The 142,295-nt window shown below is 47.5% G+C and overlaps 5 protein-coding genes and 1 non-coding gene across 7 annotated transcripts; 1 reads left to right on the forward strand and 5 right to left on the reverse strand.

Annotated features, from left to right (window-relative positions):
• The first annotated feature begins 2,572 nt into the window (after positions 1 to 2,572).
• Fzd9 (frizzled class receptor 9) lies at positions 2,573 to 4,855 on the forward strand. The gene has a single exon (XM_036171971.1). The coding sequence runs from the start codon at positions 2,775 to 2,777 to the stop codon at positions 4,551 to 4,553; it is 1,779 nt and encodes a 592-aa protein (XP_036027864.1). The 5' UTR covers positions 2,573 to 2,774; the 3' UTR covers positions 4,554 to 4,855.
• Positions 4,856 to 8,102: 3,247 nt separating this feature from the next.
• Positions 8,103 to 66,432, reverse strand: Baz1b (bromodomain adjacent to zinc finger domain 1B). Its single transcript, XM_036172684.1, has 19 exons — positions 65,924 to 66,432; positions 56,441 to 56,557; positions 53,489 to 53,633; positions 49,473 to 49,674; positions 45,886 to 46,007; positions 43,228 to 43,425; positions 36,978 to 38,676; positions 33,396 to 33,534; positions 32,475 to 32,608; positions 28,423 to 28,528; positions 26,385 to 26,483; positions 24,764 to 24,941; positions 22,936 to 23,118; positions 17,996 to 18,143; positions 16,382 to 16,529; positions 13,712 to 13,827; positions 11,337 to 11,482; positions 10,242 to 10,345; positions 8,103 to 10,027 (listed from the first exon to the last, which is right to left on the reverse strand). Exons 1-19 carry the CDS (start codon positions 66,028 to 66,030, stop codon positions 9,670 to 9,672), a joined length of 4,449 nt encoding a protein of 1,482 aa, XP_036028577.1. The 5' UTR covers positions 66,031 to 66,432; the 3' UTR covers positions 8,103 to 9,669.
• Positions 66,433 to 72,685: 6,253 nt separating this feature from the next.
• Positions 72,686 to 94,362, reverse strand: Bcl7b (BAF chromatin remodeling complex subunit BCL7B). The gene is made up of 6 exons (XM_036172331.1): positions 94,115 to 94,362; positions 90,056 to 90,131; positions 78,740 to 78,836; positions 74,418 to 74,588; positions 73,928 to 74,007; positions 72,686 to 73,686 (listed from the first exon to the last, which is right to left on the reverse strand). The coding sequence occupies exons 1-6, from the start codon at positions 94,204 to 94,206 to the stop codon at positions 73,594 to 73,596; spliced, it is 609 nt and encodes a 202-aa protein (XP_036028224.1). The 5' UTR covers positions 94,207 to 94,362; the 3' UTR covers positions 72,686 to 73,593.
• LOC118572841 lies at positions 91,451 to 91,553 on the reverse strand. The gene has a single exon (XR_004943540.1). It is a non-coding gene; the product is annotated as a U6 spliceosomal RNA (small nuclear RNA).
• Positions 94,363 to 103,219: 8,857 nt separating the features above from the next.
• On the reverse strand, positions 103,220 to 113,837 carry Tbl2 (transducin beta like 2). The gene is made up of 7 exons (XM_036172565.1): positions 113,661 to 113,837; positions 111,602 to 111,723; positions 110,773 to 110,957; positions 109,172 to 109,323; positions 108,357 to 108,483; positions 107,305 to 107,457; positions 103,220 to 106,852 (listed from the first exon to the last, which is right to left on the reverse strand). Exons 1-7 carry the CDS (start codon positions 113,788 to 113,790, stop codon positions 106,390 to 106,392), a joined length of 1,332 nt encoding a protein of 443 aa, XP_036028458.1. The 5' UTR covers positions 113,791 to 113,837; the 3' UTR covers positions 103,220 to 106,389.
• Positions 113,838 to 125,362: 11,525 nt separating this feature from the next.
• On the reverse strand, positions 125,363 to 140,720 carry Mlxipl (MLX interacting protein like). 2 transcript variants are annotated; one of them, XM_036172055.1, is made up of 15 exons: positions 140,641 to 140,720; positions 140,396 to 140,485; positions 140,094 to 140,138; positions 138,729 to 138,930; positions 138,558 to 138,638; positions 133,658 to 133,842; positions 129,520 to 130,060; positions 129,202 to 129,269; positions 128,966 to 129,119; positions 128,700 to 128,815; positions 128,474 to 128,593; positions 128,226 to 128,353; positions 127,399 to 127,522; positions 126,539 to 126,668; positions 125,363 to 126,014 (listed from the first exon to the last, which is right to left on the reverse strand). In XM_036172055.1, the coding sequence occupies exons 2-15, from the start codon at positions 140,435 to 140,437 to the stop codon at positions 125,896 to 125,898; spliced, it is 2,055 nt and encodes a 684-aa protein (XP_036027948.1). In that variant the 5' UTR covers positions 140,438 to 140,485; positions 140,641 to 140,720; the 3' UTR covers positions 125,363 to 125,895. The 2 variants fall into 2 exon arrangements, with proteins under 2 accessions (XP_036027948.1, XP_036027947.1); XM_036172054.1 differs by having other exon boundaries at positions 128,966 to 129,122.
• Positions 140,721 to 142,295: the final 1,575 nt, after the last annotated feature.

The following is a 142,295-nucleotide window of genomic DNA, read 5'->3' on the forward strand; positions in this document are numbered from 1 at the left end:
GTTCCTCTTTTGTAAAGAGGGGGATCGGGTAACAAAGCCGGGTGGGTGGGCAGGCAGCCCGAGGGGCCTCGTCTCTTCTCTCCCCAAGCAGCATCTACACTGAGGGGTAGGCGGTTCGGCCATGTCCCATACAGTCGCGTACACCTCTGGCTTCCCAGGAGCTGGCTGTTGCCATAGTGACAGGCAGGCCTTACATCCCACTGGCCCCTGGAGTACCCGCCCCACCATGGCTGCCAGAGTTAGGGCCCCCAACTCCTTTGCATCCTGGAGTAGGAGGCAGGGACGTACAAAGTAGGGCTCCCAGGCCAGGCTCTGCCTTCTAGCTGGCTTTGTGGAAAGGGACAACTCAAGAGTCCTAATCATTCTAACAGGTGTTCAGGAGGCAGGGCTAACCCTTGAGATAAGAAAGAAACGCACACTGATCCTGGTGTCTGGTGTGGCTGTCTGCGCTCTGGGAAAAGGAAGGGAAAGATGGACACAGGGCTCATGGGGTGGGTAGGGACACTGGGGACCCCAGAGCTGAGCCTTCAGCTCTGTCCAGAAGAGGTGAGGATTGCCCCTGCGGGGGTGATCATTGAGTGGAATGTGATAGATGGGACAAGAGAGGAAAGGCCCTGGGGAGTTTGTGAAATTAAAACAAAAACAAAAAAACTTCAGCCTGGGGGTGATGGTGCACACCTTTAATCCCAGCACTGGGGAGGCAGGGGGAATCTCTGTGAGTTCGAGGCCAGCCTAGTCTACAAAGGGAGTTCCAGGACAGCCAGAACTGTTATACAGAGAAACCCTGTCTTTAAAAAACAACAACAACAAAACCTTAGAGAATGGAGGTTGGAGGTTGGAGGTAGGTTGTGGGGTGAGAGCTGAGATGAGAAATATGAAGTGGGGGGGGCTTTGCCTGGAAGAAGGGCTTCTGAGATCTTCCTGTCTCCTCCTCCCCAGCAGGAGGGTCGCATGTGTGTATTACACCGTCTGGCTTTGTAGATGGGTTCCGAACTCGGGTCCTCATGCTTTCCCCCCGGAACGTTCTCGCCTGCATAAGCCATCTCCCCAAGCCCATGTTTAGGATCTTGCAGCGGTACCTCTGGGGACTCCCAGGGCTGAGTTTGGTGCACAGGGCTGGCTGGATCTTCACAAAGCCCCTTCTCTTCAGTTCTTTGAGAGGCAGAGGGGCTGGGCGCAAGCCAGTGACAGCATATGTTTTTCTTTGTCCCTGCCGAGCTCCAGCTCGGCTCTCAGGGAGCCGAGAGACAGTGGGAAGTGACTACCCCACTTTCTCACTGTGGCCATCAATGCTATCCCAACTCCTTCCTGAATCCCAGCTCTAAATATAGCAGGAGGGTATTGGTCAAGTCGGAACATTGGGGCATCTGACTTTCCGTGAGTGTGTGTGTGTGTGTGTGTGTGTGTGTGTGTGTGTGTGTAAGAGAAAGAGAGACAGACAGGCAACTTCAAGCAGGGAAACAGAACGCCTGCCAGCCCTGACCCCTAGGAGGCACGTGAATCTGAGTAAATACTTTCTCCTTCAAACTTGTACGGTGGCCACAGACTTTCCTGTCGGACCATCATGAGGACTGAAATATCCCTCTGAAATGCCTGGCTCAGGGGCAGGAAGCTGTGCATGCCTATCATCCCAGCACTTGGGAGGTGGAAGCAGGGGCGTGAGAAGTTCAAGGTCATCCTTGGATACACAGGGAGTTTGAGGCCAGCTTGGACTACCTGAAAGTCTCAGAAACAAACAAACGGGGAGTTTGAGAGATGGGCCAGGGGTTAAGAGCACTGGCTGCTCTTCCGGAGGACCTGGGTTCGATTTCCGGCACCCACATGGCGGTTCACAATTCCACTTCCAAAGCCCTCTTCTGGCCTCCAAGGGTACCAGGCACATGCATGGTGCATAGACACACACACAGGCTAAACACCCATACACATAAATAAGAAAAATGAAAAATGAAAAACAAAGCGAAACAGGCAAAAGGAGAAGCCAGAGATGGCTCAGCATAAAGGTCCGGATGACCTAAGTTCAGCGGGCATGGTGGAAGGAGAGAGCTGATGCTTGTCCTCGTGAGTGTGTGTGTGTGTGTGTGTGTGTGTGTGTGTGTGGGCTTAGTTGGTAAGAGTGCTCCTCTGGGTTGGCATAAAACTCAAGTGGTGGCACCCCTTACGAGGCAGGAGGATCAGGAGTGTTCAAGGTGAGCTTGAGGGCCGCCGGGGTTATAGGAGACCCTATCTCAAAACCAAGATCAACAACAAAAACATCCTGAAAAAGAGGAGGAAGAGGAGGAGGGCCTTGCCTAGGGCTTGCCTGGGGCTTGGAGACCTTAGGGTGACCCCCTTCCACCTGGGGAGAAAAGGGCGCACCTGACATGAGAGGGTGTACGCATGAGTATGTTCCCGCGGACAGTCTGCAAAGCAATGGAAAGGAGATGTCGCCCACACATCTCCAGCGTGGCAGAAAGGCGCGGCACCTTTAAAGCGCGGCGGGGGCGTGCCCGGCGAGACTGCCCCGCCTCCCGGGCGTGTCTTCCCACTGACCACGCCCTCGGGGTTCGGAGCGGCGGCGGCCGCTGGCGGAGACCGCGCCGGCTCTGGCTGGAGTGGCGGCGGCAGCGGCGGCGGCGGCGGCGGCAGCAGCGGCGGCTGTTCCTCCAAAGGCGCCGCGCGCTCCGGGACACACGTGGGCGGCCGGGAGATGGCGCGCGGCTCGCGACGTGGCGCGCAGATCCCGGGACGCGGGATGGAGGGGCTCGAGTGAGCCGGGGCGGCCGCGCCGCGGGGCGATGGCCGTGCCACCGCTGCTCCGCGGGGCGCTGCTGCTGTGGCAGCTGCTGGCGACGGGCGGCGAGGCGCTGGAGATCGGCCGCTTCGATCCGGAGCGCGGCCGGGGTCCTGCACCGTGCCAAGCGGTGGAGATCCCCATGTGCCGGGGCATCGGCTACAACTTGACCCGCATGCCCAACCTACTGGGCCACACGTCGCAGGGCGAGGCGGCTGCGCAGCTGGCCGAGTTCGCGCCTCTCGTGCAGTACGGCTGCCACAGCCACCTGCGCTTCTTCCTCTGCTCGCTCTACGCCCCCATGTGCACCGACCAGGTCTCCACTCCCATCCCCGCCTGCCGGCCCATGTGCGAGCAGGCTCGCCTGCGCTGCGCCCCCATCATGGAGCAGTTCAATTTCGGCTGGCCAGACTCGCTCGACTGCGCCCGGCTCCCCACGCGCAACGACCCGCACGCGCTCTGCATGGAGGCCCCCGAAAACGCTACGGCAGGCCCCACCGAGCCCCACAAGGGCCTGGGCATGTTGCCTGTGGCACCTCGGCCCGCGAGACCACCGGGAGATTCGGCCCCAGGTCCCGGCAGCGGTGTCACCTGTGACAACCCCGAGAAGTTCCAGTACGTGGAGAAGAGTCGCTCGTGCGCTCCGCGCTGCGGGCCCGGCGTCGAGGTGTTCTGGTCTCGGCGCGACAAGGACTTCGCGCTCGTCTGGATGGCTGTGTGGTCCGCCTTGTGTTTCTTCTCCACAGCCTTCACCGTCTTCACCTTTCTGCTGGAGCCTCACCGATTCCAGTACCCCGAGCGCCCCATTATCTTCCTTTCCATGTGCTACAACGTCTACTCCTTGGCTTTCCTGATCCGAGCGGTGGCAGGTGCACAGAGTGTGGCCTGCGACCAGGAGGCAGGGGCTCTGTATGTGATCCAGGAGGGTCTGGAAAACACAGGCTGCACCCTGGTCTTCCTATTGCTCTATTACTTCGGGATGGCCAGCTCACTTTGGTGGGTGGTTTTGACACTCACCTGGTTCCTGGCTGCAGGCAAAAAATGGGGCCATGAGGCCATCGAGGCCCATGGCAGCTACTTCCACATGGCAGCTTGGGGCCTGCCAGCTCTCAAGACCATCGTGGTCCTGACGCTGCGCAAGGTGGCTGGGGATGAGCTGACCGGGCTCTGCTATGTAGCCAGCATGGACCCGGCCGCCCTCACTGGCTTTGTGTTGGTGCCCCTCTCTTGCTATCTGGTACTTGGCACCAGTTTCCTCTTGACCGGTTTTGTGGCTCTCTTCCATATCCGCAAAATCATGAAGACCGGTGGCACCAACACGGAGAAGCTGGAGAAGTTGATGGTCAAGATCGGAGTGTTCTCTATCCTTTACACAGTGCCGGCCACCTGCGTCATTGTCTGCTATGTCTACGAGCGTCTCAACATGGACTACTGGCGTCTTCGGGCCACTGAGCAACCGTGTACTGCTGCCCCTGTGCCCGGAGGCCGAAGAGACTGCTCACTGCCAGGGGGCTCGGTGCCCACGGTGGCTGTCTTCATGCTCAAAATCTTCATGTCCTTGGTGGTGGGCATCACCAGCGGAGTCTGGGTATGGAGTTCCAAGACTTTCCAGACATGGCAGAGCCTGTGCTACCGAAAAATGGCAGCTGGCCGAGCCCGGGCCAAGGCCTGCAGGGCCCCCGGGGGCTATGGCCGTGGTACCCACTGCCACTACAAGGCCCCCACGGTGGTCTTGCACATGACTAAGACAGATCCCTCTCTGGAGAACCCCACACACCTCTAGGGACATAGGCTTGGCTATATCCCTATATCCCTCCCCTCCCCCTTGCAGAGACAGCTGAGTAACAGCTGCCCAGCTGTCAAGGTCAGGCGGGTGAGACACACAGGGGGCTAAGGACTAGGGTGGGGACCCAGTGAGGCTCAAAGCCTTGTTCTTCTCACAGGGAGGGGACCGTGTTGAGGCCCCCCGAGGGTCCTAGGTTAAGAAGGGGCCCAAGAGGGCAGGGTCCAGTGTGTTTATTTAATGATGTAATTTATTGTGGCATTTCTCTGGAAGCTGTGACTGGAATAAACCCTCGTGTGGCACTGTGGTGTCCTATCTGGGCTGGAAAGCTGGGCAGACAAGACAGGAGGAGAGAAACTCCATAAACAGCGGTGGGTAAGAGGCCAGGAGGCTCATCCTCGGACCCGTTTTCTGGCTCCGTGAAGGAGAGGGAACCATAGGGCTCTGTACATTATAGGTGTCTTAGACTGTGTGTGCGTGTGCGTCTCAAAACTTGAGACCCACACCTCTGAAGTGGAACAGGACACCTTCAGGAACACTCCAGGAACCCCTGGGTGTGACAGGGGCAGTGTCTTCCAGCGTTTTTGGGGAAACAGGTAAGCTGCTTTTCCATGCTTTTCTTAAAATAATAAAATAATAATAATAATAATAATAATAAGGGTCAAGGCTGTCAGGGTGGCTTGGTGGGTAAAGGTGCTTGCCGCCAAGGCTGAGGACCTGAGTTCAGTCGCTGGAACTCACTTGGTTGATGAAGGGAACTGACTCACACCAATTGTTTTTGGACATCCACATGTGCACTGTAGAAAACTCCCTTCTAATACACAAAGAAATGTGGTGTCTTTTAAAAAGAAAGCGAGAGGGTTAAGATTTTTCCAAGTCATCCCCTCAACTAAGTCCAGAAGATGGCTCTCCTCGTTATCTATGAAGATTGCTGGGTGCTGGGAATGCAACTCAGTTGGTAGGGTGCTCACCTAGCATGCATGAAGCCTAGGGGTCCATCTCCAACATGGCTTGAAAGAGGCATGGCTGAGCATGTTTGTAACCCAAATACTTGGGAGGTGGAGGCAGGAAGATCAAAAATCCAAGAGCATCTCCCAGCTCCACTATTTGGAAGAAAACAATAAAGTAAAAATTAAAAGAGAAGGGGCAGGTCAGATGGCTCAGGGGGTAAAGAAGTCACTTGCCACCAAGCCTAGTTTGAGTTCAACCCCTTGAACTCCCTTGGTAGAAGAGAACCGACTCCCACAAATCTCTGACCCCCCCATAAATAGATGTACAAATATTTTCCAAAGAATTGTTTGGCAAGTTAGAAGCCTTGTCTTAAAAAACAAAACAAAACAAAAAACAGCATAAACAACATTATCAACAACAAAACCCTTCAACAGCAACAAAACCATCTTTGGTAGTTGGAGCCCCAAGCGGTCTCTTCCTGTTTTGGATGGAGGTTAAGATGGTCTGACTATCAATGCGTCTTGGCAGCGGTCTTGGAGGTAAGGAGCTACTGAAGGTAGGGAGAAGTGTGTCTCCGGCGTCAGAATGTGTGGACAGGGTTGGGGTGCTAACAGCAGCTGTGAGAATAAAGGTTCACAGGATGTGCACAGCTGTGCAGGGGGCCAGTTGGCACACTCGTGGGGGGGTGTCAGGAAAGCACCATGTAGACCTGTCTGTCAGGGAAGCCCAGGCTACTGGGACCTGCCCCATCCCTGTCCCCTGTGAGGTATGTGTGGTCGTCCTGGAGGTTCATTTCAGCCCCAATTGACCTCTGTCTAGGCTGTTGATGGCAACCAGGTCAAAGTTGGGGGGGGGGAGAATGTGTTTTGGGTACGGGGGGTCAGAAGTCAGCTCACTGAACTACACTCAGCTTTTTCAGTGTGCTGGGGTCCTTATACTTGCACAGCACGTGTCCACTGCACCATCTCCACAGTCCCCAGGCAAAGATCTTGATCACTGGATGTATTCTACACATAGGCAGCCCCTCAAAAAAAGTTGGCTTATTTGTTGTTTGGTTTTGAGACAGGGTCTGTCTACACAGCTCTGGCTGTCCTGAACTGTGGAGTCCAGGTTGTGGCCTCCAGTTCAGACTTGCCTGCCTCTGCCTCCTGAGTGCTGAGACTAAAGGTGTGCATCGCCACACCTGGCTAAGGTTTTAGAGACTGTCTTATCAGACCTCAGTCTTCACTTCATCTGAGTAGGAAACATGCAACACCTCAATTATACAAGATTATCTCTGGAGTAGCGTGTGTATGCAACTGAACCATATGAACCAGACACCTGTTGCACAGAATGCTTTAATTTAGCTTTGCTGGGGAAGAACGCAGAGCTTGGGACATGAGAGTGCTTCCCTCGGTCTTTCCTAGGAAGTTCTTCGTAGTTTATTGCATGTAGAACACCCTCCACCTCCTCTCTGTAAGGAGCATTAGTTCATCCCGTGTCTGACCCACAAAGCCAGTGGCCTCGCCTTGTATCTCATGCAAGGGTTCTTGCAGAAGAGCTTTGATAGCCCACACTGGGAATGGGAAGGTAGTGGTTACTCAGGGCTTGTTCACGGACCTGTAGCAGGATTTTGGCAGCCAGATGTCTGGGAAGGGAAAGGCAGGGGGCTGTACCGAGGGAAGTACTTAATGGACAACCAGTACACCACTGTCCCTGCCAGTCTGTGGGTCCTTGGTTGTCAGTGCAACAGAAACAAGACTGTTGGCTTCTAGAAAAAGCAAGAGGGAGATTGGAAAGTGGAAATGGGCAGTGAAGGCACGTGGTGTCAGCATAAGCTTCTCAGTCCTGGAGCATGCTGGGAGACCCAGAGCCTGCAGCACTGCTGGGAACTCTAGATGCCTAGATCCTGTTTTCCCTGTTGTGTAGTGGGGATGGGTTTGGAGCAGGCCACAGCCTCTCATGGGGGTGGGTGTGAGGTGCATGCTCCAGGTGGGTGCTAAACCACGGTCACGTCCTGAAACAAGGTCTAAATTTCCTGTGCCAGTTTTAACTCCTGATCTTTCCTCAGTCTATAGGCGAGGCTTTCAGTAGCTACTTTAACATCTAGATGCCACTTGGTGCCACTGATCATACCCTGTGGCAAGAAAGGTCTTTTAGGGGAAGGGTGGAGGATACTGATCATCACTGGAGGATGGCATGTGCCTGGGAGGTCCACCTGAGGAACAAGACTGCAGATGTGGGGCTGACTGAGTGAGGACATCAAGCACAGCTCTTTCTGAGTGGGTGAGCTGGCAGCAGTGTCTGAGGGGGCGTTTTCTCCCGTGCTCAGTGCAGGCCAGGCTGGTGGAAGTCACAGGACCTGTAGGCAGGCCTGTGTCTCTCCGATACCCCTCCTGACTGACTGCGTTTGTGGGGTGACAGAGGCCCAATAAGAAACTACTCAAATCCACTGACTTTCAAAATGGAAGCAGAGATAAAACATGGAGCTGCAGGACAGAACTGCAGGAGCCAAGTGCATGCCAACTCTGTGCACTGCTCATCTGGAGCGAACCCGGCTCCCAGGGCTGCACTGCCCACCGCTGCCCCGGAGCAAAAAGGAGTCGTCAGAGTGGCCTCTTCTTTATAAACACAAGTCCATAATGTTTATTTGAAATCCAATTTATTACAAGCCTACCCTTAACCGCAGCCCTTCCTCCTTTAAGACAATTTAAAAAGCCGCCATGCAGATGTCACTGCAGTGGAAATACCAGCTTCCTGCTAAAACACCAGTTAAAAGCAGGGAGGCAGTGGTGCCAGGAATTACCCCAACCAAGCCTGCAGATGAAGGGAAGGGACCCTTCCTCAGCCACTGGACTGGGCGACACATAGAAGCCTCCTGACCTGGTGGGCTTCCTTTAAATATGGAGAGCTGAGAGGCTCACATTTTTCCAAATTCAAAATCGATAGAAAAGAAAGTTAAACCCTGTCTTGTACTTTTATCAAAATCTGGCATAAAAGGGAAAGCAGACTACAAACTTTTGCCTAAATACAACACGAGGCTAGACTGGCTACGTAGGGCAGAGCCGGCCCCCACCTCCTCCTGCTGCTGACACCAGCTCCCGTCCATGAGGAGATGCACTTGGCAGGAGTACTCGGTCTGCAGAGCGGGCCCTGGAGGAGCAGGTGCCCACAGCAAAGTGGAGTGCCACCAGGGCAGAGAGGGGGCTCCAACCCCAGACCCCGCTGCCCCCTGGCCTCTCGGAGGAGGGGAGTGAACACGTGTCATAGAAACTGTACTGTACATGTGCCAAAGCAAGATGACAATTATTTTACAAGATGTTCTTTATACAATATCACTGCGGAAACAAGCAACTTTAGTAACTACAAAAGTCAATTTAAAAAATTAAACATTTGAACTTCTTCCTGCTCTTTTTCGGCTCCCTAGGGGCTTGTCTGGTTTGTGGGTGGGCTAGGCTCCAACACCCCTCTGGCCAGACCCATCAAAGCCAAGGTCATAGCATGATTAGAAGCAGGACTGCAGTCTCTATGGGAAGTGCCTTAGTTTGCTTTGTTTTTTTAATGAGGCGGTGAGTTGGGTGAGGATGGGGAAGGTTTGCCACCATGGAGAGGGTGCTCAGGAGCAGCTCCAGACAATGTCCCTAGACTCTGCCATGACCAACTCAAAGCCCACACTGTCCCAAGATGCTGGTGAACACAGAATTCTGTATGGCACTAGCTGATACTGTCACCTGAGAGGGAGGAGGAGGAAGAGAGTGCGGACATAAAGAAATAAGACTGTATATAAATATAAATTCAAAAAGATCCACACCTCGGCCAGCATGGCCAGATGACGCTCCTTCCTACTGTGGGGTACAGTGCCCTCTCTGGAGACCAGGGGGCTTGGCACTGCTGTAAGATGAGGCAGGAGGAGGAAGAGGAGGAGTTGGGCAGAGCTCACAGGAGAAGCCATGCCCTGGCATTTCCCAGCTCTCAGGACTCGGGGAGGCCCACTTCTGCTGCTAGCCTTTCTGGGCAGGCTCACCAGGCCAGCATCATACTCCCCAAACGCTTGGCATGACAGGCATTTCTGGATGCTAGTCTCTTCCCCTTCTAGCCCTCCCAGCTTCTTTCCTGCCTCTCCCACACCTCTTGGTGTTCTCCTCCTATCCCCCCTCCATGGCTGCCTCACTAGGGCCCTGCCTCGTTACTTCTTCTGTCTTCGTCCCCTGGACTGTCCACCAGACTCTGAATCACTGTCCCCTTCGTCGTCAGCGAGCCTATCAGGAAACTTCCTGCGTTTCCTGCGGACATAGGGGTGGCCAGGGAGGTGTTTATGTAGCAGCGCCAGCAGACACTGCTCTGTCTTCCCCATACAGCTCAGCACATGGCTGCCACGGCAGTTGTAGAGCTCGGCATTGGTAAACACTTGCTTCATGTCGCTGAGGAACTCTTGGACAGATCGGTAGTTCCCACACGAGCATTTGTTCTGCATGGTCTGGAAGTCCATGGGGTGATCGATCACATCGTAGTAGTCCTCAGCCTCATCTCTGGTCACAGGCTCCCTGTAAGAAAACACCAAAGAAGGAACATGTACAGGCTGGAGGGCACTAAAGACAAGGGGAACCAGCCCCAGGAAAGCTTGCAGCCACAATCAATCAGAGATAAGCCAACCCAGGGGCAAGGTGTGCTCACCTTCTAAGAGCTGTCACTCCCATTCCCTTGCCAAGACACGGCTCAAAAGGAAGGGGCTAGAGCAGCCCGAGCGCGGGGACTTACCGGAAGGGCCAGCTGAAGCGGTACTTCACCAGTTTGTGGAGGATTTCCTCACACTTCTGCAGCTCCAGACTCTGCCTCCTCGAGCTACGCTTGGTCTGAAGTACCTAGCACCAGAGGAAGCAGTGTCAGTCATTGTAGAAGAGTAGACAGGACAGGGAAAGAAAAAAACAAAACAAAAAACCTAAACAGAAAGGAAGCAGTTTCATCCCTTCCTGGGGCATCAAGGTTGGGTGATATTCAGTATGAGTGTGCTCTCAGGTCAGAGATGGTGATCACAGCAGCGGGGGGCAGGCAGCACCTGGGCACGAACGCTGTGACATGGCTCTGGGATCATGGGCATAAACAAGCAATCGCAGAAAGTCAGGCAGCAGCTGAACCCAGCAGCCAGCTTTGTGGGACAGGGTGTGCTCAGGAATAAAAGCAGGAGGTGTAGTTCCATTCCTCAGCTTTTCCAGGCCGTGGGAGGAGGTGGCTAAGGAGATAAGGGCTGGGGCACCCTTCCAGGCAGCCACAACCAGCTGGGACTCCCAGTGGTAGGAACCTCACACAAGGTACTGGCAACTTAAGGAATGTTCCTCTCTCTAATGGCTTGCTTTATATCCTCAAGTCCAAACTGGTCTGTGAAAACAAGCCAGTTCCTAAGAGCTTCCTTCTCCTCTTCAAGCTCAAGTGAGATCTAAAACTAAACTACAAAAACGATATAGGCTGACAACAGAGGGGTGGGAGTGAGGTCTCAACAACTGTGGCTGTAGCCTAACAGTTAGTGGCTCTGGCATTGCTGGCATTCTCACAGGGAGGCCCACCCCTCTGGGCCCACCAGAGACACATGGATACTATTTTAAAATCCCTAACGAGCTGCAGGCTGCTGCTAACTAGGGGAGACTGTCTGAAGGCTAGGCAGGATGCCGGGCATAGCTGCTCCTGGAGGGCCTGCTGCCTAGTCTGCCGAGGCCCATCCATCTGCCGCCTCAGCCCCCAACCCAGGGGGAGAGGAGGGGGAGGGAGCCTCCCTTCCACCTGTCGCCTTGTGAATTCCACATGGTGGACTAGAACATACAGAATACAAAGACTAGAGGAAGGCTAAGGAATTCTTACCAGCTCATCCACTTCTGCTGTGTCATCCACAGGTGGGGCCTTTGGCCGTGACCTCCTGGCAGAATGTGACTTCTTACCCGGTGGTCGGCCTGGCCTTGCTGCAGGGATGACACTCTGCTTGCCTCGGACGGTCTTTCGAGGCCTCACTGAAATAAAACATGGGCTCAGAGCAGGGCAGAGTAGCGTGGTGTGAGTATGCGGACGGAAGGAGCAAGACCACATAAGCAAACAGTGACTGGCTGCAGAAGGCCAGGTCCCATCACTTCTAGCCTGTTTGTATTTGGTTCAGTTATATTCAGGACAGTGTCTCTGCAGGAGTCAACTGTCAAGTAAGTCATCAGGAAAACATGTTGCTAACATGGCAGCATGGCTCTCCTGCAGCCCAGCCTTAGCCCAAGAGAATGCATGTACCTATGTGTGTACAAGGGAATCTACCCTTGCCTTGCACTTTCCTGTTACCCTACACTCAGGACCCAGTGTTTCAGTGAGAAGCGCACTTACACAAGGGGCCACAGCATACTGCAAATCCAAGTCAAGATCCTCTTTCTCATGTGTTTGAAAACCAAGATGGTAGTTGAGAGCATTTCCCTGAGAGTCCTGCCTGGCATCGCTATAGAGAATAAACTGGAAGGCACTCAGACTACTAGTGTCTCTGGCTGATGACAGGTGCTCAGGGGCAGGCGAACCAACATTCCTTGGGATGCCCTTGGGAGCATTCTCTGCAAGGATAAGCTGAAGGCTTCTCCTCCACTAAACCATTTTCCACGACCTTTTCTTGCTAATACCTGGGGTGGGGGGAGATGACATGTGGGTAGAGAATGTGTTTAGCAAGGCAGCCATGTGGAGAACCAATGAATGATGCTTCCCATTCTATTTCTGGACCATGCTAACCCTTCAGTGGCTATTTTAAGGCTTCTAGCTCCAGACAAGGTTCATGAGGAAGGGGAAGAAGCTGAAGCTCAGGTGCTAGGGCTTGAAATTGCACCAGGGAACCAACACTGGTGGCCTGGAAGGTTGAGGACATCAAGGGCTCTCAAGTACCAAATACTTTCTAGATTCTTCTGGGAGGCAACAGCCCTAGAAGCCCAGAGAAAGCAAGGGCCTCCATGGAGCAGATGTTTTCGGGAAAGAGCCACTAGCATGAAAACAGACCCAACACACTGCTGCCATCAGCTGTCTTCGGACAATGTGCATCCATGCCCTCTGTCAGTAGGAGAGTCTTGTCATAACATCAGATGGCTGGCCCTGACATCCCTGAGGTCATACCTAGTGAACCAACAGTCCAGTGTGGTGGCACATGCCTACAGTCCCACCAATGGGGAGGTATTCCAGGACAGCTTTGGAAATATGTCTTTAATCAGAGCATTTAGAAGGCAGAGGCAGGCAAATCTCTGTGAGTTTGAGGCAAGCCTGGCCTACACAGTGAGTTCCCATTTCAAAAAAGAGCCTGAGATGGAAAAGACCATTCAACAGCTGTCCAGAGTGAGAGAGGAGGTAAGTTAGGACAAACATGGAGGTCAGGACACACATGCACCACTGCAGTACGAGATGGTCATCCCAAACATCTGCTGCTCATAGCATGGACAGTTCTTCAGAGCTTCAAAGCTTGAGACCCGTGGTCTACTTCTATGGCCTACAAAAAGGCTGTTGAAAGGCTGGCTGGAGCCACTGGCTTCATCAATGACAATACTTAGAGCCATGGAAAGAGCACCAGAGGATGAGTAGATGCTGTGAGCATCAATGATGAGCTCTCTTTTGCTGGCGACCATCCCAGAGAATAGACTGGGCCTTCCCAACATCCCTATGACTGACCTACAGGAAAACTAACTTTCTCTTTCCAGCCCCGCACTCCTGGCCAAAGACCTCCCTGGTCACTATCACTGTGCTGGATGAGGCCAGACCAGCAACCTTATCACAAACATGCACGAGACCCCCAGTTCCACAAACTCTTAAAGCAAGTGCTCTGCTGTCGGCTGATGCTCTGGACCAACCTACCCTTTCCCTGAGAGTTTAAAAGATTTTATTTCTAATTATATGTGTATGCGTGAGCTTATGTGTGCATGGACATATGTGCACATTAAGTGAAGGTGCCCAGAGTCCAGGAAAGGGTCCTAGAACTGGAGTTACAGGCAGTTGTGAGCTGCCCAACATGGGCACTGAACACTGGTCACCTGGAAGAGCAGTACAGACTCCTAACTACTGAGCATCTCTCCATGCCATCTGCACGGCCCTCTTCCCTGACATCTTGAAAGCCAACACAAACACATGGCAGCTCAGTCGCCCACAGCCCCAAGGGAGAAGAGGAAGACAGGCAGTGCTGACCTTCTCTGCCAGTCAGAAGGACTGAGGGCAAGGACGCCACACCAGACACTTACACCGCAAGCCAGCCACTTCATAGTCCTCCTCTTCCTCCTCCTCCTCTTCTTCTTCCTCCTCTTCCTCACTCTCATCACCTTCACTGTCCTCAGAGGTAGACTCTTCAGTGTAATTCCTGTGAGAGGAAAGGCCAAGTAGACTCACTTCTATTTACACCTGAGTAACTGGATTAAGAGGACCCGACACCCCACAGGATCCCGACATGTCCATTCATGGACCAGATGGAGCTGACAGTGAAGGAGAGACCCTCAGAGTGTATGCCAGTGGTTTCTATTGTGCTTCAACAGTCTGCCTCCCTCTGCTCAGTCTAAAGGGTTTAGGGGACACCAATGGGGAGGGGAAGATCAAGAACAAAACACAACCTCTACTTCTCTCCACAAACAGTATAAAGACTATTGCTTTTATCTCACAAATATCCGATAAGTCAACCTTCCAGACACCAAAGCTGCCCAACCCTGGGGTGGACTGAGAGGACTGAGCACCTAGGCAGGTGTTTATTGTACCATGACGGCTCTCTTCCAGAAGCTGCAGACGACCACACAACAAAGCACTAATCCCAACTAAGAAGAGCTGGTCCACAGCCTGTCTTCAGAGCAGCAGGCCTTGGGCCCCTCCACTGGGAGGTGGTGATAGAGGAGGAGGAGAACTAACCAGCAAGGCTGTTATGTGTGTGGTTGGGATCAAACAGCTCTGCCCTTTACAAGAAAGACAAGCCAGTGGTTGTGAGAACACCCTTCCACAACCTCAAATGTCAATGGAGAGCAAGAGCAGCACCTGGGCAAATGTCAGGTGCTGGTCTGGCTGTACTGCCCCAAGTGTAGAACAAGGCGGCACCTCTACTTGCTGGGCAGCCGCCTCTCTGTTTGAGAACAGACAGCTGCTCAGGAGGGGCCTCCAGTCTAAGGGTACAGGACTTGTGAAAGAAGCAATGCAATTTCAGCCTAGCCGCAGGCAGTTACCCAGCAGACAGCGCTCACCAGAGAAGATGCTAGGTGCTGGCAGCACAAGGGGCAGAGTAACTGGGTCTGTAACAGGCACACAAACAGGGGATAGGGCCTCCAAAGTGAAGGCGAGGAGTCTGAACTTTCCAACAGCTGTCTTCTGCAGGCCATTCCCATCTCCACCAGTGAGAGGCCACAGATGGGAGGGGAGGAGAAGGGCTGACAGCCACCTTAGAAGCCCAAGTGAGAGATAGGTGGGAAGAAGAGCAGGGGGCCGCAGAGAGAACGAGGAGCAGGAGACTGATTCAAAGACAGCTGACACCGGCATGGTATTTGGCTAATTAATAAAAGAAGGGAAGTTCATGTCCAAACAGATCCCAGGGAAAGGAAACTAAGCATGGATACAGAAGGCAATGATTTGGCTGCAGATAATCAGCAATGACTGACTGCTGAAGCAGCTATGATACAAGCAATGGAGTAAAGGCAGGAAACGCCACAGTACCCGAGAACAAAGTGTATCAAGGGGCTGAAGAGATGGCTCAGAGCATTGGCAGCTCTTCCAAAGACCCAGAAAGGCTCAGAACCATGTGTATCTTGAGTTTCAGGGGACCTAGTGCCCTCTTCTGGCCTCCATGGGTACCAGGCACATATACATGCAGACAAAATATCCACACACATTAAAAAAACCAAAAACCAAAACCACTAGGCGGCAGTGACACACACCTTTTATCCCAGCACTTGGGAGGCAAAGCCAGGCAGATCTTTGTGAGTTCGAGGCCAGCCTGGTCTACAGAGGGAGCTCCAGGACAGGCACCAAAACTACATGGAGAAATCCTGTCTCGAAAAACCAAAATAAATAAACAAATAAATAAAATAAAAAAATGTGGAAAAAAGGAGTGCATCCAGAAGAGAGACAGGCAGCTGGTCTTTGTGGTAAATGCCTTTATTCCCAGCATTTGGAAGGTAGAGGCAGACACATAGATCTCTGAGTTCAAGGATATCCAGGACTACACAGAGAAACCCTGTCTTGAAAAATAAAAACGGGGGGGGGGGGGGGGGGGGGGACGGGGGGACAGTACTAACAGTGAAAAGCAGAAATGTGTCAACATTAAACAAAACCAGATGGCTGAGTGGATAAAAACACTTATTGCTCTTGTAGGACCCAGGTTCATTCACTCCCATCACCCACATGGTAGCCTGTGACTATCACAACTCCAGTTTCAGGGGAGCCAATGCATTCTTCTGACCTCCATAGGTAACACTCACACACATTATTTATATACATACAAGCAGACAAAACACTCATATATAAAAAAGTAAAATTAAAACCACACACCCCCAACGTACCCCAAACCAAAGTGAGATAAACAGCATCTAAGCTCTTACTGCTGTACCACAAATGACCAAGCTTTGCACCCAAATGAACTTAAAGCTCCTTGGAAACACTCAGTTTGAGTAACTGAAGCTACTTTACCTATCGGCTTATCTGATGGCTAGTATAGCAATGGCTTTGAACTGGCTTTGTAGCCAAAGATGACTCAGAACTCCGGTCCTCCAGCCTCCTTCACCTTCCGTGTTTGGGATTATAGGCATGGACCACCATGCCTGACTTCTGTAGTAAGTAGCAACAGGGAGCAAAGCCAGGGCTTGTACAAACTAAGTGAGCATTTTACCAAGTGAGCTATACCCCCAGCCCTCCACTTATTTTTGAAAGAAAAAAATTCTCACCTGCCCCGGGAATTTCGCCTGGCGGTAGGAGGCTGGCAAGCTGGACACTGCCACTCACCATCTGGTACTTCATAGAGGGCCGGCCTCAGACAGAACAGGTGGAAGGCTTTATTACACTCATCACACAGGATCAGCTTGTCATCTTCCCCTGCAGAGACAGAGTGCACACACATTGCTGGCGGCACAACAAACACAGCAGCACAGCGCCTCTCTCTCTCGTTTTGTTCATGGCCGTGGGTGTGTTTCCAGAGCCCAGGAAACCAGCAGAGTGCACTGGAGTTCCAGGGAACCGCCTGACCCGAGTTCTCCCCACGAGCAACAAGCACTTGTGAGGGCTGGGCTGTCTCTGCAGCTCCTTTCTCTTTCAAGACAAGGTCTCATTGTCTAGTCCATGCTGGCCTGGAACTTGGGGAGGTCCTCCTGACTGCCTCCCAAATGATGGGATTGCAGGTACAGACCAAATTCCGCTGCCTCTTTGTTGCGCGCGTGCGGCGCATGTGGAAGCTAGAGGCTGGCGGCAGGTGCCTCATAAACAGCTGTCCACCTTGTATACTGAGGCAGGGCTTCTTCCTAGAAGCCAGACCTGGACACTAGTTCTGGAAACCCCTTTTGTCGCCACCTCCCAACACAGGTGGGCTGCTTTGCCCAATCAACATTTATATGGGTGCAGCCATGGAACCATGGTCCTCATGCTTCTGTACAAGCATTTTACCAACTGACCTATCTTCCCAGCCTGCTTGTTTCTTAAAATGCATTTGTTCTCTGAAAATAGGGCAATTTAGGGAGAGTTCCTAACTTATCTCCTCAGAACTACCAGGAACTGAGGCAGGACAATTAATATTTACCAAGAGGTGGCTGGGCTCTCAGGAAGCAGAAGCAGGTGGATATTTCTGAGTTCTAGGCCAGCCAGAGATACATAATGAGACTCTATCCCAAAATAAATAAACACATAAAATGAGACAATTTTAAATTGTGTGTGTGTGTGTGTTTTAACTAAAAGGCAGCAAAAATCAAGCAGTGGCTTGAGACTCTGCTGTTCTTCTTGGAACCCAGAACTATCCCACACACGTTTGGTGTGACTTAGTTTGGAGTGACTTAGTTTCTTTCCATGTGAAAGTATACAGTATGAACTTCATACGGTAAACTCCCTTTCCCAACTTCCATCCTCGGTCGGTTTTACAGCACCTGAATCTGCATAGCGCTTCCCTCTTTGGAAACTGAGCCCTAAGCTAGTTCATAAGGAGAAGTAAATTGTTCAGACGATCTCGGCACAAAACATTTCCAAATGCTTTTTTGTACTCAGGGTTGAAGGATGAAGTCTGTGTGCACAATGTGCAAAGACTGCCCCCTGCTGGAAGCACCTACCTCTAAGATGTATGTAGATTTAGATCAACTAATTTGCTCCTGTAGAAACTCTCACGACTAAGCCAGCAGCTGTTCCAGCCACACACTGTGAACACAGACTCACTAGTATGAGACTGCAAAGAAAAAACTGCTCCACCACACTTAGAATGTGTGTACACAAGGAGAGGGGGAATTGTGTACCAAAAAATCACTTCAGAGGAAAAAGATTTTGAGAATGGAGAGCCTAGTCCCAATCACTCCGGAGCATACCTTTTTTCCGACAGACTTTGCACCTAGCGTTTTCTGCAGACATATCCCACTTGATGCAGGCATCAAGCATCCCGAGTAGAACGTGCATTCTGGAAAAGGTCTGGGCTTCACGGATGGCTGTCTTCCATTTTTCCAGTGCAGAGGCAACCTAAGCAGCAAGTAAAGCAGCCTGGCATTATGACCGTGACCTCAATGCAACAAGAGAGCAAGGAATGGGTAAAGAGTTCTGAGGCTATCTGCCTCCTAGAGTTTCATTAAAACCATCCACTTATATTATAGAGCCCTCACCCCAAACCTTCAAAGATAACAAACAAACTTGGCAAAGATCACACCACGATTAACTGTGGAGTGGGAATGAGAAGCAACACATCTCTTCCAGTGAAATCATAAGAATGTATCATTTTAGAAGTAGGAATAAAAACCAACACAAACATCAATGCTTGGTCTATAAAACTCTGAGATGGCTCAGCAAGCACCTTACTTTGCTAGAACATTCAAGTCCCCCAGCTTGGAATGCTTCCAGTGAGCCTCTGGTTAGTAAGTGGATGGTAACAAACCACACCAGCAGTCCCTTTACCCCACACTAGAAAGACAGCTATCCTGACATAGAAAGGATGGAAGGCTGCACAAGAGTCTTTACCAATACACCTTTCAAAATGGAAAACTGCTGCTTTGACAGAACACACCAACACAGGACTATTACATGAAATAGCTATGAAGTACTTGCATAAGGAAAACAAGCAAATTCATGAGCGAGTTCACACTTTTGTTTTGAGACAGGATTTCTCTGTGTGTAGCTAGCCCTGGCTGTCCTCAAAGTCACAGAGATCCGCCTGCCTCTGCCTCCCAAGTGCTGGGATTACAGGTGTGCACCACCACCACCCAGCTGTGAGTTCACACTTTTAAATATTGTACAGTACCTCATAAATTTGCACAATTATTAGGTATTAATGAACTTTTTTTGGGGGGGGGGGGGTTGTTTCAAGACAGGGTTTCTCTGTGTAGCTTTGTAGCCTGTCCTGGAACTCACTCTCTAGACCAGGTTGGCCTTGAACTCATACAGATCCACCTGGCTCTGCCTCCCAAGTGCTGGGATTAAAGGCATGCGCCACCCCTGCCTGGCCACTATAAACATATACAACTAAAATAATAAACAAAAGTTAAGCCAGCTCTGGTATCTTGTAGGAGGCATGGAGGTGCTTGTGCTCACAGACGAGCACTAGGGAACCTGGAATGCTAAACACAAAGGGTTTTTGCTTCAGAAGGATGCACAACCTGTTCCCCTCCCAGAAGGTAGCATGGAAGCAGACATGCATTCTAGCCTGGTGACATTGCAGTATCTGTGTGGCCAGAGACCACACCAGACCCTTCCCCAGACCCTTAGCCTAAGCCTGTTTTTCCATCCTTCTGTCTAATGTTTCCTGCTGCTTCTACTCAAGAGTACTCTGGGGAAATGTGGGGGTGCCCACCCCCCCAATATACCAGACTAGGTCTACAGAGTTGGCTCAGAGTACTTTCTACTCTTGTAGAGGACTGCAGTTCAGTCCCCAGCACCCACACCAGGTAGGTGACAACTGCCTATATAGCTCTAGTTCCAGGGAAGCTGTTGCCTTCTGGCTTCTGAGAGCTCTGCATGCTACACGCACATGCTACATATCCTAACAAGCAGGCATATCACTTCTAGTGAAAAAAACAAATTGTTTTAAAATTTAAAAAATACACACCCCACTACAAAAAGGACCTGAGAAACAATCTCATAGAACTAAAGAAACTGGAGCCCAGAAGAAAGGCTGACATAAATGTACCAGCCTGATACTAGCCAAGGAATCCTTGGCCCTTGCTAAGTGGAAACTTTCAAAGCAGAGGACAGTGGAAAATTTTGAGCTGTGGCAAAGCTGACCTTTGGTGGGAGCTGCAGGGCAGGATACTGCTAGTGCAGAATATAGCAGAACCACTCAGCAAGTGTCCTAACTGATTTTCCAAGAAGCTCTCCATCTCTACACTGTCTGGACCCTTAAAGGAGTTAAATTTTATTTCAGCTCAGGGTTTAGTACACAAAGTGCCCTTAATGGAACTTAATTACCTGTTGGTCCTCAGGAAAAAGAAAAAGCAAGGGAAGATGAGGCTCTTTCCCTTAAGAGTTTACCAATAAAAGCCTACACAAAGCTGGGTTAAAGGGCAACATGGCTCACAGGGTAAAGGTGACTGCCACCAAGTCTGACAATCAGAATTCTATCCCCAAGACCTACACAAATGAAAGAACTGACTCCTGCAAGTTATCCTCTGACCTCCATACACTAGCTGAGGAACACAAATATGTATGTACGCAAGCCACACACACACACACACACACACACACACACACACACACACACACAATGTATAAAACCAAAAACTTCAGTTCAAAACAAAACCCAGGCCGGGCGGTAGTGGCGCACGCCTGTAATCCCAGTACTCAGGAGGCAGAGTCAGGTGGATCTCTGTGAGTTCGAGGCCAGCCTGGTCTAAAGAGCGAGTTCCAGGACAGCCTCCAAAGCTACAGAGAAACCCTCTCTCGGAAAACAAAACAAAACAAAGATTTATTGGTATGGTGGCGCACGCTTTTAACCTCAGCACTGGGGAGGCAGAGGCAGGCTGTTCTCTGTGAGTTCGAGGTCAGCCTGGTCTACAAAGTGAGTTCCAGGACAGCCTCCAAAGCTACAGAGAAACCCTGTCCCCAAAAAACAAAACAAAACAAAACAAACAAACAAACAAAAAACCCTGGTGTTGGGGATTTAGCTCAGTGGTAGAGAAGGCCCTGGGTTCAATCCTCAGCTCCAAAAAAAAAAAAGAAAAAAACCCACATAGAATTTAGCAAACAGTGCCTCATAAATATGTACAATGAACTTTAGAAAGTGTTTATAAAGAGAGGAAATGCTAACCACTGATTTGATCATTATACACACTGTGCACTGTACTCCATAAATTTATACAACTATAATAATAAAGAAATTTAAGCCAGGTCTGGTGGCTCAGTTCTATAACTTCAGCACTTGGGAGGCAGAGGTAGGTGGATCTGTCTTAGACATCACATAGGTTATCTGGGTGCTAAAATCCATTAAAAGCAACTCAGAAGGACTGTCCCAGTAAAATACTGACATAGGCAGGAGGCATCATTATGAAATAAACCAGCCCTTTACTCCAAATAATCCTCTCTGAATCATGTTCCATCTGTGGCCTAAGAAAAGGAGAAACACAACTGTGTGCAAACTCTAGAGGTGTTTCAGAAAGAACAACAGATGTACTCTTGAACATTTTTGCTTGCAATCACATATGCATACATAAGAGGACTTGTTGGATCCTCTAAAACTGGAGCTACAAACAGCTCAAGCTGCCATGTGGGTGCTAGAAATAGAACCCAGGTCCTCTAGAAGAACAGTCGATGCTCTCAACTGCTTTGCTAGCTTTGTAGCCTCTGAGAGTAGACTTATTCTTAAAGTACCTGGCTGTGGTGATGCTTGCCTTTAATCCCACCACTTGGGAGCTGAAGGTAAGAGGATTTAGGATTCAACCCAGCAGGGGCTACATAAGATCCTGGATTAAAAAAGCAAAGACCAGGCATGACAGAGCACACCTTGGGAGGCAGAAGCAAGCAGAATCTCTGAGTTTAACCAGTCTGGTCTACATAAAGAGTTCCAGGCCTGCCAGGCAGTGGTGGTGCATGACTTTAATTCCAGCACAGAAACAGGTGGATCTCTGAGTTCTAGGCCACCCTGGTCTACAAAGTGAGTTCCAGGACAGCCAGAGCTGTCTGTCATGCAGAAAAACCCGGTCTCAAAAAAACAAAAACAAACAAAATTAGATTTTTCTATGACAGAGAGACAAATTTCATTTCAATCTAAACTTCAGAACCCAGCGCCCATGGCTGGGAAGCTCTGACCACCTTGGCACCCCAACAAGTCAGCCTAGGCACTGCTCCTTTTCATCAGCACAGAAAGCCTGATCTCGTAATGGCTTGAATTCTTTTCTTCCCTTTTCAGATAGAGTTTCTGTGTCACTCTGGCCTTGAACTCAGAGACCTGCCTGCCTCCACTTCACCAAAAGCTTGCACCACCACACCAGGTGCCTTGAGTTCTGCAATGGTATGAAAGGGATCTTTTGTGGTGATATATTGTGTACCAATAAAATTTGCCTGAAGATCAGAGAACAGAACAGGCCACTAGATTAAACAGATGCCAGGGAGTGGTGGCACACACCTTTAATCCCAGTACTTGGGAATCACACATCTTTAATCCCAGAACTAGGAGATGCACTATGGCTGGACGGAGGTATATAAGGTGTGAGGAGACAGGAACAAAGCCTTTTCAGCAGAAGCTCTTTTCAGTTGAAGCTTTTTTAGCTGGAAACTCCTTTCAGATGGACCCCTTTCAGCTGAGGACTCAGAGACACTCAGAGGGTTTGTGGAGACAGGATCTCGCCTCCATTTCGGTCTGAGGATTCGGTGAGCATCTCTCTAGTGAGTTGTTCCTTTGTTTCCTCTGATCTTCTGGCAAATTTTATTAGGGTGCACATATATCACGACAGTCTTTGTTTAGTAGAAACCCTATGTAAACTTCCATCTTTTCTGAGCTGTGATGAAATGACACACACGTGCAGTCCTCTCTGGTGAAGCTGAGCAGAGAGCAGGGAGCCCCAGCAGTCAGCTGGGACAGACACTGCTATTTCGGGAAAGGACTGGGGCTTCACAGCCTACTGTAGTGATGATGTGTCTGCCACAGGACAAGCATTTTCCGCGTCCTTTCTACCTTACTATCTCAACACACAGAGATCTATTAGAGCACACACAGGTAACTCGGACAGCTTGTTCTACTGCTCTACCTGCCTCCCCACTTCTCATTCCTACACACTCAGTCCCCTAAAGCAAGAATCCCCAGCTCAGACTCAGTAAAGTAACTGAATACCTTTGCTTCCTCAGCCATCTTTTTCTCTTCATCCACTTCCTCGAACTTTATGGAATCTTCACTTTGGAGTTTCCTTTTCTTCTGTTTGGGAGCCATGAATCCTTGCAGAAATTTCTTTATGACACTGGCCTGAAGGGCAATGACACATTCACCAAAATCCTTCAGTTTCTCCAAGGAAATAACCTACAGGAAAGAATTTAAAAATTAAAAATGAGTGGAGGCCAAGAAGACAAAGAAAGAAGTCTGTCTCTAAACTCCCTACTATGAACTACTGCTGCCTTAGTTAGAATGACTGCATATCTAACAGTGCCCCTGACTACCTCCACTTCCCCAGTGAAAGGATCCAGAACAGTGAAATTCCATCTACTCCAAGGAATCCTTCCATTCAGTACTTACTACCCATGACATACAGGACAAACTACAGGGCTGAGGCATAGAGGGTGTGCCTAGCATGTGTGCGGCTGTGAGCTTAAACATCAGTACCACAAAATTAAAACCAGAAATAAAAACACAGGCAAGAAAAGCAAAGACGGTTGGAGAAGGCTCAAGCTTTCGGCACTTTCTGGCTGAGGTCAGGCACTGAGCTTTACATTCTCCCGTCTCCATTAAACCTTTGTTTATTTTATGAACGAAGAGGCAGACACTAAATCACCATCACAATTATATTCTTTCTGAAGCTGCGGGGATGGTTCAGCAGTGAAGAGTGTGTACTGTTCTTGCAGAGGACCAGATCCCAGCACCGTGTCGGGAGGTCACAATCACCATTGGGATCTAGCACTTCTGGCTCCCAGGACAAGAACATATGCACATATCCAACACATAACCAAGATAAACTTTTTATCGGGGAGTGGTAGTACAAGTCTTTAATCCTAGCACTTGGAGGCAGATCTCTTACGCTGGAGGACATGTTGATCCACATACCAAGTTTCTTACCAGCCAAGGCTATATAGTAACACAGTCTCAAAAGAAAAGGGAAAATAAATAAATATTTTTTTTTTTTGGTTTGGGGTCTCACCATGTAATCCTGGCTGGCTTGGAATTCACTATTTGACCAGGCTGGCCTCCAATTCATAAAGACCTGCTTACCTCTGCCTCCTAAGTACTGGGATTAAAGGCATGCAATACCATGCTGGGCTTACATTTTTTTTTATAAAGATCCATTTTATTTTTAATTATATGTATGTGTCTGTTTGGAATATGTGCACAGGAGTACAATGCCCAAAGGGGCCAGAGGTGTCTGATCCTCTAGAGCTGGAGGTCCAGGTGGCTGTGAACTGCCTGACATGGGTGCTGGGAACTGAATGTGGGTGCTCTGTAAGAGCAGTACGTGCTCGTAATCACTGAACTGCCCCCTTGGCTTGAAAACTTATATTACACACCGTGCATCACTATCTTGTCAGTTACATAAGGCATACCAATTTAAAACTATATAGTCATGCATGGTGGAGTACACCTTTCCTGCCAGCACTTGGGAAACACAATCAAGAGATTACTGTGTTTGAGGCCAGCCTGATCTTACACAGTGAGTTCTTGTTGGGGCCACACAGACCCTGCCTGAAGAAAAAGATCAAGCCAGAAAGAAGAATAATTCAATTTCAGCAAGAGAAAGAATTGAATTTGGCCTATTTCCTGATAAATACTTAGCAAACAAAAGAGATGACAAAGAAAACAATTATATGCATCAACTACTGCTCCCACATATATTATGCACAACACCCCAATGGAACCACGACCCACTTCACTGTAGCAGGTGGGTCACCAGCTCTGGACGTGGCTCCCCGCTGAGCTTTTAGAGCAGCAGTGTTCATGGTCCTCCTTGCACCCTTACCCGGGCTTCAAACTCTGCCGTGCCCTCCATGTAGCCAAGCCCTCCTTTCTGCAGCCTCGTGGCCACCTCAATAAGGTCACTCCTCAGGAAGTCCAGGAGCTCCTGGTTGCCGTCACAAGCCTTTAGACCCAGGTTTGGCTTCCGAGCCAGATAAATGGAGTGAGTAATTTCCTGGTACCTGCAGGAATTAGGAGTAGGAAAAAGGAGGAGTATAGAAACATTTAGAGGCACTTCTACATGCCCCAGTGGCGAACAAATGGCTCTCAGTTTCTCTGTACTGATGTTGATGCTTCACACAAACAGAATCATACAGTATGCAGCCCTTCATGTCTGGCTTCTTTTGCTTAGTACAATGTTTTGACATACAGGCAGAAACACAAACGAGTGCTTCACTCTTTATTTTTTGTAAAATTTATGGGTCTTTTGTCCATATGTGTTCTGTGCAACAAGCTCTCCAGCTTACGTCCCTTCTCGTGAGAATATGCTGTTTGGACAGGTCACATTCTGTCTTTCTGCTGATCAACTTATAGCTAGTTATGATACTTCTACCTCTGGTCTATTGTAAATATTGACAGATCATGTCTGAATATTAACTCAGCTAGGAAAGCATGTTACAATGCGGCTTAACTACCATGGATCACAGCTTGGTGCAGGGCACACACTAGCCAAAGATCAATTATGCTACCCTAGATCATGTGACCTAAAATGTGTATTTTATCTAAACAAACATGCTCAAAAAGACTACAAAATAGGAGCTGGAGAGATGGCTCAGTGGTGAAGATCACTGGTTGCTGACAAGAGGCCCTGAGTTCAACTCCTAGCAATCACATGGGGGCTCATAACCATCTGTAATGAGATCTGGTGCCCTCTTCTGCCTTGCAGACATACATGTAGACAGAACACCGTATACATAATAAATAAATCTTAAAAAAAAAAAAAAAGAAAGAAATTACAAGTTAAATCAACATCGAAGTTACAGACTTATTTTTATAACTTTAATAGATTATCAACAAAAAGCCAGGTATGGTTGTGCACAGCTCTAGCCATGAGCTCCTTGAGACCTACCCCATCACATAGAGGGAAGAGGCAGGAAGGTTAGAAGTTGTCATCTTAGCTATACAGTGAGTTCAAAGCTAGTCTGGGCTACATAAGACCCTGTTTCAAACAAGCATGCAAGTTGGGGCTGGAGAGATGGCTCAGCCATTAAGAACAAACATTGGCTGCTCTTCCAGAGGACCCAAGTTTTGATGGCTAAACATCTACATGGTGGCTCACAATCATATGAAACTCCAGTCCAAGGAGATTCCCCGCCTCCTTCTTTTTCTTTCAGGATACTGCATACACATGGTAGAGACATACATGGAAACAAACACTCATACACATAACATCAGTAAATTAAAAAAATAAATAAAATGCACACACACAAAAAGAAAGCATGCAAACAAAAAACCATCTTGTTGCTGGGTACCACACCTTTAGTTCCAGCACTAGGGAGGCAGAGGCAGGCAGAACTCTCTGAGTTTGAGGCCAGCCTGGTCTACACAGAGAGCCTATTTCAAAACCACATTGCTCAGATACTGACACTTACACTAAGATGTGGTAAACAAGAGGAAACCCTTACCTTTTTTCCAGTCTCTCTTTAAGCTGACTTTCTCTTATTCCCTGAGGATGAAGGCAATTGAGCAACTCATCCAGTTCCTTCTGACTGTCACACAGGAACCTGCAGGAGCATAACAAACCTTACAAATTGGAAAACAGTTCAAATCAAACAGTATATGGAGTCTCAGGCTGACAGTGAGCGAGAAATGCAGAATCCCAGACTGCTTTCAGTCTAAGTCCACCGTTAGAACACCTAATTTACTCTTTCTACGAGGCCAAGGTGGGCTCCTGCTACAACACAGACATTTGTTTGTTTCTTTCCCTGTGTAGTCCCAGCTGTCTGGAATTTGCTCTGTAGACTAGGCTAGCCCCTGCCCCTCGTGTGCTAAAGGAGTGAGTCACTACCACTCGACCCAGAGACAGACTTTATACCTCATGCAACTTCAAAAAGTAAATTTATACCTTAAACTAAAATGGCTAAGATATAGGTGATTGTACTAAACATATTTTATGTAATCAAAAGTAGCAAAGACCTTCTCAAAATCTAGCTCTTTGCCTAAAGCAGAATTGTACATACACTGAGACCAATAGCTATTTAAAAATTGTTTTCAATGAGTAAAATTTACTTAATGACTGTATGTGTCTTAATTTTATTTTATACATGGTGTGTAAAGTGTAATCACCAAATTAAAAATACTTCATATTTCTGAACCGAAACAGGAGCATTTGGCAATGCTACATAAAATGCAATGCCCAGCAGACTTGATGGTGTACACCCGTAACTGTAGCATTTGGGATTCCTGCTATGGCAGAAAGATTAGTGTGAGCTCAAAGCCAGCCTACGTTACACAGTAAGTTTCAGACTGACCTGAGCTATAGTGTAAGAAGACTCTGTGTCCCAATTCTCTGGGGTGAATTCAGCTCTTAATATACAAAATTATATTATAAAGGGTCTGATAGCTAATCTGGGTTGTCAATTGGACACAACAGGGAAGAGGGACCCTCCGGTGAGGAACTGCTTCCATCAGATAGGCCTGTCTTGATTGACAGTTGATGTAGGAGGGTCCAGCCCACCATGGCCAGCACTATCCCAGAGCAGGTGGAAAGAAGGCAGCTGCAGGTGAGCCTGGGAGCAAGCCAGTCAACAGGCTCTCTGTGTGACTCCTTCCATGAGCTCCTGCCCCACCTCTCCTGGAAGACCGTCTATAACCTATAAGCCAAAATAAACCTTTTCCTCCCCAAACTGTTGTTTTTTTTTTTTTTTTTAAAGATTTATTTATTTATTATGTATATAGTGTTCTGCCTACATGCATGCTTGCAGGCCAGATGAGGGCACCAGATCTCATTACAGATGGTTGTGAGCCATCATGTGGTTGCTGGGAATTGAACTCAGGACCTCTGGAAGAGCAGCCAGTGCTCTTAGCCGCTGAGCCATCTCTCCAGCACTCCACCCCCAAACTGTTTTTGACCACAGTGTTTAATCACAGCAACAGAACCCAAACAAGAACAAGAAAATCCTAAACTTTGAGAAAAATAGCTTGTTACCAAAAGATCACATTTGGTTTTAAAACAGTAAGTTTTTTTTTCTATTTGTTTCTTTTGAGACAGGGTCTCATGTAGCCCAGGATGGCTACATGAGAAATTCCTGATCCTAGTCAGGCAGTGGTGGCACATGCCTTTAGTACCAGCACTTGGGAGGCAGAGGCAGGCGATCTCTCTGATTTCCAGGACAGCCAAGGCTACACAGAGAAATCCTGTCTCTAAAAAAAAAAATCAAATAAAAAAACCAAACAACCCCCTGATCCTCCTGCTTCCATCTCCTGAGTGCTGGGATTACAGGGATGTACCATACACAGCTTATGAGCTACTTGAGCTACAACACAGGGCTTTACTCATGCTAGGTAAGCACTCTACCAATGGAGCCACACCCCTTGACCAACAGTAAGCTTTGATATGCAAAAACCAAGCAACACAAACTATCCTTAATGTCACTGTTTTAACTATTTTCTCTTCAACACTGGAAAGGAATAAACTGAGCAAGCCAATGGTGTTCCTATTACCATAGGTTCTGTCCTTGCTTGGGCACCGTGGTCTCCACAGCAGCTTCTAGTGCTGATCCATGGTGTGCATTCACACTCACATTTTTGCCTAAGTTTGCTTTCTTACCTAAGGAAAACACAAATGTTAAGTTTAACATTAAAAACCCAACTCCTTGTTATAAACCTAAGCAGCAGGCCCACAATATACAGATGCTGCCTATTAATCACAGAACATGTTTATAATTACTAAACGATTATTAAATTTTAGTTAATAAAATTTAAGAACTACCTAAAACACTCGTATTCCCACATCCACGAGTATTCATGTTATGTAAGACCATTACATAATATGCAAAGTTATATTATGAGGAAAAACAAAATTCCTAACTTTGAGAAAATATCTGCTTGTTTAAAAAAAAAAAAAAAAAAAAAAAAAAAAAAGATTTTAGCTGGGCAGTGGTGGTGCACGCCTTCAATCCCCGTGCTTGGGAGGCAGAGCTAGATGGATCTCTGAGTTCGAGGCCAGCCTGGGCTACAGAGCGAGATCTAGGACAGGCACCAAAGCTACACGGAGAAACCCTGTCTCGAAAACAAACAAACAAACAAAAAGTTTTTAAAACAGTGGATATTGGGCTGGAGAAATGGCTCAGAGGTTAAGAACACCGACTGTTCTTCCGGAGATCCTGAGTTCAACTCCCAGCACCCACATGGTGACTCACAACCATCTGTAAAGATATCTGGCACCCTCTTCTGTGTATATAATAAATAAAAAACAACACACACACAAAAAAACACAACAGTGGATATTAATATCGTAGATATAGTATGCATGGTTCCCAACTCCTTTGTTGTAGTAATAGTGACACACAGTTCCTATTGGAAACTGTATTTTCAAGTCCTTTTCAGGGCTGGCATTTTAGCCAGTAGTCTTAGACCTTTATAATGCTAGGCAGCCATGCCTCTGCCAGGGTAAACAGCTGGCACTGTACACTGCAAGCAGGGAGGGTATGTGTAATACATGCATTCAATACACAGTACATTACGTTTTTAATGGGCTTGTCAGACACAACTGCCGAGAACATCTACATCTATTCTCTACAGTCCAACAGCTGTACAGTTGAAACCTTAGGCACACCAATCTTTCAGGGCAGTCAGTGGTGGTGCAGCCTTTAGTCCCAGCACTCAGAGGCAGAGAAGGTGGATCTCTATGAGAGTGAGTTCGAAGACAGCCTGAGCTACATAAACACACATGCATGCATGCACACAAAAAAGATATCAGGATAGAAATGACTAAATAACTTTGTATCAAAGCAAAAAAAGAAATTGTTCCTTCTGCAAGTTGTGGTGGCTCAGCCTTTAATTCCAGCACTTGGGAGGCAGAAGCAGGTGGATCTCTGAGTTCAAGGCCAGCCTAGTGGTCTACAGAGTGAGTTTCAGAACAGTCAGGACTACACAGAGAAACCCTGTGTTGAAAAACCAAAACCAAAACAAAACAAAACAAAAGTAAAATAAAAATTTACCATGAAAAAGCCTTAATGTTTTTTGCTGCACAAAGAAATGAGTACTTTTCTTATTAATAATTCTGCGAGTATTAAATTTGCATTAGGAGTGTCTCTAAAGTTAATATAACCCAATGACTCTTAACAGGGAGAGAGCTGGAGCTGCCTGCTAAGGACATGTGCAGGGTTTGGAGACCTTTGGACACGGCTACTGACATCTAGCGGGCAGAGGTGGAGATGCTACCAAACTTCCTGTCAAGGCCCATAGGATGTTTTCTAACTACAAAGAAATCGCCTAACTCAAGCATCTTCTAATCTGAAAAGGTTTCTTTCTTTTTGAATAAATTCAACACATATACACACAATTGAAGAAAGAAAAATGTATCTAGAAGAATACACTTACATTTATTTATCAATTAATATAACTCATAACCAGCATTCAGAGAAAAAATATCAGTGACTCTTCGTAACGCTTCTAAATCACCCATTTATTTATTTACTAGAGACAGGGTAGCTCACAAGTGCCTGGGCCTCAGAGGATATCAGGCCTGTACACATAGGGTACACAGACACACATAGGCACAACAGCCACAGACATTAAAAAAAAAAAAAAAAAAATTCATACCCACCCCTGTCAACTTTAAAAAAAAAAAAAAGTATTTTTATTTAAAAAAGGAATAAAAGTCAGGCAAGATGTTGCATGCCTGTAATCCCAGAGACTTGAGAGGTAGAGGCAGAAGGATCAAAGAGTTCAATGGGTTGGGGATTTAGCTCAGTGGTAGAGCACTTGCCTAGAAGCGCAAGGCCCTGGGTTCGATCCTCAGTTCAAAAAAAAAAAAAAAGAGTTCAAGGTTGTCCTAGGCTACAGAAAAGACTCCAAAGCCAGGGTTCAGGGGCTAAGAGCACTGCCTACTCTTCCATAGGACCAGGGTTTAAATCCCAGAACCTATATACAGGGCAGCTAACATATCTGTAACTCTAGTTCCAGACAGTCCGATACCCTCTTCTGACTTCCACAGGTAATAAACGCACATGGCACCACCTTGCACATACATGCAAGCAAAATATACATACATATAAATTTTTTTTTTCTTTTTCTCTTTGAAACAGGGTTTCTCTGTGTAGCCCTGGCTGCCTTGGAACAACTTGCTCTGTAGACCAGACTAGCCTCAAATTCACACAGATTCACCTGCCTCTGCCTCCCGAATGCTGGGATTTAAGGTGTGGGCTGCCACCACCACCTGGCTTACTTATAAAACCTTAAAAAAAAAAAGTCTTCAAAATCATCCTAGTTATGAGATCCCAAGCAGGTGGTAGTCTCCCTGTTTTGTCCCGTTCAACTCCTGGGTTCAAGCAATCCTCTTGCTTCAGCCTTCCAAGGAACTCCAACTACAGACTCACATCTTTGTGGCTTAGTCTCCGACAACCTTCTGCACCTTTGAGACACGGTCACACAATGTAGACCAGGTTGATCTCCAAATCACAACCCTCTTGCCTCGGGGGTCCTAAGAGCTGAGACTACCTTCACAACAATCAGTCACTTACATAAAATTAAATATTGTCTATATTCTCTTTACTACAACTACAATGAAGTGACATTCAGGAGCTAGGTTTTTTTTTTTTTTTTTTTTTTTTTTTTTGCCGTCAAACCCCCAGCACACCTAAATTTGCTTTGCATAATACATGGTTCATAATTAAATTTAAAAGTAGAGAAAGAAGGTATGTAACTGTTTCCTTGGTCTCCTACCTCAATTCTAGGCTTGACACCAACATCTACAGACTTTTCTGCTTTTTTTTCCCCCCAGTTTTTCAAGACAGGGTTTCTCTGTGTAGCTTTGGAGCCCGTCCTGGAACTCACTCTGTAGACCAGGCTGGCCTTGAACTTACAGAGCTCCACCTGCCTCTGCCTCCTGAATGCTGGTATTAAAGTAAAGGTGTGCACTAGTACTGCCTGGCTTTACAGACATTTCTAAGATACAAAATCTGGAAACTATTTCTGTAAAATCTCTACCCACATGCATCAGCTCTTCTCTCATTTTGCTAGGAACAGGGCTACTAAGTTCTCGTCCTCTCTACACGCTCATCTTCACCAAACTGAGTCGGAAGCTAGAGTGGTCATGAAGAACACAGGCACCAGGGCAGGTGACAGGAAAGGCAGTCCTCAGTGTGGCTCCCACCTTAAAGTCTGGCGAAGTGCACAACTGCAATCATGACACTCAAAGGTTGAGGCCAGAGCACCGATAGTTCTAGGATAGCCTGAACTACAGAGCAAGACACTGTTTCAAACAAAAAATGTTTCATCTTTACAAGAGGAAGGTCCAGATACACTCAATAGGAACAGCACCTCAAATGTACATCTTTCTCCAAGACAGCAATGTACAGCACTGTTTCTGGAGCAATGGTGTAGTCACAGATCCCAGGAAGTCACACACTCACAAAGGAGAACCAGTACTCCACAGTGCTTTGTGCCGCTCCATACTTCAGACTTCATGTATTTTGGACATCAACACTCCCCACCTGTGACAGGCTGACACCATACTCTAAGTCAACAGCCTCTGCAGCAGACATACTTACTTCGGGGATAGTAGTCCTCATCAGGTGAATTGTTGTGGTCTTTGCGGTGATGCTTGAATCGGTAGTCAATGCTGTTATGTACCCAGCCCTTTTCAATGAATAACCCTGGGACTTCATTTGAGAAGAGCCAGTATCTACAAAGCACAACCAGCACTTAGTTAATAACATCCATGATAAGTGAGACCGTGGGCAGGGAGAAGCAGGAATCCCAGCTGGCAGTGCCTTCCTTACAATCTGACACAGAGAAGTTGTAAAGAAAGAGGGTGGTGGTGACACACACCTGTAATCCCAGCACTCGGGAGGCAGAGGCAGGTGGATCTCTGTGAGTTTGAGGCCAGCCTGGTCTACAAAGTGAGTTCCAGGACAGCCTCCAAAGCTACAGAGAAACCCTGTCTCGAAAAACCAAAAAAAGAAAAAGAAAGAAAGAAAAGGCATCGGGAGCTTATCTAAGGCCTGTGTCATTTCTGTAATGTCTATTCTGTATCTTTAGGTTCCACACAATGCATGAATTTAAAATATTTACTTAAAAAATGATTCTATGTGTGTCAGTGTTTTGTCTTCATCAGCCCCAAAGTATTAAACCATTTTAAAAGAAGTATTTAGATTACAGTTCATCTGTCTGTTATTTAATTTTCCTATCTATGGTACCTTCAAGGACCAGAGCAGACCCTCCCAAATCCCAGCACTGGGAATAGAACCCAAGGATTATGCAAGAGCTCTGCCACAAGCTACCAGCGAGCCTGGGAGATTGTCTTACCTCACTTTGTAAAGCTAGCATCGGCACCAGTAACAGTTAATAAAGGAACAGTAGGCAATCATGGCTACAAACAAGTAGAAAACTGAACAGAACAGTCCATTTCTAGCACCTATGTAACAACTATGACGACCCACAAGACACAGAAATTAAGTTGAGTAACTCACCTGTTATGGTTGCGGTCTGTGCCAATAGGCGTCCGGCGGAGGACGAGTTTCGCCTTGGCAATCCCTTCCTGGAAAGCCTTCTCAGCAGCCGCCTTATGCTTCCTCATTCGTTCCTCTTCAGCTTCCCGTTCTAATCTCACTGGTAAAGATTAAAACCCAGAAAGTGTCTGTATGAAGTACATGTTTACTGGCCCTTCCTCTGCCATCTAAGGTGGAATTCTATGATCCTCCTACAGTCCTTACATCTTTATAAGGTCACACCCCTCACTGCCACAGGATCCCTAAACAGACCAGGATGAATTAAAAAGAAAGTATTTCAGTCAAGCTGGATGTGGTGGTGCACACATGCCTTTTATCCCATAGAAGGCAAGTAACCTCTATAAGCTCAAGGCCAGCCTGGTCTACAGAGGGAGTTCCAGGACAGTCAGGGCCACACAGAGGAAACCCTGTCTTGAAAAACCAACCCCCCCCCCCCAAAAAAGAAATATTTTGGTCCACAAGAACCTGACAGCAATCTGTCTTTAATATGTATGTATGTATTTATTTATTTATAGACAGGGTTTCTCTATGTAGCTCTAGCTAGCCTGAAACTTGCTATATAGATCACGCTGGCCTTCAACTCAGAGGTCTGCCTGCGTGTGCCTCTTGAGTGCTGGGATTAAAGGTGTGTGCCACCATGCCCATTGCCTTAATGTCAATGACAGAAAAAAAAACAAAAATAAAGTAAGGTCAGGGAAACAGAGGCAGAAATTATTGTACAGTTCAGTGGTAGTATTTGCCTAGCACTCAAATCCAAACAACACACACACAATAATGTGCCAAGTAACACTTGGCTAATCAGAAAGCTGATGCTTTTTTTTGTTTTTCAGACAGGATCTCACTATGTATCCCTGGTTGGTCTGAACTTAGGGAGATCTTATTCTTTTTCTTTTTTTTTTTTTTTAAGATTTATTTATTTATTATGTATACAATGTTCTGCCTGCATGTGTCCTTGCGGGCCAGGAGAGGGCACCAGATCTCATTACAGATGGTTGTGAGCCACCATGTGGGTGCTGGAACTGAACTCAGGACCTCTGGAACAGTAGTCAGTGCTCTTAACCTCTGAACCATCTCTCCAGTCCCAAGATCTTATTCTTTAGTGTGGAAATTAAACGTGTAGGCTACTGTGCTGCTTTTCCCATCCCTCTTTTCTGGTTTTCTCAGACAGGGTTTCTCAGTGTAGCTCTGACTGTCCTGGAACTCAGTATTTATATCAACTGGCCTCAAACTCACAGAACTGTCTGACTCTGCCCCCACCCCACCCCACCCCGCTGGGTTTTAAGGCGTGCAGCACAACCACCACACTATTTTTTTTTCTTTAAAATAAAGTCGTTACCTGGGGGACTGGAGAAATGACTCAGAGTTGGGAGCACTTCCTGCTCTTGCAGAGGACTTCGATTCACTTTTCAGCGCACCCACATGGCAGCTCACAACTCTAAGTAACTTAAGTTCTAGGGCACCAGGCAGATATATGGTACACATATATACGTACAGACAGCATTTATAAACATATAAAACAAAGAGTAATACAAGAGTTAATGATATTACTTCCTATGATGAAGGAAAAAATCATGGGGTTAGAAGAGTTGAGACAAGAGTCTCATATGCCCAGGCTGGCCTCCAACTTGATTGACATGTGGAATTTTGTTCAATAAAAACAGTCCATTGGTCGGGCAGTGGTGGTGCATGCCTTTAATCTCAGGACTTGGGAGGCAAAGGCAGGTGGATTTCTGTGAGTTCAGGGCCAACAAATGAAGTTCCAAGACAGCCAGAGCTGTTGCACAAAGAAACCCTGTCCTGAAAAAAAATAAAAAACGGACGAACAAAAACAACAAATAAACCAAACCAAACCAAACCAAAACAGTCTATCAATCTAGCCTTTAAGTTTCTCCCTGTCAAATTCTACTACTATAATGTTCAGCAGACTGCTGTTTACAATGTCATAATGCTGACATCAGACCCTCCCTCTGATGATCATATCTATAATATGGGGAGAATATAGAAACATTCATCAACAGATAGGATTTTTTTTTTCCAGAGCTGAGGACCGAACCCAGGGCCTAGCAAGTGCTCTACCACTGAGCTAAATCCCCAACCCAAACAGATAGGATTTTTAAAAAATAAAGTAAAAATCTATTTAATTTTTAAAAAAGATTTATTTATTTATTATGTATACAGAAGAGGGCACCAGATCTCATTACAGATGATTGTGAGCCACCATGTGGTTGTTGGGAATTGAACTCAGGACCTCTGGAAGAGCAGTTGGTGCTCTTAACCTCTGAGCCATCACTCCAGCCCTTAAACTTTAATATAGATTTTTTTTTTTTTTTCAAGACAGGGTTTCTGTGTAGCTTTGTGCCTTTCCTGGAACTCGCTTTGGAGACCAGGTTGGTCTCGAACTCACAGAGATCTGTCTGCCTCTGCCTCCCAAGTGCTGGGATTAAAGGTGTGCACCACCAACGCCCGGCAATACAGATTTTTAAAATTAGCTCAGTATGGTAGCATATGCATTTAATCCCAGCATTTGGGAGGCAGAGCCAGGAAGATCTCTGAGTTCCAGGCAAGCCAGGGGAACACAGTGAGATACCACCTCACCAAAACTAAACAACATGGAAAAGCTCAGTCTAGTGGTTAGTGGTAGAGTGCTTGCCTGGCACATTCAAAACCCTCAATTTGATTCCTGGAACCACAAAAATATGATCAAGTATAAAATTTGTGGCCTTTAATAAAGTTTTCTAGACTGGTTAACTGTATAATTACAGCAGTTACAGAAGAGATTAAGTACAAAAGTAAATGTTAAAGACAGAGCTGGTGAAGACATGGAAAATCAAAACCCTCACCCTGGTGGTAAGAATGTAAAACTGTACAGCTGATTTGTAAATGGCCTGGGTACACTTCAAATAGGTAAACATGGCTACAGAACTGGGCAATTTCATTCCTAGGCATATATCTCACCTGCCACAAAACACTATTTACATATGGTTATTATTACCTGGTTTATTACCAACCCCAGGTCCCCCATTTATTTGTTTGTTTAATTATTTATTTAATAAGTATTATGAGTGTTTGCCTGCATGTGTATCTATGCACCACTTGCATGACTGTGGAGGCAAGAAGCGGGGGTTGGATCCTCTGGAATTAGTTGTGAGCTGCCATGTGGGTCCTGGGAATTGAACCCAGGTCCTCTGGAAGAACAGCAGTGCTCTTAACTGCTGAGCCATCTCTCCAGCACAATTACATGGGAGTGCACAAAGCCACTCAGCTAAGCATGGAAGCTCATGCCCATAGTCTTATAATTCTGGATGTTGAGGCAGGAGGATGAATGTAAGGCCAGCCTAAGCTATACAGTAAGTTTCAGGAAAGCCTGAGCTAATAATAAGAGCTTGTCTCAAAACTATGAGAAAACAAAAATATCTTAGAGAGTGCTCCGTTACTACACACAGAACAAGTTAATAGTTATGACAGATACCCTACCATTATTCTAGTACTTTCTGTTCTCCTACCCACAAAAGGCTTTCCTGACCCCCTCAGGACAAATTTTACCTTTGGTTTCTCTCTCCTGGATCTCCCGCTTCCTCTTAGCTTGCATGCTAAGCAGCCTCCTGCTCTTGACAGCACTGATCATGTCATCTGCTTCCATTTCAACTTGGTGCTCAATCTTCACGATTTCTTTTTTCCTGTCCATCTTGCCTAGCCCGTTCTCCTCTTTGCCGTTTTCTTTATTTCTGGCTTCCATCTCCTTCCGCTTCTGTTTTTCTGCTCTCTTCTTATCGTTCTCCTCCTTCAGCACAGCAAGCCGCTCCTTCCACAACTCTGCAGACATCTGCTGTCTTGTCTCCATGTGGTCTTGCACAGAGTACGTCATGAGTATCCGGTGGCACAGCGCCGTCAATATCCGCAGCTTCTCCTCTGAGGTCAGCTCAAAGAACTCTGAGGTCTCGAGCTTCTCTAGGAACTCATCCTGCACCTCGTTATCCTCAAATGGTGTGGAATCTTTATTGTCCTCTGTCTCTGAGCCCTCACTGTCCTCCTGCACATCACACCTGCGCAAGCAGAGCCGGACCAGCTCCGAGACAGAATGCAGAGTGAGGGGGATCTCCGACAGCTTCATCCCCAGTTCTCCGTAGTCTTCTGCAATTTCATCCTGAAGTAAGGTCTGCAGCAGAATGACCAGCACTCTGTTCAAGTACAAAAAACCACCTTTATCTGCACTCAGGGCTTCCATTAGGGACACAGCAGTGATGGGGTACTGAGCATCAGGCAAGAGCAACCCCGAGTAACAGCTCAAGAACTCCACCACCAGGGCCACATCCCCAAAAAGGGTGTTGGGCAGTCCTTCAGGGGTATCTACCAGCTTGAATGCTGGGAGGTTTCTGCCACCTAACTCCTGGTCCTCGTATCGCTTCTGCTTCTCTAACTTCTCCAGCATCTCCTTCTCTCTCCGCTCTTTGGCTTTGGCCCGCAGCCTCTCCTTCAGCTCCTGCCGCTTCTTTTTTAAATATTCCTTCCGCTGCTCTTCGGACATCGAGGCCCACCGCTTCTTATGTTCCAGCAGCTCGTAGCGTTTCTGCACCAGAGTCCGCAGCTCTTCTGGAAGACGGGCTCGGTCTTCACTGGAGAGGACACGAGCTGTTTTGGAGATAACGCAGGACAGGGCACTCTTCTTGTCCTCTTTGTCTTTATTTTCTTTGTAATAGGCAATCAGGTGCAGGGCGGCAGGCGGCAGATGTTTATGAGGTTTCCCAGAGGACCTTGGCACACCCGCAGAACTCCGCGGGGCTCGAGTCATCTTCTGGGTCCCTTTGGCCATATCCAACAGAGTCATCTGCTTCATTTTGGTCTTGGGAGTCTTCACGCATTTGCTGGGTGATTTGGAACTGCCTGTGGACTTCTGGCCGTTCAGGATGCCTTTGCTTCTGCCCCTGGCCTTCAGAGGCTTGTCACTGTGCTTCCCTGGCTTCCTGGTGCCTGGGCCCTTCTTGGGAATGTGGAAGCTGTGGAGCTTGTTGGGGGACATGATTTTCATCACCTCTTCCAAATGCTCTTCTGGAGACTTGGAATTCTTTGAGTTCTTCACTTTGAGTGGGGGGCCATTTAACGACTTCTCCAAGTGCACATGGCACCACAGCTTAGGGTTGAGTGGAGAACTCAGAGAAGAATTGTCTCTTTTAGGTTTCTTTGAGGGTTTCCTGTCTGGAGATCCAGTATTCCTCCTCTTGGTGGAGGGGTTGAGAGTCATATACTAAAATTTAAGAACAGGAGCAAAATTACTTTTAAAATGAAGTGTAACAAGCAATATTTAAGCACTGGAACAGTGCTCTTCTCCATTATACAAGCAAAGCTACAGATCCAGGGCTTCAACACAGTGAGACTGTGTCTTCAAACAAAACTACACTCTGCTGATGTGGTGAAGACCTGTGACCCCAAAACTTAGGCAGTAGAAGCAAGAAAATCAGAAGTTTGAGGACTATCTTTATTATATACCAAGTGTGAGGCCAGCCTGACTCACCTTAGACTCTGTCTCAATATCCCCCATCCCTTAAAATGTGCACTGTGGAGCTGTACAGTTCAGTGATAGGATGCATTTCTAGTTTATGTGAGAACCTGGGTTCTACCTTGAGCTGTACAACAAAAGCCCATCATCCTTTGACATTAGACGCTTTACACAGCTAGCTCTGTGTTTAGATACGCATGAGGGTCTCAAATATTTTAATGAAATCTATGAACACTTTCTCCAGCTGTAACAACATATAAAAACTATGCCTACAATTTCCAAAGTCTATCAATGAGCCCCAGATTAGGAAATAACTGATCCAGCAAACAGCAGCATTTCGAGACGTTAACAAGTACTACTCTGGGGGAGGGGAGGACCAGAGAGAAGGGAGGGGAAACTGCAGTTGAGATGTAATGCATGAGAGTAAAAATAAATAAAACACAAAATACTACTCTCAACCTTGGGTGTGGCTCAGTGGGAGAGCCCCTGCCTAGAATCCCCCAGTGAGGAGTGAGGTGTGACTCAATGTAGTTCCCATGCCTAACGTTAAAGCCTGTGTTCCCCCCGTGAAAATGTGGGTTTGGGAGTAGTCCTGTACTTGAAATAAAGAGTCAGATCTTAATCCTTTAATTCTATTCTCAGCTTCAACAGTCTGTACTTTAAGTAGAATACACTATCTAAATATATTTGTCTCAACCCAGAGGCACATGTGACTGTGAAAACGTATGTATGGAGAGTGACAACAATACTGTTCAGATAAAGAACGCTCCTGACCTTGGCTCCTGGTTTCCCAAACTCTTCTTTGTCCTCTCCCATGAGAACCTCACTTCTAAGAATACATGAACTACAAGCTCTATAATTTCTCATTTATTTTATACAGCTCTTATTCACCCTGTATGCTGGGGGTGGCATGTACATGCTATGGTGGATGTGTGGAGGTCAGAAGAAAATGAGGAGTTGGGTCTCTTCCCACCATGTGGGTCACAGGGATTGGATTCAGATGGTCAGTATTGGCCACAAGTATCTTTACCTACTGAGCTCTATTGCCAGCCCCAACTGCTTATAATAATTTCAATGCCCCCGATTGGTTCTCTCTGGCACCCTAGTCTACAGTCCTCCAATCTCACAAGACTTTAAATCCATCCCTTTTTTTAATCACATTTTCAACATCTCAACCTGTTGGTGGTGGTTCTTTTCTTTTTCTTCTTCTTCTTCTTCTCCTCCTCCTCTTTTATTTATTTATTTATTTTTTTGGTTTGGTTTTTTCGAGACAGGGGTTCTCCGTGTAGTTTTGGTGCCTGTTCTGGATCTTACTCTGCAGCCCAGGCTGGCCTCGAACTCACAGAGATCCACCTGGCTCTGCCTCCTGAGTGCTGTGATTAAAGGCGTGCGACACCACCACCCACCTGGTTCTTCTTTTTTAAGAGATGGGTGTCAGAGCCAGGCATGGTGGCTCACACCTATGATCCCAGCACTGAGGATTGAGAAGCATAAGGATTCCCAAGTTTTTGGACAGCTAGGGCTACACAATGAAACCCTGTCTGGAAAATACAACAACAACAAATACCCTTCCAAATAAATAAAAATAGGATCTCATTATAGTGCCCAGGATGACCTCAAGACTCTGGACTCAAACCATGCTCCTAAGCAAGCCTGAGGAGTAGATAGGACCCAGCAAATGGACCACCATGACTGGCTTCCACCCCACTTCACCTCAATTTAATTCTAGACAGTCATTACAATCTATCTCATAGAACCCTACACTTTTCTTCATATGCCGTATTTACTTGGAAAACCCCAGTTTGCTGTGCCCCAGGCTGTCATGTTCACCGTAACCATGGTTGGAACAGAAAATAAAACAAATCCCTTGCTGGCACACCAAGAAACCCTAGCTGGCCCCACACTCCCAGTACATTCCCTGCGAGTCCATTCCCCTTTCCACCACTACACTCACTCCTTCTGGCTCCTCAAGCCTCCACACCTCAGTTCCCTCACACAGAATTAGTTAAGAGGTGGCTTGGCATGGTTACTCATACTTACAATCCAAGCACTGCAGAGGCTGAGGCTGAAAGACTGCCATGTATGAGTCTGAGGTCAGCTTGGACTAGTGTGAGACACTCTATCAGAAATAAAACAAAAGGTAGATGGGGTAGAGGGCTAGTGTGGAACCACACCACACACCTGAAATTCCAACAGTTGGGAAACTGGGAGGATTTCCTCATGTTCAAAGTCAGACTTCACTACAGTGTCAGACCTAGTTTCAAACACAAACCAAAAAGACTTAAGAGTTTAGAATCTGGTCCATTGGACACAACAGCAGTTTCTGTTTCAATATGTATTAAAATTTTTAACTGATTTTAATATTTTAAAGAATGTAATTGTAAGTCAGGTGTGAAATGTACAAGCCTGCAATCCCAGCACTTGAAAGACAGGGGCAGGAGGGTTAGGAGTTCAAGGTCAGCCTGGGCTACATGAAACCATGTCTCAAAACATAACAAAACAAAAAAATTTGAAGCTGGGCAGTGGTGGCGCACACCTTTAATCCCAGCACTTGGGAGGCAGAGGCAGGTGGATCTCTGTTCGAAGCCAGCCTGGTCTACAAAGCGAGTTCCAGGCCAGCCTCTAAAGCTACAGAGAAACCCTGTCTCAACAAACCAAAAACAGACCAATTGGAAAACACTGTTGATGAGTGCCTGGTATCTTAGTAGGTATGTATGTTTCTGTCTTTATGCGATTTGTACACGAGTGCAGGTGAGCTGAGTGGCCAGAAATGTCACATTTGTAGGAGTGAAGTCTCAGCCAGTTGTGAGCTGCCTGACATGGTGCTGAAGTTGGGTCCTCTAGGAGAGAAGCACGTATTCTTAACCATTCACCCATCTCTCGAGACTCACATACCTGATTCTTATTCCACTAAGTTTGGGTTTTTTATTCGTCTATCTGTCTGTTTTGAGGCAGGGTCTCTCTATATCATCCTGTCTGTCCTGTCACTTACTTGTGTAGACCAGACTACAGAGTTGAACCCACAGAGATCCACTTACTTCCTGAGTGTTGGGATTAATGTAAGGTGCTACCACATGAATATATCCCGTCTCTTTCTTTACTCACTGCACAGGGGACGGAACCCAGGGCCTCTCATGATATACATGTATTCTACCACCAAAAGACAGCCCCAGCCTTTCCTGCTCTTCTCAGTCACTCAAAACAACACAGCAGGAGTCTGAAGGCAATATTCATATAGAACTTATCTCCATCTCTGTGTTTTCAGTAAGTTAGTTGGGAAGGTTTTTTTTGTTTTGTTTTGTTTTGCTGCGGTGCTAGATACAGGGCCCAGAACTTCCCAGAGAGAAAGAAGAATGGAGACAAAGGAGTCGGGGGAGGTGCCTAAGCCACAATCTTGGCTCATCACCCACTTTGATTTGGTTCTAATTAGTGCTGGCTGGCATCTAACTCAGAGATCTGTCTGCCTCTGCATCTCAGATTAAAAGTGTGCATCACTATGTTCAGCACATAAATTCAGTTTAGTTAATAAAATTTTTAAACTTTTATTAACATTCTGGTTAGTATTTTGTTAGCTTGACACTAGCTAGTTATTATCTGGAAAAGGAACCTCTATTGAGAAAATGCTCCCATCAGACTGCCCACAGGCGAAACTATAAAGCACTTTCTTGACTGATGACTGATTTGGGAAGGCCCGGCTTCTGTGGGTGTGGCTGGGAGGGTGGCTCTGAGTTGTATAAAAAGCAGACCAAGCAAGCCGCAGAGAACAAGCCAATAAGCATCATCCCTCCATGATCTTTGCTTCAGTTCCTGAATGAATTATCAGTTGTTAAGAGTTCAATCTGGGGGCTGGAGAGATGGCTCAGCAGTTAAGAGCACTGACTGTTCTGCCAGAGGACCCAGGTTCAATTCCCAGCAACCACACAGCAGCTCACAACCAGCTCACAACTGTCTGTAACTCTAGTTCCAGGGAATCCAATGCTCTCATACATACATGCAGTCAAAACACCAATGTAAATAAAATAAAAATAAATATTTAAAAAAAAAGTTCACAATCTATCTGGGCAGTGGTGGTGCACGATTTTAATGCTAGCATTTGGGAAGCAGAGGTAGGCGGATCTCTGAGTTCAAGGCCAGCCTGGGGTACCTAACTAGTTCCAGGACAGTCAAAGCTACAAAAAGAAACCCCGGCTTGAAGAGTTCAAAATCTGCCATAAATCTGATTCTACTATGAGTTACTGGAGAACAGGAACTTACCTAGCAATGGTTTATTTAGGTGTCCAGCATTAACAGTGGCCTTACCTTATATGGGTCAAGTAGAAAGTCACTGAATTTGCTAGGCAGGGAGTATCTCTTCACCAGTTCATCTTCCACCACCCAAGGCGCATTTTCACCAGTTCCGGCACGTAAGGCATTATGCCGGATAAAGTACCGAAGTATCTCCTTGTTTGGTGGTCTCTCTGTTCGAATCAAGCTGTCTGCTGGCACACTGCTGATGATCTAGGTGAAAAAGTAACAAAGAACTCAGCACTGGGACCATAAGCAATTAAGCAATGAGAACAAACACATCGTCTCCAAAAGAGAAAGAATGAATTGTAACCCCATGGGGGAGGGGGAGTGGGACAGATGGACGGACACCTATAATTAGAAGGCAGAATTTTGAGATAGAATTTCAACTTAAAAGAATCCCTAGGTAATTTGTCAAGAAAATGTCAATTAAAATGAGTATACACTTTCCAACTTCACACCAGCAACTTCTCTAGTTATGACTTTATCTTGGGAAGTAAACAGGAAGTCTTTTAGTGGAAGAAGAGGATGAAGATTACCTAAAGATCCATCCATCAAGGATTCATGCTTGGTGCATACGTATAATCTCAGCACTGAGAGGCCGAGGGAGGATGACAGTGAGCTTGTGGCTAGCCTGGGTAACATATAGCCAAACCTTGTCTCAAAAATACAGAAAAAAACCGGGTGGTGGTGGTAGCACACACCTTTGTTTCCAACACTCAGGAGGCAGAGGCAGGCCTGATCTACAGAGGCAGTTCCAGTAGAAGAGCAGAGGAGTCTCCATGTTTCATAAGCTACCCCAGTGACTGTTTCATACATTACTATTTCACTTTACAGTTTAAGAATATATCATGAGGCAGTGGTGGCACACACTTTTAATCCCACCACTTGGGAGGCAGAGGCGGATCTCAGTGAGTTCGAGGCCAGCCTGGTCTACAGAATGAATTCCAGGACAGCCAGGACTGCAGGACTGTTATACAGAGAAACCCTGTCTTGAAAAACCAAAAACCAAAAAAAAAAAAAAACCAAAAAAAAAAGAGAAAATTTAATGAAACCACAGACGCTTATTCTAAGTAAATGAAAGGGCAATATACAAACAATACATTTATTATATTTTTTCTCTACCTTTAAACGCCACTGGAGTCCTAACTACTGATAACCAACTCATATTCACCGATGATTATCTCCAAGTGTGAGATGACAAATCATTTGCTTTTTGGTTGCACTTTATCTTCCCATAACCAGTGCTTATGACTTGTGAACAATCTGTACTATCATTAGGAAAATAAATGAAAGTAGGTGAGTTTGCCCAGCATGTTTTAACTAGCTAATCATTAAATGAGAGGTAAGAAATACACCTATGTGTTCAGGTCACTAACAGTAAGACAGTAGGACTGTCAAAATTCTAAGCAATGGGGAGAGAGAACAATACAAACAAAAAAGCTTCTCCTCCCTACTCCCCCCTCCAAAAAAACCATGTTACCGCACTTCTGTAATCCCAGCACTCAGGATACAGAGGCAAGATGATTGTTACAAGTTTGAGACCAGCTTGGATTACACAGCCAGCTTTAGGCAAAGCCACAGCTATACAGCAAGACCCTGCCTCAAAGCAAAAGGCCAAAGAACTGGTTGGTGATTCTTCCCATAGAAGATCTTGGCCAGTGTTAAACCTCACAGGGACCAGCAGCTTCTTGTATGAAAGGCTTATCTATGAAAACAAACATGATTGTCTTCAACATCCTAGTCCTCTTTCCAATTAAACTTAAAATTCTATTCATGTACATGTAGAAACACAATATGCCAATATTTCTTAAATCTAAGATATAATCGATGAAACATATATTTTATTTACAACTTAAGAACTGTTGTTTTCTGACTCAAGTTCCCATGTAGCCCAGGCTCCTTCAACCCCACTGTGTGACAAAGGATGACCTTCAACTCCTGAGTCTCCTGCTTCCATACCCAATTACCAGGATTAGAGCTAGGAAATAAACCCTTACCAGCTGCTTTTAACCACATCCCAGCTCTGAATATGTTAAAGGATATATGAAAAAGCAGGACTGGAAATAGCTCCACCATAGCACTCATCTGACATGTAGGAAGGCTGGGATTGAGCCTTAGTCCCACATGAAAAATTAAAAATGTAAAAGCCAAACACCTTATAGCTGGGGAATGTAACTCAGTATAGAATATTTGCCCGACCACAGCAAGGCCCTAAGTTCAATACCCAGCACGAGAGCAGGAAGAGTTAAAAAAGCAAAGGTAAAAAAGCAGTACTATACAACGTTAAGGGTGCCTACCGACTGACAAGTTACTAGCTGAAATTTTACAAGACTCCTTATAAAGGCACTACAGGAGGGGATTCGTCTTACAACCTCACTTATGTTACAAATACCTCTTTTACTTTGAAAAAAGCAAACAAAAATTCCTTAGCAATGATGTTAGCAAAAGTTTCTAGTTTTCAAACTGAGATGCTCAAATGCAAAGTTATTTTTATAGTCTGCCAATTCCTACAAAGAAAAGGCATACAACCTTCTAAAGAAAAAAGTCAGAAAACACTCCAAATTTCTATGATGAAGATATCCTTTACATTTTTCCTTAGCACATTTTCTCCAAGAAAACCAGCCCTCTAATATTGTCTTAAAATCTATTAATGTAAGAGGTTTAACCAACCTTATCTTCATTTTGTAGCTTCACATCGTATTTGTGAGGCAGAAATTTTGGAGGAGCCCATTTCCTTTCTCCTTTTTTTAACGAAGTAGGAAGTTTCCGTGGAGACCTACGTGCTCTGTCATCTAGTCAAATCAATAGAAAATTAGCAAATAATAATAATAAATTATTATAATTCAGCTTATTCACTCACAACTAATAACTTGACTCAGTTCCTCACTTATACCAGGCAATGGTGATGTGACCCAAAGATGAGATGTGATACTGTAACTTCAAGGAGCTAGCTACACAGAAAGTCAGTTAAGTAAATGATTACAATGCCACAATATAGTCTGATAAGCACAGATACTCTGAGCACAGAAAAGGAATATGTGCTCTCTGGAAGGTGAGCATGAAACACCTAAAAAGAGTATGACTAATGAGCTAGAAAGATGGCTTGGACCTGAGTTAGATTCCCAGCACCCACATGGTGATTCACAACTGTCTTTAACTCCAGAGGACCTTGTTCTAGCCTCTGTGGGCACCAGGCATCCATATAGTAAAGACATACATGAAGGCAAACACCTATACACATAAAATAAGGAAATAAATAAAACAAGGTTAAAAAAGTCAAGATAGGGCTGGAGAGATGGCTCAGTGGTTAAGAGTACTGACTCCTCTTCCAGAGGTCCTGAGTTTAATACCCAGCAACCACATGGTGGCTCACAACCACCTGTAATGAGATCTGGTGCCCTCTTCTGGTCGGCAGCCATACATGCAGGCAGAACACTGTATACATAATAAATAAATAAATCTTAAAAAAAAAAGAAAGAAAGAAAGAAAGAAAGAAAGAAATATGCATAAGCAATATTTTAAAAAAAAAAGTCAGGATAACCGCCAGTGTTAAATCTAACAAAAACAACTGGGACTGGTGAGACAGTTCAGAAGTTCAGAGCTGCAGAGGTTGCTCTTTCAGAGAACCAAGGTTTGGTTCTCAGCACTCACAATGACTCACAAGCATGTGTGATCCCAGTTCCAAGAAACTCTAGTGCCCTCTAGTGGCCTTTGTGGGCACTTACATGCATGTGGTGCACAGACATACATGCAGGTGAAATACCCATCAACAGAAAATAAAGTTAACAAACAAACAAACAAACAAAAAACAAACTGGCTATTTCTCCAGAAGACCTGGGTTTGATTTCCAGCACCCACAGGGCAGCTCACATCTATATCTCCAATTCCACACACTCTGACACCTTCTGGCCTCCATAGGCACCAGGCATGCAAGTGGTGCACAGACATATATATGCAGGCAAAACACTCACACGCATACAATTTTTAAAAATTCAAAAAGTAAAACAAGTCTTAAAAAAAAAATCTCTGTACCTGGCAAGAGGTCATCTGCAACCTGATTAAAAACTGTATCGTAAGTCATTAGAAGGCAGATATTAATACAGGCATGGTGGTAAACATTTGATACACCTGTAACCCCAGAACTCAAGAGAGTAAGGCAAGTATGGGTCACAGAGCAAATTACAGTCCCAGGCTGTCAAGGAGCCTGTGAAGAAAAAGTGCCCAAGTACTTGGTACAGTTGGTGCACAAGCCTATATAACCCAGTATTCTCCAGGTAGAGGTGAAAAGGTCAAGAACACCTCCCTCAGCTACAGTGGGCTTGAGGATAGCCTAGGCTACTTGAGTCCCTGCTGCAAAGCAAAGAAGTAAAAAAATGTAAAAAGTAAGATAGAAGTTAAATCATAACAGTACAAAGGAACTAGCCACTGGTCAGTAGGAAGAGCAGACAATATTCTCACCAGGACCAAGAGTATCATTGGGTGTGGTGGTACACACCTATCTACAATCCAAACAGGAGGATCAGAAATTCAAGGCTAGTCTTGGACACAAGAGATCCAGTGTTAAAGAAAACAAAGAATAAAACATCAAGCCAAAATAACACACAGCTAACACGCTGTTTTCCTGTTCATATATTAACCCTTTTCGTCTACCCCACAAAAACAATTTTCAACCTCAGGTAATCAGAAGTCTCACATTTTGAGGGCTGGTGAGATGGCTCAACAGTTAAGAGCACTTGCTGTTCTCTTCCAGAGGACCCAAGTTCGGTTCCCGGCACCCACACTGGATGATTCACAACCACCTGTAACTCTGGATCCAGAGGATCTTTCTCTTGGCCTCCGTGTACCTACACACATGCGGCATACACTTACACAGACTCACACACATACACATAGATACAAATAGAATGAACTTATAAATAAACAAAACTTCAGGAGAGGAACTGGAAATGGCAGGCATGTGCATTCACAACAGAAATAACACTGCAAGGCCAGCTACAACTAGTCTCAGCAGTGTCCTTCTAGAATAATCAGCATGGATTCCCCAAACCACCTGAACATGACAGAATGGATGGCAGACAGAGTGGCAATTAAAACAGCGGAGTGAAATTATCTGAACAACAGTTACAGATCATATGTAACAAACACTGTGTAATCATTTTGAGACAAAAGGACTCTACCGCAGTTAATTTCCTTATCTAAACAGTCAAAATTAAATAAATGATAAAGGCTTAGGATGTGGTAGTATTCTGAAGAGTACTTTTCCTAGTGAGCAATGTTTTTAGATCTTCTAACTGTAAAACATTATTTTAGTCTGGCGGTCTGTAAAAATTATTTTTGGACATCACAGTGATTCTAGCTAGTGGCTCCTACCTAAGAGAAAAGAGACGTCAGGAAAAGAGGGCATCTGAAGGCACCACACTAGCCTGCCCTGGAAAGGACAGGAAGGGTCAGAATGTGCCTCGTCTACCTGCATCACTGGCTCCTCTCTCCACACCCACATGTTTTCAGCTTTAAGAGTAAAAGAAAGGGGCTGGAGAGACGGCTCAGCAGGTAAGAGGGCTGACTGCTCTTCCAGAGGTCCTGAGTTCAATTCCCAGCACCCACATGGTGGCTCACAACCGTCTGTAGTGGGGTCTGATGTCCTCTTCCACCATAAAGGTGCACATGCAGATACAGCACTCATATACATACAATACATAAACAAAATCTTTTTAAAAAGGAAAGAGGGAAGGGCGTGGTGGCACACATCCTTTATCCCTGCACTATGAAGTCAGAGATAGGCTTATATCCGTGTGTTCCACAACAGCCTGGCCTACCTAGTAAGTTCCAAGCCAGCCAGGGCTACATTGTAAGACCTTGTCTTTAAAAAAAAAAAAAAAAAAAAAAAATCAACAAACAACAACCACCAAAGAGTAGGAAAGAATCTTGAGTGTATGTTGGTGTATACCTGTAATCCTAGAATTTAGGAGACAGAGACAAGAGGACCTCTCCAAATTTAAGGCCAACCTAAACTACATATTCAGACTCTGAATCAAAAGGAAAAAAATAAGAAAAATTAAAGGAAATCCAATTTTCTTTACCGCCTTGGTTAGGAATAGTCTTAATTATTTAGGGAGTTTTAGTGGCTTTTTGAATCATAGTGAATACAATCATGTCTGTATAAAAACCTACTTATGATGTGGTTGCTAAAGACTGCTCTGTTTCTGTGTAACACAGGAGTAGTCTCGACTGAGAAGCAAGGCTAGCATCATACATACGAATGCTCTCTCTCCTGCCTTCATCCTCTTTGACCACTGTCTCCTTCTTCTGGTGGTCCTGAGCCATCTGACTGGAATTCTCTTTATCACTGGATGGAGAATCACAGGCCCCATCAGATTTCTTCTCAGCAGCCTCTTCATCAACTTTCTCCAAAGGATGAATCTTCACAATCTTTACCTTGAGCATTTTCTCCTTTCCAACCTATACAAGTGGTAGAGAAAATTAAGAGATACTTAATAAGTAAATAGAACTAGAACCTAGAGAAATAGAAAACATGACCCAGTATGCATGCCCAATGTGGTGATTTGAATAACAATGCCCACAGGCTCATATATGTGACTGCTTAAGTCACCAGAGAGTGGCACTATTTGAAAGGGTTAGAAGGCAGGGCCTTGTTAGAAGAAGTGTGTCACTGGGGTGGGCTCTGAGGTTTCCAAGACCAAGCTAAGAATCCCAGCACTCGGGAGGCAGAAGCAGGTGGATCTCTGTGAGCTGGAGGCCAGCCTGGGCTACAGTTCGAGTTCCAGGACAGCCTGGGCTACCCGGTGAAACCCTGTCTTTATATTATATATATATATATATATATATATATATATATATATATATGTATGTATGTATGTATGTATGTATGTATGTATATATGTATGTATGTATGTGTGTGTATGTATATGTATATATGTATACACACACACACATATATATATAAAGTTACTTTAATCACAGCGTCTCTTCACAGAACAGTGACTAAGACACATCCAGGCACAGTAAACTTTGTTTCTCAGATTTCTAGGCCTAAACAAAGTATCTTAACAAATAAAATGAGCCTGACACACTATCATGTCTTGGAAGGGTGGGGAAGAATTGCTTTGAGTCAAAATCAGTCTGCAATACATAGTGAACTCCAGACCAGCCTGGACTTCAAAGACAGTTTCAGAAATCGACTAAACCAGTGGTTCTCAACCTTCCTACTGCCGTGACACCTGTGTGGCGACCCCAACCATAAAATTATTTCATTGCTACTTCATAACTATAATTTTGCTGCTGTTATGAATCATAAATATCTGATATCCAGGATATTTGGTTTTGACCTACAGGTTGAGAACCACTGAACTAAACAAACAAATGATCTGGTACAAAAATATTAAGCTAATCTATAATCCCCAGGAGGCCAAGGCAGGAAGATCAGGACCTCTCCAGCATCTTCTACACAGTGAGTTCAAGGTCAGCCTGGGCTACACAGCAGAGCCTTGTTTCAACACAGAAAATTTTAAAATAAAATAGAACAGCGGGCTGGCAAGATGGCTTGGCAGTTAAGAGTACTTGCTCTTACAGAGGACAGGGTTGGCTCTTAGGACCCATGTGGTACTCACAGCTATCTGTAACCCCTCTTCTAGGGGATCCAACAGGCATGCATTTGGTACACACACATTCATGCAGGCAAAACATTCATAAAGTAAAATAAATCTTAAATAATACTTCATTGCATAATTCATGTACTAAGAGTAATTGCAGTGCTAGCTTAATATATACCAAGTACAGTTCAAGAACCCGTGTGCTTTTTGCTTTATTTTCTGAGAGAGGATCTCACTGCAGTCCTGTGCAACCTGGAACTCACCACGCAGAGCAAACTCACCGAACTCTTGTGGTAATCCTCCTTCCTTTTCTCTCAAGTACTAGGACTACAAGTGTGTATCACCATATCCAGACAAGAACTTTCATTTTTCAAAAAGAAACTATATAAATTAATATCCAGTAGTTACAGAACCCATCTGCTAAAGGACTATCTTGTCTCCACTTAATTCCCTTCAGTGCCTATTATAAATGAGTTGTCTGGTCTCTTTTTGAATGTTAGTCTACTGTACTATCTAACTGTCTTACCACAGAAACTAATCGAGCTGGGCATGGTGGCACGTGCCTGGGATCCCAGAACTCTAGAGGAAGTTGCAGGATTGATACAGGAAAGGCAAGCCCAGTCCTATGGATTTACAAAGCAGCCTGAGCTACAATAAAACCCCATCCCAAACAAACACAAAAACAGAGACTGGAGAGAGAGCTCAGGGGTTACAGCATGCAAGGGACCTAGGGATGGTTCAAAGCACCCACATCCAAATGTTCACACAACCACCTTTGACTCCAATTCAAGGAGGATCAGACACCTCTGGTATACATGGCATCTGCATTCACATACTCATACCTACATAGGGAATTAAAAAGAAATCCTAAACACACACACACACACACACACACACCTGCATTCACATACTCATACCCACACGGGTAATTAAAAAGAAATAAAAGAAATGCTAAACTCCAGAGTACTGGGATTAAAGGTGTGCACCACCACTGCCCAATTCATTTCTACTTCCTGGACCCACTGCCTCCCTTTGTTTCCTTGAGGTCTGTTTAGAAATGACAATCTCTCTACTGCTCATAGCACCCAGGACTTCTGGTGAAGTGTTCTTTGTGCTAGATCAGACTGTTGTCCGACTTCAAAAGTCCCTTTACTAAACTCAATTCAATTATACCATTCAAGTCCACCATCTGTTTTTTGTCAAGATGTGACTGATACCAGGAATGTGATTAGAACTCAATAGACAGCCAGGTTTATATAGCATGCACTTAAAGGGAGAGGCATGAGGATCTCTTTGAGTTAGAAGTCAGTCTGGTCTACACAGTGAGTTCCAGAACTGGTAAGGCTATGTAGAAAGACTCTGTCTCAAAAACAACAATTACAAAGAGACAAAGCTAGAGAACTGCTTAAACATTAAGGCCCGCCTAGCATATAGTGAGACTATTTCAAAACCAAACCAGCCGGTAAACAAAATCACTGATAACCTCAGACATTACAAATAAAAATATAAAATACACAGAATGAGAGTAAATTCATTAAACACATTAATGAAATAAAGCGCAAGCAGAGTGAGGTATCGGTCAGGCATATATGAATTGAATCATCTCACCACTCATTGCCCACTACTAAAGCATACTCGCTCCGCCACTGAGCAGACAGCCTGCCACTGAAAAACCCGGCAATCACATTCTCCGTTTGCAAAGACAGGTAGTTATTTAAGTCAACATCTAAGTAATAGCATGCAAAGATATGGGGTTGCTTTAGTCTATTTGTGGAGACGTTTTCTTCTCCTACTTAGAAAAGCATTCTCCTGAAACCACTTCTACTCACTGAAGTTCTTTCTCACTCTCTTAATAAACCTATGTCCATGCTGGCAAGATGATTCAATGATAAAGGCATGTGCCAACAAACCTGTCAACCTGAGTTGTGCAAGTCAAAATCCAACTCCCATAGGCTGCTCTCTGACCTCCACATATGTACCGTTGTACAGGAGTGCCCACACATACATAATCATCAATATATAAATAAACAAATACAATGAGAACTCGTGTTAAATAAATCTTAAAAGACAGAAGGGAAAGAAGCAGGAGCGGCAGCAAGAAAGCATGTGTGCACGGTCTTCTTCATCTATGATCCCAACACTGGGGAGGCTGAGGCAGGAAGAGGCCCGCAACTCAGAGGACAGCCTGGGCTGTACGTAAGTTCTGAGCCAGCATGGGATGTAGAGCAACATCCTAAGTCAAAGCAACAAAAAAAGGAATAAGATAAAACGCTCTCAAAAAGTATTTTTAAAAAAAGGGCTGGAGAGATGGCTCAGAGGTTAAGAGCACTGGCTGTTCTTCCAGAGGTCCTGAGTTCAATTCCCAGGAACCACATGGTGGCTCACAACCATCTGTAATGAGATCTGGTGCCCTCTCCTGGCCCGCAAGGACACATGCAGGCAGAACATTGCATACATAATAAATAAATAAATCTTAAAAAAAAAAAAAAAAAGTATTTCATCGCCGGGTGGTTGCACCGCACACCTCTTATCCTGTTACTCCAGAGGCAGAGGCAGGCAGATCTCTGAGTTCGAGGCCAGCCTGGTCTACAGAGAGAGTTCTAGGACAGCCAGGGTTACAGAGATATTGTCTCTCAAAAGTAAACAAGAATGCAGGCACTTACCTCAAAGTCACACTCCTCTCCCACGGCATATTTGGTCATAATCTCCAGCCAGGCAGAGTCCACTAACTTCTCTAGGGAGGCTGTGTTATGATGAACCATTTCCAGAACAAGCTTCTCGTACCAGGTAGGGAACTCTTCCTTCAAACTATATATATATATATGTCAAGGTTAGCAAGAAAACACAAAAAACTTCACCCAGAAATTCATTCAAACTCTTTTAAAAAAGACTTAGCATTTTAGAGCAATTTTAAGGTAACAGCAAAACAAATACTTAAGAAAGAAAAAAAATTTTTTTCCCCCGAGACAGGGTTTCTCTGTAGCTTTGGAGGCTGTTCTGGAACTCACTTTGTAGACCAGGCTGGCCTGGAACTCACAGAGACTCGCCTGCCTCTGCCTCCCGCCCGGCTAAGAAAAGTTTTATTACTTGAGGATTTCAGACAATGTGTTTCACTCCCTAACCCCAAAACAAACATTTCTGCAGGAAATACATGCAGAGCACTGGAAAAGAAACAAGGATTAAAGAGCACATAGCGGGCTGGAGAGAGGGCTCATAACAAGGAAGAGCATTTGCTGTTCTTAGAGGACCCAAGTTCAGTTTCCAGCACACAAATAACAACTCACAACTATCCCTAGTATTAGGGGATCTAATGTCTCTCTGACCTCCTTATATGCCCAGCTAGCATGTGGTGCACATACTTCAATGCACAAAATAAACAAATCTAAAAAAATTGAAAAACAAAGCAAAACCCTATGCAACTGGTACTGAACTCAGAGATCTGTCAGCTCTGCCGCCTGGATTGGTGGAACTAAAGGTGTGCACCATCACTTTCGCCCGTTACTCTGCTTTTGCAGTGCACTTCTTTCAAGTGCAAATTCATTCCATCCCTTGATTATGTATGTTTCAAATGCATTCGCTCACTTCAAATGCGAAGTCAAAGAAGTCACCGCTCTCACTCATTTATCTAGCAAAAAGGAACTGTAACTGTCACACCAAGGATGGCAGTAAGCACTACAGAGTGGTCCTCAGACACTGCTAACAGCCTGTGTCAGTCCTTCTGAAAAGCAACCGGAGGGATGAAGAGATGGCTCCGTGGTTAAGAATACTGGCTGCTCTTCCAGGACCCACATTACAGCTCATAAATATCTGAAACTGCAGTTCAAGAGAATTCTAGCTTCTGAGAGCACTGCACTCACAGAGTATACAGACATACATGCAAGCAAAACACCTATACACAGAAAGTAAGGTTAATCTCAGAAAAACAGAAAAAAGCAACTGGGTAACACTCATCAAAACTGCTATATATGCAAAGATATTCACAGTTGGATTCCTTTAACAGAAAATAAAAAGCACAACTAGACATGGATAACTAGACATGCAATTTCAAGCATATCATTTTATACTTTGCTGAAGCACTGGGGAGGAATGGATCAAGTATGGGAACAATCATAGAAATGCCAGGTTAAGTGTGCCTAGTGAGGTACTACAGCATGAACCCGGGACATGTCAGCAAGCCTTCCAAAGAGCTGCCCTTCAGCCTTGTGTTAGGTTTGGATGATCTTGCTGCACTCTATACCATCCATAGCTACCTAAACCCCACAAAGTCAGTCTCTTCCCATTAATTCTCTCAAGTCAATCAAGTTTTGTTTTGGGTTTTTTAGTTTTGTTTAGTTTTGTTTGAGACAGGGTTTCTCTGTGTAGCTTTACGACTTTCCTGGATGGAACTCACTTGGTAGCCCAGGCTGGCCTTGAACTCACAGAGATCCGCCTGGCTCTGCCTCCCGAGTGCTGGGATTAAAGGCATGCGCCATCACCGCCCGGCTTCAATGAAGTTTTAAAAATTCATTGTCTGAGATTATTTCAGGAGAGAGAGGCTGAATGGTAAGTGCTCAGATTCTTTTACTCTAGATCACATCTTTTTTTTTTTTTTTTCCAGACAGGGTTTCTCTCTGTAGCTTTGGAGCTGTCCTGGACTAGCTTTGTAGACCAGGCTGGCCTCAAACTCACAAAGATCCACCACCCTCTGCCTCCCGAGTGCTGGGATTACAGGCGTACACTACCACCGCCCGGCAATCACATATCTTTTTAAAATAAAACTGGGCACTACTTTTTCTTAACAATGCTAGAAATCAAACCAGGGACCCTGAGTATGCTGGGCAAGTATTATACCATTGAATAACATTCCCCAGAATACTGCCATAATCAGAAAATAAAGATTTCTACCTTAACTAAATCCCCCCCCACCTTTTTTAAAATTTATTTTTAGATTTCCTTTTACATGTTATGTTTTACCTACACGTGTGTGTGTGTGTGTGTGTGTGTGTGTCTATGTGTGTGTGTGTGTATGTATGTATGTATTATGTATTACACGCATGCCAGATGCCCAAGGAGGTCAGAAGAGGGCATCAGATCCCCTGGAACTGGAGTTATGGATGATGGTGAACCACCATGTGGGTGCTGGGAATTGAACCCAAATGCTCTGTAAGAGCAACAAGTACTCTTAATCCAGAGCCATCTCGTCAGCCCCTTTCGCTCTTTTTCAATAATCCATCGCTTCTTACATTCTATTCTTAGTTACCAAATCACATAAAACATTTCCCAAGTGTATTTTGTAGAACTTCTGGCCAATACAGTTTTAGTCTGATTTTTGTTGCCTTGGTATTACTTCTAGATCATATCAGCCCTTTACTTAGAATGGTATTTCCAAAGTACTTACAAGGTTAAAAAAAAAAAAAAACACCCAAAAGCCTAGTAAAATAAGCGCACACATATAAAGACCAGCAAAATGCTACTAAGCAAGAGCACCCAGACGCCAGGACTGTACATTACCACAATGTACTCCATTCATGCCCCAAACCTCTACATACAAACCCTGCCTTAAGGGTGTATTATCCCCACCCACCTTTCTTGACACAGTGAAGACAGTGCCAAAGGGCAAGGCATCTGCTACTCACAGTTCAGCGACTTCCTGTTCCTCCTCCCAGGCCTCCTTGTGTGTTAGCTGACTGCTTCCAGTGCTCTTACAGGTCCAAATGCGCTCGCTGTATCTTTCCAAGCGGGCTTCATACTCTCTGTCAGCAGTGGCTCAGGAAAATAGCCAAGCAACAAAAAACCAACACACACTCAGAGAAGACCTCTCTAGAGAAGAAAAAGAATTCAAATATCCTTCTATAATGTAGAGCAAGATAAAATAAGAATGGACTCTGTTTAAGTCATAGATCCAAAGTAGGATCATAACTGAAGCATGATAACAGCTGGCCACATTTTACAACAAAATAATAATAATGGGCCATTTAGTTGGCTCGGTGACTGAAGACATCGCTACCGAGTTGGATGAACTGAGTTTGACCCCCATATTCCATATGGTAGAAGAAAAGAACTGACCCCCAAACAAGCTGTCCTCTCACCTCCACATGAGAACCATGCACAATAAATAAATTGCTGTAAAAAGAAATTTTAATATTTTGATACAAATTAAATTTCATGAACTCACCAAGGTTTCATTTCACAATTTTTACAGTACTACAAATTCAAAATAAAATTGTAAAAAGCCAGTCACGGTGGCACATGGCAAAAGGCAAATTAAAATACAAGTCATAGGGCTGGAGAGATGGCTCAGCTGTTCAGAGCACTGGTTGCTCTTTCAGAGGACTCACGTTCAAATCCTAGCAACCACATGGCAGCTTACAACTGTAACTCCAGTTCCAGGGGATCAGACACCCTCATACAGACATACATGCAGGTACAACACTGATGCACATAAAATAAAAATAAACAAACCATTTAAAAATAAAATAAAATACAAGTCACTTTTTTAGACAAGAGTCTTTTACTTGTAACTAGTTGGCTGAGAGTGAGTTCCAGCAGGGATGGTAGGAAAGTTGACACAGCATATGTATGTATGGCACTATTCTATTCTCTTCTCCCATCTCACTCAGGAAGTGAGTGAAGCCATAAACCCAAAGCAAATCTGCATGCCTCTCCTTTCTAAGTGCTAAAGGTATGTACCACCACACCCAGCAGGAATAAGGATTTAAGGTTAAATGAAACTTAACACAACTCAGATGGTCACAAAGTTTATTCCACAGGGGCTGGTGAGATGGCTCAGAGGTTAAGAGCACCAACTGCTCTTCCAAAGGACTCGGCTTCAATTCCCTGCACCCACATGGCAGCTAACAACTGTCTGTAATTCCAGTTCCTGGGAACCTGATATCCATGGCAAAACACCAAAGCACATAAAATAAAAATGAAAAAATAAAGTTTACCCCACAGGGGCTGGAGAGATGGTTCATCAGTTAAGAACACTTACTGTTCTGGCAGAGGGCTCAGATTAGGTTCCCAGCACCCACACAGTGGCTCACAACCATCCATAACACCAATTCCAAGGGTTTCAGTACCTCCTTACTTCCTTAGACACCTGGCACGAATGTGGGACATATACACACATGCAAGTGAAACACTTCTAAAATAAGATAAAGAAACCTAAAATGGACTTTAAAAATTCAGTCTACATTAAGATAAGATGACCACATGCCACAGGCAGTTTGGGGTAAATGCCATCAGCCCTTCTATCTACCTTGGAAACACTTGTTCCTTCCTAAGACTTAAAAAACAAATTCCAGGCTGGGACTGTCACTCAGTGGTAGGGCATCTGCCTCAGCATGCATCAGACTGTCTGTCCAATTCCAGTATCACAAGACAAAATAATTAAGCCAACTGCATACACTCCTAACCATCACTTTGATATACAATTTATTCCAGTCTTTATGTTGGCTCTGCTAACACTAACTTCACCAAACCATTAACTAGTTGTTCAGTCTTCCTGAGTGAGACGGGAGAAGAGAACAGAATAGTACGACTTTCCCACCATCCCAACTGGAACTCACTATCAGCCAGCCATACTCAAATTCCAACAGCAAGTAACCAGTTTACTTCTGTGCACCAATAGTAACAGATGCTATACAGGAAAACAAACTGAGCTGCAACTAGAGCTAGCTGCCAATCCCAGTACGTTCCAAGCAACATGCTTTATCTTGGCTCAAAGTAGTTAAAGGCAGTCGTGGCACTCGCCTGTGATCCCAACACCTAGGAGGAAGGGGCAGGAAGATCAGGAGTTCAGGGCATCCTCAGTTACACAACTTGGGCCATATGAAACCTTGTCTCAAAAAACAAAAACAAAAACAAAACAAATTAAAAAGGGAGGACAACTGTAAAAGACTACTGAGTCAGGAGCCTCTAAATTCTATTTTAGATTTTAGGTTACCAAAAGTCACTCACTCCCAAGTAACCACGCACAGAAAATGTCAATTGAGGTTTTTGTTTCAGCAACTGCTCTACATGTAATTAAGACAAAATGTCAAAGCAATTCTCAAAAGGTTAAGCAATCTATAACTGATAAGGTATTTTCAAATCCTAGACTTATGTCATTATGCATTTACTTTTCATGACTTGAAGAACTACTCTTACCACAATATGGTGCTTTATTCTCTTCCACCTAGTAATATTTACTTCTTTCAAAAGCACCTGACTGTGGTGGTTTAAGTGAGAATGGTCCCATTAGGCTCTTATATATGAATGCTTGGTCATTAGGAAGTGGCACTATTTGAGAAGGATTAGGAGGTGTGGCCTTGCTGGAGTATGGATAGCCTTGTTGGAGAAAGTGTTACTGGGGGTGGGCCAGTGTCTTGCTCTTCCTGCTGCCTGTGGGTCAGAATGTAGAACTCTGTTACTCTGCCTGTGTGTCACCATGTCCCCACCCTCCCCACCATGACAACTGTCTAAACCTTTGAAACTGTAAGCAAGCCCCAATTCAATGCTTTCTGTTGTAAAAGTTGCTGTAGTCATGGTGTCTCTTCATAGAAATAGAACACTGACCAAGACACCGACAGTCTTTAAAAGTGGCCCAACAATATATGGAAGTTTAAATAGCATAGCTAAAGAGGCTGGGTAGATGGCTCTGTGGGTAAGAGCACCTGGTGCTCTTGCAGAGACCCTAGGTTTAGTTCCCAGCATCAAAATTCACAACTATCTGTAGAGTTCCGGGGGCTGTGACATTCTCTTCGGACCACCGGACACTAGACATGCAGGTGGTGCATAAACACACATGCGGGAAACAGCCATGCACATAAATTAGCAAAGGAACAAACAAGAAACCCAAGCAACTAAAGATGGGCACAGTGGTACATACTTGCAATCCCAGCACTCTAGAGGCTGGAGTCTGTCACAAACACACACAAGAATACTAATAAAGCCAACTCTCAGATTTGCTTTTTAATTCTATCTTTTCTCTCTTTGGATCATACTGCCAATCAATTAACAACTCTAATCTGGCAAAATCTATTATATTAAATTAACTGGGCATTGTCATACACTTGTAATCTCAATACATGGAAGGTGGAGGCAGGAAGACTGCCCCAAGTTCAAAGCCAGCCTGTGCCACACACAAAGTTTGAAACCAGCATGGGCTATAATGCAACAGAAAATAAACCCCATCAAAACTACAACTTTGGGAGATGCAGAGATGGCTCAGAGTTTAAGATCAGAGGGCCTGGGGGGGTTTATTCCCAGCACCCACATGGCAACTCACAACCATCCCTAACTCCAGTTTCCAGGACTCTGTCCCCTCTTCTGGCCTCTGAAAGTACTAGGTACACGCAGGCAAAACACCCATACATATACAACAATTTTATTTTAATTTTTAAAGATTTATTCAAGCCGGAGGTGGTGGCACATGCCTGATTCCGTCATTCGGGAGGCAGAGGCAGATGGATCACTGTGAGTTCGAGGCCAGCCTGGTCCACAGAGCTAGTCCAGGACAGGCTCCAAAACTACAGAGAAACCATCTCTTGGAAAACAAAACAAAACAAAAAGATTTATTGGAGCTTGGTATGGTGGTGGCGCACGCTTTTAACCCCAGCACTGGGGAGGCAGAGGCAGGCTGATCTCTGTGAGTTCCAGGGCAGCCTGATCTACAAAGTGAACTTCAGGACAGCCAGGGCTGTTACACAGAGAAACCCTGTCTTGAGAAACCAAAACCAAACCAAAACAACAACAAAAAGATTTATTTAAAACTATAACCTAATTCCATTTACAGTTACCAACTCTTCAAACATGCTCTGCTCAGTCTAAGAGTCAGATATACTGTGCAAGTCCCTCAGTAAGTCATCTATGAGTTCTTGTAGCACACCACAAAACTCCTAAGATGGTTGTTACCAAAATTCAGCAAATACAACAAACAACTGATGCACACAACAAAAGTATGAGTCTACAGCAGGCTGTTGGTAGCTCCAGCTCCTGCTTAAAACCCAGCTTTACTTAATAGAACATCCTATGGCCAAATATCAAAAACCGTTAGCTGGGTCTAGTGATGCACACCTACAGTACCACCAGTCAGGCTGGAGGGACTGCCTAAAGTTCCAGGCCAGCCAGAGCTAAATAAAACATACACAAAGTAAAAACCAAGTAAAAGCTAGGCTGGATATTTTTAAGTCAGACTATAACTCAAAAAACTAAACAGGGCGGGAGGGTCGGACGTGTGGCACACACCTTTAGTCCCAGCACTCAGGAGGCAAAATCAGGTGGATCTCTGTGAGTCTGAGTCTGCATAGTGAGTTCCAGGACAGCCAGGGCTGCATAGGAAGACCCTGTCTCAAAACAAACAAACAAACAAACAAACAAACAAACAAACAAGGCTGGAGAAATGACTCAACGATAAACAGTACTGATTGCTGCTCTTCCAGAGGATCCGGGTTCAATTCCCAGTACCCACATGGCATCTTGCAACTGTCCGTAACTACAGTCCCAGGGGACCCTACTCTTTCTTCAGACCTCCATGAGTACCAGGAACACAGTTAGTGTGATTCATTTATGCAGGTAAACACTCAGACACATGAAATAAATCTAAAAGCATCAACAAATATATACCAAACCTGATTTTAATAAACTAATGTTCTAGCAAGAGTATCTTGCCTATGGTACTACCCTATCAAAGAATAGCCCAGATTCAGAGGGACAATACAATTGATACAATCTATGATAGTGATAATACGCAATCATTAAATGCATGAATTATCTGCAAATTCATTTTCTTTTTTAAAGATTAAAACCAATTTGTGTGTGTAGGTGTCTGTGAATGTGTGAATGAATGCATGCTATGTATGTATAGTACCTACAGAAGCCAGAAGGGGGCATTATATTCCTTTGGAGCTGGAGTTACACAGGGTCGTGAGCCTGCAATCTGAGGTCCTCTGGTAGAGCCTCAAAAGCTCCTAACTCTTAACATTGAGCCATCTCTTCAGCCCTTTTGCTTTTGAGACAGGGTCTTCTTGTACCCAGGCTGGCCTAAAATCCCTTTTCCTCCTGCCTCAGTTTCAGAATGCTGGGATTACAGCCATGAGCCACTAGTCGGCTTACACAGTAAATTCAAGGACAAGTACCAAGTACTGTCAAGAACACACGGGCTTACTGCTTTAAGGTGGAACAGAAAAACTTGCTGTAGCTACATGCAATCAAAAGAAAGAGAAAATTAATCTTGTTAAAAATATAACCATAAATACAAATTGTGGAGTGGTAATACTTCAAATACAGCCGTTGCTCAACCATACATCTGCTCTCCGCCTCATAAAGGACCATGCCAACCAGCCAGCCACACAGTCCAGAGCTCTCTAAACCACCTCAAAGTGCTCCCACTTCTGGAAATTTCCAGGAGAGCAATTTGCTCTCAATATAATCGGTTTAAAGAATTCCTCTGTTAAAAAGTTCTAAACACTGGTATAGGAAACTCTAAAAAAAAGAATGTTTATTAAATACACACCATTTAAAATGATTCAGGTTTCACTTTTCATTAAGAAAACATCTGTAGAACTAGGGAAATGGTACTATAATGGTGCCTGCCTAGCATGCTCCACAATGTACACCTTGGCATACACAGGATTACACACCCACTCCCCCATACAATAAATAAATAAACAGAGCCTTTGTTAATAGTTCTTAATTAGCTGGCTATGACCATTTTTTAAATGGCTCAGTATACCCGTTAGACTTGGAATTTCTCTCTTTTTTGAAATATTTATTATACTGCACTAGAATCAGACTGAAAAAGAAAACCACCTCTGATATTAGTGTAATCATCAATAGTTCAAAAACAATAGCTTGGTGTGGTACCCTACAATTTTAATACTATCATTCAGGAGGCTGAGGCAGGCAAATCTCTGTGAGTTTAAGGACAGACAGCCTGGACTACATGAGTTCCAGGCCAACCAGTGTTACATAGTGAGAACCCTGCCTCAATAAAAAAAAAAAATACATAAATGAATGAATGACATATAGAGAGACTATGTTAAGAGTCCCAGAAGTAAACTTTCACTCTACCAATATCATGGAAATTGTTTTTAAAAGTAAGTATGGCACCTTTGAAATAATGTACTTAGTAGAGCTAAAAACACTTAATATCGTCTAATTATAGCTCATATCACAAACTGACAGAGTAGATTAATATTTCAGTAAATGTGGGGGGGGCATTGCTGGAGAGATGGCTCAGCAGTTAGGAGCACTTGCTGTCCTTGCATAGGATCTAGGTTTAGTTCTCAGCTAACATAGTGACAACCATCTACGGACACACATGGCGCATATACATACATGTAGGCAAAACACATGCACACAAAATACACAAGTCTTAAAAGAATTTTAATTTAATTAAAATCAAAGGAGGAGGTGGGGCATGCACGGTGGCACAAGACTGCGATCCTCGCACCCAGAGACCCCTCACCTGGGAGGCTGAAGCGGGATCACAGCTCAAGGGCAACTTGAGCTGTGTCCCAGACACTGCAGCTCAGTAGTACAGCATGTACTTAGCATCCACAAGGCCCTGGGTCCATCCCGAGCATCACAGCTCCTTCTTTTTCCCAGTGACTGTAAGCCCAGCTCTCATTGTCTACACTCAGAGCGTATGACCTTTAACACACCAACTTCAACTCTCCTGGACCATCGGCAGGCAGACAGGAGATCTAGACCACCTCGAAGACCCATTTCAGCTCAGACATGCTAGAGGCATACATGATCAAAATTACCCCACGGAGGCCAGGCATGTGTGCACGCCTTTAGTCCCAACACTTAGAGGAGGGAGAGGTAGGAGGAGCTCTGAGTTTCAGGCCAGTTTGGTCTATAAAATGAGTTCCAGGCTTGACAGAGCTACAGAGTGAAACCCTGTCACAAAAGGAAAAAAAAAAAACAACAACAACAACAACAAATATACATGGACTAGAGTCAACAGTGAAGTTAAGTGCAGAGGACCTGGGTTCAATTCCCAGCATCTAGACAGTGCTCACAAATCATCTGTAAGTCCAGTTCCAGGGCATCCAATGCTCTCATCTGGCCCCCAGAAGAACCAGGAACATGAGTGATACATAGATACACACACACACACACACACACACACACACACACACACACAGGCAAAACACTCAGACAGATAAAACTAACAAGGAGGAAAAAAAAGACTCCTTGTCCAAGACTGGCTGTAGGTGAACTGGGATTCAGAACCGACACTAACAAAAATGAAGCTGTCCTGGATGGTGCTGGGGTAAAGGCCTATATAAGCCCAGTTCAAGGCCTACCTAAGAGACACAGTGAGTTCAGAGCCAGCCTCAGCATTTTAATGATGCCCTGACTCAAAATAAAGACAGAGGGCTATGCATGTAGTGTACTTGGCAGTGCAAGGCCCTAGGTTCAATCCCCCAAGTACTGAGGAGGGAAGGCAGTGAAATTACCCTAAGTATTCAAAACACTATATTAAAGCCAAGATCAAGCTGAGTAGGTGGACACCTGCAATCCCGACACTTGGGAGGTTGAGGCAGGGGAACTGGGCATTCAAGGCCAGCTTCCAAAACATAAATTAGAAGTCATCCTGGATTAAAACAAACACCAATGAAACAAAGGCCAAGAGTACATTGAAGTAGTTCACTAGAATCCTTTCTGATCTACAGGTACAGCAGAAATTACAACAAAATCTAGTCTTTTAAAGGAAAGGGGATGATAAAAGTAGTTTGATACAGAAATCTTATCTTTTTAAAAAACAAGCCAATGAACATGCAGTGATGGCAAACTGCCTTTAAAGCCAACACTCAAGAGGCAGAGGCAGGTGGATCTGAGTTCGAGGCCAGCCTGGTCTACAGAACAAGTTCCAAGACAGCCAGGACTACAGAGAGAAACCCTGTCTCAAAAAAACAAAACAAAACAAAGAAGCAAACCAACAAGCTTAAAAGATTCATCTGACATTTCCCCAACCCTGCAAAAAAGTGATACAACTTTTAACTAAAAGGTCAAGAAATCTTAAAGCAATGATCAGAGATGCAGACTTCCTATTTTAAAACACCAGTTTCACATTCCTAAAACAAAAAAAACGATAAGGACGTCTCGGTATTTTTACCTACTTTTAACTCTACTGAACGGTGGCACAGGCTTGTATGTAAGGTTGATCAAGCCGAGGCAGGGTTACCGCAGGCTATGCAATTGATTAAAGACAGCGTGAACAACATGGTAAGATTTTTGTCTCAAAAAAATAAATAAGTAAAGAAATAATAAAATTTGAAAAAGAAAAGGAAAGAAGGCAAGCCAGTTGGGGAGGGGGAAAAAGAAGGGTCAGAATTCAAGTCCGGTCTCGAGTGCACAGTGAGTTCGAGGCCAGTCTGAGCTACACAAAGCACCCTCCCAAGAAAGAAAGAAAAAGCAAACTTGTACGTTTCAAACCTGCTTGTTCTCTGGCAACGAAAACGCCACCAGTACCATCAAGGCACCTTTCTGCTCCCCGCCACCTCCAGCGGGTGAGAAGTTAATGCCAGGTTTTGCGATGTACGGTTCTGTCAATTCATCCCCGGCCTCAAGTCCACTCGGGAGGAGGAAAACAAAACCCACACCCCACATCAGTGTCGTCCCCGCCACCCCACCCCGCCGCACAGCCCAGACAAGACGCCGGGGAAGCTTGTACCAGCCGGGTCACGCGGCCGCGCCGGCCCCATTTCAGAAAACTTCACTTGACGCTTTCATTGATAGGAACGGAAGAGAAATAAAACGCGCAGAGGAAACCCGGCTCCCCTCCCCGGTCGGTCACTTAGGGCCCGGCGCCAAGTTGGGGAGGAGGGACCTGGTGCCGCGATCGTCACCCGAGCCCCGGGGACAAAGTCGGGGAGAAAGGATGGAGGCGCGCGGTTCCGGGGAGGACGGCCGGAGACGGCCGGATGGGTTCCGCCGCGGAGATCCCGGCCCGCGGAGGCCGGGCCCGGGCATGGCGGCCCGCGGAGGGCCCGGTGCGGTGACAGCTGCCCCGCGAGCCGCGCGCGGCCCATTCGCATCTCGCCATCTCCATCCCTCGCCCTGCGCAGCCGCGGCGCGGCCGGGCGTCCACATCGCGCACAAGGTGGGGGGGAAAAAAAAAAGGATACTCCCGGGTGCGGAAGGCCTCCTGAGTGTGCGGGATGGTGAAGAGCGGCTCCTCTCCCGGCAGCGGCTTCACCAGCGGGAAGGGCTTGCGGCCCAGCAGCGGCGCCATCGCGGCAGCGGCGGGGACGGAGCGCCGGAGGCTCGGCCGCTCCGCCTCGCAGAGCTAGGCCCCGGCGGCTCCGAGCGAACGAGCGGGCGAGCGAAGCGCCTGGCTCCCGGGGCGATGGGGGAGGGGAGGGGTGAGAGGGCGGCGCGAACTCCGGCTTCCCTCAGAGCTGGCGGGACCGCGCCACGGCCATGGGAGCAAAGGGGGACGCCCGCGAGGGGAAGGAACCGAGGGGTTCTCCTCGCTCCTCCCGGCGGCTTTCACCTCTCGCCGATCTCCGCCGCGGCGGCCGCTAGTCACGACTCCTCTCCAGCGGGCACGGGAGGAAATTATTGAAAAATGGCGGGAGATTCCCTTCCTCCCCCCCGCTGCCGGGCCAGCGCACACACTAACTTGCTCCTCCGTGGCGCCCTGGGACGGAGGCCCCGATAGGCGGAGGGCCGGTCGGCGCTCATAGTCTATTGGCTCCGAGCGGCTGCCGCTCCGCGCTCGAGTCCCGCCCCCTGGGGCCCAGCCGCGGGGTTTGGTTGCAGCGCACTAGAGGGCAGTCTGAAAAGGTGAAAGGTCACGTTATGTAAGAGCCGGTGACGGGCGCGCGGGCCTCCCGTGGCGGACTTAGAAAGTAATGGGACAGTGAGGAAGAGGGGGAGGACGAAAGGTGGAGGACTCCAAGAGGTCGGAGCAGAAAGCCCTGTCATCGGTACAGACATTGCGCCATCTGTCACCGACGGCGACACCGACATCCGGGCACCCACTGTCCGTGTGGTGCGCCCGAGGGGGGAGGGGGAGCGCGCGGCCAGGGGCTTTGTCTTTCCACTCGCGCTCCGCCCCCTTCTTAAAGGGGCCGTGCTCGGCCACGCCCGGGGATCCGCGGGTGCAACTGTGCTGGGCGGGAAGGAACTCGGGCCCTCCCCAAACAGAGGTTCCGCGTTAGGGCGCCTGGGACCCCCAACCTTGCTGGACCAGACATCCGTGTGGCTGCGGAAGGGAGATTTAACAGTCGGCTCGTGTCTAAAGAGTTACGGAGAAGGATGATGTCGAAGTTTTTTTTTTTAATATATGGAAGAGGGGCTGCAGGGCCGGCTCAGGGGTTAAGATCGTGTACTCCTCGTGGACCCAAGTTCAGTTCCCGGGCTGCCACATCAGGTAGCTCGAAACTGCGTGTAACTGCAGCTCCACGAGTTCCCATTCCTCTTGCCTCCTCGGGCAACGGTAACTCCAGCGCACATGACACCCCCACCGTGCGCGCACGCGTACACAATTCAAAAATAAATCCTAAAAAAAAATAAGTGAAAGGATAATGTAAAAGTTTCATATATATATATGAAATGTATATGTGTGTGTGTGTGTATGTGTATGAGTCAGACTAAGTGATGCATGCTTCTGAAGCTGGAGGATCCTGAGTGAGTTCATGGCTAGCTTGGGCTACAAAAAAAATCTCACAGGCCAGCCTGGGCTGAATAGCAAGACCCTGTCATAGTAAGTAAATAAGTAAAATTATATTAAACTTATATAAATATTTTATATAGATAGATAGATATTGGGACTGGAGAGGTGGTCAGCAATTAAGAGCACTTCCTGTTCTGATTCACAACATTCACATTGAGGGCTCATAACTCCCTGTAATTTTAGAAAGGTAGACATGTGCAACCCTGTATATATACCCCCCATGGGCATCATTTAAAATAAAAATTAAAGAGGTCTAAAGAGATGAGTTAAGGTTAAGAACATATACTGGCAGGGAAGTCGGTGGCGGCACATGCCTTTAATCCCAGCACTCAGGAGGCAGAGACAAGCGAATCTCTGTGTTTGAGGCCAGCCTGGTCTACAGAGTGAGTTCCAGGACACCAGGGCTACACAGAGAAACTCTGTCTTGAATTAAAAACAAACAAACAAAAGACTGATCTTGCAGAGGATCTGAGTTGAGTTCCAGCATCCACATGGGATGTCTCACAACTGCTTGTGACTCAAGTTCAAAGGGAGTCCAGCATCCTCTTCTGGATTCTGAAGGCCCGTGCACACACACCTCAACCTCCCCCACCCCCATACTTAAAAAATAAGTACATAGTGAAACTCTAAAACCAATAATAATAATAAATTTAAATTTACAGGGCTGGAGAGATGGCTCAGGGGACCAGAGTTGGAGTCCCAGTACCCACAAGGTAGCTCACAAAAACCTGTTAACTCCAATCCCAGGGGGTATAGCACCCTCTTCTGGTCTCCATGGGCATTGCACACATATGGGGCACAGCCAGGCAAAGCACACACATACATAAATAAAATAATAGGGCTTTAGAGATGGGGATTTGACACCTAGAGGCCAGCCTGGTCTACAGAGCAAGGTCCAGGAAAGGCACAAAGCTTCAGAGAAACTCTGTCTCGAAAAAACCAAAAAAAAAAAAAAAGGTTCTTACTCAGCTGGGACAGAATTTTGCTGCATTGACTCAGACTCAGAGGCATGCTGCCTCAGTTTCCCCGGCTGCATCAGCTTCACCCCTGTGTCTCTGATCGCTTCATTGCCTTCTGAATTCCTCTCTCTGATTGTTCCAAGCACATCCCCTTTTCACTCGATTATCAGGGCTTTTGATCAAGGCTTACTATTAGCATATGTGGTTTATATGTAATTACATGACAGTGGGTTTCTTCATAACTTTTTTATACATGTTTGTCGTGGTTTTATTTGTATTTATTTGTCGGGGGAGCGTGGGTGCTACTGTGCACATGGGAAGATCAGAGGACAACGTCTCTCCTTCCACCACGTGGATCCTGGGTATTGAACTCGGGTTCTCAGGCTTGGCCGCAAGCGCCTCACTAAGCCACCCTGCAGTGTGTATTTTGCTCATACTCACCCCACTCCCCTCTGTCTCCTCCTGCTCCCTGTGGACTAGAACCACTCTCATCCCTTTCTACTTTTATGTTGGGTTTGCTGCTGGTGGTGGTGTTGTCTTTGGCTTTTTGCTTTTTGTTTGTTTTTCTGTGTGGTTTTTAATGTGTCTGATGCAATGAGGTTCATGACGGCTGATTGCAGGAGCATGGACAATTTACCAGTTACTACACCACTGAAGATGCCTCTGGCTCCCCCAGCAGCCATTGGCTCTTATAGATCCCCAGGGAGGGGCAGGGCCTTTGAGTCCCCGTCTTTTGAATGTGGTCCAGTCTTTTGAAGGTCGTATGCAGACAGTCACAACTCAAGGCTTTCATTTTGTTTATGAGACTGAGTTTCTTTTCTTTTCTTTTTTTTATTTTTCTTTCTTTCTTTCTTTCTTTCTTTCTTTCTTTCTTTCTTTCTTTTTTGAGACAGGGTTTCCCTGTGTAGCTTTGTGCCTTTCCTGGAACTCACTTGGTAGCCCAGGCTGGCCTCGAACTCACTGAGATCCTCCTGGCTCTGCCTCCCAAGAGCTGGGATTACAGGCATGTGCCACCACCACCCAGCAAGACCAGGTTTCTTTTAAGCCAAGCTGGCATCTAACTTACTGCGTAACTGAGAGAATGACCTTGAACCTCTCTGGTCACCACCATCCAGAGCTGGGCTTACAGGTGTACCATGCTCAGTTTCTGCTGTTCAGGGATCCAGACACATGGCTTCATGCACGCTAGGCAAGCTCTCTACCAGCTGAGCTACACCCCCGTGCAAGACTTTTTTTTAATCATAATTTTAGCATGATTACTCATGCAATGTATCTTCTCTCCCATTTGAATAAACAAATTAGTACTAAAGGACAGAGATTGAAGTTGGCGGTTCCCAGGCATCCTCTGCAGCCCTCCTCCTGTGTCCGTTGTTCCTTGTCAGCAGTAACTGGTTTCCTGCTGGGAAAAGCACCATTTCGAGATGCCCATCGGCTTCCTCATGCAGTCCCCCACAGGACATGGACCCAGCCTAGGGCTTGCCTTGTACTCTGCCCCATGGTGCAGTCACCCAATCATTCCCCATGGATCCCTTCACAAGCCTTCACCCAAGCAGCACATCAGCCACCTAGTCTCTTCCTGTCTGCCCCATAGTATCTCAGACACAAAATATCTCAAATCTGGGGCATGGTAGTGAGACCCGATTCTCCCAGAAATTGGGAAGTGGGAGAAAGAAGATTTAGGAGGTCGGGCTCATCCTAAGCTATACAGCAAGTTGCCAGCCAGCCTTGGCTACCTTAGGCTCTGTCTTAAAAACAAACAGCCAGGTGAAATGGTGCACACCTTTCACCCAGCACTCGGGAAGCAGAGGCAGGCAGATCTCTGAGAGTTCCAGGCCAGCCTGGTCTATATAGTCACTAGACCAGTCAGGACTATATAGTGAGACCTTGCCTCAGAAAAACAAGCTAACCCAAATGAGATAAAAAGAACAAAAATAGGGTTGCTCAGGGAGCTCAGAGGTAAAGCACTTCTTACCAAGCCCAAGGCCTTGAGTTCACTTCAATCCCTGGGACTGGAATATTAGAAGGAGAACCAGCTCTTCGGGTTGTCCTCTGTCACACACAAAGAATGAAACAAACCCCTTCCCATCTTTTATACTGTTGCCCTCCTTCCTACTAATTCCATGGGCACAACTTTGACCTCTTTCTCATGCACGAGTTAGCAGCCAGGGGGAAACCAGATGATGTCGAATCTGCGGCCTTAAAATCTTACAGCTAGCTCCCTCTCTTGGCTTCCCAACAGCCTCCACCTTGGGGGCCGTTATTATTTCTGGCTTAGCCCATATCATAATGACTTTCTGCTTTAAGTTTTCTCTGGTGAAGGGGCAGCAAAATGGCACAGCAGGGCCAGGCAGTGGTGGCGCACGCCTTTAATCCAAGCACTGGGGAGGCAGAGACAGAGCGAGATCCAGAGAGAGAAGAAAAAAAAAAAAGGCACAGCAGCAGGAAAAGATCTTGCTGTGGAGTCTGAGGCCCCGAGTGTGATCCCTGGACTCATGTGTTGGAAAAAGAACTGACTGTCTCTGCATGTTGTCCTCTGACTTCTACTACCACACTGTATCACACTGTATTTCAGGCATACACATGCACACACACTTGAAAATTATTATTATTATCATTATTATTATTATTATTATTATTATTCCTTTTTGTTTTTCGAGACGGGAGTTTCTCTGTTCAATAGCCCTGCCTGTCACTTGCTCTGTAGACCAGGCTGGCCTGGAACTCAGAGACCCTCCTGCTTCTGCCTCCTGAGTGCTGGGATTAAAGGTGTGCACCACCACCACCACCACCACCACCACCACCACCACCACCACCACCTGGCAAAAAATTGTTTCTGAGATAGACTCATGTAGCCCAGACTGAGTTTGATCTGACTCTATAGCCAAAATGGTCTTGAACTTCAGATCCTCCTTGCCTCCACCTCTGAAGTGTGTGTGTGTGTGTGTGTGTGTGTGTGTGTGTGTGTGTGTGTGTGTGTATGTAGGCACGTGTAGGCCCAAGGTTGATATCAGAAGTCCTCAATTGATCTCCATCTCATTCACTGAGGCAGAATCTCTGACTTGAACCCAGAGCTCACCAATATGGCTAGGCAGCTTGTACCGGGTACACCCCCCACCCCCGCACCTCTGCCTTCTAAGTGCTTTTGAAACAGCATCTCTGTGTAGCCCTGGTTGTCCTGGAACTATATAGGCTAGCCAGCCTTGAATTCACAGGAATCCTCCTGCCTCTGCCTCCCAAGCACTAAGGAGATTAAAGGTGTGTGCCACCATGCTAAGGCTGACCCTGAATGTCTGGTCTTCCTGCCTACACATCTCTAGTGCTATGAGTACGCTAGTGTGCCTCATTCTTGGTGCAGAAGGGAAGCCCTGGTTGCTGAGCTGCCACGTGGGTGCTGGAACTAAACTCAGGTCCTCTGCCAAGAGCAGTACTCGCTGCCCTTAACCAGCAAGCCCATCTCCAACCCATATATATGTTCATGTGAGTGCCAGCATGTGCCACAGAGTTCATGCAGAGGTCATCAGATCACTTCATTTGGTCTTCACCTCTACCCTGTTTTTTTTTTTTTTTTAGATTGATTTATTTATTATGTATACAGCATGTATGACTGCAGGCCAGAAGAGGGCACCAGATCTCATTACAGATGGTTGTGAGCCACCATGTGGGTGCTGGGAATTGAACTCAGGACCTCTGGAAGAGCAGTCAGTGCTCTTAACCTCTGAGCCATCTCTCCAGCCCTCTACCCTGTGTCTTGTTCACCTGTACAGTCCAGGCTAGCCGTCCCTCGAGCTCCCTGAAGTCTCCTGTCTTTGTCTCCCAGCTCACACAGGAATGCGGGGGGGGGGGGGGGGGTGTGGGGGGTGTGTGTATTTATGGACAGCACTACTGCATCCAGCCTTACGTACTGGATGAGTACTGGAACTTTCGAGGTAAATGCTTTACCCACTCCAACCATGTCCTCAACCCTAATTTTTTTCTATTTTCCTGAGACAGGATCTTTCCATGAAGCTTAACCAGGCCTTGAAAACCCCAAGTAGCTCAGGCTGACTCAAAACTCAAGATCCTCCTGCCTCAGCCTCTTGGGCGGTGGCATTCCAGGCTGCTATCATACTTACCACTCACACTAATTTCAAAGGTCCTGAAAACATTCCACCGGAGTAAGACAGTGGGCAGGCTCAGCCATGTTGACTCCACAAGCAGGCACCCACCCCAAGCCTGCTCCCACAACCTTGCAGAAAGAAGCAACCAGAAGCTAACAAGATGTATTTCAAATAGTTTTAATTTTAAAAATACTCTATTCAGTGCTAAAATAGGTCTTCACTTGCTGTTGCCCATTTCCATTTTTTCTTAAACTTTTCTTTTTTCAGACAAAAATAAAATCATAAAGTTCAGTTAAACATGCAGATTTCAAAGAAAAGGGAACTTTCTAGAAAGTCTGAGCTGAAGCAGGTACTGTGGTCAGGACCTCCAATCCTGGCTGGGGTTTCTGCAGCAGGAGGCAGGGATGCTGGAGTGAAATGGACAGTGAAAACCGGAAGCTGCATGTGTGTGCGTAGTGAGTGTGGGGAGGCAGAAGGTTCTGGCAGGCACAGGGCCAGGAGCAGCTGGGGCATCCAGCAGAGGCAGGCCTGCCTCAGGGACAGGATGCAATCCTCCATGGGTCACCTGCCCACAGGTGGGGAGAGCCTTTCCTCCCGGGACAGCCTCTCCCCACAGCTCTCCACATCTATCGATCAGCCCTCTTCCAGCAGCAGCCTGCAGGGCCCTGGCCCTGTGGCTAAGTCCATGATCTACAGTCTCCTTTCAAGTTCAAGTAACCTAGGCGCCCTTCTCTGGGGTGCCTTCCACACCTTTCTCCGCGAGGCAGCGCCAGCAGCTCTGTGCAGTGGTTCTGGGGATGACAAATGAACCCCTGATGCTCTGGCCTGCTTGGGGTGCAGAAAGGACGCAAGTGCTCTTCCGCTCAAGAGCAAGCAGACACAGGTGTCAGGGACAGGAAGATGAGGTGACGACCCCACGCCCTCCATCAGCCTTCTAGCCCAGAGGGCTCCCACACAGGCTCTGGACCCTCGTGCTTGCCTGGACCCCAGCATCAGAGCTCGGCCAGACCAGAATGCAATAAATAGAGGCAGGGGCCGGGAGGCGAGGGGCCAGGACGCTGCTAGCTTTCCAACGCGGTCTGCGGCACTGTGGCTTGGTCCACACAGAAGCGCTTCAAGGGTGGGGCACCCGAGTCCTCTTCTTCCTCAGTGGTCTAGAAATAGCAGGACAGAGCATGATAAGCCATCCCTCTGAGTAGTCCTGCCCATTCACCACACTGCAGCCTCAAGCCTCTGCCTGCTCACAGGTGACCAAACCCTGACCCTACTTTAGAACCTGGTGACTCTGTTTCCCCAGCAGACTCGGTACCCTCTCCCACAGCACAGCTGTGCTATCCAAATTCCTCGGGTCTTTCCTTCTTTTCCTTAGAATGGGGAAAGACAAGGCCCTCTTACCTGTGTCTCTAGTGGGACCGGTTCTTCCTTCGTGAGGGTGGGAGGTTCATCTGCAACTTCAGATGCAGGCAGTGATGGTTCTGCAACAGCAAGATTAGCCCAAGGTAGGTGGAGCCTAGCCTTGGCCTGGGGAGAGTTCCTGAGTCACTGCAAGAGGATCGAGGCCTTGGAGCCACATGTGCAGGCCTGGCTAGACCACAGAGGACCGCCATCCCAGCCTGGGTGGCAGACACTGGGAAGCAAAGCTCACCTGCCATTCCACACATCACCATTCCTGCTAGGCCTCCTTGTCCTAGGAGAGGGCTGCTACAACATTAGATAAACAGATGGAAGGATCTAGAACAGCACACAGCTAACAGCAAGCACACATTATCCACACCAAAACAAGTTCAGTTTTGTGGCTCATTGGTAGCAGGCAAAAAAAACAAAACAAAACAAAACAGAAGCTAACGAGGGCTAAAGATGTATAGGAGGCACCTCCACAACTCACCCTCCAGGATCTCCTGGCCCAGTGTGGGTGGCTGGGAATCATCAGTGCGGAAGTCTGAGGTGTGTGCAGGGCTCAGGGACTCGCTCTGCTGGGGGCTGGGGCTTGAGTTGGTGCTGCTGTCCACCTTGAGTTGATAGACATCTGACACGGAGCTCTGGTTGCTGTTCTCATCTGGAAACCAAACAAAGTAAAGGAGCAGCTGGGGTGACGCTGGCCAAGCAGCTCAGCCAGAGCTGCCAATAGTTACCACTGATACAGATGCCTCTAAAAAGGAAGCCTGAGCTGGGCGGTGGTGCCGCAAGCCTCTAATCCCAGCACTTGGGAGACAGAGGCAGGTAGAACTTAGTGAGTCCGAGGCCAAGCTGATCTACAAAGTGAGTTCCAGGACAGCCAGGGCTGTTACACAGAGAAACCCTGTCTTGAAAACAAACAAACAAACAAAAAAGGCTGAGTGGGCTTCCTGGTACCCTGGGAATTATCTGCAGAGTTGAAGCTTATCTGGGGATCAGAAGACAGAGCCAGCCACTAGATTAGACATAGAGGCCACACAGTAGTGGCACATATCCTTAATCCTGTCACTTGGGAGGCAGAGATCCAGACTGAGTTCACAGCCATATTGGGAACAGAGTCAGACAGTAGTGGCACATGCCTTTAATCCCAGCACTTGAGATCTCATGCCTCTGCTTGGGAATCCCAGGAAGTGTCATGGCTGGGTGGAGAACGGTGTATAAGGTGTGAGGAGACAGGAACTGTTCAGCGGAGACCCTCGGGGTGAGGACTCGAGGCTTTCTGTCTGAGGAGTTGTGGAAACAGGATCGGTGAGGAGCCGGCGAGGTAAGATGGGCTGTGGCTGCTCTGCTTCTCTGATCTTTCAGCTATCACCCCAATATCTGGCTCTGGGTTGTTTTGTTTGTTTGTTTGTTTGTTTATTAACAAGACCAGTTAGCGAATGGTGTTAGAGCCAGGCGTCCCTCTCTAGACCAGGCTGGCCTCAACATTACATTGATCTTCCTGGTTCTGCTTCCCCTGTTCTAATTACAGGTGTGACTCACCACACTTGGCAACAATCACTATGTAGCTGAACTCACTCTGAACTCTGATCTTCCGGCTGTCACCTCTTGAGTGCTGAGCTCGGGGGCATGTACCTGCTTTGGGTGGTGCTGAGGATGGAACCCAGGCTTTCTGTGTACTGAGTGAGCACTCTACCAACTGAGCCATATTCCCAACCCAAGCATTTTCTACTTGACAATATATAGTACATGCAGCCCAAACCTGTGAGCACACCATTTCTAACCCAGGAATGTGGAACTCTGCTTATATAACCATGCTTTCTATTGCCTACAGCTCGGCCTGGTAGCTTCTCACTGCACAGTGGGAGGCAGGGTGCCATCTGTGTTGCCCAAGACACACAGAATGGTAGCACCACATGTCTGGCCCTCCCGGTTCCTGAAGGAGGCTGTGGTATCTGGAGGTGGTCACCTCAGGCTCTCAGCCACATGACCGCCCCAAGGATGAGCGATTACAACCTGGGCTCTGTCTAAAGGCTTAAGACCACCAAGTAAACTAAAAGAAGAGGCTTCCACTGTTCCCCCTCCAACAATGCCTCCAAGAGTCCCAGTCCTGGCCACTCACACTTGTTCCTTCCTTGAATGAAGCCTCAGGTCAGACTTATCACTGGCCTAGCCTGACGTGACAGCCTTGAACCTCAGGGCCTCACATCACAGACAGTGAACACTCCAGCTGTGCAAGGATGCTAAGGTGGAGAGTGCTCCATGCCCCTGCACTCCTTAAAGCAGACAGAGGACGATTTGCCCTCAGGCCTCACTGTCTGCCAATCTTTAGCCTGTAGCCAGGCTCCAGCAGTTAGAAGCTGACCAAGTGTAGCCCCATGAACTGGATCTCTGCCGACGTTCCTGCTGCTGGCTGGTATGGCTTCTCTTCCCAGACTCCCTGGAAAGCTCCTATACATTTGCAACAACACTCTGTGACACCATCACTTGCTCTGTGGGGCCCCAGTGCTCACCAGGGTGGAAAGGCCCATCCCATGAGCTCTGTGCACACACTGGTCATCTTCTCTGGAGCAGCCTGTCCCCAGCATCCCAGTGCCAGGCCCAGGCAGTACAAACAAACTGGATGAGGTGATGACCAGGCTGCGGCTTCCTGTCTCCTGGACACCCTGTCCCTGGGCCGCAGGGGAAGGAGGACCACAGAGGCAACTGTGTGCTGCAGCTTCCTACAGTTCCAAAGAGACGTGTGAGTCTCCCTTCTCTCTAAGACCACTCTCCACACTACAACGCAAGTGGGCTTTTTTGTGAGAAAGCTAAAGTTCTGATCCAGGCCTGGTGGCCACTTGGGAGGCTGAAGCAGAGGTGAACTTGAAACAGTTCAAGGCCAGCCTGGGAAACTTACTAAGAGGCTATCAAAAAATTAAAATGAAAACGGGGTTGCATACACAGCCCCGGGCAGAAGCCTGTCTTGCACTCATGAGGCTGCAAATTCAATCCCAAGCACTGCCAAAGGAAACAAAGAAGGCCGAAGAAGTTTCTTCACTGGCGCACTGTGGCTCTGGGAATGTCAGGTTCTCTAAGTGGGGGGACAACAATCTCGTGCTTGTATCATGGGCTGACAGAGGGTAAGAACGAGGAACGACAGGAATTACCTTGTCAGTAAGATGCTGTGATGGGAAAGGCAAAGTGGTTCTCGACCTTCCTAATGCTGCGACCCTTAAAACAGTTCTGCGCCAGGTGGTGGTGGCGCACGCCTGTAATCCCAGCACTCGGGAGGCAGAGGCAGGTGGATCTCCGTGAGTTCGAGGCCAGCCTGGTCTACAGAGCGAGTTCCAGGACAGCCTCCAAAGCTACAGAGAGAAACCCTGTCTCAAAAAAACCAAAAAAAAAAAAAGTTCTGCATGTTGTGCTGACCACAACCATAAATTCTCTTGCTGCCCCTTCATAACTGTGACTTTGCTGCTGTTAGGAATTGTAATGTGAATAGCTTTGCTTTCTGACAGTCTTAGGCAGCCCCGGCGAAACGGCCATTCAGCCCACAAAAGGGCCAAGACCCCTAGGTTGAAAACCTCTGCACAAGAAGGCAGTGCTGTGGTGCAGGGGTCCCTCAGGCAGGCTGTCTCTGGAGGCAGCAGCCTTGACTCTGGGTGGCCCACTCTGAAAGAGCATGATAAAATAGACACCCTAAAAAAGAGACAGCTTCTAGTGGGCAGTGGTGGCGCACGCCTTCACTTCCAGCACCTGGGAGGAAAAGGCAGGTGGGTCTCTGAGTTAGACACGAGCCTAGTTTACAGAGTGAGTTCCAGGACAGCCAGGGTAACACCCACTGGTTACAGAACTGCAGATAACCATCCTCAGCTCCAAGCCTCACCTCCCAACACTGGACAATGAGAACAGAAGCATCTACTTTGCAGGGTTATCATTAGGATTAAAGGCAAGGCTCTCTGAACTGAAATCCAAGTGAAAGCACAGGACTTGAATGCTAGGTGGTATTTTCCAGAGAGAACGCACAGTGCTGGGGAGGGATCCCAGGGCCTTGAACTTGCTAGGCAGCGCTGCTGCTGACCCATACTGCCAGGCATGACCCATGTCCGTTTTCCTTTTCTTTCTTCTTCTTTTCATATATATGTTTTTATTTTTCAGTGTGTGTGTCTGTGTGTGTGTGTGTGAGTGTGTGTGTGTGTGTGTGTGTGTGTGTGTGTGTGTATGTGTATACAAGTGCCCAAGGAAACTTAGAAGAGGTCAGATTCCCTGGGGCTAGAGTTACAGGCAGCTAGTTGTAAGCTGCCTGATGTGGGTGCTGGGAACTGAACTCATGTCCTCTTTGCCACTGAACCATTGCTTCAAGCCAGTTTTTAGTTTTTTGAGACAGGGTTTCTTTGTGTAATCCAGACTATATTGGAAGTCACTCTGTAACAGACTAGGCTGGCCTTGAACTCAGATCCACCTGCCTCTGCCTGCAGAGTTCTGGGATTCAAGGTGTGCACCACCACACATGGCTCCCAGGTATGTTCTAATTCTTGTGACTTCATTGAAGTTTTCTAATTATTTTTTTACATGTATTTTTATTTTACGTGTGTGAACATTTTGCCTGTGTGTGTGTATGCGCACCATACGTGTGCCTGGTGCCTGTGCAACTCAGAGAGCATCAGACCCCCTGGAACTGGCCTTAGGGATGGTTGTGAGCCACCATGTGGGTGCTGAGAACTGAACCTGGGACCTTGCAAGAGCAACAAGTGTTCTTAACCACTAAGCTAGCTCTCTAGCCCCCAAGTTTTCTATTTTCTGCAAGGAAGACATATGCAATCAACTCACCCTGGAATTCAAGAAGGAGAGAGGAATTGGCTGAGGCATCAGAGGGAAAGCCATTAGTTTCCCGGGTTGCTGAACTGTTCGATTTGGACTTTTCTTTCTATAAAAGGAAAAAAAAAAAAAAAAGGAATATGACAGAGCTAAGCAGGAGACTCACAACAGGGGACAAGGGCACTGGCTGTCTAAAAGTCCCCAGAGGTCTGACCGGAAGTAGGGGGTGGGGAACGCAGGGGGTGGAGCAAAGGGAACTCCAGAGCAGAGCGGCTGAGCAACAGGGGGTCAGGGAACTCAGCTCTTCCACAGCCCCGTGGCTCTCTTGTACCCAGACCACAGCGCTCAACCAGCCCTCCCCTGTGCAGAGGAGTGACGAACAAAACGGGCATTTGAGAAAGACCCTAGGCTTTTTCTGTTTGTTTTTCGAGACAGGGTTTCTCTGTGTAACAGCTCTGGCTGTCCTGGATCTCGCTCTGTAGACCAGGCTGGCCTCAACCTCACAGAGACCCGCCTGCCTCTGCCTCCTGAGTGCTGGGCTCTGACTTTTTTTTTTTTTTTTTTTGACCTCCAGTTTAGGGAGAAGGAAACAATACAGACAGACAGGCAGGGCAGGGTGGGAAAGCACCTATGGCTCTACTGCCATCACTAGCGTCCTCCCAGAAGGCTCGCCTAATCTCTGCTCTCCCCGACAGTAACAGCACTCCCTTCACACTGAATGAGGCGGTTCCTAAGGGGCCACAGTGGGAGGCATGGCACTGGCCCCTCACCCAGCAGAGGGCGTACTGAAAGCCAAGGCTGCAATCTGTAGTCTCAGATACACCAACTCCTGCTTTTCACACCTAGTCACTGTAAGTGCACTAGTGATACAAACTAGTGGTAAGTAAGCCTCAAATCTGACCCTATGCACAAATCACCAATATTTACTTTCTCCTTCACCTTTCATGTACAGACCTACCGCCTTTTTATTTTTCTTCTTTCTGTATTATTTATTTTTGTTTGTTTGTTTTTTCAGGGGTTTCTCTGTGTAGCCCTGGCTGCCCTGGAACTCCCTCTGTAGACCAGGCTGGCCGCGAACTCAAGAGATTCCCTGCCTCTGCCTCCCGAGTGCTGGGATTACAGGTGTCAGAGCTATTTCTTTAACTGGTTTAAACTACATTTAACTGTTTATTTTGTACGTGCACACATGTGAACTTGTGTGTTGGTCGGAGAACAACTTGTGTGAGTCAGTTCTCTCCTTCCCGGGAATTGAACCCGAGCCATCAGGCTTGGTGGCAAGGGCCTTTGCCCATTAAGCCACCCTGTCTGCCCATGCAGAACTAGATTTAATGTAATTGTGAACCCTTCACCACTTACCTATGTAAATATACTTTTTAGTACTTACACAATATCCTATATGCCATGGTTTACACAAATGCTCCCCAGCTATGGGGTACTTAGCTTTAAGCTAGCTATGATTATGTGTGTTACTACAAAATAACTTCACTTTCTCTCAATTATGTTTTACTCAAATAATTTTGAAAAAAAAGAAACAAAACAACTCTATTCATTTTAGGTCAAAAAGTATAACCATATTATTAGTATTTTTAGGATGTCTATGCCTCATATTAGTTTTTGCACTTTTGCAGCAGTGGGGAACAAACCCAGGATCTCATGCATGCTAAGGACTCAAGCACTTACCACTGAGCCAGTGCACTATTAAAAACACAAAAACAAACAACAAAAACAAACAACCAACCAACCCTCAAAACCATCCCAGTAAATAAGCCTCAGAGTTAAAGAGAAAATCAGAGAGGAGCTTGAGAAGAACTTGTAACAACTCTGTCAGAGACATGTTGACAATCATGTACGCCAAAACCTGTGAGACAGCTGTACTGGGCAACAAAGAAATCAGCTGCATTTGTAAAAAACACAACAAAGAAAAGCCACCTTTAAAAAGCAGCTGGAGGGCTGGGGAACTGGCTCAGTCATGTTGTGTTAGCCGTGCAAACATGAGGATCTCAGGCCATCTCCCCAGTACCCACCTAAAAACCAGGTGTAGAGGCATGCAGGTGGCAAGCGCGCACACGCACACGCACACACACACACACCACACGCATGCTGAGATACTGTTCAGTGGCAGAGTGCTTGCCTAGCATTTGTGATGCCGGGGCTCCATCCCCAGCACTGCCTGAAGTCAGGCATGATGGTGCATGACTATAATCCCAGCACCAGGGAGGCCTGATGTGTATGTGTATGTAGCAAGTTTGAGGTCAGCCTAGGCTACATGGACTATCTCACAAAACAAACAACCAACCAGGGGCTGGAGAGATGGAAGAGCAGTTAAGAACACTCACTGGCTTCGCTCCCGCAGGGCCCGGGTTCAGCACCCACACGGCAGCTCACAACCATCCGTAACTGCATTTCTAGGGACCTGCCGGCCTCTGCGCCTCTGCTGGCACCAGGCATGTACATGGTGCACAGGCATGCATGCAGTCAGAACACCCATACACACAAAATGAAATAACGAAACAAACAAAATTGCCCCACAGGAGCAAGCAGTCGATTCAAGAGACCAGAAAAGGAGTGAGTCTAAGCGAATGAGGAGGAAGTGAGGGCCAACAGCAACCAAACCAAAGACTGACAAAAGGACAGAAGAGCTCTTTACCCAGGCTTCAGCAGCAGGAAACCCCTCCTGTGCGAACACTGCGAACACCACAGATGAGTGGAAAGCGCAGCAAGCAAGCATGTGAGGGTTTTGTTGTCGACACTGGCTTCATTTTTGGTTTGGGGGTTTTGTTTCCGAGCCTCATTACATAGCCCTGCTGGAACTCTGTGGTGGTTACAATGAGAACACTCGGTCCCTGGTTGCTGGAACCGTGGGAAGGACTAGATGTGGCCTTGCTGGAGGAAGTGCTAGCTAGTTTTAGGTCCACCTGACACAAGCCAGAGTCACTGGGGAAGAGGGGACCTCAGCGGAGAAAGTGTCTCCATCAATTGGCCTGTGGTGCACTGTCTTGCTTGATGATGGGGCAAGCCCTGGGCGGGTGGTCCTGGGTGCTATGAGAAAGCAGGCAGGTGGGCCAGGCGGAAAGCAGCATACCTTCACAGCCTCTGCCTCGGTTCCTGCCTCCAGAGCCTCACCTTGAGTCCTGCCCTGACTTCCTCTGATGACTGACTGAGAGCTGTAGGCTAGAATAAACCTTTCTTCCCCAGGCTGCTTATGGTCACGGTCTTCATCGCATCAGAGGTGTGTCAGCTGGAGTGGGCTTTGACTTTTCAAAAGACCTGCACTATTCCCAGTGTACTCTCTGCCTCCTACCTGTGTGAGCCTGCAGCTGTCCTGGCCGCCGTCCTCACAGACTCTAACTAACCCTCTGGAACCATAAAACCAACTAAACTCTTTTATAAGTTGTTTTGGTCATGGTAGCTCATCACGGGCCAACAGAAAAGTAAGACATTATGTAAACCAGGATGGCCTAGATGCCTCTGCCTCCTGAGTACTGAGATTAGCGGTATACAACACCATGCCCAGCCCATGTGACAGGCTGTAAAACACAAAAGAATCTTCCACCAAGCTGGGCAGTGGTGGCGCACGCCTTTAATCCCAGCACTCGAGAGGCAGAGGCAGGCAGATCTCTGTGAGTTTGAGGCCAGCCCGATCTAGAGAGGGACTTCCAGGACAGCCAGGCTACACAGAGAAACCCTGTCTCGGAAAAAACCAAACCAAACCAAAACAACCCAGCCCGTTTGAAAACTATGAGCAGGGGCTGCAGACATTTCAGATACCAGCTAGCCTAGTCTTCCATGTAGGACTAAAGGCAAACAACTACAGGAAGCTGAGCAGCAGCAGCCAGGATGTGCTAGCCACACCAACGAACACTTCTGAGGACCGAGGGGGAGGGGGACTGGTCCCCAATAAGGAGCCAGGATAAGTGTCCATCTACATGGAAATGATGGACGTGGACCCTACTTCATGCACATCTGCACTGCCTCAGGTGTCTTATGCATAAAAAGAGAACAGCCACACTGTAGATTACAAAGCAGAGTATTTCTGTGCCTGCTAAGAAGAAACAGATTCCTTCTGTTCCCTCCAGTATGGGGACAAGTGTCCTGCAACCGATCTGCATCACCAGCCTGCATTTCACTAAGATAGCCTCAAACTCACTCTGTAGACCACGCAGGCTGTGGCCCTGTGATCTTCCAGCTTTTGCCTCCTGAGTAGCTGGGATTACAGGACTGTGGCACTAAGCCCAGTGTGGTGGTTTGAATAGGAATGGCCCCCAGGGACTCAGGTATTTGAATGTTTAGCCCATAGGGAGTGGCACTATTAGGTGGCCTTGCTGGAATAGGTGTGGCTTTGTTGGAGAAAGTGTGTCACTTGGGGCAGTCTTTGAGGTCTCAGAGGCTCAAGCCAGGCCCAGTGTGGCACTCTCTCTTCCTGTTGCCTGAGGATCCAGGTGTAGAACTCTCAGCTCCCTCTCCAGCACCATATCTGCCTCCGGGCCACCACGCTTCCTGCCATGATGACAATGGACTAAACCTCTGAACTGGAAGCCAGCCCCAATTAAATGTTTTCCTTTGTAGGAGTTGCTCTGGCCATGGTATTTCTTCACACCCAGCTAGCTGTTTTGCTTTTTAAGATGGCTATGAAGTCCAGGCTCATGAGACGCCTGCTTCAGCCTCCCAGGTGTTTTGAATCAAGTGTGTGCTACCACACCCAGCAGGAAAAATTTAAGGCTTAATTTAAACGCATCAACTATTTTTTAAAAGATTAGTTTTTGTCTATGTTAAATTTGAATACTTTACCTGGGCACTGTGGCTCATACCTGTGATTCTAGAACTCTGGAGGCTAGGAGGGGAGAAACGCACAAGTTCAAGGCCAGCCTAAGCTACACAGTGAGAATCTGTTGCAAAAATCCCCAAAATGAATAAATAAAATTAACACTTCTATTACTCGGGTTACTATAGAGCATTTTTAAAAAACAAGTTACATGCTGGGCTGTGGTGGTGCACACCTTTAATCCCAGCACTAGGGAGGCAGAGGCAGGTGGATCTTTGTGAGTTCAAAGCCAGCCTGGGGTACAGAGTGAGGTCCAGAAAAGGCACAAAGCTACACAGAGAAACCCTGTCTTGAAAAACCAAAAAAAAAAAAAAAAAAAGTTACAAATGTAGATACATGGATAGCATAATGAACAATAAGCAGAATTCCCATAATTCATAAAAAAAAAGACTGGGGCTGAAGAGATGGCTCAGTGGTTAAGAGCACTGGCTGCTCTTCCAAAGATCCTGAGTTCAATTCCCAGCAATCACATGGTGGCTCACAATCATCTATAATGGGATCTGGTGCCCTCTTCTGTCACGCAGGCATACATACAAATACAGCACTCAAATAGATAGATAGATAGATAGATAGATAGATAGACAGACAGACATATAGATAGATAAATCTTTTTTTACAAAGGAAAAAAAAAAGGAAGAAAAAGACTCCATAAGGAAATTGCCAAGCCTGGTGATGCACCCCTGTAATCTCAGCACTTCAGAAGGTAAAGGCAGGAGGACCAGAGATTCAAGGCATCCTCTGTGGGTCTGGGCCAGCCTGAAACCCTGCCTCAAAAAAGGAAACAAGAAAAGGACTCTGCACTCAGGGAGAGATGGGCAGAAGACCTACACAGGCCTTCCCTAAAGGACGGGCAGCCAGATGGTGAGGAGACACTGAAAGGGCTTCTGCTCCAGAGGAAAGTCACCAGTGAGGAGATGCTTAGGGCTAGCAAGGCCGCACCCGGCCTGGGTGTGCAGCCACATTTCCACTGCAGTGTGGTCCTGGGAAACAGAAACCGCTATCGCCACTCTGGAAAACAGTCCAGCATTAGTTACTACAGGCCAAAATATACACTGGACATCCATCCATCATGTGGAATGCTGGGAATGCTACTTGATCTCCTCCACACTGAACACAAATGCTCTGGGGGCACTGTTCTGTGACACACAAGCCAGAAGCTGTCTAGACATCTACATACAGGACATTGAGAGAGAGAGAGATGGGGAGATGTTCGGTGGACAGCATGCTTGCTGCGTAAGCATGAGGGAGTTTAGATCCCCGGCTCCCATGGGAAAGCTGGGCAGAAGAGGCAACCCTTCTTGCTACCCCAGTGCTAGGAGGGTGGGACCAGGATCCCTGAGGCCATCTGGCCAGCGAGACTAGCGGGGCTTAATTCACAAAGCCTACCTCAGGAAATCAGGTGGAGAGTAACAGAGACACCTGCCATCAACCTCTGGCCTCCTCATGTGTAAACATACATGCATACTACACACATGTGGAAGAAGGGAGTAATTACAATCAGGCCTGGTGGAGTATGCCTGTAATTCCAGTACTCGGGAGATACAGACAGGATATCAAAAGGTCAGCCTACAATTCAGACGGAAATCCTTTATCAATAAAACAAAACATAGCTAGGCATAATGGCCCACAACTTTGATCCCAGCACTGAGGAGGCAGAGGCAGCAGATCTCTGTGAGTTCAGGGCCAGCCTGATCTACACAGCAAATTCTAGAATATCCAGGGCTACACAGAAAGACCTTGTCTCACCCCTCAGCCCCAAAACTGTAAACAAAGAATAGAAAAAGAGAAAAAAGAAAGTAAGCTCAATGCTGCAAGAAAAAACAGGACTCAAGTCAACATGAACTGATATCAATAGTGCTAGACAAAACAAGAAACAAATGAAAAACAACAACAAAAATCAAGACACAAAAAATGGACACTTTATGGTTCATTTTTGAATTTTTATTTCCTGTGTATGGGTGCACTGCCTGCATATATGTCTGTGTACATGTGTATCTGGGGTCAGCAGAGGCCAGAACAGGGTATCAGATCTCCTGGAACTGGAATTACAGAGGGTTGTGAGCCACCATGTGGGTGCTGGGAACTGAACTCAGGTCCTCCGGAACAGCATCCAGGGCTCAAAACTGCTAAGGCATCTCTCCAGCCCTACAATTCATTTGTATAAAGTTCAAATCCCTAAAAATGATCGGCGTGATAGTAAGAACAGCCACGGAATGGTCACTCCAAGAGAGGAGGGCAGAGTGGCACAGGGTCCTCGGGTCAGGGATGCTCTATTCTCGGCCAGTGTTTCCATTTATTCACCTGAGGCAGGGACTCTCTAAACAGCAGAGTCTGGCACAGAATTCGCACTCCCACTTAGAATTCCTAATCCCACTGAGTGCTGGGACTGCAGGTGTGCACCACCCACCCAGCTGTACCTAGATGTATACTGCAAGGACACAGACCCCTATTTATTAGACTGCAGAGTTCTGTTTCAAATGTTTCGATACACAGACACACATGTTTTTTTCAGTGCTAGAAAAGGAATAGAGTCTCAAGCATTAGGGGAGACTGACACAGAGCTACACTCCAAGCGTCTCCATGTACTTCTAAAAGGTGTATGTGCATGAGTGCTTTGCCTGTGTGTATGGCTGTGCACCGTGAGCATGCCTGACTCTGGATCCCTGGAAGTGGAGTTACAGGCAGCCTGTGAGCCACCACGTGGGTGCTGGAAATGGAACCCGGGTCCTCCACAAGAGCAACAAGTGCTCTTAACCACTGAGCCTCCTCTCCAGCCCCTCACCTTATATTTTTAATACATATAAGATGGGATGACACGTGCCATGGCATGTATGTGGAGGTTAAAGGACATTTCCCTCCACCTTTACATGGGTTCCAAGTATTGAAATAAGGTTGCCAGGCATATGCAGCAAATCTCAGCACTCTATATATGTTCTTTTTTTTTTTTTTTTTTAAAATACTTAATTTACTTGTTTTTATTTTTGCTGAGACAGGATTTCTCTGTGTAGCCCTGGCTATCCTGGAACTCACTCTGTAGACCAGGCTGGCCTTGAACTCAGAGATCCACCTGCCTCTGCCTCCTGAGTGCTGAGATTAAAGGCATGTGCCACCATCACCCAGCCTAGATCTATTTTACTTTTTATTTATGTGTATTTCTGTATGTATTAGCCCATCTATGGGGACAGGAAGAGGGAATCTGCTGTGAGCCGCAGGCACACATAATGGAATCCAGCTACTATCACAAAAGCTACTACTTGGAAGAGTCAAGGACTTCTCCAAAGGTCAAGCCATGGCTTAAGGAGTCTTGGTGGTATTTCAGCTTTTGTATATATATTGCTGATTCCTAAAATGATTTTCTTATGTGCTTCCAAGAACTCCTAACAGTGTATTTATCTAAAATGCCTATCAAGCATCCGAGGCCAGGCAGATAGATTTATTTCTTGTGCAATTTAGGGTGAGACCCTCCTTTCTTGTACAACCCTACTAACAGACCCCTAACTCCTTACCTAACCAGTTCTAGGGATGTAGACGGAGCACACAGATCCCCTTTTTGATATACTAACCATCATTAGCTTTCAGTTGACCTCCTCCTTTACCACTCCCATTTTGGATTGTAAAAGAAAGCCTGGTGGTCACTGCCTGAGGCAAATTCTTACCTGCCTGTATGACCCCATAGAATTCAAGCCTGGTGACCTGGCTCTGGCAGGGGCTTGCTATTGCTATTATAAATGGATTCCTGGAGCCTTAGGGGGGACTGAAAGACCAGAGAGACGAGAACGGAGAGGGATAAGGAGGATTTTGACCAGACAGAACGTGTGCACGAGATGGAAGAGGAGGAAGCGTCAGATGGGGAAGTACTAGCTGGGTAAGAACGAGATGAAAAGGACCTAGATGGCCAGGCGGTGGTGGCGCACGCCTTTAATCTCAGCACTTGGGAGGCAGAGGCAGGCGGATCTCTGTGAGTTCGAGGCCGGCCTGGGGCTACAAAGCGAGTTCCAGGAAAGGTGCAAAGCTACACAGAGAAACCCTGTCTCGAAAAAAAAAAAAAAAAAAAAACAAAAAAAAAAAAACCTAGATGAGGCAGAATTAAGACAAAGAATAGAACTTAGAGGGAGCAGTAGATAAATAAAGAGAGAAATCAGGCAAGAAAGGAGCAAGGCACGAGAAGAGAACTGAAGCTGTGTATATGGGGTGTTATCCCAGAGGAATTAAAGCAAGTGGACTATAGAGCTCGGTGTGCTGAGATTCTATTTCCCGAAAATAGTCCTCGCCGTTTGTAGTTCTCTCTCCTGAGCCCCTGGGATGTAGAATATATATATATAATATAATATATATATACATATATATGATATGTATATGTATACATGTATATATACATATATGTATGTGTGTATGTGTATATATGTACACATGTATATATGTGTGTATGTATGTATGTATGTATGTATACACACACACACACACACACACACACACACACACACACACACAAACACACACATTTTTTTTTCCGAGACAGGGTTTCTCTGTAGCTTTGGAGCCTGTCCTGGACTACCTCTGTAGACCAGGCTAGCCTCAAATTCACAGAGATCTACCTGCCTCTGCCTCCCAAGTGCTGGGATTGCAGGCGTGCACCACCACCGCCCGGCAGGATGTATAATATTAAGGCTGGTCCCTCTAATATTTTACAAGAGGAATCAAGTCTCTTGGCACTGAAGTTACAGGCATTTATAAGTTGCCTGATGTGAGTTCTTGTATCAGAACTCTGGTCCTCTGGTAGGGTAGTAAGTACCTTAAGTACTAAGTCATCGCAACCACTATATATGGTTTTCTGTGACAAAGTTTCATGTAGCCTAGGCTGACCTTGAACTAACTACTGCAGCTGAATCTGGCTTTAAATTCCTGATCCTCCTGCCTCTACCTCCTAAATGCAAGAATCACAGATGTACATTAACATGTTCAGCTTGAGTTTTATATTTGAATCTTATAATAAAGATTAGGAAAAAGACTATAGACAATATGAGTATTTTATCACTCTGAAAATTGTGTGACTAACTGTGGTCAATAGAAATAAGGAAACAATTTGAGACTCAAAAGCAAGAGCTCTATCTATAGTGATGCATACATGTGGAGCCCTCAGAATGAAGGCTGAGAGAAAAACCAGAAAGGGGAAGGGGCTCATAGTCCATGCTGAATGTATTTCCCCAAAGCTGAGACTGGAATCCAAGGCCTTGAACTCCCTGAAAATGTTCTAACTCTGAATCATACATCCATCCCTAGACATAGGTTTTGCAGAGTCTACATATAAACAAGGCATTTTTCATGAACACATGGACACCTGAATGAACCCAGGGGCAATGACTCAGACAAGCATGTAGCACAATTAGATGTGTAAGCACACTGTTTACACACTGCAGGGAGGGTTAACTAGATCACAGCAGGAGGCAAAGACCCTTTTATTTTTAGGACAGGGTCTTGCAGATATGGCCACGGCTGGCCCTGATCATCAAGCACTCTTCCTGTGTCTGCCTCTCAAGTGCTGAGAATAAAAGTGTGTGCCACCACATCTGGCTGCTAGTTTTCTTCAATGGTCTGATAATAAATATTGTTTGGGTTCTGTGAGCCAGTGAATTTTAAAGTAACTTACTGCTACTGTTAACTCAGAAACAGCCACTGTCAGCAAGGAGACCATACTGTGTCCACAAAACTAGACTGACGCCTGGGTGTCAGCGGGAATCACAACACTCAGGAGGGAGGGGGAGGATGGTGAGTTCAAAACCAGTCTGGGCTACATAACCCTTTTTCAGTCCAAACTGAGCTACACAGAGAGACCTAGTTGAAACCAAAATATGGGACCAGAGTGACGGCTCAGTGGCTAAGCATATTTGATACTTCTCCAGGGGACTCAAGTTTGAGTCCTAGCACCCATATGGTATTTCACAACAGTCTGTAATCCCAGCTCCATAGGATATGACACCCTCTTCTGGCCTCTGCAGGCACTGCACACATGGGCTATGCAGGCAAAACACACAAACACGTAAGATAAAAATAAGTAATATCCTTCAATAAACAGCATTCAACATTAAGTAAATAAATAATACTTTGAACAGGTGGAGGAGCTGGAGAGTCGGCTCAGCAGGTAAGTAGTGTTCACTGCTCTTGAAGAGGATATGGGTTTGATTTCCAGGACTTGGTGACTCACAGCCATCCACGACTCCAGTTCCAAGGCATCTGATGCCCTCCTCTGACCTTCCTGGGAATCAGGCACAGATATGGTGGTGCACTTGCGTACATGCAGGCAGAACACCCAGAACAGGAAACAGCAACAACAAACTATGCAGACAAACACAGGAATGGACCTTAGACTACAGTGTGGCTACAGAGAGACCGCAGGAGTTAAGAATAAAGGAAGGTATCGCACAGACCATGACAAGAGAGCCTAGGGCATTTTCAATTCAGTTCCAGGAGAGTAAGAAAATGCATCTGCTGCTGGTCCCCTCACTTACCTCCTTGCTGTCTGTCACAGGCACCCACTTGAATATCTTCAGGGAGGTGTCACCCACAGTCACCCATTTCTTCTCCCTGGAAGAGGAGCATGAATTAGAGGAAAGCACATTTGTGGTTCTTGTTCTGCTTCTCGACACTTTGATCTGGAATGCCTTTCTTTTAAACTTTATTTTATGTGCACTGGTGTGAAGGTGTCAGAGCCCCTGGAACTGGAGTTACAGACAGTTGTGAGCTGCCATGTGGGTGCTGGGAATTGAACCCGGGTCTTCTGGAACAGCAGCCAGTGCTCTTAGATGCTAAGCCATCTCTCCAGTCCCTGGAATGCCTTCTATGCTTCTCTATCAAATTACACCTAAAGATAGGATTGTACAACAGGATGTAAAGAAAGTGAAAACCGACAGTGGTGGTGCATGCTTTTAATCTTAGCATGTGGGAGGCTACTGCAGGAGGACTGCCACAAACTGGGGATAGAGGGAGGCTTTGATAGGCAGTGAGTGTGGCTCAGTCTTAAAGGGCTCCCTTAGCATTCACAGATCCTGATTATGATCCCCAGGGGGAAAAAAAAGTCAACGAGGACCGTAGAGATGAGAGGACCGTAGAGATGAGAGGACCATAGAGATGAGAGGACCATAGAGATGATTTCTAAGCTCTCCAGACTAGTTGTGTTTATCTTCCACTTAAGATCCCTCTAAAGGGGAAAAGAACAAGCAGCATTTGCATGCTGGGTAATCAAAACTACTCACAGCCAAAACCCACACTGAAGAAATTCGCAGATTTTAATCTTGAAGTTCAAAGCTTTGTAGCTCCCCTTGTGTCTCTGGACTGGGAATACAACATAGTGGGCGGCACCAGTTTAGCATGGCCAAGGCTATGAGCTCCATCCCCGGCACACAAGCAAAACCAATCCCCTCCCCCAACATTCTTCTCTGTTCTGGTAAGGTAGAAATAGCAGAATCACCACCATTCTAGCAAAGCAAGGTCACCCTAAGTTAAATGAAGGCTTCACCCATCTCTAGGCTCAACTGAACCAGGTGAACCAATCGGCTTCCGGCATTACTCCTGTTTGGGGGAGGGGTGTGAGAACTAGGGATGGAATCCAAGGTCTTGGCCATGCTAGGCAAGTGATCTACCATCAAGCAACATCCCTAGTCATTCAAAAATGCTCCTTTTCTGTTTACTTGTTTTGTGTGTGGGGGTGGGTAGGAACTCATAAATTGCCTAGACTGGCCTTAAACTTGCTATTCTCCTGCCTCAGCTTCCTGAGTAGCTAGGATCACATGCCTATGACATCAGACCCATTTCAAGCTTTTTTCTTTTTTTGTTTTTGCAGTGCTGGGGACCAATGGTAGGCAAGGGCTCTACCACTGAGCTCTACCCCCAGCCCTTAAACTTTTCTAAGTATGGAATTCTTCATGAATTTCCATGTCATCCTTGAGCAGGGGCCATGCTAATCTCCTCCATATGGTTCCAATTTTAGTATTTGCATCTATGTCTTGCCTGTGTGGGGACCCAGAATAGATGTCACATTATCTTCCTTGATCACGCTCTATTCACATTAAGTCAGGACCCAGGGAGCTACAGATGGCTTGGCAGTTAAGAGCACTTGTTCTTGCAGAGGACACAGGTTAGATTCCAGCACAAACATGGTGGCTCACAAGTGTCCGTAACTCTCGTTCCAGGGGATCCGATGATGCCCTCTTCTGGCCTATTCAAGCATCAGGTGCAGACCTGGTGCACATGCAGGCAAAACACTCATACATAAAATAAAGTAAGGAACTTTTAAATAAAAGAAGCCAGGATCTTTTGCTGAAGCCAGAGCTCAGCAACTCTGGCCAGTCTATCGAGCCAGCTTGCGCTGAGATCCGCAGTCTCTACTTCCTGAGTACCTGATTACAAGCAGAAGCCACAGTGCTAGCCCTGTGGTGCAGGGGGCTGAATGCCAGGCCTGCTTGTCTTGCAATACGCACTGAGTCATCACCCCCGTCCAAATGTCTCTCTCTGTCTTTGAGACAGACAGGGTCTCACTAAGTAGTCCTGGCTGGCCTAGAACTTGCTATGTATACCAGAATGGCCACAAACTTACAGACATCAGCCAGTCTTTGCATCCTGAGTGATTAAACTTTTTTTTTTTTTTTTAAGAGAGGTATTTCACTATGTTATTTATGCCTGAAGCACCTAGACTCAAGTAAGTGATTTTCCTAGAGTAGCTGGGGAAGGCCAGGTGTGTATTCCTGCATTTAACTCCGTATTTCTGAGTTTTAAAAAAAAAAAAAGTCAAAACACCAGACTGGGGTGTATATGATTCGGTGGTAAAGAAACCACCTACCATGAACAAGGCTGTGGGCTCTATCACCAGAATGGGGAAACAAGGGTTGGTTTAAATGTGAAATGTCTCACAGTTCAACCTAACACAATTAAGGAAAAGTCTATGAAGGTGACCTGATCTTGAGTCTCAAAATGTGGCTCTGAGGAACCAATTTAAAAATTTTTTTGAATATTTTATTATTATTTTTATATAATTTATTTATTTTTATTTTATTTTCATTGGTGTTTTGCTGCATGTATGACTGTGTGAGAATGTCAGATCTTGAGTTACAGACAGTTGTGAGCTTCCAGGTCCTCTAGAAGAGCAGTCAGTGCTCTTAACCACTGAGCCATCTCTCCAGCCCCCTATTTTATTATTTTTATGTGTGTGGATGTCTTATATGTATGCGTATCTGCGTGTCATGCACATGTTGTGCCCACAGATGCCGAAGAGGTTGTGGGATCCCATAAAACAAGTTATAGCTGGTTATGAGCTGCCATGTGGTGCTGAGAATTGAACACAAGTCCTCTGCAAGAGCAGCCAGGAGCTTTTAACCACTGAAACATTTCTCCTGCATCCAATCTTTAAAAATTAAAAAAAAAAAAAAAAAAGATTTTAATTATATGCCTTTGTCTTCTGCAAGCATATATCCAAATCAATAGTCTATCACTTCAGCCCAGACTTTTCAACACAACTAGAAGTTAATCGGGCACAGAGGTGGCCTGCTTCATTCATTTCCATACCATAAAAAAAAAAAACACTAAAAAATAAAAGGGGGAAATTAAGAATTACATAGGAGGCAGAGGAATGCCCTGAGATGTGGATTTAAAAAAAAAAAAATCTCGCCGGATGGTGGTGGCGCACACTTTCAATTCCAGCTTTTGGGAAGCAGAAGCAGGCAGATCTCTCTGAGTTCGAGGCCAGCTGTTCTACAGAGTGAATTCCAGCAGAGCCAGGGCTGTTACACAAAGAAACCCTGTGTTGGAAAAACAAAAATCAAGAACCGCCTGTATGCTGTTAGTTACGGCACTTGGGAGGCAGGGGCAAGCAGATCTCTGTGAGTTCAAGTTCTAGTCTAAAAAACAAAACAGTAACGAAACTACTAATCATTAAGTGAGGGGGAATAGGCTCCAAGAGTTGGTTCAGAACGGTTTAATGCAATGAGATTCTGACCTAGACGGTTCGCTCAATCTGGATTGGCACTAAACATCTGCAGGGACAGTCCCCTGGGCGCCGAGGGCTAATGTGCCGACAATGCACTGGCTGAGGGCCGCTGATCTACGGCTATGAGGAATTTCTGTCCCGACAGTCATGTGTTGACAAACTCTCACTCAATTTCAACCACTTATCCCACATAAGACTTGGCAACAACGGACATCACCGGGCAGTTGTGATGCGCAGGAGCGGAAGACGAACCGGGAGCCGCCAGACAGCCCTTCCGCGAGGTCCCGTAACCCGCAGGAAGTGCAACTCTGCAGCGCCAGGTCCCGCCCAGCTACAGCGGCCGGAAACCAACCAATGAAAACCAGTGGGCGGGGCCACGAGCTGACAGTCCTGTTGATTGGCTACTGCGAGGCGGACTCTGACTTCACGCAGACGCTGCGCGCCCTCCTTTCGCTTTTTGGCTCCGGCCCCCTCCCCCCCAAGGGCCGGCCTCTTGGTTCCCACTCTGCCTCCTGTACTTGTCTGGCGATCCTCCGCGCCGGGTCTCCCGCAACCCCACGTCGGCACCCCCTCCGCTCCCGCCCCTCACCATTTCCGCACTTTCTCGATGGCCGCCATCACCTTCTTGATGTCATCTTTGGCCCGGCTACGGGTCTCGGCCCGGACCGAACGGCCCGACATGGCGGCGGCGGGGAGTGGCTTGGGCCTGGGACACTGCTCCCAAGACGCGGGATATCACGCGCCTCACGCGCCTCCGTCCACCCGCCGCCGCCGCCGCCGCCACCGCGGCACGTCACCGCGACCGTCGCCCCCCTCCGAGCGCGCGTGCGCCAGGGACCGCGCGCACCCGCCCGCCCCTTGGGCCCTTGAGGCCTCAGCGCGCTTGCGCACCCCGCCCGGGGCGTCCCTGCTGTGCGCCTCGGGAGACCCAGGGGATCCTCGCTGGCAGGCAGAGCCTAATGTAGCCCGCACGTGGCGTGTGCCAGGCGAGGCCGCGATGGTGATGGTGGTGGTGAGATCTCAAAGTCGCCACCTCCCTATTCTGCTGCTTCAGTGAACTTTTTTTTTTTTTGAAACAAGGTCTCATGCAATCGAACTTGCTACGTAGGCCGGGCCCACCTAGAACTCAAGAGCCACCTGCTTCTGCCACCCAGTGTTGTTGTGTGCCACCACACCTGAGGGGGGAAAAACATTTTAAGTGTGTGTATGGTATGGTACAGAGGACTAATTTGTGAGTGTCAGGTTGTCAGACTTTGTTGTCGTTAAGCACATTAACCCCCTGATGGCCCCCGGCCCTTCAAGGATGTTCATGGAACCGAAGACCAGTGTCATCACTGTCCAGAACACCTTTGCTTCTCAACTAAATAGGTGTATCCCAGGGTCAATTTTACAGCTTTCTTCATGTTGACTTCCCATCCTTGTATTCATCTGTTGTTACCCATCTGGAATTTTCTTCTGATTTCAATCAACTACTGTTCCAACCATCCAGCTCAAATTACAGCTTTTCCTGGATATTCTTCATCTGATTCATACTTAGTACTCTACTGTCATGGAATTCAGCAATTCTGGATAAAGCATTGTATATTTCCTGTGCATTGGACCAACTACTGAGGTCAGCCTTCGCTACATTGAAAGTTTGAGGCCAGTTTGGGTTACATGAGACCCTGCCAAAGGGAGGAGGATGAGAAACATCCAGATAAATGTGTAGGTAACCCTGAACTTGACAAAGCTTCTGATTTATGACTGTCAGGCTCTCAGCTAAGGAACAGCCTGGCTGGAAAAGTCAATGTTGTTGGCTTGTAAGGGGTTCCCGAAGAGCTCCTCCCTGGTGGGCGGAAGAACCTGAGTAGCGAGTGCAGGGGAAGGATTACCGCTGAAATAACAGGGTCGAAGGTGATCAATGTGTTCCCCACACCGGGCTGATCCAACATCATGCCCTGCACTGAAGGACACAGGGATGAGGGAGATGCTCTAAGCACCACTGAGAGGAGAGGAGAGAACAGGAAAAGAATGCAAGGCAGAACAACAGAGTGGTGAGCTGCACCACTGTTGTTCAGGGACAGCCACTCCCCAACCTAGAACAAGGAGGCCTACCACCTGACAGCTGTGTCTAATTCTTTCTCCCCCAAACTCCAAGCCATTGCCACCAGGAACTCCCTTCCCTCTGCTCTTCACATTTCTGGGCCACCTTCCTTTTTAAAAACTTTTGTATTTTTGAGACAGCGTCTCTTCATGTAGCCTGGAACTGTATATTGTGCAACATGAGCTACACAGCAAGACCCTTTCTGAAATGAGCAGGACATAGTAGCTTATACCTCTAGCCCCAGCACTCAAGAGACGGAGGCTAAAAGATCAAGAATTCAAGGTCAAGGCCAGCCTCAGCTACATTGTGGCTTCAAGACCACTCTGGGCTCCATTAAGACCTAGGTTTTGAGGAATAAAGAAAAAGGTAGGCTTGGAACTAGAGGACCGTTCAGTCATACAGCACTTGCCTAGAATTATCTATCTAATAAAGGATGGAGTGTGGCTCAGTGGTAAAGCACCTGCTAGAATCAGCCAGTGAGGGGCCTAAGGACATGTCTCAGCATTAGAACATGTGGCCTTGAGTTCTATTCCAAGTATCACACATGAACACACATGCACACAAACGCATACAAATGGGCTCCTGGGGTTGGGGATGTAGCTTAGTGGTAGAGCGCTTGCCTAGCAAGCACAAGGCCCTGGGGTTGGTCCTCAGCTCTGGCAAAACAAACAAACAAACAAACAAAAAACAACATACAAACAAACAAAAACAAACGGGCTCCTAAGACTTATAAAGCCCTTACCCTTAAGGGATCACCTCGTGGATGGCAAAGTCAAAGGCTCTACAGAGAGAAACACTAGGAACAAGTTGGAGCTCTACGCTCGGACTTTGGATTGAATTTGTGCTTGCCACTTAAGCTCAGGAAGTCTCCATTCCTCCGTCTGCAGTGTGGTCATAGTTCTGTGCTACCTCAGAAAAAACGAATACAAGTAAAAGTGAGTTGACGATGGTGGCACGTGCCTGTAGTCTTAGGATTCAGGGGGCTGAGGCAGGAGGATCTCAGGTTCTAAGCCAGCCTAGGCCACACAGAAAAGAGAGGCTAGAAGAGGTTATTTGCTGTAATGGTGCTGAACATGAAACACAGGGTCCTGCACATACAGACAAGTACTTATTCACTGACCTACATCCCTAGCCTTCAAAGGTTAGTACTGCTTCCAGTATGTGTTACTGATTTTTATTTTTTTATTTTTTTGAGTTGAGGATCAAACCCCGGGCCTTGTGCTTGCTAGGCAAGTGCTCTAACCCTGAGCTAAATTCCCAACCCCTTATTTATTTATTCATTCATTCATTCATTCATTTATTATGTATACAGTATTCATTCATTCATTCATTTATTTATTATGTATACAGTATTCTGTCTGCATGTGTCCCTGCAGGCCAGAAGAGGGCACCAGATCTCGTTATAAGTGGTTGTGAGCCACCATGTGGTTGCTGGTAATTGAACTCAGGACCTCTGGAAGAACAGTTGGTGCTCTTAACCACTGAGCCATCTCTCCAGCCCATGTGTTACTGATTTTAGGAAAAGGCATGCTTGCTGTAGAAAATACACGTAACACAAAAATAAAACTTGATGTGTCATTCCTAAGATGTTAGAGTCTGAAAAGGTGTTTTAGAAAGTGCTATTTGCAAGTTACGCTCTGGAGCTCTAAATGGTCAGCATCTCTGTATACATCCATCCCCTTGGCATCAGGGAATGAGCATATATGTTTACTGTGTTAAGCCACGAATATGAAATATCCAGGCTTGGAGGGTAGCTCAGAAGTGGAGTGTGAGGTAAACATGTACAATGGTTAGCCCCATTGCTACACACACACTCACTACTGTGTGCTCCTGAGGGGCTAATGTAAGTGCACCACATAAGGGTGGCGACCATGAGGGCATGCTGAAAGGAAGAAGGGAAGACTTGAGCTGCTGAGATGGCTCAGTGGATAAAGGCACTTGCTGTGCCCATCTAAGGTCCTGAGTTTGATACCTGGAGTCCCCAGTGGAAGGAGAGAACCTACTCCTGAAAGTTGTTCTGACTGCCACATCCATGCTCTAGCACATGTGCCCCCACATGCATATGCACTCTCTGGAATATGAAAGGTCACTGTTACATGGTACCACTATTTTTATCTGTATTCTATGGTTTAAAAGACTGGATGTGGTGGGTGTGGTGTCTCACGCCTGTAATCTCAGCTCTCAGGAAGCTGAAGCTGCCACATAGCCAGAAGTTCTGGGCCAGCCTCGGCTATGGAAGTTTGGAAGTGGTATTGCACTAAATAGAAGTGAAAAACTAGGTGGGCATGGTGACTCGCTAGCACTCGGGACACTGAGGCAGTTCAAGGCTGCCAGGGCTACACAGCAAGCCCCTGCCATAAAATTATACATTTTGGCTAGGTGTGGTGGCACATGCTTTAATCTCAGCACTTCAAGGCCAGCCAGGACTACATAGTGAAATACTGTCTTAAAACACAAATAACCCAGTGTCAGCACAAGCCTTTAATTCCAGCACTTGTAGAGGCAGACGGATCTCCAAGTTTGAGGTCAGCCTGGTCTACAGAGCAAGTTCCCATACAGCCAGGGCTACACAGAGAAACCCTGTCTCAGAAAACCAAAACAAGTAACCCAGAAATTTAAAAAGCAGATATTGCCTTCTTGGTCTTCCCAGATGCCAGTGAGGTGGATGCCATCTCTTTCCAAGCATCATGGCTGCCCTCTGGCATCTGGTGGAACAAAGTCATCCAAGAGGACCAAGAAGTTCACCCTGCACCAGTCAGACCATTGTGTCAAAACTAAGTGCAACTGGTGGACACCCGTAATTATCTGACGACAGGGTGTCAAGAAGATTCCAGGACCTGGTGTCCAACACTGGTTATGGGAGCAAGAAAACCAGGCGCGCGCTGCCCGGTGGCTTCCAGAAATTCCTGGTCCACAGCATCAAGGAGCAGTTCCTGATCCTGGTGGACAGTCACTCTTATTATGCCGAGTGCTTCCCACATAATAAGAAAAGGCAAGTGCCTTTTATCCATGGAGCCACCTCACCCGTCCATCTTCTCTTCCTTTCAGCGTGCCCTCATATTGGCCATTCTTTAACATTATTTTCTTGTTGTTGTTCTCCTACAGGGTTTTTCTGTGTAACAGCCCTGGCTGTCCTGGAACTCCCTCTGTAGACCAGGCTGGCCTTCAACCCGCCTGCCTCTGCCTCCCGAGTATGCCACCACCGCCTGGCTACACTGGCCATTCTTTTTTTTTTTTCTTCTTCTTCTTCTTCTTCTTTTTTTTTGAGCTGAGGATCGAACCCAGGGCCTTGCGCTTGCTAGGCAAGCGCTCTACCACTGAGCTAAATCCCCAACCCCTGTATTGGCCATTCTTACGTGATGCACTTGCATTAGCCCTTCAGGAGCACACAATAGATACTTCATATATGAGCGTGTGTGCATGTTTGCACTTTCCATCTTGGAAAGAGCACCATCAGACTCACCAATGCCTAGGCCAGACTGTGAAGAAAATGGATAGATGGCTCACTCACATGTATGATTTATTTGTACTCAAATAAAACCATAAGAACTGCACACAGCAGCAGCAGCTACTTGTATACCAAAAGGCAAGTAGAAACCATACTTACCTCCCAAGCCTAAACTGCCCTGAACTCCGGAAACAGCCTGTGTAACATGGAGGGCAGAGGAAGACTTTGAGGATCGGACCAACATCAGAAGACAGGCACGTTTGTGATAACTGCAGCTGCAGTTATCCTAGTTCTGTTCCAGGAACCTCAAGTCCCAAAGGTATGCCCCAAAAGCAGGCTAAGGAAGACCTGTTTCTGTAACTTACAGAGGACCTGAGTCTCCAGATGAAGTTTCTAGATATTAGGATAAGTGGAGACAATGTTGGGTTGATCCAGCACAAAGAAAGTTGCTCCCCAATCATAAAACAAAGAAAGACTTTGTATCTGTTCTCTCTAAAGGTAAGAAGAGATGGGGTTTGTGTTGATCAGGCTACTCCTGAACTCGTGAACTAAAGTAACCTACCTCAGTTACTTCAGTGCTGAGACTGCACAATATGTGTGGCTACAATAATCTTTAAAACAAAACATTTTGAATGTAACTCTGTGTACATACCTGTGTGTGTCTGTATGTTTGGGTGTGAAGGCCAGATGTTTCTGGTGTCAGGGGTCTCTCGTTGGCCTGGAGCTTGCTGACTGGGCGACACTGCCTGGCCAGTGAGACCCAGGGATGCTCCTGTTTCTGGGATTATAAGCATGCATCACCACCTCTAGGTTTCTTTTTTGTTGTTTTGGCTTTTGGAGACTGGGTTTCTCTGTATAGCCCTTGCTGTCCTGGAACCTGCTTTGTAGACCAACTGGCCTCATAGATCCCCTTGCCTCTGCCTCCCAAATCCTGGGATTTAAAGGCATGCGCCACCATGCCTGGCTTCAAGTTTTTTATGTAGGCTTTTAGGATTTAACTCAGGTCCTTTTGGTGCTATACTGATTGAGCTATCTGCCAGCAGTTTTGTTTTTTGTTTTTGTTTTTTCTGAGACAGGGTTTCTCTGTATAACAGCCCTGGCTGTCCTAGAACTCACTTTATAGACCAGGCTGGCCCCGGACTCACAGAAATCCACTTGCTACTGCCTCCCAAGTGCTGGGATTAAAGGAATGTGCTACCAAGCCCAGCTTTTTTTTTTTTTTTTTTTAAAGCACTAAAAAAATTGTTGTGCCAGGCAATGGCGGCACACACCTTTAATCCCAGCTCTCAGGAAGCAGAGGCAGGCGAATCTCTGAGTTCATAGCCAGCCTGGTCTACAAAGTGAGTTCCAGGACAGGCTCCAAAAGCTACACCGAGAAACCCTGTCTCGAAAAAACAAAAAACTTTTGTGTGTATGTACACATAGCATAGCACATGTGGAAGTCGGAGGATAACTTGCAGGAGTCAGTGGGGGCGGGAATCAAGGTGAGGTTGTCGGGCATGGCAGCAGGCACTTTGACCTACTAAGCCATCTATCATTAGCCATATTTGTTTTTCTTTCTTTCTTCCTTTTTTTTTTTAAATTTATTTATTATGTATACAGCATGTATGCCTGCAGGCCAGAAGAGGGCACCAGATCTCACTACAGATGGTTGTGAGCCACCATGTGGGTGCTGGGAATTGAACTCAGGGCCTCTGGAAGAGCAGCCAGTGCTCTTAACCTGAGCCATCTCTCCAGCCCCATTTTTGTTTTTCTTGAGACAGGGTGTTGCTGAACAGCTCTGGCTGGCCTTAAACTCACTCTGTAGACCAGGCTGGTGTTGAACTCACAGAGATCCATCTGTCTCTACCTCTCCCAAGTCCTGGGATTAAGGGCAAGCACCACCATGCCTGGCTTTTTTTTTTTTTTTTGGTTTTTCAAGACAGGGTTTCTCTGTGTAGCTTTGCGCCTTTCCTGGAACTCACTTGGTAGACCAGGCTGGCCTCGAACTCACAGAGATCTGCCTGGCTCTGCCTCCCGAGTGCTGGGATTAAAGGTGTGTGCCACCACCGCCCGGCTTCTGGCTTTTTTTGTTTTTTTGATAAAAGCCATGGATGACCTGGACCTGGCTATATAACCACCACACAAGTCTTGAAATGATTCTCCTGCTTCTGCCTCCCAAGTACTAGGATTATGGGCATGCACTATTGCACTACCACAATGGCTAGAATAATTTTTTACATAAATACTTTCCTTGCCTGGACATATCATCAAGAATCAACAGACCTTTCTATGTACTTTTCCAAGTTTTCTTCAATTTTAAGTGATTGGTAAAAATAGGTTATACATTGTTATTTCTCTTTCCTGTCTTTAAAAATTATTTTATTGTTTTATGTGTTTTGCCTGCATGTATGTTCATGCACCATGTAAATGCCTGATGTCTGCCTAGGTCAGAAGAGGGTGTTGGGAATCCACCAGGTCCACTAAAAAGCAACAAGTCCTCTTAGCTACTGAGCCAACTCTCTAGCCAGTCATTTTTCTTGTAATTAAAAAAAAAAAATGGGGGGCTGGAGAGATGGCTCAGTGGTTAAGAGCACCGACTGCTCTTCCAAAGGTCCTGAGTTCAATTCCCAGCACCCACATGGTGGCTCACAACCATCTGTAGTGAGATCTGGTGCCCTCTTCTGGCATATAGATACAGATAGACAACTCATATACATAAATCAATCATTTTTGTGTATGGGTGTTTTGCCTGCATGCATGCCTGTGGAAGCCAGAAGGACATCAGCTCTCCCGGGACTGGAGTTACAGCTGTGAGCCACCATTGTGTGTTGTTCGAATCTATGATGGTCTTTTAATAAAAAAACCCAGAGTCAGATATCGGGATGAAAGCTGAAAGATCAGAGAAGCAGCCACTAGCTTACCACTACCAAATCCTCAGCCTAAAAAGACTGAGTTCTGTTTCCTCACACCTTCTATACCTTTCTCTGCCCAGACATCACTTCCTGGGATTAAAGGCGTATGATTCCCAGCACTGGGATTAAAGTTGTGTACCACCACTGCCTGACCTCTATGTCTAATCTAGTGGCTGACTCTGTCCTCCAATGCTCAGGCAAGTTTATTAGGGTACACAACATATCACAATTGTGGGTGTTGGGAATTGAACCTAAGCCCTCTAGAAGAGTAGCCAGTGCTCTTACCCACTTAGCCTTTTAATTTTTTTTTTTTTTTTTTGAGCTGAGGATCGAACCCAGGGCTTTGCGCTTGCTAGGCAAGCACTCTACCACTGAGCTAAATCCCCAACTCTTAATTTTTTAAATATTTATAGTGTATATGCGTGACACATGCAGAACAGGGAGTTGCTGCTTTCTCCACATTCACGTGGAACCTGGGTTTGAACTCAAGATACAGGATTGTGTAGCAAGATCCTTTATCCACTAAACCATCTCTCTGGTCCCAAACTTGCTGTCTTCTTGCCTCAGCTTCCTGAGTGATGGGGTTAAAACTAAGTACCACCATGTTCAGCTCTCCCTCACCTTCTTGTTTTGAAAAATTAAAAACCTTCAGAAGTAGTATTAAATTTTATGTTTTCGAGTCTATGTAGCACAGGGCAGACTCATGATTCTTCAACTTCAACCTGCCAAGTACTGGGTTACAAGCATGTGCCATCACACACTGTGTAAAATCATATGTATCAATGCTGCCTCCACCCTTGAGGACCATAAAAACTTGGCAGTCTCTGGTAATAGCCAGACACTTTTCCCAGGGCAAGAACAGCACTGTTCTAACCCTGGGCAGTCTAGGCAATGACCTTTCATCAGGCTCTCTCTCACTAGTAGGAAATAGCAGCTACCAGGCATGAAGATGCAGCTCTGCTACTCAAGAGGGTCAAGCTCAACTATTTCAAGTTCAAGGGCAATTTAGTGAGATACTAGCTCAAAAGAAAAGTAAAAGGAGCTGTGTGGTAGACACGCCTTGAATCCCAGTACTCACGAAGCAGAGGCAGGTGGATCTCTATGAATTCCAGGCCAGCCAAAGTTACAAAGTGAGACCCTATCTCAAACACACACAAAAATGGGGTTGGGGCAAGACCACATGTCTAATCCCCAGTGTAACACACACACACACACACACACACACACACACACACACACACACGCACACAAAGAATCAACACAGCAAGGTAGACAGGACAGCATTTATTCCCATTTTACAGATGAGGAGACAAACTCAAGACAGCCTATGTGATCACCCCACTCCAGGCCACAGGTCAGTGACATGGCTGATTCCAGAACAGACTTCTGACTTCAGTGGCTCAGCATTCTTGGGTTTCCTACCTTCCCTCTGCAGCCATGACACCAGTGACTTCTCAAAGCCCACATTCAAAAGCAAGTGAAAGCCTTTCCATCTGCTTCTGACAACCAAAGCAGATGTGCACCAGACCCCACATGCACACACAGCATAAGGCCGAGCTGTGTATCCAGAAATCCAAATCTCTGTGTGGCCATACTGCCCTCAATATGGCTGATCTCATCAGAAACCTGAATCCACAGTGGAGAGCCGAGTGCAGAAAAACAAAAGAAATTCAACTTTTTTGTCAATTACTTCTAGTCTGAGTTCTATTTATTGAGAGCTTACTTTGTCCCAGCTATTTGACTTGGGACCCAGAACAAGGAAAACAAGAATTCTGCCTTTGTGAAGCTCGTGTTCCAATGCCTTCTTCAGCAACTCACAAACTAGTGCTAGAGGCTCAATGGCAGAGCATTTATTTGCCCAGTGAGGGTCTGGGGCTGAGCAGGAGAGCCTTTGCCTAGAATCCCCCCCAGTGAGGGGCTGGGGCTGGAGCTGAGCGGGAGGGTCATTGTCTAGCATCACCTAGTGAAGGCTGGGGCTGGGCCTGAGCGGGAGAGCCTTTGCCTAGAATCTCCCAGTGAGGGGCTGAGCAGGAGTCATTGTCTAGCATCTAATAGTGAGGGCTGGGGCTGGGACTGAGCAGGAGAGTCACTGTCTAACATCTCCTAGTGAGGCCTGGGGCATGGCTCAGCAGCAGAGCAATTGTCTACCCTGAAGAAAGCTCTGGGTTCCATCCCCAGGACTGCAAAATGAAAAGCAAGGACAATCCTTAAGTGCCAATGAGACTGATAAGCCTCATATTCCTACATCAGTGTTCCGTCCAGTTCACAATGGTGCCTCGTTTCAAAGTAAGACGCCAACATCTAACTTCTCTGACACTGGCAACTTTGGGGGAATTCTTAAAACAATATGTAGCAGCTACCAACCATTGTGCATCCAGGACTCATGCCCAGCAGCCCGCTGCAGTCTCTACCATTTCTTCCCATCTCACAACCCGGCGACCCACCTAAGTTGCACTTTTGCTACACACTCGACTGCCCTCATCACTGGCACTGGAGCAAATACATAGCCAAACAAGATGGTTTCAGAAAGCACCAAGTCATACAAAAAGAAAGAAAAGCACCAATGTAACCAACAGGACAGGATTGGTGGAAAGGGCTACTTCGGATGGAGTGTTTGAGGAGGCCACCTGCTTGGAGTCAAAGTCACCAAGGACCGAATCGCACTGACAAGTCTGCCAACAGAAAGGAAAAATGTTTGCAGCACACAAGAGAGACCAGCCCATACCTGGAGCCTGTGAACTGCTTGGGTTAGGAAAGAAACAGGAAGAACGGGGTGGGCTGGACCATCGCAAAGACAGACCACAGGAGGGGAAAAACGTCAGTACACTATGTAAGCCAGAGCGAGCTCAGGGTTTTAGTCCAAGAATAGAGTGAAGCCTTTGAAGCGTTTTTAACTGGGAATGGCATGATCTGATCTGTTTTATGTTTTTCAAAAGCTGGCTAAACTATGTAGGAAAGTGACCTGAAATCATGTGGCTGGGAACAAAATACCTTTCATATAGTGTGTGACAGTGGCGAAGACCAGGATGGTGACAGAAGAGATGGAGAGACAGCAGTTGCTGCAGGCCATCTGGCTGCAGTGGCAGTGGAAGGAGAGGGTGCCGACAAGGGAGCCATCAAGGTCAACTTCAGGGTTGTGCCTTATTCTACCATTCTGTAGCGTTGAGGACGGCTGCAAGAGGCCCTCCTTTTAAGCGAGAGATCAAAACTAACTGAGATGGGTACTTTTTGCTGGATTCCAGCCTTCCTAGATTCCGGACATCTTCCTCATCCCTCGGATCCAAGCAGTCTTCCAGTTTACACGTCTGAGACCCAGTCTCTCACTGGGTGTATTCCACCTCCTCCCCACGTCTACACCATCCTCTGCAGCTGTGAACGAACCAAAAGCACTCCACAGACACCAGCCTCCAGGTCCTTCCCACTACCGTGGATCTCTGCAGCAGGCCCAGTCTTGTTTGTATGTGTTGGCCAGCATCACTAGCTAGTCCCATGTAACAGGCACTGAAGTGGTAAGTCCACGAGGTCTCCCACAGAGAGGGGTGCCATGTTAAGACGGCATTACTTCTCAAGGCACAGGAACCAAACCAACATATTCAACCAAGATAATGAGCAAGCCAAAGCCCAGGAGCCTCAGCCTTCCCGAGGGCTGTGATTCTTTCTAATCCGGTTGCAGACCAAAGTTAGAGTTACAAGTTTATCTGAGAGTTAATGACACTGGACAGCACTGTTGTGCTCTATGCATGGGAACTTTAGAATGCTCTTAGCCTCACAACATCTTTTCAAGAAGGCCACAGAGAGCATCGTTCCCCATTTTACAAATAAGAAAACTGAAGAAACCCAGAGCAAAAAAAAAAAAAAAAAAACAAAAAACTCTAGTCAAGGTCTCTCTCCATATGGAGCCCAGGAGGTCCTGGAATTCACTAAGTAGTCCAAGCTGGACTTGAACCCCTGATCCTCCTGCCTTTGCCTGTAGAGTGCTGAGATTATAGACCAGTCCTTAATTATTCCTTGCTGGTCCAGGAGGAGATTCACCTTGCAGCATTATAACACACATTTTGCACCCTTATACAACAGCCACCTTGTTCTCTGGTCCCTCAGGTTTTACCTCGACACTCACAAACTTCTTTGGGTGTCAGGGTCTTTTGCCACACAGTCAAAGACCTTGCTCTCTCTGTCTCTCTTCTCTCTACCCCTCTTCTAGTGCTGGGTGAAGACAGATTCCACCCTTGGGCCTGTGAGAAAACAGCACCTTTCAGTCTGGGAGGAGTCAAACAAGAAAAGAGAGAGAGAGAGAGAGATCTAAGTATGCAAGAATAGTTTCAATGGGGAAAAGCAGGGGCCACCAGGAAGGAAACTGGGAGATTCCTCCAGGTCTTCACCCCAGGGGCACCTGGGAAAGTGGCAACCACTGGGGCAGGCAGATCCGCCCAGGGCCAGAGTCACTTCTTCAGGGCCCCCAGGCTCTTTAGGACCTCCTGGGCCTGGATCAGCTGCTGCTGCAGCCTCTGGCGGGTGCTCTCACTGGATGCCCGCTTCAGGAGGCCCTGCATCTCCTCCACCACAGCCCGGTGGCCTGGGGTATTGTGGAAGAGCCGCACTGCTCGGTCCCCACAGGAGGCCAAGAAGCGACCAGTGATGTCAAAAGTCAAGTCAGTAATACATTCCCCGTGGACAGACTCGAAGCACTCCTCCTTCTCCCCACGCCTCGTGTTGAAGAGATGAATGCTGGTGCCAGTGGCCAAGGCCAGGACATGGGTGTCAGGGGAGAGTGCCAGGCGGCAAGGCATGGTGCTTGCCTCTTCAAAGCGGCCTGTCCTTAGCAAGTACGGGTCCTGCTGCTTCTTGTATTCCACATCTGTGTCCCACAGCTTCCATGTGCCATCCTTGGAGACAGAGGCCATCCTGTAATGTGGGAAATCACAGCTAGAGCCTCAACAACCCCAGCTTGGAAAGGCACTGGAGCAGTCCCAGGGACTGCAGCTAGGAAGCCAAGTCAACAGCCTGCCGGAAATCAAGTCCTCCACCCTTCTCAGACCTGCAGCCCAGACCGGCAGCCCAGCTGGGCCTACTGCTCAGCCCAGCTTGCTGGTTCACACCTACAATCTCAGCACAGGGGGCTGAGACAAGGCAGGAGGATCAAATTGAGTTCAAGGCCAGTCTGGGCTACCAGGTGAGACCCTGCCTCAAAAAACACAAACAGAATAAAATAAAAATTGCTAGTAAGTACACACCTATATCCCAGTACTTAAGAGAGAAGCAGGTGGATGAAGCCTTCAAGGCCAGCCTTGGCTATCTGTACTAAGAAAGACCAAACAACCAAAAGAGCAAAGGGAAGAAAACGCAGACGCACTCACCTCCGAGAGTCATTGGAGAAAGCGAACGAGTGGACAGATGCAGAGTGGCCCTTCAGCTCAAAGGCTCGCAACACCTCCTGGAATTCTCCTTTCTTCCCGAAGCAGACCTCCCAGACCTTCACATCTGGGGTGAAGCCACAGGAACCCACAAACCTGTCACAGAAGCCACACCCTTAAAACTCAAATGTTAAAGACAGCTTGTTCCTAACAGATCTTAGCCATCTTTCTTTGGAGAAACAGTACCTTGTGGCGACGCTAGGCATGGATCTAGGGTCTCATAAGTACAAGGCAAGTCCTCTACAGCTACTGCCCAGCTTCTAAGGAACCCTTTAAAGTGTTTCTGTGTCAGGCATGGAGGTCTAACCCTTCAATCCCAGTTAGTCTGGAGGCTGAGGCAGGAGGATCTCTAGTTCAAGGCCTTCCTGGGCTAACAGAGTAAACAGGAAGGCAGTATAGATAACTTACCAGGATCTTGTCTCAAACTAAAATTAAAATTAATATAAGCCTGGGTGTGGTGATGCATACTGTTAATCCCAATGTTTAAGAGGCAAGAATAGGCAGTTCTCTTTTGAGTTTGAGACAACCCTGGTTTCTATGAGTTCCAGGCTGGCAAGGTCTACACACTGAGATCCTGTCTCAGAACAAATCAAACTAAACCAACAAATATTTTTAAAAGGCCTGGTATGGTGGCACAGCCTTTAATGCAAGCTGTCAGGAAACAGAGGCAGGCAGATCTCAGTGAGTTCCAGGCTCGTCAGGGATCTACAGTGAGCGCCGGACTCAATAAGAAAACAAGGGGAATGAAGCCAAGATGAGGGGCTTCCGATGTGCAGCGTTGAGTGTTTGCTTAACATGCACACCTCTCTGCTTTCCAAAATCCTCAGCACTGCAAAAATAAACACACTGTAGGTGAAGAAACAGACACTAAGGACTATGGGGCTTGTGAGAAATCCTTTCATGCTTTGGAGAGCTAGGGCTTACGCCCAGGTGTCCTCACCCCATTCCTCAAAACTGCCTCTCTGCTCTCTACCTATGCTCTTCCGCTTCCTCACCTGCTACATGGGGAGATAACAGCGTAAGTGTTGTTCATCTGGTTGGTATTGATCGTGGCGAGCACCTGACGTTTCAGATTCCAGATGAGGATAGTCGTGTCACTGGAGGCCGTCATGATGAACTTCCCTGATGAGGAGAGGACAGTTGTGAGGCCAGGGCTATGACCAGACCAACTGTCACCTCCCAAAGAAACAACGAGGAACTGCCCTAAGAAGTATGGCTCTTCCGGACTCTAGGGAAGCACAGGGCCAGAGCAATTTGGTCACTACGATGCCAGGCAAAACTCAGGCCCTGTCAACTCATCCAACACATACAACTCAGAAGGATGGCGAGAGGGCTTAGCAGGTGCAAGGACTTGCCACCAATCCTAATGGTTGGCGTTCAACTCCCATGTGTTGAAAAGACTGGGCTGACTTCTACAGGTTGTCCTCTGACCTCCACATATGTGCTATCTCACACACACACACACACACACACACACACACACACACACACTGTAAAACAGCGGGTGGGAGGCCTGGAGAGATGGCTCCGCAGTTAAGAGCACTGGCTACTCTTCCAAAGGACCTGGGTTCGATCCCCAGCACCCTCATGGCAGCTTGCACATGGCTGTAACTCTAGTCCCAGGGGACCCCACGTCTTCTTCTGGCCTCTGTGAGCACTGCATGCAAGTGGTACACAGACACACATTCAGGTAAAACACCCACCACATAGAAGTAAAAATGAATAACCCTTTAAAACAAAACAAAGGACAAGTTATGATTCAGGCACTTTCTCATGCCTTGAGTAAGCTCCACCCACTAGCCTTCCCTACCTGTGTCAGCGATGCCGATGTTGACAATGGGCGCCTTGTGCTTTTTAGGGAAGTCCTCTGGGGTGGCTGTGAAGGTAAAGCCCCCATCTTCTCGCTTGGCCATCTTAAAGACACGGAGGGTGTCCCCATTGGCCAGCCAAACAATGAATGCTCTAGAGACAGCAAGAGAGAGGTCATTTTCTCACCTGGACAGAGGCCTATTGTTCTAGATCCCACAGAAAATCAAGATTGCCCCTCTTGCCCTATGGTATAGCCTTACTATAGATCTCTTGGTTCAAAAAAAAAATTTTTTTTTTCTTTAAACTTTGCATGTATGCATGTGTGTGCACCACATGCCTGGTGCCCTTAGAGGCCAGAAGAGGACATAGGCTCACCAAAGGCTGGAGTTACAGACAGTTGTGAGCTACCGTGTGCATGACAGGAAGTGAACCCCAGTCCTGTGTGAGAGCAGCCAGTGTTCTTAACCCCTGAATCATCTCACTCCAGCCCCTCAAAATCTCACAAAAACTATTCAGAGGGCCAATGAGATGGCTCAGCAGGTTAAAAAGCACTTGCTTGGCATGGCTAATGTGACTTAAGAATACTCAGGAACCCGTATAGTAGCAGGAAAAAAAACCATCTTCTGCTGTCCTCTGACCTACATGCACAAAAAGCAAAACAAAATAATTCAAGGACAGAGATGTATCTCAGTAGTAGGCTCTGGGTTTGATCCTTAGCACTAAAACATAAAAATACCCTCCCTAAATAGAAGAGGCTTTGAAGCCGGGCAGTGGTGGTGCACACCTTTAATCCCAGCACTTGGGAGGCAGAGGCAGGTGGATCTCTGTGAGTTCTGTAAGCCAGGCTGGTCTTGAACTCAGAGATCCACCTGCTTCTGCCTCCCGAATGCTCTGATTAATGTCATGAGCCACCACTGTCCGGCCTGTCCATGTTCTTTTAAGCATCCTCTTACCCATATTCCCGTAAGCAACCCCAATAAACTCACTGGTTTCCCAAGCTACATATGGTACCATCACTCTTTGGTCTGTTGTTGATGCCCTATCTAGGGTAAACAGACAATTGTTTGTGTTTCCCTGAACAAAGGCACACAAAGCCACACTGAATCCCAGCACCAGGAAAACTGAGGCAAAAGACCACAAGTTCAGGGTCAAGCTGCATTACCTAGTGAGAACAACATAGCAAGGCCCTGTGTCCTGTCTCAAAACAACCAACAAACTAAAACCCAAAAAGCAAGAAAGGCTGAGGGTGTAGCTCAGTGGTAAGGCCTTACTGGCATGTGAGATTCCGAGTTCAGTCTAAGAGGATCCTCATCACTTTGGTTCTTTCTTTTCTAGAGTGTAGGAAGTCATAAGAACTTCCAAAATTCACAGCAAAGCTAGATTTCGGAAAATTCAGGGTAGGAATGACTTCTCCCTCCCTGCTTCCTTCTTACAGAGCAGAACCTGCAAAGGCCACAGGAGGTGCCCATGCTATATGGATGCTCTCTCTCTTTATGTCATCTCAAGGTAGACTCTTAGTCCCTCCTCACTAACCCCCAACTGGAAGGCCAAAGTTAAGAGCTGGACTTTTGCAGGCGAGCCTGAGGCTCTGTCCTGTCCCACCTGCAGTCAGGGCTGAAGCGCACCAAGGTGGCATGGTCCAGCTCCACATTGGCTCTCATGCTGCGGTGCTCCCGCTGAAGGAAATCTTTGGTGCTCCAGATTCGGACAGTGCGGTCATCTGCACAGGTGACCAGGTATTTGCCATTGCTACTGAAGTCCATGCAAGATATATTCCCACTATGGCTCTAGGGAAAAGATTGCAGGGAGTATAAATGAGACCCTCTCCAGTGGTTGTCGGGAGGATGAACCTAGGGCTGCCACTCTGTGGCCCTGGTGCCTGAATGACCAACAAGCCGGGGATAAAAGAGGGTAAGCTAGCCCTGGTAGTACAGTTCTATAATCCCAGCTACTCGAGAGGCTGGAGCAGTAGGAGCTCAAGTTCAAGGCCTGCCTGGGCTACAAAGCCTCAAGCCAGCCCAATCAATTTAGTAAAACTATCTCAAAATTAAGAGCAGACAAAAATAAACAAACAAACCAACAAAAAAATAGAAAGTAGGCTAGGATTGTAGCTCAGCGGTACAGTGGCTGCCTAGAATCCCCCAGTAAGGTGCTCAGCTGCAGAGCACTTACATAGAAGCCGCCAATCAAGGGCTGAAGATGTAATGCAGTGGTAGAGTGCTTGCCTAACATGCACAAGGGCCTGGATTCAATCCTCAGTACTACAAGGGGAAGGAGGGAGCAGAAGGGCCAGAATGGGTTCTGCCTACTCTCCTGGTAAGTTAGAGCTATATGTAATACGCACAGATTACTACAAACGACAAAGTCTGTGGGGGTGTGGGTCTTCATGCACACATGCTGCACGTGTTCAGTACTCAGGAGTACCAAGTACCTTCAATGCTGCGGCCAGAAGGCGGTGGGTAAAGCTGTGTTGCTGAGGCTTCTCCTTACGAACCCGATGGTTATGCTTCTGTTTCTTGGATCCTGACTTCTTGGATTCTTTTGCTTCTTGGCCTAGAAGGAAGAGTCATGTCATTTATCCATACACTCACTCAGAAGCATCTCCCAAGTACCTAGGACTGCCTAGGCTCTGGGTGGAGCACCAAGACATGAGCCAGATAGGGCCTTTGTCCTTGAGGAGAGAAAGTGATGTATACAAAAAGATGCTTGGGAGGTCTGGTGGTGGTGGTGGAGGTGCTTCAGTAGGTAAGGTGCTTGCTTTCCAAGTGTGAGGACACCCAGAACCCACATAAAAAATGCCATGGAATTCAGGAAGGTCTCCAGGGCTCTCTAGCCAACCAGCTTAATCTAATCATGAGCTCCAGGCCAATATGAGTGAGACCCTGTCTCAATGGAAGCAACTAGTGCTCCTAATGATACACAAAGTTGTTTTCTGATCTCCATGAGTACAAGATGTATGTCCATTCACCCACAAGTTCATTTAAAAGGGGGTGGAGGCTAGGAATATACCTTAATGGTAGAGGGCTTGCCTAGCATATGCAAGGCCTCAACTTCAAACAAAAAAGGGGGGGCTGGAGAGATGGCTTAGTAGTTAAAAGCATATATTGCTCTTTCTTTTTCTTTTTTGGTTTTTCGAGACAGGGTTTCTCTGTAGCTTTGGAGGCTGTCCTGGAACTCACTTTGTAGACCAGGCTGGCCTCCAACTCACAGAGATCTACCTGCCTCTGCCTCCCGAGTGCTGGGATTACAGGCATGCGCCACCATGGCCCAGCTGCTCTTTCAGAAAACCAGAGTTTGGCTCCTGTTACTCAAACCAGGTGACTTACAACCAACTATAACTCTAGTTCCAGGGACTATGGCACCTTTGGCCTCCAAGGATACTTGCGTAAACATGGACAAACCAACAGACATACACACGAAATTTTTTTTTAATGTTTAAGCTTTTTTTTTTAAGGCTTAGAAATCAGACTTGAGTTGGATTTTGGTCTTTATCACTGAGTGATCTTTTCTTCTGTTTTTAAAGCCACACCGAGGACTGGAACAACTATAGCCCCATGAATGCTAAGGGTACACACTCTGCATCCGCAGCCCTCAGAGTGATCTTGCAGAGGCTGCTTGCTGAGTCTGGACAGCACCTCTCTGAGTTGAGACAGCTGGGTGGGTTCTCGGCTTCGCCAGTGTAGTGTGGATTCTAGGCATGCATGCCAACATAGGGACCAACACACAAGGGTAACTGAAGGATCTGGTCTTAGATAAATTATTTAACCACTTCAGGTCTTGGTTTCCTTAAAAAGAGACTGAAAACAGACTTGGTGGTATATGCCTATAATTCTAGCACTCGGGAGGTGGAGGCAGGAAGATTAGGAGTTTAAAGTCAGACTTGGCTACACAGTGAGTTGAAGGCCAATCTGAACTTTCCTTTCTCAAAAACAACAACAAAACAAACAAACAGGTCGAGAATTGAATGAGATAGTATAACCAAGTTACAAAAGCATTTCTACACTGATGAGAAAGCTCAAGAGAAGCCATGTAGCTCACAGTGTAGGCATGCACTTTTACATCTATCTCATTTACTGAACGAATTAAAAAAGACTCCGAAGCTTATCATAGGTAAGAGGAGTTCGGTGAACCTTCCGGCCGGTCAGAGTTGGCCGAAGAGTATTTTCAAATGACCCCCATTTTCCAACACTAAACTTGGGGAGTTAACTGAGTTTTCGTAGCAGACCCGAGGTCAGGGACGGGGGCGGGGGGGGGGGTGGAGTGGGAGAGGAGGTGCTGTCCCAGGAAAAGTCACCTACAACCTAGGAGCCTGGCACCCAGAGCCCTGCCCCTGAGATGTAATCAACCCCGAACACGCAACCCGATGTCTGCACGCGAGGCTCATCCGGGGAAACTGAGGTTCCTGAGTCTCTCTAGGCTTCCCGAGACCACGCGGCGGCCGGGAGCAAAGTCCTCCTGGAGTCACCGCTACCGGGTCCCGTTATACTTACGGACGGGCGGGCTGGCTTTGTCCTCCTCGGCCCGCAGCCAGCCCCGGGCCACCGCCACCGTGGCCACTAGGGCCAGCAGCCCCACCAGCAGGGACAGCCCCACCAGCTCCGGCATCTGCGGCAGCTCCATGTCTGCAGGACCGCTGCCACCTCAGCCTACGACGCCGGCGTCCTCACGTCTCGGCGCACGAGGGGCGGGGGAGGACAGTTGGCGCGCCTCGTGGGGCGGGACTGGCCGGTGTGGGGCTCTTTGGGGGCGTGGTCCGGCCTTAAGCGTGCCTCGGGAGGCGGGGCCTAGCCGTTGCCGTGTCCTATGAGAAGGGACCTGGGCGGTTGGAGCGCTCGGCGGGGCGGAGCTTTGGCCGCTTGTGCGCCTCGAGGGCGGGGCCGGGTCGTTAGCCGGTCCTGGGAGGCGGGGCCGGGCGGTTGGAGCGTTCGGTGGGGCGGAGCCTGGCCACTTGGGCTGCTCGAGGGGCCGGGCCCGGCCGTTGGAGTGACCTGTGGGGCGGAGCCTGGTGGTTTGATTTCTCAAGGGGCGGGGCCTGTCCGTTGGCGCGCTTCCGACGGACCCGGCCTAATTACACACAATGTAGGGCGGAGCTTGGCCTTTGAAGCGTCTTGAGGAGCCGGTATAGGCCGTTTTAGTGTTTTTGGGGGTGGATAAGAATTGGTTTGAGTATTATGAGGAGTACGAGCTGGCCGTTGGCACGCTCTGGGGGGCGGGACCTCGCCGGTTTGAGTGAACAGCTTCACGTGCTCTGCGGGGTGGGGCCTGGACTTTGCGGCGCCTGGAGGGGCAGGGCCTTCCGGCTCTGGGAGGCGGGGCTTAGCGATTGACATGGAGAGGCAAGGCCTGGCTATTGGACCGTTTTTGAGGGGCGGGGCCTGAGGGTTAAGAACTGCTTTGATTGAAGCTGTGTCTGCCGGGTGTGTTCAGTCTGCAGACTCTGCGGGTCTTGTTTTCACTCCTCTTGATCATTTATTAAAAGCTTTATTGCAGCATCGCCACACTGTATCCTTTCAAGGGTCAGGGCAGAGGTTCTTATTCCCACTTTACCTGTGCTGATGCTGGGGAAGAGACCCTTGGTGTGATGCAGACCCGCAAAGACCTGAACAGCGAGGGTGTGTTGTGGAGAGGCAAAGGCGGGAGCATTAGAAAAAGAAAAGGCTAGTAAGGTTGGAAAGATCTGTAGACCCCTGATTCATTCATTCCTGCACGCTGGTTATCAGAGGAGGGCACGGAGCAAAAATTATTTTATGCTAATACTGAAGTTAGAAAGCAAACCAGGGCGATAAGCTTAATGGTAGAGCACTTGCCAAAACCAAAACCATAACATAAACCAAAACATAAAATAGGCTAGGGTTGGGGATGGAGTTCCGTTGGTAGGGTGTTTCATGAGCTTGGAGGAAGCCGAGTTCTTCAGCACCCATTGAGCACCCAGGAACCTGTAATCCCACACTTGGGAGTTGGAGGCAGGAAGATCAGAAAGTCAAGGTCTTCTTAGACTACATACAGAGTTCCAGGGCATCTTGGGTTAAAAAAAAAAAAAGCCAACCGGAAATCCTTGCAAAAATCCTCCAGGAAGATAATAAATGCCTGGATTTCGGGGTAGCCAGCAGAGTGGAAAGGATGTTGAAAAAGAGATACCAAATTATTATTATTATTATTATTATTATTATTATTATTAATTGTTTTTTCGACACAGGGTTTCTCTGTGTAACAGCTCTGGCTGTCCTGAAACTGGCATTGCAAATGAGGCTAGCCTTGAACTCACAGAGCTTTGACGGATTAAAGGCATGTGCCACCAGTGCCTGGCTAATTTATTAATATTATTTAGCCATGCTAGAGATCAAATCTAGGACATTCAGTATTTTAAGCAGCTCTACAACTGAAGTTGCTGTCTAGTCCCTGGAAGAAGTTTCTTCTCTCTCTCTCTCTCTCTCCTGGTTATAGTGGCATATTCCTTTAATTCCAGCACTTGGAAGCAGAGACAGGTGGTGGATTTCTCCTGAGTTCACAGGCAGCCTGGTCTACTCAGAGAGTTCCAGGCCAGAGAAGGCTACATAATGAGACTTTTGTATCAAAAATGTGTTTATTGCATATGTATGTATATGTGTCATACATGGGTGTCATACCAAATGTGTTGGTACATATGTGTGCATTTGTGTGAAGGCCAGAGGTTGATGATATCTGTCAGTTTCCATGATTGCTCTCCATCTTATGTACTAAGTACTGGAGCAGGGTGAGTATTTTGCCAAATCTGTAGTGTACAGTATCAGCTGTTTTGACTAAAGCAATTTAGTCAAACTAACTGCAAGTGTTCTCCATCTCTGCCTCCTTTGTGCTGGGATTTATAAGCAGGCTGATGTGACACCCCCAGGTTTTAGGTTGGTTTCTGATAACCAAGCTCCAATCCCCATACAAAGGAAATGCTTTTACCCTCTAAAACATCTCCTCAGCCAAAAAGAAGATTTTTATTGTTTCCTAAAACAGGGTCTCAATATTGTAGTCCAGACTGGCCTTAACCTTGTTGCAACCCTCCTGCCTCAACATTCTGAGGACTGGGATTACAGGAGGTTTTTGGTTGGTTTTAGTTTGGGGGTGGTGAGACAGCGTCACTGTAAACCTAGCTGGCCTGGAACGCACTTTGTAGGTCAGGCTGGCCTTGAAGAAGCAATCCTTTTGCTTCTGCCTCCCAAGTACTGTGAAGACAGGCACGTACTACTAAGCACATTGTTTTAAAATGAATTTTGTGGGAAAATAACTACAGATTTACAAGGCATAGTGGCACTCCGCTGTCACCCCAGCACTCAGGAGGTAGAGGCAGGAGGATCCAGAGTTCTGGACCATCCGAAATGGCTCAGGAGATAAAAGCTCTTGCTGCCAAGCCTAACAACCTGAGTTTGAGTCCTAGGGCCCAGATGACAGGAGAGAACTCCAAGTTATCCTCTGACCTCATGTAAGCACTGTGGTATGCATGCACCACCCCTTAACACATAAATAAATGAGTAAATGTACTTTTAAAAATTGGTTTATTTTTAGTGTATTGGTGGTTTTTGTTTTTGTTTTTTTCCTATGTGTATCCCAGGAACTGGAGTTATAGTCAGTTGTAAGCTGCCATGTGGTTGCTGATTATTGAACCTGGCTCCTTTGGAAGAACAGCCAGTGCTCTTAACCTCTGAACCACTTCTGCAGCCTCAAGTAAATGTAATTTTTAAAAGGTAGCCTCTGAGGCTGGAGAGATGGCTCAGTTATGAGCATTGGCCTCTTTCCCAGAGGTCCTGAGTTCAGTTCCCAGCAACCACATGGTGGCTCACAACCATCTGTGATGGGATCTGGTGCCCTCTTCTGGTCTGCAGGCATACATGCAAACAGAACACTGTGTACATAATAAATTATATATATATATATATATATATATATATATGTATGTATATGTATACATATATATGTATGTATACATATACATACATATAAAGTCTCTAGAGAATGAACAGTGCAGGCCTATGGACATTTCCACTCGCTTCCTTCAGTATCTTGGAAAAGCATAGCCAGATGTAATCAGTGCTACAGGCCACAGGAAAATATCATAAGAACTCAGCTGGTTATGGCAAAGTCATTACCTGGAGGGATCAGGGAATTCCTCCAGAGGAAGCCAAATTCCAAGGAGCTTTTGGTGTTATTTGGCTTGTTATATATCAGCTGTCTTCTGTTATGAAAATCATGTGTGCCTTCATAGTTTTCCCAATTGACTTTTCCCTAAGAAGGGCTAACAATATGGACTGATGACTCTCTGGACATACACATTCCAGATATTTGGAGAACAGCCTCAGGAAAGGCTTCCTTCCCCCACCCCATCCGTTTCTCCCCTTTCGGCACTGGAATCAGATATCTCCCTTAGCCACATTCAAGGACTAACAGAAATAACAGTCCAGAATACCACATGCTAGTCTCCTGATTTAAAGTAAATTTCACAAGGAGACATTGACTAGGTCAGGTGGACCTTTATACAATTTAGCTCAGACCCTCTTTTCTTATGGACTTACTAACTTTATAGACCTCTAACTTCTTACCTAACCAGTTCTAGGGATGTAGACTGAGCACATAGATCCCCTTTTTGATATACTAACCAGTCTTTAGCACTCAGTTGATCTCTTTTACCACTCCCATTTGGACTGTAAAAGAAAGCCTGGTGGTCACTGCCTGAGGCAAATTCTTACCTGCCTGTATGACCCTGTAGAATTCAAGTCTGGTGACCTGGCTTGGCCAGAGGATTGCTATTGCTTGGGTTTATAACTGGATTCCTGGGAGACTTAAGGAGAGCTGAGAGAATAAGGATATGGAGTAGAGAAAAGAGAATGGAAGAACTAGCTGGGTAAGAACTTGAGAGGAACAAACTGAGATGGGGAAGAACTAGATTGAAGGGCGAGAAGAGAGTACTAGAAGAACGAGATGAAGATGAGGAAGAGCCAGATGGGGAAGAACAAGATGAGGAAGAACCACATGAGAGAGAAGGAGATGGGAGAGGAGCTGATAGGGGAAAGAACTAGATGGATGAGAACCTAGAAGGGACAGAACTCAGATGAAGGAATTAAGATAGAACCTAGAGGGGACAGCAGATGAATGTACACAGAAATCAAGCAAGAAAGGAGCTAGTCATGGGAGCAGAACAGAAGCTTGTAGAAAGAGAACAGACTCAGAATAATAAAGTGTATGGACTAAGGAGTTTTGTGTACATAGATTCATTTCTTTCTTTCTTTTTTTTTTTTTTTTTTGGTTTTTTGAGACAGGGTTCTCTGTAGCTTTGGAGCCTGTCCTGGACTAGCTCTGTAGCCCAGGCTGGCCTCGAACTTACAGAGATCCACCTGGTTCTGCCTCCCGAGTGCTGGAATTACAGGTGTGCGCCACCACCGCCTGGCTTTTTTTTTTTTTTTTTTTTTTTTTTTTTTTTGCCAGAGCTGAGGATCGAACCCAGGGCCTTGTGCTTGCTAGGAAAGCGCTCTATCACTGAGCTAAATCCCCAACCAGATTCATTTCTTTTCATCAAAGATTATCAGCTGGTTGTTCCCGGACCCTGGGAGGGAGGACTATCATGGGACTGGACCCCCATAGTCCCCGATAAAACAGAAACCTGGCATTGATATAATCCACAGACTTCACCATAAAACAGACAAATTCTGAGAGATAACATTTGGATTAGACCTGCTTCATTGGGGTAAAAAAAAAAAAAAAGCTCTTAGAACTGGCATGCCCTGTGAGCTGCCTGGTCCCCACGTCCACAGAAAGCCTATAAGCTCCAGCCTCCACTAACGGGTTTTGACTCACAGTTCCAGCTGTGCCACAGTTACAAGGATCTTCTAAGGGCACAAAGACAGAAGTGGAGAGACACAGACAGACAGACAGACACATTGGCTATCTTTGGTGAGGAACTACGTCCAGTCAGAGAGCTAAGGGCTCATTTCCTTCCCTTTCGCCCTTTTCTGGGAACTGGCATCCATTCAGCTGAGGGCAGTGGGGTGGGGAGCACCGGCCTCTCTGCCACCTACACATGAAGCTGTCTGGGTTTCTGTTTGTTTGTTGTGCTGGTTGCTTTTGGTCAACAACGTGGCACAAACTTGAGTCACCTGGGAAGGTGGGGACTCTCAATCGAGGAACACCCCCTTCCCCCCCCCATCAGACGACCCTGTAGGCATGCCAGTGGGGCATTTTCTTGATGAATGGCTGGGGACACCGCAGGTGGCTCCAGTTCTGAGCACGTGAGCATATTTGGTTGGGTTTGATTCTCTGAGACAGGATTTCAGCATGAAGAACTTGCTTTGAATTCCCTGGGTAGTTTAGGCTGGCCTCAAACTCACGACCATCCTGCTCCAGCCTTTCCAGTCATTCATTACCAAGCCTAGCTTGAAAGTTGAAAGTTTTGCTTTTTTTTTTTTTTTTGATCTGTTTGTTTTTCCAAGACAGGGTTTCTCTGTGTTGCTCTGGCTGTCCTGGAACTCCCTCTGTAGACCAGGCTGGCCTTGAACTCACAGAGATCTGCCTCCCAAGAATTGGGATTACATGTGTGTGCCAACACACTAAGCCTGAGCTGTTTTTGTTTGTTTGTTTGTTTGTTTGTTTGTTTGTTCAGAGCTGAGAACCAAACTCAGGGCCTTGTACTTGCTAAGCAAGCGCTCTACCACTGAGCTAAATCCCCAACCCGTTTGTTTTAACAAGCCCATTAGTTGGTTGTAATGCACAGTCAGTTTAACTTGTAATTGCTTTAGTTTGTGGAACACCAGGAATTAAGCGTAGGGCCTTGCACATGCCAGGCAGGCTTCCACTGATCTACCACCACCATCTTCTGAAGCCCCTCACTGGGGAGTCTAGGTAAGTGCTCCAGCACTCAGCTCCATCCTACAGTTAAGAACCTCTGCTAGTTTGAGTCCTAAGCATATGTTGTTTATACCTCAAAGGCTCTTTCCCAAGGGTTCCTGAATGCATGTCGGAATCACCTTTTAAACTGTTATGTCTAAACACCTCCTCTGGGATTCTGACTTAAGTGGTCCAGACTGCTGTGTATGGGGAGATTGTTCCATAGCCTCTGTAGTTGTGCCAACACTCACCTGACTGAGCTCGAGAAGCAGCTAGAAGGTAGAGAACAGGCTAACACCAAGCGTAGGTAAAGGTGATGTTCTTTTGTTTGTTTGTTTGGTTGGTTGGTTTTTTGTTTGTTTTTTTTCAAGACAGGGTTTCTCTGTGTAGCTTTGCGCCTTTCCTGGAACTTGCTTTGAAGACCAGGCTGGCCTCGAACTCACAGAGATCCACCTGGCTCTGCCTCCCGAGTGCTGGGATTAAAGACGTGCACCACCACTGCCTGGCTAAAGGTGATGTTCTCTGGGTCAGAGGCTGGCTTGAGTATATGCAGGCTTAGTCAACCAACATCAGGAACAGGTGGTCGAGCAGCTAGGGATAAGAGAGGGAATCTGAAGACATCTAGCTGGTACAAGTGTCTGGCTTCTGTCCTGGAGATGGGAGGGAAGGAGATCTTTCATCTCAGGATGAAAGAGCAAGAAAACGGAAATGGTGCGCCCTGTATTGTTTATATCAAGAGAGCTGTGCAGCACCCTGAAGGAGCAGACAGGCTGGTGCCAGGGGGATACCTGGCTGCCTCACTCTGGAAAGCAAGGGAGGTGCATACAGAGGGGGGGACCCTCAGCAAGTCGGAAGCAGGTAGTTTGTTCCACAGCAAGAGGATACATTGGCTGATGAAGGACAAGCCAAGGAAGCGGCAGCAAGAACTGGGAAGGGACTGTCAGGGAGGAAGAAGGGGCGGGCCAGCCAAGAATTCTGGAACCTCAGGGAAAGAGAGTGCTTTAAGGACCCGGGGAAAGCAAGAAGTGTACCCGAGAATACCTGGATTTTGCAAGGAGACAGGGGCCACACAAATTCACTAGGCACAGAGTGAGTGGAGGGGTATGGTTAGTGAAGGAGCCAGGAAGGAGCTGCTCACATGTAGGAGGCTGAGGGTGCAGGGGGAGAAGAGGGAGAGAAAGCTATAGAACACATGGAGGGGAGTCATCAATAAGAGGACCCAGGACCAAGGGGGATATTTTTGTTGGCTTGCTTTTTTGTTGTGTTTATCATCATCATCACCATCATCGTTATTTTTATTTTTTGCGTCTGTCACGTGTGCAGTTCCCACAAGGAGACCAGCAGAGGGTGGCAGAATCGCTGGCGCTGGAGTTAGAAGCGCTCGTGATCTCCCTGATGTAGGGGCCGGGAACTGAACTGGGGCCCTTTGGAAGAGCAGGAAGCACACTTAACCACTGAGCCATCTCTCTAGCACCTTCCTGCCTTTTTTGACAGGGTATCCCAGGGTAGCCTTGAACTCATGATGTATCCCAAGCTGCCTCTCACTCATGATCTTCTGCTTCAGCCTCCTGGGTGTTAGACTCCACCTGTGTTCCACCAAGCCCAGCAAGGGAGTATTTTATGGCGGAGCCTTCTGGAAGGAGATGGGTCATTGGAAAGAGCATTGCTTTTCAACAGGATGCAAGCCAGGCACGGTGGCACAGGCCCTTACTCTCAACACTCGGGAGGCAGAGGCAGGTGGATCTCTGAGAGGTCAAGGCTAGCCTGGTCTACAGAGTGAGTTCCAGGACAGCCAGAGCTGCATAGATCCCTGTCTTCAAACTAAGCGAATAATAAATTGCTAGAATGTAACTTTCAGAAAGCCCCTTCAAGCCAATCTTCAGTGGCGGAGAGCACTCAGAGCTGGGCACTCCTACCATATCCACAGCAGAGAGGTGTGTGCATTTTTGTCCTATGATAAAATGCCATGGCCAAAGCAACTCATTAAAAAAAAAAACAAAAAAACTTTATTTTGGCTTATAGTTCCATTGTGGCGGGGAGGCATGGTAACAGGCAGCAGGCATAAAAGCAAGTGTTAGGCATGGAGACAACAGGAAGTTGAGAGCTCACATCCTCCAACACAAGCACGGAGCAGAGAGAGAGCTAGCTGGAAGTATGGGAATCTTTTAGAAGTGCTAGTGTTGCTGGGTGGAGGTGCATGCCTTTAATCCCAGCACTCGGGAGGCAGAGGCAGACAGATCTCTGTGAGTTTAAGGCCAGCCTGGTCTACAGAGCGAGATCCAGGACAGCCAGGGTTACATAGAGAAATAAAAAGCCAAACAAACAAACAAACAAACAAACAAAAAAAAAAAACTAACTCTTTTTAGTCCTGGCTGTCCTGGAACTCGCTTTGTAGACCAGGTTGGCCTCAAACTCAGAGATCCACCAGTGCTAAGACTGAGTGAATCTTTAAACTCGTGTAGCCCTGGCTGTCCTGGAACTCGCTCTGCAGACCAGGCTGGACTCAAACTATTCAAGTAGTTGTGAAATCCGCCTGCCTCTGCCTCCCAAGTGCTGGGATTAAAGGCATACACCACCACTGCCACCACCACCTGGCTGGCATTGGGGTTCTTAACCTGGCTGGGTGTCAACAACACATCCATTCAGGATTTCACTCACTCCCTAGAGGGGAGGAAGAAGTGAGGGGCTCCATCTTTGCAGCTATGGTGGAAGTCATCATCCCTGCTGGATACAGACCTTCCAGTATGGATGCCTTGATGACATCCGTGTTCTGTAAGTAACCCTAATAAATTCATTAGTACCCAGGGTGAATCTTGGTGGAACTGAATTTTGGTTTGGCATTGGAACCTTAGGAGGAGGGGAATATGTTTCCTAGTTCCCACCATCACTACACCTTTTTGTTTGTTTGTTTGTTTGTTTGTTTGTTTTTCGAGACAAGGTTTCTCTGTGTCGCTTTGTGCCTTTCCTGGAACTCACTCTGTAGACCAGGCTGGCCTCAAATTCACAGAGATCCGCTTGCCTCCCAAGTGCAGGGGATTAAAGGCGTGTGCCACATCGCCTGGTGAAGTAACATCTTTTTAAAAAATATTATTTATTTATTTATTTATTTGTAGTTGTAAATTGAACCTAGGGCTTCGTGCACATGAGACAAGCACTCTCTACACTGGGTTACAGCCCCAGTGTGTGTGTGTGTGTGTGTGTGTAGTTGGTGTTTGTTTGTTTTCTTTGAGACAGGATCTCACTGTAGCTCACTTGGAACTCTATATATAGATCAGGCTGGCCTTGAACTTACAAAGAGCCACCCACTTCTGCTTGGACTTCCCTAGACTCTTAAATCCTCAGAACAAGCGAAGGAGAAACCCATCTGAAATCTCAGAAAGTGGAAGCGAGATCAGGCCTTGAAGGACAACCTTAATTATATACCACATTTAGACCAGGCTGGGGTCCGGTCATGATGGCACACAGCTTTAATCCCAGCACTGGGGAGGCACAGGCAGGTGGATCTCTGAATTAGACACCAGCCTGGTCTACAGAGTGAGTTCCAGGATGGCTAGGGCTACAGAGAGACCCTGTCTCAAAAAAAGAAAGACCAGAGTGGTTGGGGATTTAGCTCAGTGGTAGATCGCTTACCTAGCAAGTGTAAGGCCCTGGGTTTGGTCCTCAGCTCAAAAAAAAAAGACCATACTGGGCTACATGAGATCCTGTCTCAAAATAAAAATTCATTAAAAAGAAAAAAGTTTCCCTGCACCTGGACCAGCCTCGCCATTCCAAAGACAGGAGGAGTTCCTGTGTGAGGTGCTAGGTTCCATCTTCATGACATCTGTCTGGGTATGATGGTGTACAAATGTGATCCCAGAAGGAGGCTTGAGAGCAGCCTACGATACACAGCAGGACTCTGTTTCAAGAAGGAGAAAACTCACGGGAGAGATAACTCAGCTGTCAGGAGTGGGAACTGCTCTTGTAGAAGTCCTGAGTTGGTTCCCAGCCCTCACATATGGCAACTCCCAACACCCTGGAATTCCACCTCCAGGTCATCATGCCCTCTTCTGGCCTCCATGGGCACCTGCACTCATGTGCATACACACAGACACACATAACTAAAAACAAAACGCTTTTTTTTTTAAAGGAAAAAAAAAAAAAACAACCCCACAAACTTTCACTTGAGTTTTGTCTTTATCCCAAATGCCAGTAGCTTCCGTCTGTCAATGAAAACAAAGGTGGTCGGCTGGGGAGTGGGCTCCGTAGGTAAAGCGCTGACTGTGTAAACATGAGGGCCCGTGTTCAGAAGTGGGGCCAGGAGTGGGGCTGCAGGGATGGCTCAGCCATTAAAGGCTAGACTTACAACCAAAGATCTGAAAGCCGGGAATGGTAACCCCATTGCTGGGACAGCAGAGACAGGTAGATCTCAGGGCCTTATTGGCCAGCCAGCCTAGCCAAAATGGTGAGTTCAGTGAAGGATTCTGTCTCAAAGAATAAGGCCCAGGGGCCTGTGAGATGGCTCAGCTAATAAGGGTACTTGCTGCCAAGGTTGATGACCTGAGTTTACTCCACGTAACTTACATGATGGAAGGAGTGACGTGTGTGTGCACACACACATAAATAAATGTAACTTAATTTTTTTTTGTTTGTTTTGTTTGTTTTGTTTTTTTTGTTTTGTTGAGACGGGATTTCTCTGTGGAACTCGCTTTGGAGATCAGGCTGGCCTCAAACTCACAAACATCTGCCTGCCCCTGCCTCTCAAGTGCTGGGATTTAAGGCGTGTGCCACTACCGCCTGGCAACTTAAAATATTTTTAGGCATAGGCAGGAGGATCTTTATGAGTTAGAAACCAGCCTGGTCTACATAGCAAATTCCAGGTGAGCCAAGACTACAGAGAGAGACTCTGTCTCAAAAAATTTTCCCCCAAATATAATACACATATGTAATTGTATGTATGTATGTATGCATGTATGTGTTGAGACTGGGTCTCCCTATGTAGCTCTGGCTGGACTGGAACTCAATATATAAACCAGGCTGGCCTCACTCATAAAAATCCACCTGCTTCTGCCTCCCAAGTACTGGGATTAAAGGTGTGCATCACCATGTCCAGTCCTAAAATATGTTTTGAAACATTTTAAAAAGAAGGTGGAGAGCAATGAGGAAGATACCCAAACAAGCTTCTGGCCTCCATGCACAGACACCGGCGAGTGCATCTGCACACACGCTAATTTAAAAGCACTCAAAGGTGGTTTTATGACCCCCAGGGTCCCCTATACAGCCACCTCTCACTGTTACCTGTTCTCTGTGTTCCACAGCGAGACACGCTGCCATCACACCAACACCCTTGCAGTTTTTGCTTTTATTGTTCAAGAATGTTTTTAGAAAATCCACATACACGCACACACACATCTACATTCGTGCAAGATGCCTGCCCTGCTCCGGCCGCCCCTTCCCCTGATCTCTCCTGGCACCAGACCTCAGTGGCTACCCAGGAAGCCACTCTGTAGTGCCCGCCCCATGTCACCAGCACAGGGGCAAAGAGAGCATATCTCCTGTTCTGCCTCCCTGCTGAGGAACCAAGGGCGATACCCTTTGCCCAAAGCAGGGAGTCGTGAGGACATAGCTTGACCTCATCTCTCCTCAGAGCTCCCTGAGTGGCCTAGGTCCCCAGTGTCACAGTTGCTAATGCCTTTGGGGTCCTCTGTTATTAAACAGAGATCCAAAGATGGAGTATGAGTCGCTGGGGATCAAGCATTGGTTCAGTGCAGGGGTGGGAACTAGGTTCTCCATCCTCAGGAGATGGCTAAGACCAGGAGCCTACTAGACTCTCAGGGAAAGGGCCTGCCAGGATCAAGATGGGAGTGCCCACCGGTTGTCCCTGGGGCTTGGAAGCCTTCACTGGGATTAGAATGGTCTGCCCAGGGCGCCCTCTGTGACTGCCCGTGTGGCTTGCTCAGGTACACGGCTTGGGTCGGTCAGGATGCTGGTAGATGTGCTGAGCTGGCGAAGGGAATTCAGAACAGCTGGAAAAAGAGGGTGAGATGCCTTCAAAGTTAGGGATGAAGCCAAGAACACGGGGGAAATACTAGTTAGCTAAACAGGTGGTCCTTCCCAGGACCTCTTTCTTTAGGTGTTTTAGAGGCTAAAGGACCATCCAGGGTACAATATGGTGGAATGCTCTCAAACCCTGGGCTGTATTCAAGGCAGACTGGACCTAGGGGCCTAAGCAGGCTGGGTTTGAACTCTCTGCTCTGAAGCCTCATATGTGTGGATGTGTGTGTGTGTGTGTGTGTGTTACTGGAGACTGAACTCAGGGTCTTGTGCATGATAATGTGTAAGTGCTCTTCTGCTGAGCCACGCCCCCAGGCCCTCATTGGAGAATTTTAGGCAGGTGCTCTACCACTGAACCACGCCCTAGCCCCTCACTGGGGGATTCTAGGCAGAGGCTCTACCACTGAGCCACAACCCCCAGCCCCTCACTGGGGGATTCTAGGCAGGTGCTCTGCAAGGCCTCACACATTAGTGGACAGGAAGGTGGCTCACGTACTTGGTCGGAGAGCAGGCAGGGAACAGTACTGGTCCAGCCAAGCCAACGAGGTCTGGCGGAGGCTGTGCAAGCTTGCGGTAGACACCATGCCATTGAAGGATTCAAACAAAGGTCGGATGAGGATGCTGAACTGGGCTTAGAGTCAAGGAACACACCAGTGGTCCAGACAGCACCCCACCACCTCATATAGAACTATGACACCTGACCTAAGCCAGTGTCAAGAAAAGCCTGTCACTGTCTAACCGTGAACCCTATGGAGAGCCACCCTGCTCCCCTCCCTCCCTGCTAAGGGCTGTTCACGCATCTCTGTATCTCTCAGCCCCTCCCCTTAGTCGCCCAGAGCTCTCATTCTGTATTAGTCCATTCCACATCTCTAGGCTCAGTCAAGAACAGGCCTATCATCCCAGCCATTCAGGAGGCTGAGGGGGAGGATCACAAGTTCAAGGCTCCCCTGGCCAGCTTTGTGAGAATTTGTCTCAAAAGGTTAAAAGAGGACTGGGATGGAGCTCCTGTTCAATCTCTAGTTCAATCTCAATCTGGGAAGACAAACACAAACACAGCTCAACCCTGGATCCAGGGAAGAGTGGATGTCCTGCCTTCTCTAGGCCTCATATGCCTTGGACTTTAGATACTTCCACACTGCCTTCAGGAACACCTCCCAACCACCACACACCCCGACTCTCCCTCTCAGCAAGAAGTCCCAGTTGACATTTAATCTTGCAATCCCAGTGCCTGACATTGGAGGGCAGAACCAAAGCCCATTCCCTGGGGTCCTCCAGCTCGGCCCGTGGTCTAATACAAACCTGGTCTAACTGCAACAGACATCACAACCCTCAGGTCATCAGCCCAAGGAAGGATACTACCCAGAACTTCCAGTTGTGCAGTGTACGGGTCCGGACATAGTCATCAAACATGTCCCGCATCTGGTCAAAGCGCTGATGCGTGATGGGAACCCCAGTGGCTGGTAGCTGCTGCTGGCATAAGCTATGGATGAAAGAATTGGGGAATGAGGACATGTCTCCCATACTCCAGCTCTTGCGTACTTTTTAAAAAATTTATTTTTAATTTGATGTGCATTGGTGTTTTGCCTGCATGTATGTCTGTGTGAGGGTGTCAGATCTTAGAGTTACAGACAGTTGTGAGCTGACATGTGGGTGCTGGGAATTGAACCAGGGTCCACTGGAAGAACAGCCAGTGCTCTTAACTGCTAAGCCATCTCTCCAGCCCTTCTTCCTTTTTTTTTTTTTTTTTTTTTTAGGGTTTTTCTGTGTAGTCTGGCTGTCCTGGAACTTTGTAGACCACGTTGGCCTTGAACTCACAGAAATCTGCCTGCCTATGCCTCCTGACTGCTGGATAGAAGGCATGTGCCTTGTTTTTTTTTTTTTTTTTTTTTTTTTTTTTTTTTTTAAGGTGCTGGAGATGGAACCCAGTTCTTGCATATGCTATGCAAGCACCCTACCACAAACCACATCTCCTGACCTTCACTAGGGGATTTTAGGCAGGTGCTCTACCACTGAGCCACACACCAGCCCCTCACTGGGGATTCTAGGCAGGGGCTCTACCACTGAGCCACACCCCAGCCCCTCACTGGGGGATTCTAGGCAGGGGCTCTACCACTGAGCCACACCCCCAGCCCCTCACTGGAGGATCCCAGGCAGGTGTTCTGCTGAGCTCTACCCCTGCTTACTTGATGGCAGCATTGAGCTCCTCTATCTCATCCCGCAGCTGCTGCGCCTCCTCCTGCATGGCTGTCCGCTCCTGCTGCAGCATCAGGATATACTCGGCCGTCTTCTGCAGCGTGGTCGCTTTGCTCACCTGTGAGCGCCACCAGTGTGGGCCTCTGTGCTGGCAGGCCCTGGGATCTGGTGTTGGGTGTTGGTCCAAGGAGGGGCTCCATGACTCTAAGGGAGTGTGCATCTCTGGCTGGGGGCTCACCTTGAGGCTGGGCTGGGCACTGAGTGTGCTCACAAGTCCATGAAGGGTGTCGAATCCTAGCTTGATATTGAAACGCCTCTTCTGTTCCGCAGAGATGTGTGTGATGCGTCGGTTCTCCATCTTGGAAAGCAGAAAGCGAGATGAATCTAGGGGAAGCCGGGGGGAAGGAGTGGGGGGGTAAGATTGGTAGCAAGTGCATCTTGGGGGGTCAGGAGATGGCACATACCTTGTTGTTGTCTATACGACCCCGGCTTAGGATAGGTTGAGGGGAAGACAGGTGGACACTCAGTGCCCCCGTGGGTGGTATGGAGTTGTGATCCCCTGATAATCGCCGCTCACTGCCTGTGGCAGGGACAGACCCACAGACAGACCGACACACGAGAGAGAAGGTCCCCTTGCCCTGTCCCTGTCATCCTGACCCCAGTCACACCCCGCTTCATCTTACCCTCCCTCCTTCCTCTAAGACCCACAATCTCTCTAGCCCCTATTTACCGCTGGGCGCTGGGGGTGAGAGCCGCTCTGCTTTGGGGACAATCAGGGACCTGGGAGGGGCCAGTGTGGCTGGGCATGGAGGTGGCTGAGGTGGTGTAGGGGCCGGGATTGGGGGAAAGAAGGCACGGACACGGGGGAGCTCAGAGACTGTATCCTGCTGGGATGGAGAAGGGAAGAGAGTTGGGGCAAAGGCCCTAGATTGACCCTTACATCCCAGTGCCCATCCATCATCTTACCGGTGACTCTGAGGGCCGGAGGAGGGTGCTGGACACAGTTGGAGGGTCCAGTGCTTGCTCAGGCTTGGCTGGGTACAGGCAGGACTATGAGGACCACTAGACTGGCCCAATCAAGTCCATCACCAATTAAGACCCCTTCTTGTTCCCCAGCAGCCCACACACCCCTATCAGATAGAGCTCATGTCCCTGACATCATCTCGCCCTGTCCCTGTCCCCCAAGCCCACCCTAAAACCCTAGCCTTCCGCCCTAGTAGCCTGCCGTCTCCTTTCAGAGCTGGCCCCTCCCAGCACCTCGTCCACCTGCCTCCCCCATCTCACCTGCCCTGAGAAGCTGGGTAAGGCAGGGGTTGTTGTCTCTGGCAGTGGCAGTGGGGCTGGCAGTGGTAGGGGCCAAGGTAGGGGGACTGGCTTTCTGTCCACCAGGGGATGGGATGGAGGGCTTGCATCTGGGCTGCATATCCTGGGGCATGGCGAAGTGAGGCCTAAAGACAGGTTCTGGGTACCCATGGGCCAGATGGTCTACAGGGAAAGGGCCAGGGCCAGGGCCAGGCTGTGGGGTGGGAACGAAGGTGGTGGGGGCAGGAAGTGGAGGCACTCCTGGAGCCGGAGGGACTGTGGTGAAGGGGAACCTGGCAGAGAAGAGAGGCTCTTCTGGCAACAGAGTGGGAGGTGGAGCCATTGTAGGGAAGGGAGGCGGGGTGCAGGGCTCTAAGCCCTGTGCCTTGGCAGGGGTGGGGTATGGAAGGAGGGGAGTCGGTACAGGAGCAGGTGGGATCTTGGTCTTTGGGTCTTCAGGAAGAAGGAAGTCAGAGCTCAAAAAGGTACTGGGGTCCAAGGGTCCAGGGCAGCTGTTCCCAGCCTAGGTGAGGGGCAGGGAGAGACAGGATGATATTCAGAGAGCGGGGGGGGGGGGGGGGGGCCTGCTTGCCCCCACCAGGAAGCCTCTGTCCTGGCTATGTATTGGACTGGATACTGAGGACAGAGAACTGGTCTATATACATGCACACACATGCATACACACAGGCATACATGCACACAGTGGAAATTATAATATAATTATAACTGTAGCCTAGTGGGAACTTTATGTACAAATTAAGCATGACACATCAGGCTTACTGATGATTTGTATTCCATTCAACCACCAAATAACTTATCCAATACAGCTACTAATCTAGTGTTCATCCATCCATCCATCCATCCATCCATCCATCCATCCATCCATCCATCCAATGATCTATCTACCTGTCCACCACCACTAACTTGCCTATTAATCTATGTGTTATCCATTCACCTGCCTGTCTATCCATCTTTTCCATCCATTTACCTATTTATTCTTTCATCTATGAACTCACCCATCTCTCTATTTCAACCCCAGATGTGATGGTTAATCTGGACTGACAGAACTGAGGAATGCCTAGGAGATTGGTGAGGTACAATGGTGTTTGGTTGAGGGCATTTCCAGAATGGATAAACTAAGGGGGTTGGGTGTGCTGGTTAAACTCCATGGTCAACTTGATTCAATTAAGAAATGGGTAGTGAAACACACCTCTTCGGTGTGTCTCTGCGGATGTTCCCAGAGAGGGTTAAGTGAGAGAGAAGACTCACCCTGGATGAGGGCAGAACCATTCCATGGGGGTGGAATACCAGACTGAATAAAAAGTGGGCCAGTATAAAGGCTCAGAAACTTAAAGCATTTGCAGCCAACCTTGATGAGTTGAGTTTGATCCCAGGAACTCACATGGGGAAGGAGAGAACCAACTCCTGAAAGTCATTCTCTGACCTCCACATGGGCACCCACATCCACATACGTGTGAACACACATAAAATACATTAAAAAAGTAATGCAGGCAGTGGTGGCGCACGCCTTTAATCCCAGCACTAGGAAGGCAGAGCCAGGCGGATCTCTGTGAGTTCGAGGCCAGCCTGGGCTACCAAGTGAGTTCCAGGAAAGGCACAAAGCTACACAGGGAAACCCTGTCTCAAAAAAAACCAAAAAAAAAAAAAAAAAAAAAAAAAAAAAAAAAAAAGTAAGTAAGGGGGCGTGGTCAGCCGGCTCCGTGAGTAAACACTTGCCACCAAGCCTTGACTTGAGTCCCTGGGACCCATATGGTGCGACAGCGCAGAGAGAGACCTGCTGCCTTCTTGTTCTCTGACCTCCACATGCACACTATGGCATGAATACCCCTCTATATCACACCTGTACACACACACACACATCATCATCATCATCATCAAATTAAAATGAGCATGGAAACTGAGTACCAGCATTCTCCTCTCTGCCCCCTGACACAGTGGGACCAGCTGTCTCAATGTGCTGCTGTCTTGCCTCCTCTACTGTATCCTCCAAATCAAGATCCAAAAGAAACCTTTTGGGGCTGGAGAGATGGCTTAGCGGTTAAGAACATCGACTGCTCTTCCAGAGGTCCTGAGTTCAATTCCCAGCACCCACATGGTGGCTCACAACCATCTGTAATGAGATCTGGTGCCCTCTTCTGTATACACAATAAATACATAAATCTTAAAAAAAAAAGAAACCTTTTATGCTGGGTGATGGTGGAGCACACCTCTAATCCCAGCACTCGGGAGGCAGAGACAGGGAGATCTCAATGAGTTCCAGGACAGCCAGGACTGGTCCACGGAGAGACCCTGTCTTGAAAACCTTTCCTTAAGTTGCTTTTGACCAGGCGTTTTGTCATAGCAAGGGACAAAGTAACTATTATGGGGATGGGGACACAGCATGAATGTACACTCATAGTCTGGGAGTCCAGATGGAGTAAGTCGGGGGTGGGGGTTGAAGCCATCTAGTGAAGACATTCTTCCTCCCCCACACCCACCTCTGTCTTTGCTTCCTAGCTTCTCCGTTTCACCCCCTCCCCCATGACAGACGAAGACCTGGGACACCACGAGCAGCCTATCTCTTTCCCTGAGGTGGTCTTCCTAGGTGTAGCACACTGATGAGAGACTGGCTACTGCTCCAGGAAGCCCCAGGAAGCCCCAGGAAGCCATTCACCAACAGATCCAACCATCCGAACTCTCTTTATTCTCCCATCAGCCCATCCATCTGTCTATTCATCTACCGTCTGTAGATCACCAGCCACTAATGGAACAAACCATCCATCCACTCACAAAGCCATGTATCACCAGCCCGTGCACCCGCTAGTCCATTCATCAGTCTGCCCAACCATTTGGGTGGGGATCCACTCACCAGCCCAACCACTCACCAGCCCATTTCACTTTGCCTTCACTTACCCACCATTGTCTACTGTGATCTTTCCATTTACTGCTGTGCATGTCTCTCTCTGCTCTCATTCACTCACTCCCTGGGCAACTGCTTATTGAATGATACTGTGTGTGTGGACACCACTAGGTACAGAGAATGCAGCGGTGACCAAAACGGCCCTGCCAGCAAGAAGCTGTCTGTCCAGTGGAGGAGAGAGACCTCTAACCGTCAACTACAAAAGCTGGTCAAAAGTCCAACGAGAGGAGAAAGGACAAAAGGACACCGTGGCGGTTAGGTTTCACTGTCAACACGACACAACCCAGGACCACCTGGGAAGAGTCTCAGGGAGGAACGGACAACATCGGGTTGGCCTGCGGGCGTGTCTGTTGCGGATGATCTTAATTAAGTCAGGTGATACGGAAAGACCCAGCCCACTGTGGGTGGCACCATTCCCTAGGCAGGGGGTCCTGAACTGGGTCAGAGTAAAGAAATGGAGCTGAATGTGAGTGAGTGAGCATGCACGCAGTCACTGTTCTCGGCTCTTGACTGTCGATGTGGTGTGACTGAAGTCCCTGTCTTGACTTCCCCGCACTGGTGGACTGTAACCTGGGGTTGCTAGCTGAAAGAAACTCCTCTTCTCCCCCTAACTTGCTTTTTCTCAGGGTATTTTAACAGCGACAGAAATGAAACTAGAACAGATACCTAATGGTGACAGGAAAATGACTTATGAACTGGGCACAGGAGTTCTTGAAACAAGATGCCAACTCACAGTTGTCTAAACACACACACACTCCCATCCTGCTTCCACGTACACATTCCTGTTCCTTCCTCCCATCTGGCTTGCCCTTCACCAGCCCATTCACTAAGACCCAGAATGTTGGGCAGGCGTGGTGGTGTACGCCTTTTATCTCTGCCTTCAAGAGGCAGAGGCAGGCTGGTCTCTCTGAGTTCAAGGCCCCCCCAGGGCCCTGAGACGCAACCCTGTCTCAAAACCAAAACCAAAACCAAAACAAAAAACAAAAAAACCCTCTTATGTACTTTGTCTTCCTCTACTCTCTTTCGAGAATTCAATCCATTTAGCTCTGCTTTGTAGGGTTTTCTTCTCTGCTGGTCGTGTGCTCCCAACATCTCTTCCTGGCTGGCCCAGAAAGCATCTAGCTACCTCCTGGCCCCAGGCAGAGCCAGAGCTAGCTCTCAGATGCCCTGGGCAGGCTGTGCAGAACAGGATATGCTCACCTGTAGGCGGGTAGTCCCTGAGAGAGGGGTCATCCCCGAGGAGGAGGACAAGGAGGCTGGAGATGGCATCTCTGGGCCCAGGATCCCACTGCTGAAGAGGGAGTCAGCCATGGGGCCAACGCTGGGGGGCTCTAGGAAGTTTGAAGATGAGGTCGGCTGCGGGGGGCGGTAATTGGTGAAGAAATCTGTAATTGGGACACACAGGGGAGCAAACGATATTAAGGACTCAGGATAGGTCTTTGCTGCAGTCCTCACGCTGGGCAGAGGTGGGACAGGGCCAGGAGAGGAGGAAGGCTTCCACGAGAGACTGTGAAACGGTTTCTGTCACACTCAAGCAAAGCTGCCCTAGAGACGGGTAGCACGGTCCCGGGACAGATGGCAGGGAGTGAGTGAGCAGGGACCCCAGGAGGCTGCCCACCCACGGAGCCCCACTCTGGGTTCACTTCCCCTCCTCGCGTCTGCTCCTCTTTAACACTGTTGGCATTCTAGAAAGAAGGGGTCACAGAGAGGTTCTGGGGAGGAAAAAGGTGGGGTACAGGGGAGTTGCCTCTGTGTCAGGGATGAATCAAGGGTGAGCAGGTTCACAAGGTCAGTGGGTCAGGCGTAGGTTAGGCTTGCTGAAAGATCAGTAAGTTGAGGCTGATAGAGCAAAGCCTAGGCTGACCTTTGGGGGACACAGAGTGGGCTGAGTCGGGGTGTGAGTGATAGGAAGCCAGGAAGCCTGAAAAGCTCATGGGAGAGGCGGGCAAGGCAGCCAGAGTGTTTAGGGGTGTGGGTTGTGTAAGTTCTGGGCTATTCTGGTTTTGGGAAGCAGGCTGCTCATGGCCTAACCACATCCCGGGCTGGGGCGACACCCGCCTACCCTCTCCCTTCCGGGCACCTTTCTCTGACCCTGACCAGCATGTGCTCTGTGCCCAAGGCCTCCTGGGCCATTCAGAGCAGACCCCACCATGTAGCTCCCCACAGGGTTTGGTGGGCTGTGGCCCCCCACTTTCCCTCCAGAATCCTAAGCCAGGGAGGCTGGTCAGACATTCTGACATAAGCCACCTCTCGAGACCAAGTGAGTTAGAGGTCATAAGGTCAGGGAGTACATGTCTGTATGCCTCTACTGTGTGAGTATGTCTATATGGGATGCATATTTGTGTGTATATGTCTACGTGGTATGTGTATTTGGATTTATATGCATGTTGAGAGTGTATATGGGAGCATAACATGTATATGTATATGCATATGTGTATACGCATGTCTGAGAGCATATGTATATATATATGTGAATGTGTGTATGTATGTGTATATGTATACACACATGTATATGCTGTGTACATGTGTATATGCATGTTTGTATACATGTAGACCTCTATATGTGTAAGCATGTGTATGGTGTATGTATATGTATGTATGTTGCCGTGTATATATGTGTGTATACTTATGTGTTTGTCCATGTGTATGAGCATGCATGAGTGTGATAGTTTTATATATATGCATGTGTGTGCATAAATGCCTATATATGTGTATGAATATGTGTTGTACATGGCATGTGTGTATACGTGTGTGTGTTTGTCTCAGGTGATTCTGCCTGGCCAGAAAACCAAACAGGTTCTGAGTATCAGTATGCAGTGACATGAAGCACCTGTCTATCTCTCTGGATGTCTGTCCCTAGTGTGTGACGGACGACATGCCTGCCATGCCCACATCTCTCCCAGTATCAGAAGTAGTCTCATGCAGCCCCCACTCTGTACAAAGGGATCTGGGGAGGGACTAGAAACTGGTCACCAGAGGCCCACCCCTCTCCCCCAAGGACCATGGCCCTTGTCAGAAGGCCACCTGAAGCCCAAGATTAGAGACTAGTCCTGAGGCAAACCCATTATGCCAAAGCGGCCACTACCCCTTTACGCCTGTTCCTGGAGGCCTCCAGAGAGCCTCTTCCGAACCCTCTCAACCTCCCATCAAGTCCCAGTCCTTCCCTGGCCTGGTCCCCACACTGACCAGCCACTCCCTGTCCGGGCACCTGCCCTTCCCCAGACCCCGGCCTCTGTAGAATTCTGCACCTTCAACAGGGTTTGCAGAAAGACAGAATGCCCCCCCCCCCCCGGGTGGCTCCAGGCTCTCCCTGAGCACGGCCAGTTTCGGAGGGTCACTGTAGCCCCCTGCTCTGGGAGAGCCATGCTTGCCCCCCAGTCAGCTCCCACCTGGCATTGATTGACTAGTTACTGCAAACTCCAACCCATCTGCACTTTGCCCAGAGCCCTGGGTGGGCACAGCTGAGCTCCTACCTGTGGTAGGGGTCTGTGGGACAAGATGGAGCTGCTGTCCTTGGGGGCAGATCTGCTTCCAGGGCACTGCCATCAACACTTCTGCCCCTGGCAGAACCCACCCTCCCAGGGCTAAGGCGGAGGTGGGGGTGGGGGTAGGGGTGGTTCCTCATTCCCTAGTACCCACCCCCATTGGCCTCACCCCTTGAATGACAGGCCCAGGACCCTATAGGGAAGGAGCTGGGAAGGGGACTTGTCGCTGAATGAAGCTTCTCTCTCAGAGACAGTCTCTTCAAGTTTGGGTGAGACAGGTTCAGCCCTGATATCCTCCTGGCCCCCAGCTAACCCCCAGCATGGCTTTCAAGGCCCCTAAATGCATGCCTTGTGAGGAGCAGTGAGCTAGAAATACACTCAGGGCCGGGCTGTGCTGGCACACACCTTTAACACTAGCGCTCGGGAGGCAGAGGCAGACAAACAAACAAAAACGAGAGGAAGACAGCCCTTTGGGGAAGGAAGACCCCACCGGAAAATAGGAAGCAAGTTGTACCAGGCATTGTGACTCACACCTGGAATGCAGGCACTCAGGAGGAGGATCATGAGTTCAAGGCCATCCTGGGCTACATAGTGAGAGCTGGGGGGAGTGTGTGGAGAGAAAGAGGGAGAGAACACACTGTGGGCATGGTAATACACGTTTCTAGGCTCTAATTCCGGTATGGAAGGTAGAGGCAGCAAGATCAGAGTTGCTGTAGCCTTGGCTGTACAGCAAGTTTGAGGCCAGCCTGCACTGTACAAGACCCATGTCCTAGTTAACTTTAACCATCAACCTGATGATTTTCTAGAGTAACCCGAGAAGGGGATGTAATTGAGTAGGGGGCTGCTTAGATCAGCCTGCCTATCATCCTGATTGACAGAGGAGGTAGCTAAGTGTGCCAGTTCATAAGCATAAGGCCCTGGGTTCGATCCTCAGCTCCGGCAAAAAATAAAGTAGAGGAAGGAGCCCCAACTGAGAAAATGCCCCCACAAGTTCAGGCTGTAGGCAAGCCTGCAGGGCATTTCTTCATTAGTGATCCATAGGGGAGGGCCCAGCCTGTGGTGGGTGGAGCCACCCCTGGGCTGGTGGTCCAAGTTTCTATGAGAAAACAGGCTGAGCAAGCCATGAAGAACAAGCAAGAAGCAGCTCTGCCCCCATGGCCTCCGCATCAGCTCCTGCCTCCAGGTTCCTGCCCTGACTTCCTTCCGTGATGGACTGAGTTGCTGTGGTCATGGTGTGTTAGCACAGTAACAGTACTCCCAACAAAGACACTCCTCATTCCGCCATGGTTCCCGCTTGAGTTCCTGCCCTGACTTCCCTCAGTGATGGACTGTGACCCGGAAGTGGAGATAAGCCCTTTCCTTCCCTAAGGTGCTTTTTGTCAGAGCACCTGTCAGAGCAACAGAAAGAAAATTAGGACTTGTGTGGGGGTTTGAAGCCAAATGGCCCCCATAGGCTCTTAGGGAGTGGCATTATTGGGGGTGTGGCCTTGTTGGAGTAGGTGTGGTCTGGTTGAAGGAAGTGTGTCACTGGGGGCAGGCTTTGAGGTTTCAGATGTTTAAGCCAGGCCCAGCGTCACTGTCTCTTCCTGCTGCCTGGGGATTCAGATGTAGAACGCTCAGCTAGCTCTCCAGTATCATGTCTACCTGCATGCCGCCATGTCCCGCCACGATGATAATGAACTAAACCTCTGAACTGTAAGTGAGCCACCCCAATTAAATGTTTTCCTTTACAGGAGTTGCCATGGCCATGGTGTCTTTTCACAGCAATGAATCCCTAACTGAGACACCCTGTCTCATAAGAAAAACCAGAGAGAGAGAAAAAACAGAAGAGAGAGAAAGAAAGGTTTGTCCTCATGGGCTCATATTGACATGGCCAGGGTATCTGGAAACACTTGGATACATGAATAACTCAGTAGCCTGGGAGAAGAGAGGAATCTGAGAAACTTGCCACTTTGCAAAATGCTTCAAGAGATTTGAGGCTTCTAAGCTGGATGTAGTTTGATCTCAGCACTCAGGAGGCAAAGGTGGGCAAATCTCTCTGAGTTCGAGACAGTCTACATAGTGAGTTCCAGGACAGCCAAGGCTACACTGAGAAACCCTGTCTCAAGGAGAAAAGAAAAAACAAACAAACAAACAAACACAGAGAGATTTGATGCTTGGAATTCCCTTGTCAGTCACAGTGGCTCATGAAGTGCTCAGGACCAAACCCAAGGACTCTCCCATAATAGACCATAAAGGATCTGTGGGAGAGCACCTGCTTAGAATCCCCCAGTGAGGGGCTGGGGTGTGGCTCAGTGGTAGAACACCTGCCTAGAATCCCCCAGTGAGGGGCTGGGGTGTGGCTCAGTGGTAGAGCACCTGCCTAGAATCCCCCAGTGAGGGGCTGGGGTGTGGCTCAGTGGTAGAGCATCTGCCTAGTAGGTACAACATCTTGGGTTCTAATCCTAACACTACATACACACACACACACACACACACACACACACACACACACACACACACAAATTACAATACCGTTCATCCTCCCACTGCAAAAGCCTTATAGTCTCCCGGAATTTTTTTCTTAAACTGACCCTTTTGGTCCATCCTGCCTCCTGGGGAAGGACCTGTCCCACCTGAGATCTCCATGAAGTCATCCAGGCTGGGCTGCAGCGGCGTCAGGTCTGGCTGGATCATGTCAGCATTGCCAACATAAGCTGAAGGGACAAAGGGTGAGGTGGTGGGAGGCTGCAGGCAGGGGAGATGGCACGGCCCCTCTCCCTCCCCCAGCCCCTTCCTCTCCTCACCGTCTTCTGGGGGCAGCTGAAGGGAAGAGGGGCTGGGCTGTGTCATGGTGAAGAGTGTATCGGATATATCGGACAGGAAGCAGTCGAGGTCCAGAAGCTGTCGACCCCCAGGCTCCTCCTCGGAGCCCCCGAGCAGCACGGGCACCACACTGGTGAATAGCTGTTCGCACCATCTCTCTGGTGGCGGCCACCCACCCTCCACCTGGCAGGATACAGAGCTCACCGCCCTGGTCCCCTGCCCTGGAGAAAAAGCCTCTCCAAAAGAGAACACCTCCCTCACTTTTTCTTGGGTGGCCTGGTTCATTATGGTCTCAAAAGCAAAGGTCATCTGACACCTCCCTCTAGGAAGCAGACCAGGAGGGCCAGTTGCCTTTTCTGCTCTCTATGCTGTAGTTTGGCGTTTATCCCAGCATTCAGAGGCAGAGGCAGGCGGATCTCTGTGGGTTCAAGGCCAGCCTGGTCTACAGAGTGAGTTCTAGGACAGCCAAGGCCACACAGAAAACCCTGTCTTGAAAAACAAACAAAAAAAGATAGAGTCTCACCATATAGCTCTAGCTGGCCTAGAACTCATTATGTAGCCCAGGTCTCGAAAAACAAAACAAAACAAACAAACAGAAAACATACACCATCCCATCTTGCCAGCTTTAAGGTTTTTTTGTTTTCTTTTTTGTTTTTTTTGAGCTGAGGACCGAACCCACGGCCTTGCAAGCGCTCTGCCACTGAGCTAAATCCCCAACCCCGGCTTTATGTTTTTGAGGCAGAGTTTCACGTAGCCCAGGCTAGCCCAGACTCTCTGTGTAGCAGAGGATAGCCTTGAACTCCTGATCTCTTACTGTCTCTACCTCCTCAGTGGTGGCATGGTTGGTGTACACCATCAAGCCAAGTTTTAGTCGTTTTTATTTTTGTTCTTGAAGACATAGTCTCCAAGGCAGCCTCCTGCCTCAGCCTGGCTTTCTGTCTGCTTTCTTTTGTCTGAGACTTCTGTCCTGTGGATGCCTTTCCCTTAGGCCTCCCCACCATCTGCTTACTTTTTCTTTTTTGTTTTCTTTTGTTTTGTTTTCTTTTCTTAAGACACGGACAGCTAGCTAGCTCACTCTGCAGCCCACACTGGCGTTGGACTCGTGACTTAATTCAGGCTAGCCGGGAACTGGCTACAAATCCTCCTGCCTCACAACTGATTTTCCCAAGAAGAGAAAGTTTCAGTAATCACGCGCGTGGTCATAGTGGCCACGCCCATTCCTCTCCCACCCAGTCACCTCGCCCATAGCCCGTCCTGGTCAGCCAGGCAGACATTCTCCAGTTTCCATCTGCCTAGATGCCCTTCCTTGCTCAAGCCTTGCGTTGCTGGATTTACTGAACACTCACCTGCTTAGGAGCCAGGAGATCCCCTTCCCTGCTGGACTTCCGGAGCTACGGGAACATAAAGTTCGGACACTGAATCCCCGTCCCCACCTAGCCCCTCCCCCTCCACTCACAACCTCTGGAGTTCATAGTTCCCCCGGCCCTGCCCCTTCCCACCACCCAGGGAGAGAAGCTGGCCCTGGGGAGACCCTGTGGCTATCATGCTGGGTGGTTCGAGGGTACGGGTGAAGGTGGCGCCGTGGGGTCCCCTCCAGGGCTCTTCTAAGCCCCCCAGGGGACGCTCTGCCCCTGCCAGCCCCACGGACCCGCTTCTTGTAGTAGATTCTCCACTTGTGGTACTCGCGCATGACCACCTCGATGCGCCTCTTCCAGTAATTCCCCTCCAGGACGACAGCCTGGGGGAGGGCAGGTATCAGGGCTCAGCGCGATGGGTGACACCCTGGTCGGTCTCCCCACATCCCACCTCATACCCACGCCCCACCGCGGGAGAAGGGAACCTCTGGGTGGACAAGCAGATGGGTGGGTGGGCAGCCCACCCGTCTCCAGCTACCTCCGGTTTCCGGTGCTCATCTGCTTCCGAGCCCTGCAGAGGGGTCACGAAGCCACACACTGGACTCTTCCTCCGCCGCACATCTGAGGGGAGAGGGCCAGGTCAGAGGCACCCAGACCTCGCATCCTCCACCCTAGGAGACTGAAGTTGAGTGACACACTTCATAATCCTGCCTGACCCTTTTTTTTCTTTTTCTCTCCCCTCCCCTCCCCTCCTCTCCCTCCCCTCCTTCCTCCTCCTCCTCGTCCTCCTCGTCTTTTCTCTCTCTCTCTCTCTGAGACATTGGTCCTTCGCTGGTCTCAAACTCATCAGACAGCTAAGGATGACCTTGATCTCTTGATCCTCTGCCTCCACCTCCCAGGTTCACCACCCTGCCGATTCTATGCAGTTCTGGTGAGGGAACACACAGCTTCCTGTGTTCTAGACAAGCACACTACCCACTGAGCCCCCACCCCACCCCAGTGTCTTTCTCTTCTCTCTGCACAAGCTCTACTACTGAATCACACCCCAACCTCTCACTGGGAGATTCTAGGCACTCTATTGCTGAGCCACACCCCATCCTCAATGGATGATTCTGAGCCAGTGTACTGAGGAGATACATTATCATGGTGTAAATTATTTTTATTTTGACACAGATTCTTGCAATTTATTATAGTTTGGGCTAGCCTGGAACCACTATGTCGTCTAAGCTGTCATCAAACTTTTTTTTTTTTTTTTGGTTTTTTGAGACAGGGTTTCTCTGTGTAATTCTGGCTGTCCTGGAACTTGCTCTGTAGCCCAGGCTGGCCTCGAACTCAGAGATCCACCTGCTTCTGCCTCCCAAGTGCTGGGATTAAAAGAATGTGACACCACTGCCCAGCCTCTCAAACTCTTTTTAAAAAAGAGATTTATTGGGTTTGGGGAGATGGTTCAGTGGTTAAGAGCATTGATTGTTCTTCTAGAGGAACCAGGTTCAATCCCCAGCACCCACAATTCCTAGTACCCACATGGCAGCTCACAACTATCTGTAACTCCAGTTCCAGGAGATATGGTGTCCTCACATACACATACATTCAGACAAAAAAACATTATAAACAAAATAAATCTTGAAAACAAAAACAAAAAGATCTGCTTGGTTATGTATGAGTTGTCTTCATGTACATCTTCACACCAGATCCCATCATAGATGGCTGTGAGCTACCATGTGGGTACTAGGAATTGAACCCAGGACCTCTGGAAGAGTAGCCAGTGCTCTTACCCACTGAGCCATCTCTCCAGCTTGTCCTCCACCTCTTGAGCCCCCTGCCTTGCTTCAGCCCCAGGCTCTTTCCTACTCCCCAGTTTCCTCTCCTCTTTGTTGCTCTAAGAAACGAACATTCTCCTCCTGCTCCACATCCTGCAGGTGTCATCACTCAAGCCCACACCTCCCACCCCATCTTCAGGCTGGAAACTCAGCATCTTCCCAGAAGGCCCAGCTCCACCCTTCTAGCCCCCTTGCACAGCACCCACCCCCTCCACCAGCCTCAGGAGCTTTCTCCCTGATCTCCTTCCCCCTGACTGCCCCCTGATGATTTCCTGAATTCTCTTCCTGATAATATTCCAGAACTTGCAAAAATTCCTTACCAGCTCTCAGCTGTCCAAGTCTGACAGGCCACAGACCAACCACGCCAATTCAA

Source organism: Onychomys torridus, chromosome 22, assembly GCF_903995425.1.
Source record: "Onychomys torridus chromosome 22, mOncTor1.1, whole genome shotgun sequence".
In the NCBI taxonomy this organism is placed as follows: domain Eukaryota; kingdom Metazoa; phylum Chordata; class Mammalia; order Rodentia; family Cricetidae; genus Onychomys; species Onychomys torridus.

Bases quoted from the DNA above. Each gene is read 5' to 3' on its own strand.
- Baz1b (XM_036172684.1), bottom strand. From the start codon at position 66,030: ATGGCGCCGCTGCTGGGCCGCAAGCCCTTCCCGCTGGTGAAGCCGCTG. The intron at 49,675-53,488 runs GTAAGTGCCTGC...CCACTTGTATAG, and splicing joins GAGAGGAGTGTGACTTTGAG to GTTGGAAAGGAGAAAATGCT. The intron at 26,484-28,422 runs GTAATAGGAACA...ATGCTCCTGCAG, and splicing joins AAGCAAGGACAGAACCTATG to GTTCCTGTGTGACAGTCAGA.
- Tbl2 (XM_036172565.1), bottom strand. From the start codon at position 113,790: ATGGAGCTGCCGCAGATGCCGGAGCTGGTGGGGCTGTCCCTGCTGGTG. The intron at 109,324-110,772 runs GTGGGACAGGAC...TGCTGTCTCTAG, and splicing joins CGCTTCAGCCCTGACTGCAG to AGCATTCATTGTTTGGCTGG. The intron at 107,458-108,356 runs GTGAGGAAGCGG...CTTCTGTGACAG, and splicing joins GTTATCTCCCCATGTAGCAG to GTTTGTGGGTTCCTGTGGCT.
- Bcl7b (XM_036172331.1), bottom strand. From the start codon at position 94,206: ATGTCGGGCCGTTCGGTCCGGGCCGAGACCCGTAGCCGGGCCAAAGAT. The intron at 90,132-94,114 runs GTGAGGGGCGGG...CTCCTCTTCCAG, and splicing joins ATCGAGAAAGTGCGGAAATG to GGAGAAGAAATGGGTGACTG. The intron at 78,837-90,055 runs GTAAGTGAGGGG...TTCCTTTTATAG, and splicing joins CTGTGACAGACAGCAAGGAG to AAAGAAAAGTCCAAATCGAA.
- Mlxipl (XM_036172054.1), bottom strand. From the start codon at position 140,437: ATGCGCGAGTACCACAAGTGGAGAATCTACTACAAGAAGCGG. The intron at 133,843-138,557 runs GTGGGACAGGTC...TCCCAATTACAG, and splicing joins TGACTTCATGGAGATCTCAG to ATTTCTTCACCAATTACCGC. The intron at 126,015-126,538 runs GTACGTGAGCCA...CTCTTTTTCCAG, and splicing joins CCTGCCTGCTCTCCGACCAA to CTGTTCTGAATTCCCTTCGC.
- Fzd9 (XM_036171971.1), top strand. From the start codon at position 2,775: ATGGCCGTGCCACCGCTGCTCCGCGGGGCGCTGCTGCTGTGGCAGCTG.